Source organism: Lactuca serriola, chromosome 1 (assembly GCF_051521515.1).
Source record: "Lactuca serriola cultivar US96UC23 chromosome 1, Lser_US96UC23_V15, whole genome shotgun sequence".
NCBI classification, from domain to species: Eukaryota; Viridiplantae; Streptophyta; class Magnoliopsida; order Asterales; family Asteraceae; genus Lactuca; species Lactuca serriola.
In genome coordinates this window covers 33124135-33268313 of record NC_136408.1, presented here as the reverse complement: position 1 = coordinate 33268313, position 144179 = coordinate 33124135, and the positions used below count along the sequence as shown (strand labels likewise).

The 144179-nt window shown below is 34.4% G+C and overlaps 11 protein-coding genes, 2 long non-coding RNA genes and 2 other non-coding genes across 18 annotated transcripts; 10 read left to right on the top strand and 5 right to left on the bottom strand.

Annotated features, from left to right (window-relative positions):
• Window positions 1-8958: 8958 nt before the first annotated feature.
• On the top strand, window positions 8959-12891 carry LOC145081677 (triose phosphate/phosphate translocator, non-green plastid, chloroplastic-like). The gene is made up of 9 exons (XM_079023260.1): window positions 8959-9435; window positions 10784-10906; window positions 10975-11127; window positions 11253-11338; window positions 11744-11828; window positions 11917-12036; window positions 12129-12197; window positions 12321-12450; window positions 12530-12891. The coding sequence occupies exons 1-9, from the start codon at window positions 9049-9051 to the stop codon at window positions 12598-12600; spliced, it is 1224 nt and encodes a 407-aa protein (XP_078879386.1). The 5' UTR covers window positions 8959-9048; the 3' UTR covers window positions 12601-12891.
• Window positions 12892-14949: 2058 nt separating this feature from the next.
• On the top strand, window positions 14950-18539 carry LOC145081651 (FRIGIDA-like protein 4a). 2 transcript variants are annotated; one of them, XM_079023259.1, is made up of 4 exons: window positions 14950-15184; window positions 16300-17337; window positions 17491-17666; window positions 17802-18539. In XM_079023259.1, exons 2-4 carry the CDS (start codon window positions 16314-16316, stop codon window positions 18369-18371), a joined length of 1770 nt encoding a protein of 589 aa, XP_078879385.1. In that variant the 5' UTR covers window positions 14950-15184; window positions 16300-16313; the 3' UTR covers window positions 18372-18539. The 2 variants fall into 2 exon arrangements, with proteins under 2 accessions (XP_078879385.1, XP_078879384.1); XM_079023258.1 differs by having other exon boundaries at window positions 14951-15184; window positions 16258-17337.
• A 1804-nt stretch (window positions 18540-20343) lies between these two features.
• On the top strand, window positions 20344-20415 carry TRNAP-UGG (transfer RNA proline (anticodon UGG)). The gene has a single exon. It is a non-coding gene; the product is annotated as a tRNA-Pro (tRNA).
• Window positions 20416-31438: 11023 nt separating this feature from the next.
• LOC145081619 (triose phosphate/phosphate translocator, non-green plastid, chloroplastic-like) lies at window positions 31439-35105 on the top strand. The gene is made up of 9 exons (XM_079023256.1): window positions 31439-31925; window positions 32998-33120; window positions 33196-33348; window positions 33492-33577; window positions 33981-34065; window positions 34154-34273; window positions 34362-34430; window positions 34568-34697; window positions 34790-35105. The coding sequence occupies exons 1-9, from the start codon at window positions 31530-31532 to the stop codon at window positions 34858-34860; spliced, it is 1233 nt and encodes a 410-aa protein (XP_078879382.1). The 5' UTR covers window positions 31439-31529; the 3' UTR covers window positions 34861-35105.
• LOC145081635 (uncharacterized) lies at window positions 34993-39246 on the bottom strand. Its single transcript, XM_079023257.1, has 3 exons — window positions 36392-39246; window positions 36193-36319; window positions 34993-35647 (listed from the first exon to the last, which is right to left on the bottom strand). Exons 1-3 carry the CDS (start codon window positions 36841-36843, stop codon window positions 35159-35161), a joined length of 1068 nt encoding a protein of 355 aa, XP_078879383.1. The 5' UTR covers window positions 36844-39246; the 3' UTR covers window positions 34993-35158.
• An 861-nt stretch (window positions 39247-40107) lies between these two features.
• LOC145081593 (SGNH hydrolase-type esterase superfamily protein) lies at window positions 40108-41899 on the bottom strand. Of its 2 annotated transcripts, none has more exons than XM_079023253.1 (6): window positions 41668-41899; window positions 41466-41543; window positions 40911-41063; window positions 40731-40807; window positions 40496-40660; window positions 40108-40385 (listed from the first exon to the last, which is right to left on the bottom strand). In XM_079023253.1, the coding sequence occupies exons 1-6, from the start codon at window positions 41764-41766 to the stop codon at window positions 40217-40219; spliced, it is 741 nt and encodes a 246-aa protein (XP_078879379.1). In that variant the 5' UTR covers window positions 41767-41899; the 3' UTR covers window positions 40108-40216. The 2 variants fall into 2 exon arrangements, with proteins under 2 accessions (XP_078879379.1, XP_078879380.1); XM_079023254.1 differs by having other exon boundaries at window positions 40911-41051; window positions 41668-41897.
• An 11571-nt stretch (window positions 41900-53470) lies between these two features.
• Window positions 53471-54206, top strand: LOC145067985 (uncharacterized). The gene is made up of 3 exons (XR_013688916.1): window positions 53471-53569; window positions 53661-53804; window positions 53885-54206. It is a non-coding gene; the product is annotated as an uncharacterized LOC145067985 (long non-coding RNA).
• A 496-nt stretch (window positions 54207-54702) lies between these two features.
• Window positions 54703-57078, top strand: LOC145053328 (uncharacterized). The gene is made up of 4 exons (XM_079001358.1): window positions 54703-54875; window positions 54964-55230; window positions 55305-55484; window positions 57049-57078. The coding sequence occupies exons 1-4, from the start codon at window positions 54768-54770 to the stop codon at window positions 57076-57078; spliced, it is 585 nt and encodes a 194-aa protein (XP_078857484.1). The 5' UTR covers window positions 54703-54767.
• A 5377-nt stretch (window positions 57079-62455) lies between these two features.
• Window positions 62456-64391, bottom strand: LOC145053320 (uncharacterized). The gene is made up of 3 exons (XM_079001348.1): window positions 63222-64391; window positions 62712-63146; window positions 62456-62470 (listed from the first exon to the last, which is right to left on the bottom strand). Exons 1-3 carry the CDS (start codon window positions 64389-64391, stop codon window positions 62456-62458), a joined length of 1620 nt encoding a protein of 539 aa, XP_078857474.1.
• Window positions 64392-65403: 1012 nt separating this feature from the next.
• On the top strand, window positions 65404-71675 carry LOC145081577 (transducin family protein / WD-40 repeat family protein). Its single transcript, XM_079023252.1, has 19 exons — window positions 65404-65576; window positions 65906-66182; window positions 66300-66327; window positions 66460-66560; window positions 66689-66892; window positions 66965-67208; window positions 67612-67787; window positions 67864-67946; window positions 68181-68253; window positions 68492-68557; window positions 68650-68692; window positions 68810-68949; window positions 69108-69320; window positions 69629-69713; window positions 69825-70119; window positions 70276-70546; window positions 70664-70889; window positions 71036-71250; window positions 71340-71675. The coding sequence occupies exons 2-19, from the start codon at window positions 66057-66059 to the stop codon at window positions 71475-71477; spliced, it is 2727 nt and encodes a 908-aa protein (XP_078879378.1). The 5' UTR covers window positions 65404-65576; window positions 65906-66056; the 3' UTR covers window positions 71478-71675.
• A 388-nt stretch (window positions 71676-72063) lies between these two features.
• Window positions 72064-72135, top strand: TRNAP-UGG (transfer RNA proline (anticodon UGG)). The gene has a single exon. It is a non-coding gene; the product is annotated as a tRNA-Pro (tRNA).
• Window positions 72136-73884: 1749 nt separating this feature from the next.
• LOC145081560 (uncharacterized) lies at window positions 73885-75068 on the bottom strand. The gene has a single exon (XM_079023251.1). It carries the CDS (start codon window positions 74948-74950, stop codon window positions 74327-74329), a length of 624 nt encoding a protein of 207 aa, XP_078879377.1. The 5' UTR covers window positions 74951-75068; the 3' UTR covers window positions 73885-74326.
• Window positions 75069-98335: 23267 nt separating this feature from the next.
• Window positions 98336-99259, bottom strand: LOC145081549 (uncharacterized). The gene is made up of 2 exons (XR_013696107.1): window positions 98768-99259; window positions 98336-98653 (listed from the first exon to the last, which is right to left on the bottom strand). It is a non-coding gene; the product is annotated as an uncharacterized LOC145081549 (long non-coding RNA).
• Window positions 99260-100633: 1374 nt separating this feature from the next.
• Window positions 100634-118938, top strand: ATM (Serine/Threonine-kinase ATM-like protein). 2 transcript variants are annotated; one of them, XM_079023249.1, is made up of 77 exons: window positions 100634-100897; window positions 101087-101195; window positions 101550-101681; window positions 101842-102003; window positions 102097-102292; window positions 102378-102674; window positions 102763-102850; window positions 102933-103036; window positions 103176-103274; window positions 103363-103419; window positions 103550-103634; window positions 103873-103947; window positions 104029-104070; window positions 104187-104257; window positions 104352-104400; window positions 104540-104611; window positions 104717-104872; window positions 104960-105049; window positions 105144-105331; window positions 105410-105974; window positions 106061-106132; window positions 106209-106370; window positions 106469-106642; window positions 106779-106906; window positions 107189-107345; window positions 107565-107611; window positions 107680-107743; window positions 107931-108005; window positions 108076-108195; window positions 108305-108490; window positions 108593-108714; window positions 108804-108873; window positions 108943-109070; window positions 109145-109286; window positions 109382-109522; window positions 109610-109708; window positions 109845-109891; window positions 110000-110186; window positions 110275-110496; window positions 110574-110645; window positions 111012-111081; window positions 111202-111319; window positions 111532-111655; window positions 111773-111910; window positions 112058-112168; window positions 112289-112336; window positions 112444-112548; window positions 112646-112732; window positions 112850-113149; window positions 113257-113372; window positions 113457-113523; window positions 113605-113679; window positions 113808-113927; window positions 114011-114175; window positions 114254-114352; window positions 114434-114585; window positions 114680-114881; window positions 114972-115019; window positions 115110-115193; window positions 115272-115355; window positions 115498-115578; window positions 115669-115758; window positions 115845-115907; window positions 116011-116151; window positions 116233-116289; window positions 116365-116424; window positions 116495-116589; window positions 116689-116797; window positions 116885-116974; window positions 117062-117141; window positions 117223-117301; window positions 117393-117439; window positions 117509-117608; window positions 117699-117965; window positions 118045-118110; window positions 118216-118359; window positions 118619-118938. In XM_079023249.1, exons 1-77 carry the CDS (start codon window positions 100829-100831, stop codon window positions 118694-118696), a joined length of 9081 nt encoding a protein of 3026 aa, XP_078879375.1. In that variant the 5' UTR covers window positions 100634-100828; the 3' UTR covers window positions 118697-118938. The 2 variants fall into 2 exon arrangements, with proteins under 2 accessions (XP_078879375.1, XP_078879376.1); XM_079023250.1 differs by lacking the exons at window positions 100634-100897; window positions 101087-101195; window positions 101550-101681; ... (5 more) ...; window positions 103176-103274; window positions 103363-103419 and having other exon boundaries at window positions 103555-103634; window positions 103881-103947.
• Window positions 118939-134307: 15369 nt separating this feature from the next.
• On the top strand, window positions 134308-135607 carry LOC145081507 (uncharacterized). The gene has a single exon (XM_079023248.1). It carries the CDS (start codon window positions 134437-134439, stop codon window positions 135352-135354), a length of 918 nt encoding a protein of 305 aa, XP_078879374.1. The 5' UTR covers window positions 134308-134436; the 3' UTR covers window positions 135355-135607.
• The last annotated feature ends 8572 nt before the right edge of the window (window positions 135608-144179 follow it).

The following is a 144179-nucleotide window of genomic DNA, read 5'->3' as shown; positions in this document are numbered from 1 at the left end:
TAAAATTATGACACGCAATGTGTGTCACAAATGCGCGTCATAAGGTTACGACACACAAATGCGTGTCATCTTCCTGTGTGATAGGGACTTCCTTGATACGCATTGCATGTCATCTATGCGCGTCGTAAATAGATGACACACAAAAGCGTGTCGTCTATCGTAAGACAGGGCCTTCCTTGACATGCATTTGCGCGTCGTAAAAGGTTGTTTCTCTAGTAATGGATGTAGGAGAAATGGAATAAATCATCTACTATAATAAATGAAGGTTTTTTTGCCACATGTCCTCTTCTCATTCATTTGGACACATGACATTTTCTAGAATTTTTATATTTTCTATATTTCACTTGTCATTTTATTGTATTTTTCATTTTATTAAATTAAAATTCCACATTTAATGTGTAAGGTAATATATATGTAAAGTATTTATTAGAAAAAATTTATATATGTAATGTATTCAATGCATTAAAGTCTCATTAATTTTAATAATTCAAATTTTTCCCATTTTTCTTATAAATTCAAAATTTTCAAATTGTTAAAATTTATATTTATTTTTTTAATTAAACCCATGTAATACATGGGTCTCACATCTAGTAAGTAGAATAAATAACATGTGAAATTATGAATTGTTTGTTTATTAATTTGCAAGGAATTGAAAGTGAGGATAAAAAATTACGAGTCTAACCATTTGAGTTAAATACATAAATAAGATCAAAACATTACAAAAAGTCAATTCATGATATTAGTATTTGATAATAAAGTTATAATAAGAATATTTATACATTAAACATGTTTTTTTCTAAAGTAAAATGCAACTTCAAAGTTTTTTTTAGGTACACTTTATTTGCGTAGAATTAATATCTATATAAAACAATTATCAAGCAGGAGAAAAACATGATAATAATGTTACATGACTATCTTCCACCCTTCAACCCAAAAAAAAGAAACTATTATACTTTGAAAATGAAATAGTGATGTATTTTAAACTATTGTGTATTATAATATTAGCTTTTCAGTTATTTAATCGAGACATAAAGCTTATTGATTTATGAAATCATGTTTTTTCATAGTAATATACTCATTAATTGGTTGAACCCCGTCATTAAGGCAAGCGACTGACCCATAATGTGCACTTAATGTCAAAACCTGACATAAGGGTGAAACATATTTAACACCAACGTCATACAACCCAACAATAGGTCATGTTCTGCATTAGATTAAACACAACAAACAAATTTTTCAAAAGTACATATTACTCACAACAACCTTTTTTCTTGACAAAAATATATACTTACTATCCTACACCAACAACATAAATATCATCCTCATGAAAGACAACACATGGCACAACATTTTCAGTATACTCTTCGTTCTTATACTCTCACATACACTCTCGAGTTTTTACAATCTAAATTGGGCTTTAGAGTGTAGTCATGAAACCACTGCATAAATATGGTCTTCATAAATAACCAAAGTCTTCTAAGCTCCAGTCAATGCTTTCACATGAATACATGTCAAAATATAGGTTATGAATTGTGAATGTCTAGTGAGTAATAATATGATTTCACATCTTTGAAGTAAAAAAGGATTTGAACACTCATATAACAAATTGGAAACCCCAAAATCATTTGAAAAAACTCCTAATAGAAATAAGTCATCCGTCATAGTCATACACAAATAAGATAGTCTTTAACTCATTGAAAAGTCTTATGTCGTTAGTCATTGGTAAGTTATCATTTAATCATAATTAAATCAAAATATAACACCATTAGTTGTAAAAGATTAAATACGATGCAATATGTTTCTAATCCTTTCCCAAATCACTCACATATGTCAAACCTCATAAGTTATAAAGTGATAAGTGACTCTACATCATGATCATGTGAGAGTGTCCAAGCAAATAAGGCATGTTTGTCAAACATTACAAGTGAAACTCTAAAGTTATAGTAAGGATAATGTGCCCAAACATGAAATCCGCATACAAAGTCATTAGCCTTGCATGCAAGTGAGTCGTTTTATATAGTACCATCACTTGATTATTTGACACTTTTAGTCACCTGTCATCATTGTCATCATTTATCATGGATATTATGGTCGGACAACTTAAGTCATTTAAATCCTAAGATGAATGCACAATTTCATGAGGAAATTCATTTGTAAACCATCATATCCATTTAGTAATAACAAATACTATTTCAAAAATATCATTTTCATGAATACACACATAGATACATGTTATATTTCACATAGCAAGCAAGTTAGTAAACATTTAAACACACTTTATTTCCTAAACTCACCATTTGTTAAAATGGAGACATGTATTCGGTAGTTACTCACATTAATAGCCTTGTGTGTTATTCCACCTTCTTCCAAGTTATATTACTTCTTAATCACCACTTGTTGATCACAGTAAAAATGACTATAAAATGACTAAAATACACTTATAAGTTGCCTGTTTTGGGTCTTAAATACTTGTATTTAGTCATGTTTGCAGAAATCGGGATTAATCGACGATTAATTGTGGATTAATCGATTGGCGTTCTCCAACCGTCAAGGATTAGGACATTAATCGGGTTTGGCGAGATTAATCGGTCAACAAAAGTAAAAAAAAAAAGTCAAAAAATGTCAAAAACAAAAAATTTAAAATTTTAAAAATTTAAAAAAAAAAATCAAAAAACTAATCTTTGTTTTTTTACTCCAAAATTTTTAAATTTTCAAAATTTCAAATATTATACCAAAATGTTCATATTTTCGTATTTAAAAATTTCCAAATTACAAATTTTCTTATTTTCTAATTTTGAAGTACTTGTTTTTCTTAAGATATATTAATATTTAATTAATTTTAATATTTTATTAATAATCTATGGTTCCCGATTAATTACCGTCAGACTGATTAATCCCTTAACACCAGTCGATCGTCGAGCTACCTTCGAGCGATTTTTACAACCTTGTATTTAGTATAATTAGAAGATGTGGAAACAACTCGAGGTCAACTAGACAAGCCAAAATCAGATACAAACATTTTTGAATTTGCTTGAAAGCTCTGTCTCACCCAGTCAAGACGACCTATGTCCACGAGCACGAGGGGAATATTCTTTATTTCAGAGTTCTAAAACAGATGTTACAAGTATAAATTCACAAAGATTCACCTATCACTCTAAAATTCAAGACATACAAATGACTTCACATGCATCCCTATTTATACTTAAGAGATCAAACATAAAACCCTAATAGGCCAAGCCCATCGGGCCATAGGTCAATGAAAGGTGTCAGCCAATCACATTTCGCCATGCATCAACATTTAGAACATCCATCCACGTCACACAACACATGAGCTTCAACAACACACATGATGGATCACCTTGAGCCATAATGGATCATCATGTTGCACATGTGATGCATCATGAACACTAGTGGCGCATCATCCATCATGGTGACACAACATGTTGTATTCCTTAAGCATCACCAACTTATGAGCATCATAGAGGGCTTTGTGACTCATTAGGGACATCATGGCTCATCAGGGAACCAAGATGGCCAATCTTCATGCAAGGATGGCATAATACCTTCCCATTTGACACAACATTAATCAAGAGTGGCGCAAGTTTTATATATATAATAATAATAATAATAAAGCTCTTAAAATCTTAAACACTAAACATATATATATATATATATATATATATATATATATATATATATATATATATATATATATATATATATATATATATAAACTAAACTTTCGTTTGTGAGTAATAACTACTTAGCTAAAAGTATATATGATTTTATGCATGATGTATAAGTGTTTAATGCATGAAGTCCAAATTAAATCCCCCAACTTTCTATAATCCCTCACTTATAACCTCTACTTTGTACAACATGTCACTTGCAACCCCTCTACTTTATAAAATAATATTTTTTATTTACTTTTTAAAATATCACTTTCACTGCATTTACCTTCAACTTTGTAATATATCACTTTCACTCTTTCATTTTTTAAACTTCTGTGTTTATCTCGGTCCCCGTAAAATTTATTGTAGCTAATAGTACAAATGGTAAACCCTTTAATTTGTAAAATGATATTTTTCTTCTCTTTACTTTGTAAATTATCACTTCACGCCCTTCACCTTCAACTTTATAAATTATCATTTTTACCCTTTTATTTTCTAAATTTTTGTATTTATCCTCGTCCCCGTTTACTGTAACTATTAGTACAAGTGGTAACCCCTCTATTTTTAAAATATAAATTTTACCACCTCTACCTTCAACTTTATAAAATATCACTTTTACCTCTCATTTTATAAGTTTTTGTGTTTATCTTCGTTCTATAAAATTCACTAAAATTGACTATAGTGAATAGTACAAGTGGTAATGCACAATATACAAGCATATCAATGCTTAAAGTGTAGTTTTAATCCTTCAACTTTGTATAATCTGTCATTTTAAACCCTCATATTTAGTAAAATGATTTTTTTTTCATACTTTTACTTTTTTAAAATATCACTTTCACCCCTCCGTTTTCTAAACTTTCATGTTTATCCCGTAGTATATATAAATATGATTTTTCCTCCTATACTTTGTAAAATGCATTTTCCACCCCTCTATCTTTTAGAAATCTACTTTACACTCTCAATAGAAAAAATCACTATAGTTGATACTATTTTATATAATTCGTTATTTGCAACCCCTCTATTTGTAAGATAATATTTCTATCATTTTACTTTTTAAAGTATCACTTTAACCCTCCACCTCCAACTTTGTAAAATATTACTTTTACCTCTTCATCTTTTATCCTCAACTTTGTATTATCCGTCACTTGGAACCCTTCTATTTTATAAAATGATATATTCCATCTTTTTACTTTTTAAAATATCACTTTCACCCCCTCCGTCTTCAACTTTCGAAAATTTCACTTTCACTAATTCGTTTTCTAAACTTTCGTGGCTATTCAGTATCCCCGTAGTATATATAATCTGATTTTCTCTCATCTACTTTCGTAATACGTAACAAAAACACTTAAAAACCTGCGGCAAAACGCGGACTCAATTACTAGTGTATATATATATATATATATATATATATATATATATATATATGTATATATGAAATTGATTGGTATCGTATTACCGTGGTATTAAAAACTTTGTATCGCTACCCTACCATCATTATTCAATTGGTATGATACTACCACTCAATCATGTTGGCTACCACCAATCTTACCAACATTTTTGATTCAGTTGGTAACATGTTAGTTGGTTTTTCATAATATTTTTGTGGGTCTTAGTCCATGAACCCCAAGTTCATCAATAATTTCATACGTAGTAAACGAAATATATGATTACATATTAGTTTTTTGACAAAACTGCAAATTTGGTCATTGTGGTTTGCAAAAAACTTTGGATGGGGTCCAAAAAGTTTCCAGTCTGCACATAATGTCCAAAATCAATGTTTTTCTGGGTTTTTGGTCCAAAAAAATTTTAAATTACCGATTTACCCTTTTAATTTCAATTTTGCATTTTCTTTTCTTATTTAATTTAATAATTTATGAAATAAAAATAAAAAACAAAAAAGATACACACCCACTCCACCCCAACCAGTACTCTCTCTCTCTCTCTCTCTCTCTCTCTCTCTCTCTCTTTACAAAACCCATCTTCGTCATTCTTTTTTTTTTTAGAAAAATTGAATATCACCATTACCATCTGAACAATATGAAGATCTGGGAACCAGATGAAGATGAAGAAATCAGGGGAAAGATGAAGATGAAGATCTTAAGTTCATCTCATAGCTAATACACAAATTCCATAATTCAGGGGATAGCAATTGATTTCTTTCCTTCAAACACGAACATGCACATACACTCCAGAAATCGAGAACCCTTTCAAATTCTCTCAAAATTTCATCTGTTTCTTCGAATCTATCTTCCAATGGGATCAAAATTTTCATTTGGAAGAGTAATAGATGATAAAAAAAATCATAAGCACCCATTTTGGGTTTACTCTATGATTGAACAACAAGAGGGAACTCACACACATTATGTGTATGTATTTGTGTGTGTGATAAATATAACAAAAAGACGAATGATGGGATTAAGAAAGGGCTAGCACCACTCCCGCATCACTGCTCCTCAATTGCTAACCAGATCGATTTCCTAAAATTGATCTTTGTTTGGATCGATCATCAGGATGTTGAGCAAAGGGGATGTCGTCGGTAGAGGTAAGGAACAGGAATCTGAAACTCAAACTCAAAACATATCTTTTTAATATGGTATATGTAAACTAGTGGAATTAGGAACTCATGAATGAAGCATGAATGTGCAGGTGATAAGTCATTCCAAGATATGGGTTTATTCCACCATTGTAGGAACTCATACAGAGGGTCGATGATGGTTTCGTTGGGGTTGTTGACAGAGAAATCATGGAGATTGGGTTTCTATTTATGACCTCAGGCGTTGTGAAGGATACAGTCGAATGTAGCTTGATCTGTGGGTGATTCTAAAATGTCAATTGGGTGGTTAAGGATGATGATTTACAGATGACGGTGATTGTGAAGAAGATGAGATTGAGAAGAAGATCTGAGTATTGTGTTGGGAGAAAAAGTCGTCTCTGTGTGTGTGTGTGTGTGAGTGTGTGTGTGTGAGAGAGAGAGAGAGAGAATGGAGATGGGATGTTATTTTTTATTTTTTAAAATAAAAAAGTATTTAAATACATACAAAAAAATACAAAAAAGAAATTAAAAGGGCAAAACCGTCATTTCAAGTGTTCCAAGGACCAAAACCACAGAAAAGTTTTGATTTTGGACATTCCATGCAAATCGAAACCTTTTTGGACCCTATCAAAAGTTTTTTACAAACCACAAGGACCAAATTTGCAGTTTTGTCTAGTTTTTTGTTAAAAGTAAAACACATGACTTAATGATTAAATCAATGGTGGACATATATGGAGCAAATGGGGTCATGGCCACTACTCTAATATTGTCCACAAGGGTAAAAAAAAAAAAAATTATTTTATATAAGTGCACTTGTTGTCAAAAAAAAAAAATATAGGTGCAACTCTAATGTTTAAGGCTAGGTAAGTCCATCATCAAGTTAGAAATAAAATATTAGCTCACAGCCAAATTAAACCCAATACCCAATTCTTTAGTTATAGATGTAGGCATAGGCACAATCGTACAAAACAGGGAAAAAAAAAAGACGTTTGCCTCTATGTGAAGCTGTGACGGAAACATCAACAGGAAAAGAAAAAAAAAATTCCAAAAAATATGTACCGACAAATGTCAAATTTAAATATTAAGATGTAATAATCGGTTTAATGTACTATTACTTAAAAAAAATTATGTTATTATATTTGGACGAATTTTTTTTGTTACACTTCTATTAAAAATGTCTGCGTCCGATATAATATTACTTCGTACATATTATAATATAACTTTTTATGTACAAAAATATGAAAGCGAATGCATTAAAACAACATTATAAAATACATCCAATACGTGGATCCATACCAAACACAACGCCATTAACAAACTCAATATTATGTGTCTGGACTCATAAATGGTCTATATCCATAAACATGGGTTGTAAACTACAGTAAATGCCAAAAGTTTAAAGACAAAAGTTTAATATAACTTTTGTTTGTACATTCCATTAAAGCCATTTACTAATAAAATACCCATCTTCCGAGAATTAAAATTTAAAATTATTAATAGCAAACCGTATGGGTTGGGAAGAGTCAGATAATGAGTCAAAATAAATAAATAAATAATATTTTTAACACCGGATAACACAGCTTGGGTCAATTTTGTTTGTCTAATCACTTTTTGTTTGATTATTTAGTATTTTATATATAATTTTTGTACTATATTATTGGGGTTAATAACTAATTTGTGTAATATAATTACTCGTTTTATTGAAAATGTGAAACATAATGGAATTTATACCAATTTGGCTGCATGTTCAACTAGTTACAAAAATTTAGTAACGTATCTATAAATAAAACGTTTAAAAACAATTAATTTTTTTTTTTTGTATAATCATATATCTTATAAAATTCTTAGTTTGATTATATTTTTAATATTATTTTAAATTTTAGAAACAAAAAAAACTACAAAATTAATCCTCATTTAATAATATTTAATTATTAAATATTTTTTAATTAAATTATATTATTAAATATTAAATAATATTTTTCTAAATATCAAATTTACAGTGTTCGTATATTAATATTTTACACTTTTTAAATTGCATAACAAATAACTTTTGTATATTTTTTCTTTAAATTAAAACCCCGACATATTTTTTGTTTCAAATAAAAACATTTTCAATGTTTATTTAAAAAAGATAAATAAAATAAAAGGGTTTTAAAAAATATTTTTCAAATAAAAATATTTTCAACGTTTGTTTAAAAAAAGATAAATTAAATAAAAGAGTTTTACAATATATATATATATATATATATATATATATATATATATATATACATTAAGTGTGACACCCATGTATTACATGAGTTTATTTAAAAAAAATTAAATATGAAATTTTAACAGTTTAAAAAGTTTGAATTTATAAGAAAAATGAGAAAAATTTTAAATTATTAAAATTAACGAGACTTTAATGTATTGAATACATTATATATATAAACTTTTTCTAATAATTACTTTATATATATATATATATATATATATATATATATATATATGTTACCTTATATTAAATGAAGAATTTTAATTTAATAAAATAAAAATTACAATAAAATGACATGTGTCAAAATGAAGGAGAAGATGACATATGGCAAAAAAAACTTTCGTTTATCAGGGAGGATTTAAAAAAAGATAACTATTAATAAGAAATTTATAAATAATTAAATTGATAAAAATACGATATAGTAGATGAATTATTGTGAATGCACAGTTTAATTTTAAAAGCGTGATTATTAATAAACATGTTTTAGTTTTACTTAAAATAAATAGGAAAAGGGACAACAGAAAGCAAAATCGTTTTCCCTCCTTTACACGGTCTTCTTCCGTTCTTTGGCACCGCATCCATCACGATCAATGCTTCACGGTGCCGTCACCGGCTCCGGTTCAGTTTCGCTTTCCGGTAGACGTAATCACAGTTCGTTTTACAGATACGATCATATTTCTCTTCCATTTCATTCGGAATCGTCGATCGCTTTTTACTCAACTGGTCGTTTGTCGCCTTCATTATGTTGCTCGCATTCATCATGGAAGCCAGGGGGTTGGATTTTGAGTCGTTCACCGGTTATAAAGCGTGAATCATCTGATGTTTTTGAAGTCAAAGCGACGTCCGTTCCTGATGACGCCGATGAAAGTGATGCGGCGGCTGTGGCGAAATCGAAAATGGCGGAAACGCTAGTGCTTGGATTGTTGTTCGGAGTCTGGTACCTTTTCAATATCTATTTCAACATCTATAATAAACAGGTTTGCTTGTTTTCTTCTTCTAGGAAGCATTATACGTTTCATCTGAATTTGGTATTTAATTGATGTATGGAGGACGAGTATACATAGTTATATATGCATGTGAAAATCAATTTAATCATAAACCAATCGTGAAATGATTTTGTTAATTTAAAACATCGAGGATCTACTCGTTCCGAATCATTTGTTTTCAGAAATTTTGGAGTAACTCTGTAGAATCAGTTAATGTACTCCTTTCGTGACTTAAAAAAAATCATCTAAATCTAACATATTTTTTTTTGGATCATGAATGATTGATATGGTGCTAGCAAAATAACTTGATCTAAGTGGAGTAGATATGATGATGGACCCACAAAATTATAAATTGGTTTTAAAAAGCGCCCTAAAGCGCTAAAGCCTTTGGGGACCGATGCGCTAAGCGCTAAGCGAAAGCGCTCGCCTAGAGCACACGATGCGCCCCAAATTGAAAAAAATACAAAATATATGAAAATACTTATAAATACTTAAAAATCTCGTAAAATCATAGTAGTATCATATTAAATCCTAAGTACTGATACTAGAAATCGTCTAAACTATCATTCATGATAACAAATAACTTATGAATTATGTGTATGACTTAGCAGTTAGGTAACACACGTTAATAGCAAACAACTTTAACAGAAAACATATAAATATAATGACCAAATTTCATACTTCAGACTGTCAGACTTTAGAGTTTTAGACTTGAGAAGAGAATAGAATATGTAGATTAGTATAATGGAATGGAAGTAGAAAACATTAGCAGAGTTGATTTCTGATTACTTGGAGAAGATGAGTTGGAGCGATGATACGATTTGCTTTGTTTGTGTAATCGTTTTTACCACCTCTAACAATATTGATTCTACATCTCTTTCCTTTATTTATATAAACCTATTGGCCCGTCTAACTTAATTAAACCTATTGGCCCGTCTAACCTAATTAAAAGCCCATTTTCTATTAATTACCCTAAGCGGTATTAAGCGCTGAAGCCCAATGCGGTAAAAAGCGGGAAAATGCGGAAAAGGCGACCGACTAAGGGAATCGCATCGCATCTCATTACTTGATGCGCTTTCGGTCATCGCTTGGGCGCCTAGCGCATTAAGCGCGCCTAGTCGGCGCATTTTTAAACCATTATAATAAAACAGTGAAGTGGTATGAACATACATAAGAGTTGTTTAACCGATGAGATTCCAAAGTGAGAATATTAACTAACCTTTGAAAAATGTTTTAGCTTGAATGGTACTTGAATCCCATTGGCTGACTTTTTTCATTGAACATATAGATAAGATTATACAGTATACATGCTAATTTCATCCCTGATCAATGTTTACAGGTTCTTGAGGTTTTCCCAAATCCAGTAACTTTGACTGCAGTTCAGCTTGCTGTTGGGACTACCATTATATTTTTGACATGGGCATTAAATCTTCATAAATGGCCGAATATCAGTCGTACACAGGTATGCCTTTCATATGAAGAAATTGATCAGATATATTTTTTGATGCTAATTTAATTACATGTACCCAGCTAGTAGCAATCCTGCCACTGGCTGTAATGCACACATTAGGCAATTTTTCAACCAACATGAGTCTTGGAAAAGTTTCTGTTTCATTTACTCACACAATCAAAGCAATGGAACCTTTTTTCACGGTTATACTGTCTACTATGTTTCTAGGAGAGGTTTGATTTCTATCTATTTCCATACATTCCTGTCTATTTATTCTTTTAATCAATTTACACATTTGATGTTGTTTATTTTCATTTAAAAGTTGTATATTAATATATCTTGTCCCATATATGAACAGATACCAACAGCATGGGTAATGAGCTCCCTTGTACCTATTGTTGGGGGAGTGATACTTGCATCTCTCACCGAGGTGTCATTCAATTGGTGAGGACACAGTAACATTTTGTTTTTGTTAATGCAAAAATAGCACTGTACTTCAATTTAATTACGTATTGTGGCACCCTGCTTTCATTTGTTTCTGATACAGTATTATATTTCCAATTCTTTTCTTATTAAACTATTAAAGCATTGTATTTTGAAAATCTACCAAGCATAGCATCGTACTTTTAAAGTTTTCGTTAGTAGGACATTATACTTTAAAAACTTTATCCATTTATAAGATTGCAACTTTCTTTGTATTTGGATGACATTGCTGTAAGATGAAGACATAAAAGTAGGATGCTATAATAAACACATCAATGGAAGTGCGTTGCTGTTGACCCAACAACAAACGTGACATCACTATCTTAAATTCTTATTATGTTGTAATGTTTTGCAATTGGGAAATAGGCCTGGATTTTGGAGTGCAATGGCATCCAATTTGGCAAATCAATCACGCAATGTTTTGAGTAAAAAAGTTATGGTTCAGAAAGAGGTAATCTATTCTTGGCTAATAACTCTTTCTGTTTATTGATGTGGTATCATGAACTGCAAGTATACCTAAGAACCTGCAAATTTTACAGGAACCATTGGACAACATTACCCTCTTCTCAATCATAACAATTATGTCTTTCTTCTTGTTTACCCCTGTTGCCTTGCTCGTTGAAGGAGTCAAATTTACCCCTTCTTACCTACAATCCGCTGTGAGTATATTAATAAAATCAAGCACTAATTTGTTACCCTGTGGTTTATATTAATAACATCAAGCCATTTATTCCCTCTTTTATATTTTCAGGGGCTAAACATCAAACATGTGTACATTAGGTCTCTCCTTGCTTCAATCTGCTTCCATGCTTATCAGCAGGTAATCTAAATTCTAAATCAATACAAATACACCTATACTTTGAGTGGGCTTTAATTTTGACCTGTTTGACCTAATTCTTTTATAGCTCACTTTTTGTGATTTTGATAAAATTTGTTTACACAGGTTGCTTACATGATACTGCAAAGAGTATCTCCAGTTACACATTCTGTAGGCAACTGTGTGAAGCGAGTAGTGGTCATCGTATCCTCTATCTTCTTCTTCCGCACACCGGTCTCATTTATCAACTCCATAGGTAAAATTTACTATAATGCCCTTCTCTTGTATCTTTTCTTAATAAACCAAAATCCAGCACTCTCACAATTTTCATTCAGGGACTGGAATTGCCCTTGCCGGAGTATTTCTATACTCACAGGTGAAACGCATCAAGCCCAAAACCGCATAAACTTGTTACTTGTGTTTACAATAAAATTTGAAATCTTTTGGTAATAGATTCCACTACATTGTTGTTAAAAAGACAACAATACCCTTTGGTAGATATTCTGAGTAAAAAAACTTCATTTCCAACTGTTGTTTTAGTTCATTTGAAGGTTATATTAGTGATACTGATGTTGAAGCACAATGTATAGCTTTTTAAGCAATAGAAATTTCGAGGATCTCCAATTGATTACAAGACTGTGTAATTAACCTGGTAACATTTTTTTTTTCCGGATATAATAACATATGAGTTTGACAAGTCGTAAGCATTTGTATATATAATTGTTTTTTTAGCTTAATTTTTCATTTTATATATCCAATCACTAGAGAAAAATGTAATTATAATCATAAATTTATAAATAAATTAATTTTTTTTTCTAGATATAGTAACTTCTATGTCATTTTACTAGCATACCTCAATAACAAATACCAGTCACAGTTTCAGATTCATATCGTGTTATTGGTTGCATCATGTTCGTTTCCTTATATACCTCAAGTAAAAACCACATATCATATATGTTTCACAAACTACTTTCAAAGTCATTTGCAACCAAATGTCCACCATTTTGCAATGCCAAGTTATCAAATGGACTCCATTATCTACAATTAGAAAATCTTCATTTTACCAAGGGTTAACTTAAAAAAGATGACTTGTTGTTGAGGGGCAAAAAAGATACAAATGCATTTTTGGGGATGAAAAATGTTAAAAGTTTCTCGCAAGGGGACCCAATCCATAGTTTTTGACATACCACATGGACAAAATTTGTAATTTCTCTAAACTAAAAGATGTTACAAACCCCGGAATAGCCATAAGAAAAAGAGAATGGATTGGATGTTGAATCCTTTTACAAACATCTTTGCTGGAAAACCTTTTCAGGGTTGTGAGGAAAATCAATATGCATTTTAGAGGCAGAAAGCCAATCTTTGTCACTGCAAACACACAATTTGCCGAACTAGTTATAGACTAGGGTTTATTTTCATTCCATGGGGATAAGTGTTTTTTTAATTCATTACTTGATGTGGTTGATGGTTTGTAGGGGACAATAAATATAAGATTTAGGAGTAGGGTTACTCGGTGTATGCCTTATTCGTTTAAAAAAGATGTTATTTTGGAATGAAATTTCATTATATATATATATATATATATATATATATATATATATATATATATATATATATATATATATATATATATATATATATATATAATTAGTAAAAATATAAAAGTATTTAAAACTATATTTTAATTAAAGAGATAAAAAAAATATAATTAAAAAGAAGATATTAAATATATATTGAGTGATCAATAAAAATTAAAATATATGCTCTCCGATGGTAAACACAAGCATTAAGTTTTGTATCTAATATTGGAAAAAATCTTTGTGATTTAAAAAACTATTATTACTATTATAACTCGTAATTACTACTATTGGTATTATTAATATTGTTATAATAATAATTATTATGATTACCGTCAGTTTTACTATTATTTCTATTTATATAATTGTCATTTTATGTAGTTTTCATATATATATTTACACAGGACGGATTCAATGCTTGAGACGGGTGGGTGTGGGGGGCATGTGCCCCCAATGATATGTTTTTTTAATATAATTTATTGGTTAATTTAATTCAAAAATTTATACATATAATACCATGCCCCCATTAAAATTGGGCTAGGATCTTCACAAGATGTAGTTTAGGAGCATTTTTGGCTGAAGGAAAAAAATTGACAACTAACTAAATTAAATCCACTTTGATGCATATTATCATAATATATTCTCCTACAACTAAATGATGAATGCGTCATGACTCATGTGTATGTATGTTTATGGAGTCGAAAACATGATATTTAAGAAATATGTATGAAGTTATGAACATATGGCAGGAAGTTTTTTAATACCCCATTTCAATTTTTTCATTATTTTATGTAATTGAAACTATTATGATTGTTACATTTCATTTTGTTATTTTGTTTTATTCTTTACACCATATAATTTAAGGGTTATAAAGATAATTTTGAATGTTATTCATATAAGTTTTTTTAGAAGTAGTATTATGAATGATAAAAGAACCATCATATGTAAATTTTGTAGTATTTTTTATGTGATTTTGTTAAATTTATGAAATTTTATAAATGTTTGAATTTTGAATAGGGAAGTATATTCTTTGTGGATTTTATGTGAAATTTGTCTTTTTTTATTGGAATAGAATAGTAGAGACAATTTTTTTATTGTAACTAATTTGATATCACCTAATCATATTCATATACTTGATATAGTGTCCCAACAAAAAAATATTCTGAACCCGCCACTACTTTTGCACGGTTTCGAACATTATGGATTATCTGAATGGTTCAGCAATATTTCAACATGAGCATGTCGCTGGATGATGGTTTTTTGACATCCTTGCCCCTTTGCCCTAATACCCTTCGACACCCGCCTAATCGCATACTCTTTCCAGTCGACGTTCCTTCAGCGAATCCTATTTCCGGCCAGCTCCGCCACTCCCCCATCGCTGCCCCTTCGTCAGCGCCAGCGCCAGCGCCGACGGTAAGCTTCTTTTCTTCATCTCTGAAATCGACTTTTCCATGAAACCATCTCTGAAATCTGATTTCGAAAATACGTGCTTAAAACCTGTCTTCGAAAATCCGGGTTTCGTATACGAAATACTGGTTATATTGGCTTTAAATTGTAGGCATCTGATTTTCTGTTGATGAAATTTAGATTTGCTGAATTGTGTTGTTGACCCTCTAAATTGTAGTCATTAACATAGGCAATTAGGGATTCTTTCCGTTGTTGAGTTTTAAAGATGGCTAAACTACTGGCTATATTGGCTTTCTGTTACTATAGGGCCAAGATTATACAACATAAATCATTACTAGAGGGCCTTTTAATTTACAATCAGCTCCCTCCAAGAAATTAAAAGGCCTTTAAGTTGAATTTATGTTTCTTATTGGCCTTTGCCATTGGTTGCTAACTTGCTATGAATTTTTCTTGCAATCCAAACATTTTCAAAGAGTATTGTTATAGTGCTCAGTAAAGATATTGCTTATGGCTTTTTACTTGCAATTGGTAGGGGGAATAGTCATAAAGTTTCATCAAGTATTCAAAAAAGATATTGCTTATGGCTTTTCAGAAGAATTACCTATGAAGAAATTGGTGATGATGTATTTGTGTCGTTGTTTAATGAGTCTAGTGACATATCTGAATAAAAACACATGGTTGTGGTTTTATGTTATGTTGATAGATGTGGACTTGTTAAGGTGATATCTGTTGGTATTGTGTGTATAAGAGATGCATCTTCAAATTCAATGTTGAGCTCATTTTTCGTGCTCAGTGTATAAATTTGTTTAGATGTCTACCAACATATGTATGAACCACAGTATGATAAGGGTATACAATAGTTGATTAATCAGTGAAACATTTTAAGTTTAAGTGTAATGAGCAGTCTTGCACCATTTTTTATGTAATTTTGGCAAGTACATTTTATTACACTAATTAGAATCTTTTTTGGAGATGGATTGTTGTAATTCTGTAACACCCCACTAAACAGATGCAAAGTGAGTATGCTTTGGTATTTGAATAGTTGATTTTTGATGCTAACGATGATTTTGTAATTTCAGGAAAACAATCAAATAAGATTGATGTAGGATTTTGTCTTGCAGTTTTACACAAAAACATGGCTGAAGTGGATCTCACAATGGCATTCAAACTAACCCCTTCTCTTCTAGAACAACTTGGGAAAGCATTAAATGAGCTACAATCCCATTCAGACACCACTTCAAACACTGTCTCATTCACCGAAATAAGTGACCACTTCCGTGACCTCGAATCAAAAATGTTAAAAAAATACACCGAACTCGAATCCAAAGAGAAATCCTTCAAACAAGAAGAATCCAACAGCCGCCAATCCCTAGCGGCAAAAGTGGCGGCAGTTGCCGAAAAAGAACAAGACATGTTCGACCGCATTCAGCTCTTAAAAGACGCCGCCGTCGCCGCCATTGCTGAGGCCCGCGCCAATCACCTTCCGCCACCTGTCGACAACACCGCTGATGATGTCACCGATGACATGGACAACACCAAGGTAATAATACCAAACTCCCCTGAAGAAACAAATGACGATGGTGGTGGTGGTGACTCGGTCACGTTTTATGACGAGTTGACTCGGTTATGCGACCAGATGGATGCAAAAGGACTTGTGAGTCTCTTTATGGAAAACCGAAAAAATATATCTGTTTTACGTGAAGAACTTAGTCATGTACTTAAAAGTACAAAAGAACCAGGTCGTCTGGTTCTTGACGCACTTGAGGGTTTCTATGCCGACGACACCACCACCGCTGCCGCCGCCGCCAGCGGTGGCGGCTCTCAGGGAATGAGGCAGTCGTGTATAGCTATTATGGAGTCTTTGAGTGCCATGTTGGCAGGGGGGGAGATGGGGGCAGATGTTTTGTTAGGACTTGAAATTAAGCAAGAAGCCAAGGCTATGGCTAATGAGTGGAGGGGTAAATTGGTAATTAATGATAATGATGATGATAATGATGGAAAGTCATTGGAAGTTGAGGGGTTTTTGCAGCTTGTTGCGACTTTTAGGGTTGCATCGGAGTTTGATGAAGACGAACTCTGCAAACTTGTTTTTGCGGTTTGTGAGCGTAGAGAAGCACCGAGTTTATGTCGGGCTCTTGGTTTAGCACACAAAATGCCAGGTTTGTGCCTTTGTGGACATCATTGGCCCTTTTTGTCCCCTCCCTTAAAGCCCTTAGTTTTGAGATTTTCATGGTGTACAATGGCGATATCATATCGTTGGTTTTGTTTTGAGTTGAAAATTAGGGTTTGATGTTATTTTTTTATTTTGGTAGGTGTTATTGAGGAGCTGATTAGTAGTGGGAAGTTGATTAGTGCGGTGCATTTTGTGCATGGATTTGAGCTTGCGGATAGATTCCCAACTGTACCACTTTTGAAGACTTATTTGAAGGATTTGAGGAGGAGTTCACAAGGGAAACGTGGTAATTGGGGCAATCCAGAGAGTGGTCTGGTATGATCCCTGGTCTTATTATTTTGTTCTTATCTTTGTTTTATTTTGAAAATCTCTATTTTTTGACATTTTTTTTTCACAATATGAAAGTACATTAACATTTCTTGCATTTAACTCGATTAATTATTCATGCAGAACGAAGGAAACACGAAAGAGCTCGCAGCACTACAAAACGTAGTCTACTGCGTGCAAAAATATGAGCTGGAAACGGAATACCCACTCGAAGCAATTTACAGAAGACTGGAACAATTAGAAAGAGCAAAAGTCGATAGAAAAAGGTCATCACGTGATCCACCTACTATTAATAGGTTTCGTGACTCACCTACCAAACACCACCACCAAAATAAAAAACAACGATCAAAAAGTGGCGGCTTCGGCGGTGGTGGTGGAGGTGGAGGTTACGGGCACCACCGCCACCATAATGGGCGGCACGCTCCTCCTCCTCCAGCCTACATGGATAGATCACTTTATGCCGCTCAGCCCGGTGAGCGGTACCCTCAGGTGGATTACAGCTATCCGGCAGCGGCTCCTCCACCTACTCAGGCGGCGTATTCTCAACAGGTTTATGAACAGAGTGCGTATTACTACCCTCCACCGGATGCGGCGGCGGCAGGGGCGGGGGCAGCAGCTTACGGGGTGTATACGAGTAGCGGTGCACCGGCGGCCTATCAACCAGCTCCTTATCAACCATATACATACCAGTAGCGGTGGGCCCGCTTTTTACTGTCAAAAAATATATGTAAGTGGTCAGGACAAGGGTGTTTTCGGTATTTAGGTCAATTTTGTTTTTATTTTTTACTTTTTAATGCTAGCTACTTTGTACACTTTAATGATAACTGTGTTTTGAGGCAAAGCTATAAAGTGCTTAGCCTATTTTCGCCTTTTTGACCTAGTTGAAAATGATATCATATGTGAACATCAGTATACCTTTTTACATCAGGCTTAAGCCTAAAAAATCACGTGGATCGCAAGCTTGCTCTTTTTTTGCGAGTTTACTAATTATACCCATTTACTTCTAGTTCTTTTGGTCATTTTAGATGTACATTTAGGATTTATCAGAAAAATAACTCACCAGTATAATGTGTATTTGTACTGCATAAGCCTAACCAAATACTTCATATTGATCGTTTTTACCACATAAATATCGCTTTGAAGTTGTGCGATCTACAACAATACTTCAAGATTTTTTTGCTATTTTATAATCCAGCTTGTTATGTAAATACTTTTTACCAATTTTGGTGAATAAAAATGGCATGTCTGTTAACTTAAATGGTTAAAAACTAGCATGTTTGATGTATAAAAAGACCTCTTTTTATTTCAAATCCGAAATTGTGAGAAAATGCATGGTCGTTCTGGAAATGGGTAGAGAGTTTTTGAAAAATGCATGGTTATATCCGTAATAGTCTTATAATACAAATTCCTCGTGTCCTGATCTCCAGGTTATTTTCCTATTTTTACTTTTTAACTGATTAAATACTTTTCATCCTGTTTGTGACAGTGGATCTTGAAAGATTTAGTTTCAAGTTAGTTTGTTCTTTTAGGCCTGCTATCGTCAAATGGATATAGATGTTGAAGCAAATTGTGAATAGTAAGAACTAAGAACATTACCCATAATAGCAATGTACTTGATTCTTTTACCTATAATAACATTATACTTGATTCGTTTACCCAAAAATAACAACATACTTGACTCTTTTACCCATAATAGCATTTGAAGCCACCATTGAGTGGTTCACATATAAGACACAAAATAAAAAACATATTTTAATTTTGTATGTGAACACCCATGTAAGTAAATACTTGTAGTGAACAAATAATTTTCGGGGTTAGTGCAGTATAATAGAAAAATACATTGCTAGTTTTTGCATTTAGCCCTTTTTTCAACTTGCCATTTTCCTGGTTTCAGCTAATTCTTTAAGTCTATCACTCTATTGTCACCTTGAGTCACTACATGCCTGATCGGGTTGTCATCTAATCCCTTTGATTCTAATAAACTACCAGTGTTGAATTGTTAAGTAATCATAATTCATAAGGGGTAAATGCCAGAACCGCAAAAGCTAGATGGGTTGTTTCAAAGTGCTAGATGCTTGGTTACTTTTCTGAGTAACTCACAGTTTTGATTATAACTACATATTCATCAATTTTGTATAACTTTAGATTATGCGAGCCTTGAAGAAATGTGTTAAAAGTTTGATTCATCAATTTTGTTTTACCTTAAACTATGCAATTAAGTGGACAACATATGCATTTATTGTTTTATTTTCTTCACTCTTGGTTGTCTCCTCACATACAATTGACTGTATAATGGGAAAAAAAAAACCAATGTACAAGTTTTGTCATAGATATTAAATCTCCATAGCTTAGATATATAACCATGCATGCAACCAGTGTCCAATTAGGAAATCAGAGTATAAGTATGGGATAAGTAATAATGGTTAAGATGTATAATGTATATGTATTTACATGTTTCCCTCAATCTTTTGTATTTGGGTCATAAACAACAAACATCAAAGGAGAAATAGTATATATTGTTTCTTCTTTTGTATATTCAGCAACAAAAAGATTAGAAGTATGTGTAATTTGTAAATAGGAACCCCAATCGTCAATTACGTAAGTTTGTTAAGTGCTTTGTATTGTTTAGACTTTGGAGTACTGTAGGATAGTAAAAGTCAAGCCTGGGCATTTGGTCTAGTGGTATGATTCTCGCTTTGGGTGCGAGAGGTCCCGAGTTCGATTCTCGGAATGCCCCTTTTTTTATGTGCTCTTTCCATTACTTTTGTGCTCTTTCCCTATATTTACGAACCCACTACTGATTTTTCCGTCCTTTTACTAGTTTCTTTTTGTATCCAAATCAAAATAAAATAATAAAATATAGTAGCCAAGTGGTTTGTCAATACGGCTATTGTCAAATTGGTCATAATCTTTAATTATTGATCATCACGTACTATGTTAGACAATATTAATTTAATCTAATTTTGAGTCCATGTTCAAGCCTAAGAAAATTATTTTCTATAAATAATAAAATTTTCAAACCAAACTTTAAAAAAAAAAACAAAAACATGAATAAATCATATAGTATCACATGATATATAATAATAATCTTTTTTTTCATAAAATCCAATGAAATTTGTGCATTTAAATAGCATTATAATATACATCCATGTCGTGGATCCCATACCAAAACACTAGATCATTCAACAATCGCCCGCGAAACTTAATATTATGTCTTTGGACTCATAACGGTCTATATACATAAACATGAGGTGTAAATCGAAATAAATGCCAAAAACTCAAAGACAAAAGTTTAATATGACTTTTCAAATGTATATTTCTATTAGAGCTCTTAATTACTAAAAGATAAAATTACAAAAACGGTGTCTTTTACAAAAGTTCATAGATTTAGTCTGAGACTTTTTTCTTTACGAGCATGGTACATATTGTTTCAGTTTGTTACGCAGTTGGTTTCTAACCCATATAAAATGTTTGTTTTATCCTTTTAATTTTTTTTTTATTTTATAGAAACGAATTTCATTAAAAAAACAATACCCGACATTTATACAATTTCCTTAGTTTGAGTTCAGACACACCCGAGAGTGTCCGAATCCCTCAAACCAAGGCTCTGATACCAACTTGTAACATCCTAAAAATACAACCTAAAATTTTTTGTTTGAAAACATTACTAAACCATAATATCAAATATCAAAAGATAAAAACCATGAATCGTGTATCTCAAAATGTCATAATAAATTTATCAAATTGAAACTAGTGTCAAGGTCATATCAAAATATCAGAGTCTAACTCCCAGGCTAAACTGTGGTGTGTGTCATATCATCGTCCCGAGCCCTTTCCATTGCTACCTGAAGTACCTAAAACCAAAATTGAAACTGTAAGCACGAAGCTTAGTGAGTTTCCCCAAAGTACCACATACCATACAATAACATATAAGCACATACTGGGCCTTGCTCACTGCATCAGACCGAAGTCCGGAACTAACTAGGGTCTCGCCCACTGCATCAGATCGAAGTCCGGAACTAACTAGGGTCTTACCCACTGCATCGGACTGAAGTCCGAAACTAACTAGGGCCTTGCCCACTGCATCGGACCGAAGTCCGGAACTGCATCGGACTGAAGTCTGAAACTAACTAGGGCCTCGCCCACTACATCGAACCAAAGTCCGGAACTGACTGATCATAGCATAACATAATCAAAGCATATAACATAAACATATATACTACATACTGCATCGGACCATAGTCCGGAACACATAACACATAACATGCCTGTATCACAAAGACATCAAGCATACTGAACTACTGCATCAGACTGTATTCCGAAACTACTGCTAACTAAACGGGTCGGCATTGTGGCCGTAGACCCGTTCCTACTGAAAGGAAACTCACCTCGCAAGGCTGACTGCTGAAATGCTGATCAGGAACTGTTTGACTGCTGCTCCGGTAACTCCCCGGCTACAATTCTCAAAAGATACTTAATCAAACACTGATAACTAATCTTAGGGTAAAATGACTATTTTACCCCCTGGTCAAAGTCAACAACCTGTTGACCTGACTCGCCGAGTTGGGTCGTCAACTCGTCGAGTCCCTATCTTTCCTTCTATTTCCTTACCCGACTCTACTCGCCGAGTTTAGCCACAACTCGACGAGTTCCCCTTCCTTATTGACATCGTGCCAACCTTCATCCGACTCGTCGAGTTGTATGATCAACTCGTCGAGTTCACCTTCAACATAAGAACACATCCAATCTGTGACTCGCCGAGTTGTACAGACAACTCGTCGAGTCTGTTCTTACGGGTAAGGAGATTTCCTTGGACTCGCCGAGTCAGGGCGTAGACTCGTTGAGTCCCTCTACACTCAGATCCATGACTTAACTCACTGATTCCTTACTCCATTCACTAAGCATACTCGCTGCTATTGAACATGGAATCTAAGACTCGCGACCTGACTCGTCGAGTCAGAAGAACGACTCGTCGAGTCCTTTGCATGCAGTTTCTATTTAGTCGATTCTATTCTGCTTTATTGCATCTAATTCATAGATCTGAGTTTCTGGGACTATCTGAACACGTAAAGTTGCTAACTTTACGTGTACCGAAGAGGCAATGAAGCAATAACACTCAAACTTGGCTATTATGGGAGGTTACTTGACCAGAACCAAGCCATGGCTGCCAAAAGGTGGCCTTCTTGAGCTCCTGGAGCTCAAAAGAGGCTAGATCAGAGATATGGCTCGGTTACAAAGCTCCATCACTAGGGATTTGGGGTTTTTAAGCTCAAAACCATTAATTTGGGGACAAACTAGATCTAGTAGTACAATAATCAAGATGAAAGCTTTATTACCAGAAAGGATGGCCAAAGAGGAGTATAATCTTGATCTACTTCTTCTTCCTTAAGTTCCTCTGCCTTCTTCTTCTTCTTGCTTAACAATGCACCAAAAATTCCTTCACAAGGGCAAAGATCACTCACACACACTTCAAGGAGGCTAGGGTTTCGGGAATAAGTCCCTGAGAGGCGAAGGAGGCTGGTTTGGGGCTATAATGATGTTTAAATAGGGCACACACCCTGAAAATTAGGGCTTCATCCAGACTGGCGGACTCGCCGAGTCCGGAATATGGACTCGTCGAGTCGCCACACCAACTTCACGTGCTGACCCGCTGCTACTCGACGAGTTAGGGCTACTGACTTGTCGAGTAGCATCTAAATTAAGAAGAAAAATAATGTTTTAAATGCGTACCAAGAACGGGGCGTTACACTATGGTTTGGGGTAATTTGCTCGTTTGGTCCCTAACTTATTTTTTTTAACTCGGAAGATCCCTACTATTTGTTTTTGTTTCGCACTTGGTCTCTACTGTTTGTTTTTGTTAAACGCTTGATCTATGCCCTACCTAAAAATACTATTATTTAAAAAAATATGGGGTAGGTAAGATAAGGTGGGGAGTGTGGGGTTGGGGTGTGTTTATTTCAATAAATTTAAAACATAAGGGAAATATAGTCTTTTTAGGTAAAACAGGGACCAAACGCATAACGAAAACAAATAATAGGGACCTTCTGAGTAAAAAAATAAGTTAGGGACCAAACTTGCAAATTACCCTAAACCAAAAGGATCATTCGTGTAATTTACTCTTAATTAAAACCCATACATATGTTATACTTTCCTCTCTCTCTCTCTTTATATATATATATATATATATATATATATATATATATATATATATATATATATATATATAATAGAGGTCAAAAACTTCAACCAAAATTCATTTAAAATCTAATATTTCAAATGCTTTTTAATAACGATTGTAAAAATTTCAACATGTGTTAGTTAATTCATTGATTAATAAAAATATTAATGTTTTGAAACTCCTAACTCTTAAACTTATATTATTTAATTTGTTACTTAACTAAAATATTTTTCCTATATAAAAATAACATTTTTATGGTTACTCATATTTCTTTATTTAATTAGAAAACAAGGTGTACATAGAATAATTACTTTAATTTGACATAGTAATCTATACCACTAGAGAGAGATGTTATATTTAACCGATGGTAGGAGATCTACATACCCTTTTAATTATTTATATTATTGCTTAGTAATATCTATTTTATATTCCTATTCACCTTAATTTTTTAGGTACAAATTAAGGAAGAGGATTCTCGGCGCACCAACATAAAGTTAAACGTACGTCTTGCAAAATATGTAATTAAAATTAAATATCATATTTACTAATCGACTTATTTTAAAAATATTGATGACATTTATGTATAATGATATATTTTGTATGACTTCATTCTTAACTTCAATGTTTAATATTTGAAAGTTCATATATGAAACCTTAGATGTTTTGGTGTAATATAAATAGTGTAATACAAAGTTTATTAGTTCAATATTGTTTATTAATAGCTCATTCAAAACAACTTATTTCTTATTTTATCCAAAAAATATTATCGGACATAAGAAAAATAGATTATATTAATATTATACAAAAACTTATAACATATATTAGATATTATAAAAATAAAAGTAAAATTTATAAGGTATGGACAATATTAGATTGTATCAAAATATAAGTTGATGGATTTTTATGTTATTTGATAATTCGGTTAATGCCCAAAACATGACTAAAAACGTAAATTTCAACATATTTCTATTCTTTCGCAAAAAGTATTTTAACAACTTGTGCATGTTGCGCGATACGCCTAGTTGTTTTTATATTAATATGGAATTTTGTGAACATTGCAATTGTGTGTTTATTTTCGAATTAATTTTTATTATATTTATGGTTTTAGAGGGGCTATTTTTTCTTTTTGTCCTGGGCCCACTATATGTTTGGACCATCTCTCTCTCTCTCTCTCTCACTCTCTCTCTCTCTCACACACACACACACACATGAACCCCATCGTCGCTACTCTTTTCATCTTCTGTTTCACCCCTTTACCAATGACCTCTTTATTTTACGATTAACATCAAAAGCCTAACTAGATCACCTTCGTTATTGTCCCTGAAGTCTCCCAAATCAAATGTTAAGATTTGATGTTGATAAATAGACTAACGTTGAAGTTGATTATATTTTCATTCACTCTACCCCTTGATGTATGTTTTTTAGAGTATTACTGTGAAACGTCATGATTTTTCACTTCAATTTGTTTTTATTTAAAAACGTCATTTAACAGATTAAAACAACAGAAATCCTTCTTTATTCGTTAGAAAATATCACCAACATCACTTATTTCAAAACTTTCAAAACCAATCCATCAAAAAATAGTCTGTAAAATTGTTTCCAAAACAAGTACCAAAACCAAATGTAAACAAAAACATCACGACATGTCCAAATAGTATCTTCGCTAACATGATACTAAAAGTAACTACCAAGAAGTGGCACCAACCTCACCAAGCCAATAAATCAAGCTACTTGTTTTAAAGAAAAGCTCAGAAACAATCAACAAATAAACAATTGTCAATATCATCACAATGAGTCAATCTCAAACACATAGGTATGGAAACAAACATATTTCAAACAATATGTTTAATCATGCAATCAATGCATACCAAACAACAAACATCGCTTGTTACAATCAATACATAATGCAATTACCATCTTTTGTATTTCATAGTAATTACTTATTATCATTTATACATCGCTAGCGCCGCTTATCATAGTTATTTTTAGTATATAATACATATATTAATTTGGACATTTTTTTCAGCACAGTGATTATTCTATTATTTACTTCATTATAATTACTTTTAATGTCCCTCGCTATCTAGGGTTTATAACATCACTAGGTCCCCAAAGAAAAACCTCGTTCGCTACTAATGTGACCCGACGACCCAGTGAACCAAATGGGGGCACGACTCTCACTCGTAACACTGTCTCTGGTTCGCCGTTTTCACTACCTTCACTTTGCATATACGACCACGATGCATTTTTGTTCGAGGGTGGTACAATGGTACTTCCAAACGCATACCCCCCACCTAAACATGATGCTTGATCTGACGTCTATGAGTAGCCAAAATCACTCCAGTCCCAGTACATTGACGTGCACCGGAACCATGTTTTGAAATAGTTATGTAGAAAACAACTCGACATCGACTTGGCTTAATATCTTTTCCTCCAAAGATATCATTCCATTGCCATATCCAATTGGGCAAACACCTAAGTTTAGGTTTCTACCCTTTTACCCCCATTAAATGTATTCCCTGATATCTTAATTAATTTTATAATTAATTAATTCGCTCACACGGGTCATACATATACATTGCCATTAACATTATGTAATCATGCTTGAATTTTAATTAATATTCCAAGGCATATTACATCACATGTCATACTACAAAGGTGTATACTCAAAATTGACACATAACATCATATTTAAGCATGTAAAGAGATACACCTTTTAGCAACAAACTTTCTAGCATGCATTTTCTAGTTCCATACAAACATGTCAAAACAGGAACATAGAATGCATAACACCAAATTTTAACATCATAAATAATCCTCACCACTAACATGAACCTATCATTATTTTCATGCATAAATTCACCATTTTAACGAATCTAGCATACAAAAGTTTTCCTAAGTTATTTTTTATTGCATTACTTCACAAATTCAGGTTCCAAACCTCTCATAAATTCATATTGTAATTGTTGGATTGGGTGTTTAGTCCAATAACTAAATTTGTATAATCTTGAATTATTAACAAAGTCTTTTTGGGTTGCCCTCAAACCTAGTAATAGACTGGAATGTTATTTGGATAGGAATAGACAGATTTATTAATTTATTATATGATTAATAAATTAATTAGAAATAAAAATAAATAAATTATTAAAATATTATGAGAATAATATATTAATTAGAAATAACATTATTTAATTAAGAATTAATCAGAAATTAATTGGAATTAATTTTGGGATTAAGTGGAATAATTAACAATGGAATGACTAAATGTGAATATGTTCAAAAGTTAAACATTGATCAATTCTAGAACCTCCCAATAGGGTGGATGGTTTCTAGATGGTCTTTAGGAATTGTCTTGGGCATTAAGAAATTAAGCCTAAGAATTCTTAGGGGGCAAGAAAAAAAGGGATAAGTAGGGATGAGCATATGGACCGGGGAACCGGCCGGAACCGAAACCGGCACCGGAACTGGAACCCGATGGAACCGGACGGGACCGGGACGTTATTTTTGTGGATTTTTGGAACTGGGAACCAGTAGGAACCAGATGATGCTATTTTTCAAGGACCGGTTCCAACATTTGAAGACACGACAAGAACCGGTAGAACAGCTGGGCTGGTTTGGTTCTTGATTTCGGCCGAAGCCGGTTCCCGGGTTGGGTCCGGTTCGGTCCTTTTGCTCATCCCTAGGGATACGGCTTATCCAATGAAACTACCTTATCCTAGCATCCCTGGTTACATATATAAACCCTCCTAGGGGTTCATATTTCCGACCATCATTATTCTAAGAGTTAGAACCGAAAATACCATTCCCTCTCCTCTCTCCTCTTTAACCTCCAATTTGTTAGGGTTTGGATGTGAGCCATTAAAGGCACGAAACTTTTGGTGCTTGCTTTCAGAAGACCAACAAAGGAAGGATTACTAGTTTATTTGCAATAATAAACTAAGATATGTATTTTCTAATAACCCTTCAGTAATTTTGAAAATAGAAATGTACTTTTAAGGTTCTTGATATTCAATAGTTGTTTGAAAATCATAGTGAGAACATATATCCTTTAGGGTGCATGTGAACTTAGGATTTATGTTTTTCTACCAAAAATAGATTTTTTGTAACATATAAAACTCATCAGTGGTATTAGAGTCATTGTTCCCATTGATATTGCACAAAGTTGAATAAATCAAAATTAGGGTTTATAGAAACTAAACCCTAAGGAGATAATTTTCGAAAATCCTTAAGGTTCTTGAAACCATAGCCTCCACCTTATATTTTCGAAATTTGAAAGGGTTTTAGAAACCGTAGCCCATGTAACTTCCCAAAAATTAGAAGGTACAAATTTTAATTTTTTAATTCAACACATAACACCATTTATTATTATCAACCATTCAAAATTATGTTAGAGTAAAAATAGTTATCAGAGTACAATCCAAAAATCATAAAGTGCGAAAACGTGGGTGGATGCACTGCGATCAAGTTGGACCCTTACCTATCGAACTGGAAGTACCTAAAACCATAACCATAAAATTGTAAGCAAATAGATTAATGAGTTCTCCAAAATACCACATACATATATACATACATACATCATGCCCCGCCCGGAATCCATTAGGCCCTGCCTGGCATCGGGCCTCACTCGGTATTCATCGGGCCTCACCCGGTGTAGATTTGTCATGAACATGCAATGTACCCCGCCGAACACACTCATCAGGCCCTACATGGCATCGGGCCCCGCCTGACATACATACAAACACATACAATACATAAGGTAAAAATATAATCTTAACTAATTAATTTTGGTAATTAAATAATTAACTTGTCGATTCCTTTAATTTAGGCAAATTAATTTAAAACCCTATGCACCAGAAGACGTCGACAACTACCCGACTTCTTCCTTCTCCTTATCCGTCGTCGCCTATCACTTGTAGTCGGACAATTAAGAAGATTTGATATTATATTTTATTTTCCGGTGACTCACCAATTCCCCATGAGAGGCAACGTCTATGACTAAGGTGATGTTTGTTTTTTTTTTTTTTTTTAAAACTCTTCAAACTACTTTTTGCTGCGCGGCGTAGCACACGTGCATCACTTTCCCTCTCGCAATAGTTTGTTTTTTGGAAGGCTTCAGACTGCAAAACATCTGCAAGCAACACTTGACTTGCCTCTTCAAACCTATTCGACTTTCATCTTTTTTGAAGTGTTTTTTTAGAATTTTGGTATAACTTATTATTTTTTTAAAAAAACTTAGATTTTTTAAACTTTTATTTACAGACTTGAAACAATTTCTTATTATAGTTTCCACAATTTTTTTAACTTGGATTTAAAAAAAAAATACTTTAATTTTTTTTAATTTTTTCACCGTTTGTTTTTGTTAATAATATTTTCATTTGCAATTTCATCTTTTTTAACGTGTGTAATTTTTTACGAACTTTGTAAACATCGTTTGCAATTCTTTCTTATTTTTTTTTATTATTTTCTTTTTTATGTTTTTTAAAATTAGTTTTTTTCTAGAATAAAATTGTTAGCTTCTTTTATATATCTTATATTTTTTTGGTTGTTCAAAAAAAAAGCTTCTTTTATATTTTTGTAAGTTTTTTTAAAAAGGTTTATATTTTTGTTTTTTTACATGTTCTTTTTAGTATTCTTTCAATGTTTTAAGACTAGAATAATTTAAATTTTGCTGTTTAAAATTATTTTCAGTTTATAAAATTACTTTATTTACACTTCAGTTTACTGCAGCAGTCTGTAGATGTTAAAAAACAAACATGTTTCTTATTATAGGTTGCAGCGGTTTATTCCACCTATTCTGCTACAGAAGATTGCAGAGGTGGTTCGCAGACTTCACGAATTTTTGTTTCGAAAAAACAAACAACACCTAAATGGTTGGGAGGTATTATTGATTTCTTTATCATTGTAGGAAGTTATGAAGATTTTTAATTTCTTCTCCATGGGATGCTTATTTAGAACTGCTGTAGGTATTTGGGGGCTATTTTTTTGTTTTTTTATAAAGCGATTAAGATTCTTGATTTCTTTCACATACAACCTGCCACTGAAATCTAATTTATTGTTTTGTATGTAAAGTTAAACAACAATTCGTCAACTAATTTATTATATCACCTTAATAACATATAAATAACAATTAAATTATATAATTTTAGTTACCAACTATCGAACAAAATTGTTAATGCTCTTGACCTGTTTTCCATGTCGGACTTTTAAACTTTGTAGTTCTCATCCGTTTTTTTTTCATTTTTTTTAGTCCAAAATTACATTATAAAATAAAGGATTTTATTTTATGTCAACGATAATTTCTTTCTTTAAAAAACAATAAACAAGTGAATCTTATTTGTTTTTATTTGTATTCCACAAATATGAGGATCAGTTGTTATTTAACAAAGTTTAGCTTTTATGAATTTTGAGTTCAATGTCACATTTTGCAGGAATGATTGTATTAAACTAAAGAATAAATTATAATTCTTTAGTGTTTACTACATTCTGTTAGAATTTATAATTTTATTTTTTTATGATGCATTGAATTCACAATTTCCATGACTATTGTATTTTTTGATTCATTTACTATTTGTGTTTTTTAATTACAATTTAAAGGAATTCTATATCATTCTTGTAGAATGCCTCTAATTCCATGTTCTTAGCTTGTTATTCTTATGGCACTTTGATTTTATGAAAGTTATTCTTAAGGAATGTTATGATCAAGGGCATGAAGCTAATAGAGATAAATTATGTGTGAAGGGGAACATGATGATCAAATGCCTAAAAGTTGGGTGATGAAGTGTGGGATGGGGATGAACAATGGTTACCGATCTTCCACAAAGAAAACAATGTTCATGGTCTTATTCTTTTAGAATGTATATTCATATTCTTTTAGATTTGAAAAAATTTATTCTCTTAGAATGCATCATCAACATATTCGTATATTTTTTCATGTATTTTATTTCAAGAATGTATTTTAAGTCCATTATCACAAAAATGTTATCACATTCTCAAAGAATATTGTAATATTACTATTTTAACATTGGAATGATATGTTATTGTTCTCGTTTTAAGAGAATGATTCTAAGTTCTTTATTATTTATTGTTGATATTCTCAAAGAACGATTCAAAATTCTTTATTATATATATAAATTTGTTTATTAAAACATCAAAACACTTATAAAAAAAAGTACAAAAAAGCTTGAATTACAATAGTTTATTTATGATAAAAAAAAAAGTGGTAAATAAGGTGAAATAGTCACAAAAGAAAGAAAAAAAAGAGACTTTTAAGGTCACATGGCAAGGTTCGATTTTTCATGTATGATTCGAAAAAGGATCTGTACACAAAAACATCTTGTATATTTCTGATTTTAAAATAGTAAAAAAAATATTAAGTCTAATAATAAAAAAAATTATATTAATACGATAACATCTAAGGTCTAAATTTAATTCCTTAGAAATATGTTGTTCGTTGTCAACAATCAACATGTTTAATTAATTTAAATTAAGTTTTTATTTTATCTACTTTAAATTGTTACAAAGTAGAGCATGAGTCAGTTTAATTAATTTTAAAATTCCGTAATAGAAATGTTCTTTACGTGCAATAAATCAGAAAGGGACAAGAGAAAACGAAATTGTTTTCCCTCCTTTCCACGGTCTTCTTCGGCACCGCCTCCATCACTCTTCTCCCTTCCATGGCGAGAATGCTTCACGCTGCATCCACCGGCTCCGGTTCAGTTTTGTTTTCCCAGAGACCTAATCACAGTTCCTTTTACAGATACAGTCATATTTCTCTTCCTTTTCATTCGGAATCATCGATCGATGTTTACTCAACTGGTCGTTTATCGCGTTCATTATGCTGTTCGCATTCATCATGGAAGCCATGGGGTCGGATTTCGACTCGTTTACCGGTTATAAAGCGTGAATCATCTGATACTTTTGAAGTCAAAACGACGTCCGTCCCTGATAGCGCCGATGAAAGTGATGCAGCGGCTGTGGCGAAATCGAAAATGGCCGAAACTCTAGTGCTTGGATTGTTGTTCGGAGTCTGGTACCTTTTCAATATCTATTTCAACATCTATAACAAACAGGTTTGCTCGATTTCTTCTTCTAGGGAAGCTTTATGTTTCGTCTGATTTTGGTATCTAAACGATGTATGGAGTACAAATATACATAATTATATATGCATGTGAAATGCGATTTAATCTCGAAGCAATCGTGAAATTAAATGATTTGTTGATTTACATGCTCGCTTCCTCAGCCTGTGTGTAAATATCGAGTTTCTACTTGTTTCGGATCATGTATTTACAGTGATTTTGGAGTAACTCTGTAGAATCAGTTCTTGCATTTCTTTCGTGACTTCAAAATAATCATCACATGGAATTGTAAATCTAACATTTCTGTTTTTGCTAAATGTTTTAGTATATATCTAGGCTCTATTAGAATTGTAAATCAAACATTTCTGTTTTTGCGGGATGACTAATATGGTGCTACCAAACATAACATGATCTAAGTAGACAAGATGATGGATCTACAAAAGGAATAATCAAACAGTGAAGTGGTTCACTGTTTTGAACACATACATGATAGTCATTAGATTGTTGAGATATCAAAGTGAGAATAGCATGCATGATTAGTTTCACCAACTAACCATTGAAAAATATCATAGTTTGAACTTTGAATAGTTGAATACCATTTGCTTGACTTTTTCATTGAATATATGGATAAAGTTTTATTGAAGCTAGGCTAATTTCTAGACTATTTTCTTTTTTCTAAGGGCTGTGTAATTTAACCATGGAAATACATTATATACATTGATTATAGGCTGATTTCCAGTCTAATCACTGATGTTTATTCTCAAAAGATCTATAAATTAACGTGGACATACAACATATATAAACATTAGACATAAAAGATCTTTGCAAATAAAGACAAAAATAAGATCAGGATATATAGTCTGAGAAGGCAGGTGATTAATAAGATTAACTGCTGAAGATACAACTTCAACCCAAAATTAGGGGGAACTTAAGAGTCAAGTAACAACAAATATATTTAATCAGCAATACCCTTGTCAAATTAGTCTCTTAATGGATTTATCACTACTTTCTCTAAATTTTTTGGTCTGAAGAATTAAGGCAATTCATCCCTGATCAATGTTTACAGGTTCTTGAGGTTTTCCCAAATCCAGTAACTTTGACTGCAGTTCAGCTTGCTGTTGGGACTACCATTATATTTTTGACATGGGCATTAAATCTTCATAAATGGCCGAATATCAGTCGTACACAGGTATGCCATTCATATGAAGAAATTGATCAAATATATTTTATATTTTTTTATGCTAATTTAATTACATGTACCCAGCTTGTAGCAATCCTGCCATTGGCTGTAATGCACACATTAGGCAATTTTTCAACCAACATGAGTCTTGGAAAAGTTTCTGTTTCATTTACTCACACAATCAAAGCAATGGAACCTTTTTTCACGGTTATATTGTCTACTATGTTTCTAGGAGAGGTTTGCTTTCTATCTATTTCCTTACATTTTTTACTAGTTATTAATCAATGACACGTTTGATGCTGTTTATTTTCATTTAAAATTTGTATATTAATATGTCTTGTCCCATATATGTAATGAATCCTATTTTAACCACTAAACAGATACCAACAGCATGGGTAATGAGCTCCCTTGTACCAATTGTTGGGGGAGTGATACTTGCATCTCTCACCGAGGTGTCGTTCAATTGGTGAGTAGCAATGCACTTTCATTTGAGTGTGTACTATAGTGTCTTGCTTATATTTCTTTCTGTTACATAGCATTGTACTTATAAAGAATTTGTTATTAATGCATTGTACTTATAAAAATCTCCCAATCATAGCATTTTGGTTTCAAATTTTTCCTTATTATGACACTATACTACCCAATTATAGCAGTGAAAATTGCTTTTTGTTTGGATGACATTGTTATAACTGGGTAGAATTTCAATTTCCAAAGTAGAATGCTGTAATAGGAAGAAATGAAAGTAGGAATGCTATGATGAACAAATCAATGGAAATATGTTGCTATTTATTGCAGTTAACCCAATAACAAACATGGCATCACTATCTTAAATTCTTATTATGTTGTGATGTTTTGCAATTGGGAAATAGGCCTGGGTTTTGGAGTGCAATGGCATCCAATTTGGCAAATCAATCACGCAATGTTTTGAGTAAAAAAGTTATGGTTCAGAAAGAGGTAATCTATTCTTGGCTAAAAACTCTTTCTGTTTATTGATATGGTATCATGAAATGCAAATATACCTAAGAACCTCCAAATTTTACAGGAACCATTGGACAACATTACCCTCTTCTCAATCATAACAATTATGTCTTTCTTCTTGTTTACCCCTGTTGCCTTACTCGTTGAAGGAGTCAAATTTACCCCTTCTTACCTACAATCCGCTGTGAGTATATTAATAAAATCAGGCACTAAGTTACCCTGTGGTTTATATTAATAACATCAAGCCATTTATTCCCTCTTTATATTTTCAGGGTCTAAACCTCAAACATGTGTACATTAGGTCTCTCCTTGCTTCAATCTGCTTCCATGCTTATCAGCAGGTAATCTAAATTCTAAATCAATACAAATACACCTATACTTTGGGTGGGCTTTAATTTTGACCTGTTTGACCTAATTCCTTTATAGCTCAATTTTTTGTGATTTTGATTTCACCCGTTTGATAAAATTTGCCATGTAGGTTGCTTACATGATACTGCAAAGAGTATCTCCAGTTACACATTCCGTAGGCAACTGTGTGAAGCGCGTAGTGGTCATTGTATCCTCTATTTTCTTCTTCCACACACCCGTCTCACTTATCAACTCCATAGGTGAATTTACTATAATGTCCCTATCTTTTTTCTTTCCTTAATTGTCAGTAAACCAAAATCCAACACTTGCAATTTTAATCCATCTTATTCAGGGACTGGAATCGCCCTTGCCGGGGTATTTCTATATTCACAGGTGAAACGCATCAAGGCCAAGACCACATAAACTTGTTACTTGTGTTTACGATAAAATTTGAAATTTTTTGGTAATAGATTCCACTACATTGTTGTTAAAAGACAACAATGCCCTTTGGTAGATATTCTGAGTAAAAAACTTGATTCCGGTGAGTTATACAAGTAACTTCCAATCGTTGTTTTAGTTGATTTGAAGGTTATTAGTGGTACCGATATTGAAGCACAACGTACAATCTTTTATGCAATAGAATTCTCTAGGATCTGTGATTGATTCAATCAACACTCCTCTTTATTCAGTAAAGTATATATATGCATAAACTCTTTGTAAACTAGAGATTAACATGGGATATAATCTCCATCAAATCAAACTGTTTCTTCTCACCACCACTGCCGTCACAGTTGACTGGAAGTATCTCTTCAAGAAACGAGTCAATGGTATCCACTCCCAGCAACTTGTGATCAAGTGCAAACTCTGGGACCTTATCGAAGTCAAAGTCAGGTACCAACCTATCACTTAAGTCAAACTCATAGTGGTCAGTGATAGCCATCGGCAAAGGGTGATTGTTGTTTACTGATGATGATTTTCCACGTGGCAAGTTTAAGCTACGGATGTAGTTTTGGAGGATTGGGCTTGGTTTGGGCCACTTGGATCGACATTTTCGCTTGGTGTATTGCCTTCTCTTGGTTGCGTTCCAGTGATTCTTTATGGAGTTCTCGGTCCTTCCAGATAATTTCTTTGCTATTTCTGACCATTTGTTTCCTATCTCTGCGTGAGTTGTGATCAATATCTTATCTTCTTCTTCCGTCCAATAATCTTTCTGGAAAATGCAAAATTCACAAAACAAAGAAACCGAATTTCGTAATACAAATTGATTCCAGATAAAATATGACAACATAAAGAAAAAAACAAGTTACATAATGGTCAAAATAAATTTGTATTGAACTGTCTAATATGTGGAAATGCGGTGTTTTGCATTTTGTCAATTATCTTGGGATGAATTAGAACGGGACACGTTAACTTTTATGTTATTTTCCTTGCATGCATGCCTCAGTAAAAATGATCAGCAATCACATTTTCAGGATAATATCTTTTCACTATTTACATATTTTTCTGTCTAACTGGTATCACTATAGTGGCTTAGATATATGATCCAATCCACGACTTCTTTTGTAAGAAGATCCAATTATTTTTCTTCAAAATCTTTTAATTGATACTCAATCCGTTTGATTGATGTTTTGATTTTTACAGATCCATCATGTCATGTTTAAATAACATAGAATGTAGTTAGAATATAATTTGTAAGTTATAACCTTAATGCGTTTTTTAAATACAATTAATGAGAATGAAAATCGGAAAGCAAACCTTGATGTCAGGCCTGAGATGATTGTGCCATCTTTCTCTGCATTGCTTGCCAATCCTTCCTTTTAACATTTGAGCGATATACGACCACTTCCTCTCTCCATGCTTTTCCACCAAATGCTTTAACACCCTACAACACACCAACAATTCAAAAATGTTGAAAAGAGTATTAACATTAATTAATCTATTGTTGTTGCGTTACCTATCTTCTTCTTTTGTCCATTGCTCCTTTGATGAATTGGTTTTCTTTTTCCCATTACTTTTTATGATACCACTCTCGCCTGTCACACATGATCCTTCATCTGCTCCAAAAATATTCGGATCACCTACATTCACAGAACAGTCCAATCCGGATACACCCATCAGACTTTTGTCCACATTGGTCAAACTCCCACAACCCATATAATTCATCATCATTCCACAACTATTTTCCAGTTCAAACGGCTTAAACTCGAGGTCATCCAACCCATATGAAAATGTGCCAAATGGGTCATATCCATACCCAGAAACATGGATACCATAATTAGCAGGGTGAAAAGTAGATGGACACATTGGAGGAGAATCATTTTCTGTTTCTGGGTTGGGTTTTAAGTGGTGATTTGAGAGAGGGAGTAGTGGATGTGGATCTTCTTTGAAAATTGTTTCAAACTCCATGACAGAAAAAGCATCGACAACCCTTTCGCTCGTTTTCGTTTCTGTTTTTTGTTGTTATTTAATAGGTGAGGAATTAAGGGAAAGCATTAAATTTTGTATTTATTAATTTGGGAGTATTTTTAAATTCTCAAAATCTAAAATAATGTACAAGTTTAATTGCCTAATTAACAAATTTTAAAAGCAATAATCTTCAAAGTTTTAGCTATGAAAATTTTCAGGCTAACTTGTGGGGTGTTTATTTTTGTTGACATTTTTCGAATCTTACTATAAATGAGATTTTGTAATAGAAATCATTTTTTGCATCAACTCATTGTTGCTCGAACACATTCTTAAGAGTCCTTTACTGAAAATGGTCCTAAAGATAACATTTGCTTTAGTCGTCTAAATGGTCTTCATCGATATGTATGGCTTTAGGAAGGAGGGAGTCGTTCCTACTGAACCCACTGCCACATCAGCTTTTCTCTTTGATTTTTCTTCATCTTTCCGAACCCACAACATACGGAAATCCAATTTTTTTCAACCCACTCAATTAAAAAAAAATACTAAACAACTAAGGTACAAGTCTTAAAACATATGGTACAAGAGAAATTGAGAGAGAGAAAGTAGAGAGAGAGGATGAAATGGGTCCGTGAAGCCAATTAAACAACCTGCCGAAGGAAGAGTGGTACCGGCGGTAACTCTATTGCTAATTAAGATTTTACCTTGATTATTTTGTATATTTTTTTAGTTGAGTGGGTTGAGAAAAATATGATTTCCGTATGTTGTGGGTTCGAAAAGATAAAGAAAAATCAAAGAGAAAAGCTGATGTGGCAGTGGGTTCGGTGGGTTCAATGGGAACGACTCCCTCCTCCCTTAGTGATTCGAAAAATGTCAACAAAAATAAACACCCCACAAGTTAGCCTGATAACAATGTTAATTGCACATTACATGCAATCGTTTTTAGTAACCAACTTATATAAGAGAAACTCAAGGTAACCCAGTGACATACTTAGGCTATGTTTGGCGAACTAGCTGATAGCTGAAAAGCTAGCTGATAAAAAATAACGTTTGGTAAAATTAGATGTAATATATTAAATTACATAAAAGGACATGTAAGAGTATGCGTTTCTATAATTAATTAAGGGGTGTATTTGAAAAATTATCAGCTAGCTGTGGTGCGCCAAACACAACTTTAGTAAGCAATCTGTAAATTTGATTTTGATTATTAGGAGTTGGTGATGTTAATTGGGAAAATATTATAATCTTATTATCTTTAAAAAAAAAGTTCCTCGTCTAAAATACAAAATATTGAATACTTACTCCTAGTCTCCTATGGTAAATAAATTGTTATGCTGAGCGAAAAGACTATAGTTAGTTGTCTATATATAATTTACTCAACTTGCAACTATAAAATTTATGAGGAATTCATATTTCATGGACCAAGTTATGGCAATTACATAAAAAATTATTAAGATATATTTTAGAGCATATTTCAAGAAATTGGAAAATGATTTTTCGATTATGGTCGAGAATGTTATTACGATCAAATTTTATAATATGTAGCACCTGTTTAAAGGCCTACAATGTTTATCATTGATTGTGTGTTCATGTGTTGCTTTGATGTATTTAGTTTTATGAATTTCATGTATTACTCTAGAATAACTTTTATCTTAATAATCTCATTTGAAATTAATATTCGTTGAATTGACCAAGATACCTTTTACTCTTGGATAATTACTTATTAACATTAAATATATAATTAATTACGTAACCGATGCTCCATTGTCTAATTTTCTCCAACATACAATTTCCTTGAATGCAAAAGGATCAATGAAAACACAAACGTTAGTTACAAAATATACAACTTATGTCACAAACATCTAAAACGTGTATAAAAGAGGTTAATTACAACTTATTATAATGTTAGAATTTGAGCCAAATTTTTCATTAAATTTATATGGTCCACAGTACACAAAGTGATTGGGGGCTCAACCCCATTGTTGACTTACTACATCCGCCGGACCGCCACCGCATAAAATGTTCACCAATATGATTCGTTTTTTCGTTTAAAATGGTAAACCTTAAAAAGTTTCAGATTTTCGTTTAAAATAGTAAACTTATAAAAAAAATATTGTTTAGATAGCAAATTTTCTCTTTTTTTATTTATTACTATTTTTTGTTATTAATATTTAATAGTCCGCTTAGGAGATAACCACTGAGGCCGACTTGTAAAAACGGGCTTCTTTAATCCAAAAATGAAGAAAACTGAAACAAAAGTAGACACTTGTTATGCTAATTAATTTTTAAAGTTATTAGCTTTTTTTCTCTAAGGTAATTAGTTGGACTAAGTTCAGGGACACAAGGAAGGAACTTCATCTGTTAATAGGGTCTAGCCAAAAGTCTTCAAAGTAACAACAATAAACAAGGGGGCTACTGGCCACAATAACCTCTCTGGGCTTGGTCTTTTTTGGCAACTTTCAAACTTGGACCATTTGAGTTTGCAGTGTTCATTGACTTTGCAGGAAAGTCAAGTGTCTAGACTCTAGAGGGATAAAGGAGAGTCTCCATGGGTATGTATGGCAGGGTTAGAAAACATTTAAAATGGACAAAATTTGGTTTTCCCACTATGCAATTTGCTTTATACCTAGGCTATACAACCATCCAAAATGACCAAAAATCATTTATCTAAGTATTTGACATATATAAATATTTAAAAACTAAAAATTAAATGACCAAAAATAACTTTCATATGAAAAACAGAGACATCTTCTAAAATGACTTGCATTATGTTTAGAGGTGGGTGAATATATAATTTTAGTTATCAATTATCATTTGACCTCGTGTAGTAGTTGATAATATTTTGTGATATATTCTTAGATGAACATAACATGTAATCTCCATGCTAGCAATGTTTAAAAAACATAAAGAGCCAAGGAATGAAAAAGGAAAAGGTCAATAATTATTAAAAAAAAAAACGAATGTTTGAGACCTGATTTAAAACGAAAATAATCAGATTCTAAAGAAAAATGTAAAAGCTGCTCCAACAAAATTGACTTTTAATGGTATATACTATATGGAAATTATCTAATATATCCTTTATGCTACTTTAATCTTTTCTTGCAACTAATTATCTCTAGACCTGTCAATTCGTGTATTCGTGTCATGAAAACGTGTCAGCCACGAATTTGACACGATGCGATTACACTATGAGAAATAAGCTTTATCTCAATTTTTAAGATTGTCAGGTCTAATTTATCTCATTCTAATAATGATTTTCTGGCAACGTTTAAACACCCACATACTCCTCTAATTCATGGATTCCTCAAAACAAGTACAAATTGTGAAGAAAATATAATATAAAAAGAAAAAGATTGATGTTAGTACTATACTATTATTACAAGCATCTTTGCTGGAAAGCCTTTTCAGGGTTGTGAGGATCAATCTGTGAGTGATGGGGGAAATCAAGAGGCATTTCAGAGGCAGAAAGCCAAGCTCCATTCAATACTTTTATAACTTCTTCGTAAACAACCCTATTCCCATCTCCTGTTAGATGCAGTCCATCACTGTAAACACACAATTTCCATTGCAAACCTAAGTATTTTCTCAAATATTTTTTTTTTTCTTGTCTTAATTGATAAAAAAATAAAAATAAAAAGGCCAAAAAATTACTAACCTAAGAAACTTTTTCTGCCATCCCTGTGTTTCTTGCATCTTGGACCATATGTTGACTGAAGCAACACCGAGTTCCTTAGCCACCTCAACACAACCATTTGCATAAGTTCTTGTGACTTCATTTGTCCTTTCAGGAATTTTCATTGCTTTTTCACCATATAAAGATCTGTTGCAATTTTTTAAGAACAAAAATATTAAAACTGAATTTGGAAATGATAACTAAAATGGAATTATACTTTGCATATTCTAGACGCCCTTCTTCGTCAACTGGCGGGGGAGTTATAAGCACTATTAGCATTGTGGGGGAGCATTCCTGCATTACGAAATTGATCAAATATTGAGAACCTAGAAAGTAAATTGAATTGAAACTGGAATAAAAAAATATATATATATATATATATATTAAATGGGTAAACCTTTAAATGATGAACAATTTTTCTCAAATTTTCTTTGTATTCTTCTAGGGGGACATGTTGGCGTTCGCTTGTCCTCCCTGAAAGTGCAGCATCATTAGCACCAAAAAAGACTGTAGTAGCAATAGGAGGGGTGGTAGAATCCTGCACAAAACACTACCATTCAATGATCAATTGTCTAAAATACCCTTCAATCATGTCAAAATGTCACTCGTTTAAGATCTAAATAAAAACATGGTTGAATTCAAAGTTTCCGACCTCAAGCATCAAACATTATTCTATATATGTTCTAATTTGCATCTTGAGTAACTTTTTTCTTTTAAATAACTTGTCTTGTTCAATCAGATCCAGCCTAACAAGCAATAATTTCAAACAGTAGAATCATTATAAATTTTAAGCCATATTATTCAAAGTTAAAGTAACACAGCTACCAGCTCACAGCAACAAAGTTCGCGATCTCATTTCAAAAGCTGTTCCTAGATTGTTTGTAGATACAATCTTAAGCCATACGATGAACAATAGAAAAACTAATTGAGTGAATATATCGATATGAATTACCAGAGGGAAAATGTGGTTCAACAAGAACAAAGCCCATCTAGTGTTGTATCCGCCATACCCTCGGACCACTATATCAGCCTTTTTATAAGGAAAAAAAAAACGAGTCAGGAATTTGCCATATTTGCAACAAACGAAAGAGTGTTTTTCAAAATCTGAGTACTAGGGTTTTATCTTAAGACCAAGGGAGCGGAAAGGATTGAACCTTGCGAGAGTAAGCATCGGTTAGAGAAGCACCCCATCCACCATATCTGAAGGATTGGTCTGTTATTGAATCCCCAAATAATACTATTTGAGGCCTCATTTGATTCTCTCTCTAGTCTCTAGTCTCCACACACGCGATGGGTGTTTGAATCGCCGAAAGTCTGAAAGAAAAGATGGATCTGCAGACTCGTATCGTCGGTCATACTCTTCACTCAACTAAGCAGATCTGACTTCGTGTTCCCGATTTTTTTTTTTTTTTTTAAAGGGGGTGATTGGGAGTGTTTTTTTTTTAAGTAGAAAAGTATTTTTAGATAAAAATTCTTATTTGTTAATGTTTTGAAAACCGGACCGGACATCGAACCGGTCATCTTATCGGGTTGATGGTTCAATTGGTTTGATCGGTCGGACCGGTCCTAAAAACCGGATGGTTACTCTAATTGATCCTTTAGGCCTCAACTTTATGTAGAATGACTCTTCTACATACATCAACAGCTAAAAAGTCATTATCTTTCTCCCTCGATTAAGGGGGTGTTTGGGATTGTTTTTTAGCCTCAAAAGTCATTTTCAACAAAATGACTTTCTTACTTATAGCTTTTTTTCAAAAACGAGGTTTTAAAATATGTTTGGATTAAATTTTGAGTGGGCAAGGGCCAAAAAGCCAAAAGTCACAAATTCATGACTTTTAAAATCACTCGTTTTTCTTCTTACCAAAAAGTCATTCTAAAATGACTTTTAAAATTGTCAAACACCTTTTCAAACTTTTAGCTTTTTGAAAAAAACCAAATGTGCAAAAAGTCATTTGAAAATTAATCACAAACACCCTCTAAATCCATTCATATTCCAAATCTCTTTCTTCTTGGCTCCGCCGCTTCTGACCATTCCATTCGTAATCAGTGGAGCGCAAACAAATCGGAAAGGAAAACGAAGAAATCGCCAAGGTCGTCGGCATGCGGTTGTGGCTTCTCGACTCTCCTCGACGGCCTGTAACAACCCTCCCCCATTTATTGTTTATCCAAAGGTCTTTGATTAAGCAAGAGACAAGCAATGAACGATTCCTTGTGATTATCGATGAAGTTATCGATTGGTGCCCTACCCCTCTAATCAGATAAGTTTATATTCTAAGTTCTTCTTCGGTTTTCATTCCGATAAAAAACATCCTCTTGGTTGTCTCTGGTTTTGATCTTTACATACTCTACCAGTGTGTATTCTATTACAACAAAATTTATTGGGCGAGGACAAGCAAAATCAACTCATAATTTGAAGTCGGTTGCTTTTGTCACCGTTAGGGAAAATGACTGCCAACCACCATCACCACAATGATCTAATTGAAACATCCCCAAAATATGGTCCAAAAATTTCGTTTTAAAATCAATATTAAAACCATAAATCATCCATCATCACAATAAAAAATCAAGAACCAAGTATCTCAAGAACATCATGTCAAAAAACTGTATCAAAATCATATAAGTAATCATCAGAGTCTAAAACAATCCCAGGCTGAAGTCGTGGTGTGTGTCATGCGATCATCCCGAGTCCTTCCCTTTGCTAGTGGAAGTACCTAAAACCAAAACTGAAAATTATAAGCACAAAGCTTAGTGAGTCTCCCCAAGTTACCACATACTCACATACTGGGGCTAGCTCACTGCATCGGACCCCGCCCGGCATCAAACCGAGGTCCGACATAACATGGGCCTAGCCCCTACATCGGGACCCACCCGGCATCAGACCGAAGTCTGGTATACATATCATGAGCATAACATAAACATAAACATAAGCATGACTAGAAAGCTAACATTCCTCGGGCTTGCCCCGACGTCAGACCAAAGTCCATAACACATAATCATACACATGCAAGAATCACTAAGATATCAAGCATACTAACGGCATCGGGCCCCGCCCGACATTAGACCGAAGTCCAGAACATAAAACCTACATCGGGCTAACCCCGGCACACGCAGTCACACATAAACAAGTCGACCTTAGTGCCTTAGACATGTTCCTATAGGTGAAGACTCACCTCTCAAACTGAATGTTGGACTCGTGCGTGAGGAATCTCTGTTGGCTGCTCCCACGACTCCCCGGCTAACTCTATACAACAATACTTAGTCAGACAAACTGAGAATCCTTTTAAGGGTAAAATGACCATTTTACCCCTACTCTGATTTAGACCATAAACATGGGTCAATTCCATCTAATCTTTATAAGTCTACTTATGGCCCATTAAAGTCCCACTAATGGCCCAATTTCTAAATTGGGCCCAACTTCTCAATGGGCCTTCCTTACGCCCAAACATATTCTTAGCCCAAATTATATGACTTTTGATGGCCCACTAAAGACCAAAGGCCTAAATTCCAAATTTGGGCCAAACTGGGGCCCAAAACACCACGCTTATGTTTGTTGAGTACGCGGGGCGTACTCCTATGTACGCTAAGCGTACTGGCTAAGTGGCATGTACGTTGCGCGTACCTGCATGTACGCCCAACGTACTTCCCTGTTAAGTCACTTTTCCCATTAAGTGCTTAATACTCTAATCCAAAGGCTAAAAACACAGATCCAAATCCTCTTCAATGTGTTGATGCATAAAGTCGATCACTTGGTGGCTTGTAACCCACCAACTGAACCCAACTTGGAAAAATAACAATGAACTTCCATGGAAATGGCTAGATCTAATGCATGGTTACATAAAGGCCTTAGAGGTTGAAACTTTACTGTTAAAGGGATACTTTGATCTCCAAGGGTGGAAACCCTAAGCTAAAAAACGAAGTTGCATGAAAAAGGTCCATTCTTTGGACCTAAAAAGGTCCAAATCTCCATATCCTAAATCTAAGCTTTTAAGATGAAAGATGGAAGCTTTATACCTCCTTTTAGTGCCAAAATATGAAATGGTTCCAGATCCTTGAGCTCAAGATACTCAAGTTCTTCTTCTTCAACTCCTCTTCTCTTTTTCCAAGCTTATCTCGAGAGACGGATGTTACAATTCTCCCCCACTTGTCTTAGACTTCGTCCTCGAAGTCTGCTGTGTCTGAAAACAACTTTGGGTAGTGCTCCTTCATCTCCTCCTCGGGCTCCCAAGTCCACTCCAATCCCTTACGGTGTTTCCATTGCACCTTCACTAGCTCGACCCTCTTATTCCTCAGTTCTTTCGTCTTGCGATCCCGACGTACTCCTCGTGTATGCAACACATACGCTGTTCAGACCCAAAACCCTATTTTGAGGGTTTGCACCATATATAATCCTCTTTATGGCCCCAAGACCTTCACTTTCATCAGCCTCCACCTAAAAACGTCCCTCCAACTAACCCTAAGTGAGAATAGTGCATTTTGAGCTCATCTGTGTTTTGGTGGTGTTCTTGAAGAAGAAGAACGTGGTAGAAGGACCTTGGAGCTTGGAAGAAGCTTGGATCTAAGATTCTCTACTTGCTAGAAACTTACAAAAGGTAAAAATCTCCTAGCTTGATCATATTTTTCTTATAGATATAGTTATTTCTTCATTTAGGGCATTTTTGGTCCCAACTGTGGTGATTCTTGAGCATGGCATGCTCTTAACCAAATAAGTCGTCCTTTCAGACCCAATGAGGGGTCTTGAGTCATAAAAACGAGGTCTTGATGCTTAGTTCTTCCCATGCATGCTCTGAAATGGTCTTTAGATGTTAAGAAGTTAAGTTTGATGGTATTAAGCACTTAATGAGCATGCAAAGTCATAAAGTTGGAAACTTTATGAATCTCAGTGGTATTTTGGCATTGGATATGCAATTGGGACATTAGAGCTTAATGCATTAAGCTATTATTAAGGAAAAAAGGTTTTGGTGTGTACAACGTGCATAACCCAATGTACGCCGCGCGTACAGGGTCAACCGCCCAATTCCGGTCAAAGTTTGAGTACGCCCCGCGTACTCATATAAGTTGACCGAGTTGACTCATTGACCTTGACCTTTGACCAGAGTTTTGACCAAGTTTAACCCTAGGGGTATTTTGGGTATTTTGAGTTGATTAATTGAGAGTATGTCCTTGGTTTTGGTTAGGTGATCATTGAGCCGATTTTTCGGGACCAATATTTATTTAGCTTGCATTCAGATTGAGTAGGGGTGTAAACGAGCCGAGCCGAGCCCGAGCCTGACCAAGCTCGAGCTCGGCTCGTTAATTTTGAGGAAACTCGAGCTCGAGCTCGATTCGAGCCTTAAAATGAAGCTCAGGCTCGGCTCGTGAACAATTCAGTGGGCTCGCGAGCCTAATCGAGCCTAAACGAGCCTCCATGTATATGTATATATATATATATATATGTGTGTGTGTGTATGAATGTATGTATGTATGTGTGTGTGTATATATATATATATATATATATATATATATATATATATATATATATAGGCTCGTTTAAGCTCGTTTAGGCTCGCGAGCCCACTAACTGAAGCTCGGCTCGAGCTCGTTTAATAAACGAGCCTCATATTTAGGCTCGAGCTCGGCTCAGGCTCGTTTAATTCGATCTCGAGTCGATCTTTTAACGAGTCGATCTCGAGTAGCTCACGAGTAGCTCGGCTCACTTACACCCCTAAGATTGAGAGGTGAGTTTTCCTCACTGTACCATGGGTCGAAGGCACCAATGTCGGCCCACTAGATTATTTATCATGGTTAGGATAGTATTATGTTGGATTGTGGCTGATTAGAAGATCTGTATGATTATATGTATTTTGTCGGTTTTGTGCTTATGTTTATCTGATATATATGATAATATACTGCGTTGGGTTGAGGTTGCACTACTTTGTGTGGTATCCTACAAACCCGGGAGCAATCCAGATATGAGACGAGGGCCCGATTGGCATGCCAGACTCATACTATGGGCTCGGGGGTAATACATATATTGGCTGAGAGCCCGATTGACATGCCTGACTCATACTGTGGCTCAGGGGTAATGCAGTCATTTTAGTTGTGGACTCAATATATGTTGTTATATGTACGTGTGTGTTGGTACTTTAGGGGAACTCACTAAGCTTTGGCTTACAATTTTTAGTGTATTGTTTCAAGTAGTTCTGATGATCGTGGAAAAATAAAGGCTTGATCGTACACATCTTCCTTTGTGTCACTAAGTCTTGGGAAAAAACTCTTATTTGGAAATAATGATTTTGAAACAATGACCTTTTTGTAAACAATGTTGATTAATGGTTGATTTTTAAATTTTTTTAATTTATTGTGATTTTTTTTCAGTGTTACAAGGGCTATTTTGTCATTTTGTGAAACTTGCTTAATGACCATTTGTGAAATTTTACACGATGACCATTTGAAATATTACAATGTCAGTCTTTCCTTTTTTTTCCGTTTTACATTTTTGGCCTCCTATTTTACTTTTTTTTAATTCGGATTTTTTAAAATAAATTTCCTTAATTTTTTCACAACTTCGTTGTGCAACTTATTGCAAAGATGCAAGATCCAAAAGAGCACCCTTTAATGGAATCAAATTCATAACACCAGAAGCAAAAAAGGTTTTAACCCAAGGCATAGTTTATTCGAAAATCACCAAACCCTAAGAGAGAGTGTGTGATTTTCGTCTTAGGATATATATATATATATATATATATATATATATATATATATATATATATATATATATATATATATATATATATATATAAAGAAAGAAAGAAAGAGAGAGAGCGCACACGTGAGAGAGGGAGAAAGATATATAAAGAGATAGATAGAGAGAGAGAGGTTAGACGATTTTGACAAAATGAATAATTAGCTATTGGGTTCAGCTTAACAATCTATTTATAGTTATGCAAGGAATATTCCGGAATGATATAAATTTTAGGGTTTATCCTTATTTGAATTAAACGTGTCATATTCCTATCCATGGGATATGCAAATCGTCCCCCATACATCTCCAGGAGGGTCTAAAATATTCCAATAAATCCCTTAAATTAATTAATATTCAGCCACCTTAATTAATTAAATCATTTTAATTAATTATCAAAATAATTTCTAATGAGTTTATTATTTTCTTAATAAATTAACACATTATTAATTTTTTTTCCTCATGCTACTTTGTCATGAGGCAAACCCAAAATGACATTGTTATTAACAATAAACATTATATCCAAACAAAAGGGTAGGATGGACCACTTCTTTATTTTATAAATATTTAAACAATAAGAAAATGTTGATTTTTTTTAAATAACTAAAAGGGCAGACAACCCTTTTAGCATTTTTCATGGACCAAACCATAAAAAATTAAGGTGTTGTTTGTTTTTTATAGGTAAAATGTCTGCAGTCTGCGGACAATATCTGCAGACATCTGTTGGATTAGATGTCTAAACCCATAACTATTATTGGTATGTACTTGACCCGAGAGTAGCATGGTCCATTTAGGTTGCATATCATCAGGGCAATTTGTTAGGATGGACTTTTGAGAGAAGATGTTGTATATGATTTATTAATATATTATAGGTTATAATATATTAATATGAAATCATATGTTTTAATTAATATTGATCAAGAATTAATTTGGAATTAATTTAGTGATCAAAAGAGACTAATTAAATCTATGGGGGCTAATTATGTTAATTAGTTATATTTATATGTATTGGGCTTATGATCCATGTTGGACCAAGTTTATGTATGGATACATAAAGAGTTGGGCCAGATGAACCATGGATCATAAGACCCATATGGTATGGATTTGGGTTATATCCATGACCCTAGAAATCTCACATATAAATACATACTTCATTGCCCAAAATCGTTACTTGAGGACATTCTTGGAGTTCATGGTGGCTTTTGGGTACATGGAGATTCTCTCTCAAGTTCATCCTTTGTTCATGATGTGTTGTGATTCCACTTGAGGCTTCCACGCTATTGGAGCTAAGCTCTTAAGGCTAGATACATCAAGACTTCAAATTCCACAATAAGGTATGTTACCCTAACTAGATTCTTGTGTTATATATGGTAATTGTATGCTAGTTATAGGTAATACATTGGAAAGTTCATATTTGCATGTATAATAGAGAAAACATAGATCCAAGGTATTTAGGGTTGCATGAACACCTTAGGAGTGTTAGAATGCTCAAAACCCAACAACATCTGCAAGTGAAGAGGTGGACCAAATGTCTGCAGTCTGCAAAAAGAAGACTGTTTGTTTTTTAAAGTCTATAGACAGTTAAAATAATTAAAAATATTACATCTTCAACATAAAAAAGTTATTATTATGATTAAGTGGGATATTAAGATCCCAATATCTAAATTGTTTAAGATCATATAATCTTAATAACCATGATCTTATATGTTGATTTTACATTACATTTCTAAATATAAAACAATTAAATGATGCACATGAAATCAAAAATCATATTTAACCAAACCAACATTTACAAGGTTACGATCAAAGGATGTAAACTTAAATGCAATATTTTTTTAATAAGTAATACAAATTATGTTTTCATTAGCAATCGGAAATGTATTAGCAAAACCAATGGACTAATTGAATTCAAACCCACACCAAACACAATAAAAAAAAACAAATTTTCCACTAACCAATCATCCCTTGCCCACCACCAAGAGCAGATAAACCAGCAAACCAAACTCCATTCCTTTGTGGACACTGCAAGTAGTTAAAATCATGTGGGGTCAATATATATTCAACCATTAGCTCATCTTATCTAATAAATATAGCAAAATATTAAGTACTCCTTAATCACACTCTCAACTTGAGAAACATCAAATTTGCAAAATTTACTTTAGCATTTATACAGTGATGTTTATGGAATGACGATTTAGAAAGATGTATCAACAATGTAATTGCAATCAGTAAAATTATGTTGGAGACTAATGAATGTGAAGAAAGATACGCATACTATTGATTAAACCAATAGCTTGAACTCATGGGATTGTTAAACTCAATCAACCAATCTTCAATGAAAATCTTCATATGATAGGAAGAAAATATATATATTTTTCAACTAAATCAACCAATCTTTATTTTTCAAAGACCTCAACTCTCTCTCTCTCTCTCTCAAACATTTCATCAAATGCGTGGCGGGCAAATATGTAATGGCAAACTATATGAACAACTATCTTCATATTAACCACCAAATCACCTTCAATTTCAATTTCATTATTTTCTTAGAACTCCAAAGAGAAACTGAGATGCTACATTAAACATCAAAATGGGTTTTACAACAAATTGCAGCATGATTTAGCACAAATTACAGAAACTAAAAAAATAACGTATTTTCAGGATATCCTCTAGTTTGGTGGTTCGACAAGGTAGCAGCGGCGCCGACTTGGAGATGTTCGACGACAAGAGGAGGAGACGAGGCTGAAGAAAATCGATGATGAAGGGAGTCGTCGATTGTGAGGAGGTAGCGATGGATGTCGCTGGCGGCTATAGACGTCGACAACAAGACTGCTGTGGACGACCTACGGTATGGATGGCAACAACAGCGAGAGGAAGAAGACGAACGATGAAGGACGGATGGTTGAATGGTGAGAAGGAAGGAGGCGCTGATATGATATGTCGAGAGAAATAAGATGCGTGCGTTTTTTTTTTCTTTTTTTTTTTGGTTGATTAAAGTGTGCAAACCTCTAAAGACACAAAGCCAAGTCTGTGGCACACAGAGTTCGCGCAAATGTTTCTATGTCTGCAGACTTCCGAAAAACGAACACAAAACAAGCTTGTATGTCTGCACGTGGTCTGCGCGACACAGACAAAAGAGGGCACGCAAATTTGCAGACAAAAAACAAACTACCTCTAAACCTCTAAATATATTTGTGTTAATCGGTTGGTTTTATCCGTTTCAATTTAATCAGTTCTATTTAATTGTTTTTTATATCTGAAAACTAACCGTAACCAATCCAAATAAAATTTGAGTTAATTAATTTTGGTTTATTTAGTGAAGGTTTATCCAGATTGATTACGTGTTAAATCAAATAAAATTTCGCATGTAAAAATAACTATTAAACTAAAAGGAATAAAATTGGAATATAATTTTAATAATCAAATAAGTTTTAGTTTTCTTTATTGTAAATATATGTAACTTTTTTTTTTCAATACATACAAGGGGATACTTTAGCCTTCTGATTACATATGATTCACATGTAAATCTCATGTGATTCACATGTAAATCACATATGATTCACATGAAAATCACAAGTGAATCACATATGACACATGTAAATCACATGTGATTCACATGTAAATCACAAAGTGAATCACATAAGAATTACATGATTCACATTTATATCACATGTGAATTGCATGATTCACATGTAATTTTCATATGAATTACAAGTGATTCAAATGTAAATCACAAGTGAATATTAAAAGATACAATTACATGTGAATCTTACATGAAATAAGCACACGTGAATCTTACATGATTTATACACATGTTTTTGTGAATGTTCTTGCATTAATCATTTTTTTTTCTTTTAGATTTGGAAGAATACTGGGAAAGAATTAAAGATTAAAAAGAGATAAATTGAAGAAAATATAGAAATATTTACACAAAGACATAAGTGCATTGAAATTTTTAGCATTTTTATTTTATTTTATTTTGTATGGAATAAAATACTTGTACTATTGTGTTTATAAATTAGTAAGTAAAAATTGTTTCTTTATGATTTATTTACGAGTATTATAGTATAAGAAATATGTATACATGCATTTGAAAAAATATGCATATATGCTACTAAAATATTGATTTTTTTTGGTTAAAAAAATTAGAGTTCTCTTTTTATTTTTTTTAAATATTCCATTTTTTAATGAATTTACTAAATTTTAAAAATTTCATGCTTTTAAAAAAAAATGCAGTTTTTTTAAAAAAATACTTTTTTATCAATTTAAAAAAAAATCACGCTTTCTAAAAAAATTAAAAAATTTGCAATTTAAAAATAACGATTTTTTTTTTTAAATATTTGAAAATCTGTTTTATAATGTTAATTTGAGAGTTTTTTTATTAATATTTATAATAAGAGAAAATGACAAAAATAGTCAATTACACTAATTGCATTACAAAAATAGCCAAAAAAAATCGGGATTACATATTTAGCCACCCATTTCGCAGATGAGAAGGCCCCATCTGCGAAATGGGCATCTCATCTGCGAAAGTACAAGTGCCTGAAGCACAGTTGTGCTTCAGGCACTTGTACTTTCGCAGATGAGATGCCCATTTCGCAGATGAGGCCTTCTCATCTGCGAAATGGGTGATTTTTAGGTATAAAAACGGTTTTTTTTTTTTCATTTTCACCATTCTCTACACAAAAACTCTCTCTAACTTTGGGCTTCTCTCGGAATTTTGGCTAGTTTTTGAAGAAAATGGAAGATTATGTCAACAATCCCGCAAATATGGTTAGATTTTAACTCTTTTAATGTTTAAAGTTTTTTTTTTTTATCAATTTTTGTATTATTTAGTGTTAAAAAATGGTAATTTTGTTGTGTTTGATTGATAGTTTTAGTATATTTTTAGTATACTTGAAGTTTAAATGCAAGTAGAGACAAGTAGAGACTGCGTAGATAATGTTTACAATTTGTTATTTTTGTAGTTTTTTTAGTTGTTGTATAACCTAAAATCTTGTAAGTTTTTTTAGTAGAAACTGCAAAATAGTTGTTTGTATATATATTTGTCATATAACATTTGTATAAGTTGAAAATTTGTCGTATATATATTGTTAGAAATTGTTTTTATTTGTCGTATAAGTTGAAAATTTTGTATAAAGTAGTCGTATAACTTGCAAAATTGTTAGTTTGGTTGTCGTTTTATTTTTAAATTTTTTTGTTTATATGGTTATATAATGTTAGTTTTAATTAGAAAGATAAAAATTGTTTATATATTTATCGTTTAAGTTGAAAATTTGTTTAAGTTGAAAATATGTTTAAGTTGAAAATATTTATATATGATATTGTTTTCTATCGTAAATATATTTGTTGTATAACTTGGAAAATTGTTTATATATGTGTATGTTATTGTTTTTTATCGGGGAAATATATATATTAGTAATTAAGAAAGTATTTGCAGTTCGTAATCATATATTTAAAAAAAAAAATTTTTTTTAGTTATCTAATTTGTTTTTGTGTTTTTTTTTTGCAGCATGATTTTAGTTTAATGAATACGAAAGCCTTTGCGAACCTAAAAGGCTCTGGCGGTAACATATGGGAAGTCTTTGAAGTTTTAGATGATGCCCGACGTGCTATTTTCAGAAATACTGTCTTTGGCTATTTTATTGATGTCCCTCGTTTACAAGGGGACGCTTTATTGTTTCATAAAATGTTCCTTCATCAGATCCGGCCGGACCCTGTTTTATCTCCAGATGGAATAAAACGTTTATATTTTCGAGTAGGCAATACCAAAATGGTTTATGGGCCGGAAGAGTTTTGTTTGATTACCGGCTTCAATTTTGGGGAGTATCCAAAAAACATTGGGAGAAAAGGGTCGGAAAAATTAATAAGCAGTAAAAAAAGATGTTTACTGCGTGAACGGCTATTTCCGGACCATACTAATAGTTCGGTGAAAATCGGCGACCTGAAAAGTTTAATTTTAAATCAAACATTCTTAGCACTTGACGACCTTGATGCAGTTAGAGTATGTTTGATATACATTTTGTGTGAAGGTTTTTTGGGCAAAGAAGTTAACGATCGGGTGCCACAAGATTGGTTTTTTTTGGCTGAGAATTTGGATCTCTGGAATAGGTATATTTTCTTTACGTTAAAAGTTCTATTTTATTAAAGTTATAATTTATATAATAATCAATTTTGTTTTTTTTTTTTGTTTTGTTAGCTTCTCTTGGGGTAGCTATCTATGAGATTTTACTTTTGTTGACCTTGAGGATACGTGGAATAAGATACATCATTATTTATCACTTCCTCAGCGTGGTCAAACTTTAAAGTATTCCGTCTCAGGATTTACGGCTCCAATTAGGGTATAAAAATTTTCTTATATTTAAATTGTTTTATTGTTATATTTTTTATTTTAATTTTAACTTTTATTACTGTTATTGTACAAAATTGTAGATATGGATATATGAGATGATTCCGGCTGTTCGTGCATGTGGATTTGCATTGAGAAAAAATAAAGACTTGCCTCGGATGAAAAGATGGAGCGGAACAAAAAAATTGAAATGGGTTGACGTGAACAAGATTTGGTCAAAGATGCAGGTTTAAAAATATTTCGTTTATTATTAATAAAGTTGATTATTATAGTTTTATATGCATTTTTAATATGTTTAATTTTTTAGGAGGGGCTACCACCAAGACAAAACATGTTACCGGGTGATGGTGAGATGACATCTTTTTATTATATGTCATTTCAAGAGTATGTATATGGTGAAGGGAAAGCAGTTCCATCCCCAGTACGGGACCATTTTAGGAGACAAGACGAATCTTCGTCTAGTATGTCGTCCAGTGGTCGCTCTCATGGTAGAGGTCGGGGCAGTGGGAAACACAAGCTAGACGAGTTGTTGAAACGGGTACATGCACTGGAGCAGCATGTGTTTATGAATGAACAAAAACCTACAGAGGTTTTTTTTGAAGAAGTGAATAATGAACAATTTTGGAACGACATTATTTTTGAGGATCCGACAGTGTCACAAAGAAATTATGATGAACAGGTTAGTTATACGCTACATTATTTATTAAATTTTATTAACATATATGAATACCTGTGTTCATATTTTATATTTGAAAATATAGGTTGTGCAAGATGAAGTGATGAATAAAAACAATACAACTCAAAATGTTTTTGGTGATACTCAAGACGACAAGGTTGTTATAGATGTTACCTTTACGATTTTAATAATTACTTTTTAATAAAGTGTATTTTGTTATTAAGTAAAAAGTTATATTTTTAATGTAGGTGTTGGAGGAGAGTACTCAGTATGCGGGGAACAAATTTGATGATGATGTGTGTGATGTAAACGATTATAGTGAAGTTAAAGAGGTTATTATATAGTTACATTAATATTAATATTTTGTTTATTTAGATATTATTGCTTATTAAATTATGTGTATTTCGTTATTAAGTATAAAGTATTATCTTTAATGTAGGAGTGGGAGGAGAGAAATGACAATGCAGGGAACAAATTTGATGATGATGTGCCGGATGAAGACGAACTTATAATAATGGGAAATGTAGATTATTTTCATGATGATGATGATGACAAAGAAGTTACACCCGATAAACGTAGGAGTCGAAAACCATCACAATTTTTATGCACTCCTTACACCGAGGTATTCGTTTTATTTATAAACTGTTGATTTTATGTTTATGTGAATTATCTGAAAGATATACATTTAAACATTTGAATATTGTTTTTAGTTGCACACGACACCGAAACAAAAAAGAAGAACAAAAAAGAAGGTTGGTATGAAATCAACAAGCCCCGTTCCTCCTCCAGTTTTTGGTGTTGCTCATGACTTCTCCAGGTTGCGCCTGCAACCTTACGTAGCAGGCGGTGAGGATGTCATCCAAAATTATGTATTGCATTCATACGATGTGCAGCATCGTTTGTTTAATTTCGTGTTAGATAGAGATTTTTGGAGCTCATTGTTTGGGCATACACACGACGGATGGTTGGAGTCAGCGGTAAATAAATTGTTAATTAATTCTTTTAAAAGTTAATTGTTTTTTAGTCAATAACAAAAGTATCATGTGTGCAGCATATAACCATTTGGTACCGACTTTTGATGGAGAGACGGTTTGAGAGCGACCGACATACAATAATGCCTCCAAATTTTTTTGTTTCTCATGCTTTGGAAGAAGGACAAGACTGGAGGGCGTTTATGGCTGGTATTGCTACATACCCTAACTTCATTGTTGCTTGGTGGGATGTTGATACGGTAAAGTTAATAGTTTATATTGAAAATAATATCGTTTTTTTGTTATGTTTTTGTATTGTGATGTTTTTGTATTGTGATGTAAATAAACATAATTTTATTCTCTGATCCTTATACAGGTCTTATTGTCGATTCATTCATCCCCTAATCATTGGCTATTTGGGGAACTACGATTAGCGTCAATGGAAGTGCATATTTATGACAGTCTTGGTAGAGGTGCTTATGAAAAATTCCAATCCGAAGGAATCTTTTCCAAATTTGAACGTCGGGTGGCAAATTATTTGGACAAGATTAAGTATTGGGCGCGGAGGAACATCCCAAGGATTCCATTGAATATGCAATTCATTTATGAAGAAAACGTTCCCCAACAAAGTAGTCATTTGGGAGATTGTGGTGTTTTTCTTTGTATGTTTATGGAGCAATTGGTTTCAGGTCAACCAATACGTGTTCTTATTGACCCAAAGAACGCAGCTTTACAGTTCCGTCTCCGGATGGCAAAAATTATTTGGGGGTCTAGTCTTGCTCCTCTGTAGTTGGATTATATAAATGTATATACAAATTAATGTTGGATTTCATTATTAGTTTATCTTTAGAGTTTACTCAACGGATGACAAAAAATATGACGTTACGACAATTACCACAATTTAATGACCTACTAATTACTTATCAATAAATTCAAAACATAAGAACGACCACAACATTTGTTTTAACGTTACAAATACAACAATTTATTGACCTAACAACTTCAAAACCATAAAAACAATATTGAAAAGCTTACAACTTGTAAACAAGAACTGCCAAGAACAACACCCAACTACAAACCAACGCTATCTTTAACTTCTTATTTTCTGATTGAAAGAGCTTATTAGAGTTAGCTACTTTAGCTATTACCATAGAAGATTGGTCCTTCTCTTCATCAACCCAACTGATAAACCCGCATTTTGGTCCCTGTTAAATTTAATATCCACAGTAAGAAAATTAATTTGTGTCATGTAAACACGAGGGTTTAAATTTGAATGACGGTAAGAACATGATACCAAATACGGGCAAGCGTAGAACAATCTTCCTGGGTTTTTAGCTGTACCCGAAATCCTAACGATACGTTCTCCTCCACAATTGCAGTATGCCATTAGCCTTCTTATTCTTTTAAATCGGAGTTACTTTCTCAGTTAAATTTTTTCATAATGAGTGACACCCATTTATAGAATAAATCATATTACGGACAATTCTTTTTGACTATGAAATAAACTGGTTTGACTATGAATTCATAAAAGTTCAACTATGGAATGGAGACAAGTACATTCTGTAGTATTGTCATGTCGGTCAGTGAAATTTGACTATGAAATGAACTGGTTTGACTATGAATTCAAAAAGGTCAACTATGAAATGCAGACAAGTACATTCTGTAGTATTGTCATGTCGGTCAGTGAAATTTGACTATGAAATGAACTGGTTTGACTATGAATTCAAAATGTTCAACTACGAATTTAAAGGGTTAAACTATGAATTTTGATCAGTAGAGATACAATATCTTCTATTTATAATTCCATTTGTGTGATCATTGTAGAGCACAATTATCGGTATTGAAAATGAGTAGTCACAGCCAAAGAACCTTTTCTCAACTACCAATTTTCTTGCATAACCTTCAAAGAACAAATCCTAATACCTTCACAGCCATTAAGAAAACCGATAACAACCGCTTTCAATTCTGTTTTGTGGCTTTAGGTTGCGTGGTATAACATACTTCTTTTATTGAGTTATACAATATTTCATGGTAATCTATGTCGATTAGTTCTTACATAACACTAATATGTCTTCGTTTTTATGTAGATTCGTACCTTCCTTAGGTGCATGATACCGCTGATATATGTAGGTTATTTACCCCTTCTTGGGAGCTTTTTGACAACAATGTACTTCGCAGTGGCTTTAGATGGAAATCATGAGCCACTACTCTTAGCACTTGGTTTGGGAACCTTACAGTGTGAAGAATCATGGAGATGGTTCATGATGAGGTTAAGAGATTGTTTAGGTGAGGACACAGAGGTTGGTTTCATAAGCAACATGTGTGATAACATAGACTTTGGTGTTGACAGTGCCTACCCGGATTCCTATCATGGATATTGTCCTAAAGATATAGCTCGAAAGACACGTGAGTCTATCGGACATAACAATACGGAAGTCGAATCGTTGTTTTGGAAGTCATGCAATGCATATAGCGTTGATGATTTTTACTTGTGTTTCGAAAGGTTGCAAAGTACATGTAGGCAACCACCTTTCTGCACCTTGCTTATGAGTCCAATTTACTGGCTTGACGATATACCGATTTCAAAATGGACAAGAGCATTTTTCCCAAAAATACGTTACAATGTTAAATCGATTGACGTCCCTGAAATTTTGCAAATTATATCCTCACGTGAGTTTCCTATAACAACGATAATTGAGTTAACCACCACGTCGATAAAATCAAAGTATGCTGAGCGGGCCGAACTGGCTGGTAAGGGAGATTGTTATGTTTTGTTTTTTTTATTGTGCTGCTATTTTTATTAAAATATCAAATTTTACAGGGAGGTTGTCTGGTGGGTTGACCCCTTACGTTGAGAGTAAGGTTCAAAAAAGTCTCAGCAAGTCTTACAATTGTAATGCAAAACGTTTGTATGGGGATACATTTGAAGTCCATGACACTTTTGCCACCAACAACGTACAACTTGAACGAAGGGTATGTAGTTGTGGTAAATGGCAAAAAAGCGGTATACCATGTGGCCACGCTATAGCATGTCTAAGAACCCGTACATCTGAGTCCATTCAGAGAATGGTTGAATACAAGTTCACTAATTATGTGTATCGAGTTGCATATGGATCTGAGTTGGTGAATGGTATACCATCATATGAGCATTGGGAAATACCAAATGAAACGGTGGTCCTGTTACCTCCCTCAATGCAGTAGTTATTCATGTAGCACATTTATGTTTTATGTAGTATTATGTATTAGTTTTTTATGTACTCCGTTTTTATTTTACTGCTGTGTTACGTATTAGTTATCCATGTACCCATTTTATTTTTTATGTCGTATTATGTGTTAGTTATTTATGTACCCCGGTTTTATTTTATTGCTTTCTAAATATTGGCTATTGAGGGAACAACATACATTAAAAGAAATGGACGTTTATTAAATAGTAACGACTAGACACATACAACAAAAAGCAACTTAAATAACGAAAAACAATTAACTTAACCAACATGCATATTAAAAATAAGGGACATTCTTTAAAACATTCAATGCATCTAAGTGGGTAAACTCGCTACCATCGTATTGAAAGCGGTATAATTCCAAAGCCACCTGCCGTAGAATGTCTTCATCCGTATTTGCATGTTCGTTATCCAACTCGTTATAAATACGTTGAAATTGTTTCACCTTCATTTTCATATTCAGAAACTTCGCTTTGACATCTCTTCTTCTTCGATATTGACTGCGGTTCATTAAATGGTGAAACAAATGACAGACACGAGACCAAAATGATCCAGCACGAACTTGTGGGGGACCCGGTGGAAAATCCACCTCTACAGTTGTAATCCAAGCTTGAACCAAAGCGATCTCCTCTGCGTTCCTCCATATATGTGGTGAGTCCATAATTGCAAGGAGGGAAGTAATAGAATACAATTACAACGGATATTGAAATCTATTTATAACGACTCCTTACTTTCCTGGTGCAATGAGTTGTCAACTCAAACAGCAATGTATTGTGTTGTCATTCAACTGGGGATGAATTGTCAACTCGAACAGTAATCTGTTGTGTTATAAGTATAGTACACTGCATTCGTCAGTTAATTTTGACTATGAATTGCAGACATATTAGAAGTTTGAACTGCGATTTTGTGTAGAAACTACTATAAATTGACCCTAAGTTACACGCAAAACATTATTAAATTAACCAATATAGTTGTTCAACTATTGTTTTTTAGATTCTACCCTCTTTGTTTCAATCCAAATGACTTCTATATCATGGAGCAATGAAGAGTTCTTGGTTCTTACACATGCTTATATTCATGTGTACGAGACAAGCAAGTTGAATGATCCAATGTTTTGGAGCCGTCTAACAAATATTTTCAATGCTGCAAACCGAATGGCTACAAGAAACGATCGTGACGAACTAGACATCTTAGCAAGATGGTATGAAATGAAAACCGAAGTTCTATTATTCAACGATCTTTATACCAAAATTGACGACGCCCGTCTAAATGCTACTGAGGATGTCATCTTGGAAGCTGCTAAGGAGGAATACAAGTCATTAAGTAACGGGTTGGAATTCCAGTTTGAAGCCCCTTGGAATATTTTGAAATATATCCCGTTTGTTTAAAATCTATTTTAGTTTATTATTTCAGTACTAGGTTATTTTCATGTACTAGGTTATTTTCATGTATTTCTTATGTATTTCGTATGTATTTCGTTTGTTTAAAATCTATTTTAGTTTATTATGTGAGTACTAGGTTATTTTCATGTATTTCGTATGTAATTCGTATGTGTTTCATATGTTTAAAATATATTTTAGTTTAGTATGTGAGAAACTCGTATGATTAAGTTGAGTTAATATATATATATATATATATATATATATATATATATATATATATATATATATATATATATATATATATTTTAGTTTATTATGTGAGAAACTCGTATGATTAACTTGAGTTAACAAATGGCCATTGCATTAGTTATCAAAATATATTAGAATACATTAGTAACAAGATTCCATGAACCATTAAAACATCACAACAATTACATGAAAAAAACAACATAATACGAACAAAGCATTAACGTAAAACACAAGTCCATGGCTTATTCTTAACACAAATTAGAGCGGTCTACTTGAAATACTGTTTATCTCTAACAACCTTCCAAACTTCCTCATATTCGAAGTCTCTGCCTTCATGCTCAAAGATGTAAAACTCTGTAACAACTTCCAAGAACTCTTCTTCGTCACGACAACGAACATTGTTACGTTTCGCATAACTACATGCTCGATTGAACCATGTCACTTCCTCCTTTACATCCGTCCACTTAGTAACAACATCTGATTTTTCTCTTTTTTGCCCTTCTCCCATCTCATGGTTAAACAAAGATGTGATGCGACTCCATTCATCACCAATTAGGCAATGCGGGGGAGCAAGTAACGGTTCACCATCCTTAACACTTAGCCAGCACCGTGTTAGAAGTAACACCTCGTTTGTCGTCCATGGCCTTTCAGAATTGGAACCAGGTAATTCATTCGAAGAACTTGCTGCATTCGACGACATTTCTAATAATGGGAATTCGTTTCGTTTAGGTGATTTGGGTGTTTGGTTTATAGATCTTAAACATCTATTTATATAAATAAATAGACTATGAAATAATACTTTGACTACGAAATGGTTATATTTGGACTACGAATTTCAGCTTTATGTAGTGTTTTGTCATGTCAAACTGTCATTTATCTCTTGTCACTTAAGGGACCCACTGGGATGTGCAGGTTACTACAGTGACTTGTCATTACTGTCTAGTCATTTCAAAGTTGGACTTCTCATTACTGTCTAGTATGTATAAATACCACTTATTGCTCCAGTTTAATACAACATCGATTTTATTATGAGTTCCTCACACAAATTCGAAATTTGCTCATGCAACGAAGTAGATTGTTACTACTGTGATTCGGTAGACCCTTTTTTACACCCTCTTCAGCCGGGTCATATATGTCACATGAAAATTTTGAAGAATTAAAGAAGGCTGAAGCACAACAAGAAGAGGACAAAGAGTCATCCCGACTTCTCACTCAACTTGCTAATGATATAGGTTCGGAATGCAAACAAGCTGAAGAATGGATTGACCTCAATAAAAACAAAATCAAAGAGCATAAAGATTGGATAAAAAAGAGTAAGAAGGCAATCAAAACAACTGAAAAACGGCTTGCTGAGAAGGATGAGCAGTTGATACACATTATGGTAAAAAAGGATCGTTTCGAAGACAAAATGAGAATTAGGGATGACTATATAACGATGGAGAAAGAGAAGTACCCGTTGCAGTTCCCTGAGTTTAAAAATTAGTTATAAAGTTGTTGTAATATTATCATGAAACAGATTAGCTTGCCAAAGGATCGTTTGTTGTTTTTTTTAAATAACATGTTGTAACTGTTAAAATAAATCTGCAAACTATATTTTATAATATAAAGGCTTCATTCATTGTTATAATCAACAAACTTAACTAAAATATGAAAACATAGCAATGTCTTGTAAGAGTTAATAAAAATATTACAATACATAATAAGCTAACAACTCGTCATTACTCTTAATTTCAAGGTTGTTTTATATCAAAATCAGCGTTATGGGTTTGTGAGCAACCCGCTGAACCACCAATATTATATGCCATTTCTGCAGTAGAAATTATGTGACCTGCTCTGCTACCAGACGCCCTTCCAGTACAATTATTTCTCGTGTGTCCTAGTTGACCACATGTAGAACACTCTTTTATAATTGGACCCTCGCCTTGGGATGGAATGCGGTCTGTGTTTCTTGGCCTGCCTGGCTGACGTTTATCCATTATAGGTGGCTTAACAATCATCAAATCATCGGGGATCTCCCATTCGGATGGCTTCGGCAGAGGGTTTATTGATTCCTCATATGTTTTCCTCAGTGTTTCGGTAAAGTAAGCATTTAATGCAAACCTCGAGCAGTCTTGGTAATTGTTCACTGTTAAACATCTTATGACATGACCACAAGGTATCCCATCAAGTTGCCAATGCCTACATGTACATGTCATATGTTGAAAATCAACAATCACATTTTGTGCCCCCTTTTTGACCTCGCATTTCGTATTTGAGATCATGCGAACATCCCATTTGGTAAAATTTTTCTTGTTTTCTTTTACAACTTCATCCGCCCAAGGGGTAAGGGTTGTTGTTGCTTCCGCTAAAAAAACAGCCAAAATGAAGAAGTTAAAATCAATAACATTGAAACTAATAAAACATTAATATTACAAATTTACGTAATACCTGCAAAGTTACGTCTTTGAAACCACCATTGTTGCATTGTAGCACGAAAAAAATCAATCAACATAAGTATTGGCACCTTACGTGTGTGTCTAGATAATGCATTTATAGACTCCGCACTGTTGGACGACATAAGATTGTATCGGTTCCCTTTAAAATGTGCCCTTGACCAGGTTTCTGGATTTATACTTTTTAAGTACTCCCATACTGGTTCTTTTGTCTTTTTCATAACATCCATGGCAGCATCAAAAGCATCAACTGTGTACGCCCTACACGCCTCCCAAAAAATTCCTTTAACCGTCTTACTCTTGCCGAATCTAGATACTATGTTGAAATACAAATGGACACCACATATTCCATGATGAGCGTGAGGAAAAATGTTGGCAACGGATGTTGCTATAGATGGAGACCTATCAGATATAATTGTAAGCTCCTGCATATTTCCTATGCAATCACGTAGTTTTTGAAAAAACCATGTCCAAGAATCAGTACACTCATTTTTGCATATACCATATGCAACCGGTAATATTTGATTTTGTCCGTCCTTAGTAACTGCAAGTAGCATGGTACCTTTGAACTCGCCCTTTAGGTGAGCTCCATCTACTACTAGGGTCGGCTTACAAAAATTGACAAAAGCTCGTACCTACAATACATTGTATATCTATTCAAATACACCAAAATAAATATTAAAAAAAAATTAGGACATGATAATACTAACCGAGCAACCGAGTGCGACGTACAAAAACTCAAACCGATCATCAGCATCTGTTTTAATATGTGTGACAGTACCCGGATTATGTTTGGCCAAGTTGTGACAATACGCCGGAAGTTTGGTAAAAGAATCCTCTTTCGTACCCCTTAACGACAACAATGCATATTGCTTCGCACGCCATGCCTGATGGTATGAGATATTGATATTCAATTGAGCATTCATATCATTAACAATTTCTTTTCCCCGATAAACTCTACTATAGTCTTCAGCCAAAACATCAGCAACATATTCACCCAAAACATATTTGTTTGCTTGTCGATGATTAGGTTGCAACAATGTTGAAGAACATGTGTGTACATCAACAAATTTATTCACTTGGAAAAGTCCATCAGTATTTTTAATTGCTTTTGCTCTTAGTAACCAAGAACAATTTTTCGAAACACACACAGCTTCATACCTTGATTTGGTGGATCTACTTGTCCTCGTCTGGAAACCTTCTCGAAGACATTTTTTACCAATACACCGCTTTAAAAGTTCTTTGTTTTTAAATATACTCTCACATTGAATCTTTTGAAGATTAATGTCTACCATCTGTGTTGGGATATCTTCATTATTATCAACTGGCCATGCTGGTACAGGGGGCATACCGTAAAAAAGGTTATCGGGATACTTAGCTTTAACTTCATCACCCAACTCATCTCTATCGGAATTACTTTGTAGCTCGGTTATATCTAAACATACATCACCAACATCAACATAATGCCCGTAAACATGATTTTTTTCATTTTTTTGAGTTGAATTTTTTTTCTTTTTAGTTTTATCTACCACACGCCTATTCATAAGTTTAACTTCTTGTTCGGCAACATCATCACAACGACCACCAACATGATTAAGATATGTACCAACATCATCATCACCAACATACTTGTAATTCTCGGGATCCACATATTGAATAGGTGAATAACTAACATTAACATTTTCAGCAACACTGTGAAACTGAGGTACACTAGGAGTATTGAAAGTACCTATCGGATCGTTGCTCCCTTTAAAACTGCATAAATTACCAACAACTTCGTTTCCAATTTCACCGCCCCCATTAACCTCCTCAACTTCATCAACCACCACAAACACTTTCACAGCCCTTCCTCCACTACATTTGATTACGTTTATCAACATCCTAACATCCACGTCTTCAACTATAGCTATATAATAATTTAATTCAGGATGGTGGAAACGAAGATTAATTCTATATTTGTCTAACAAACCAATTTTGCTTCTTACCATAGATACAAAATCACTATAACTAATATACTCAGAAAATATCAAAGCAAATTCAGAAATACCTCCCTGTGGACATATGTATTCCAGATTAGTTCCATTAACTTGCCATCTCCCACCGGTTACAAGACAAACCAAATATTCAATCATTTTTTGAGCAAATTGTAGAGATAGAGAGTATTTCACAAACCAAATAACAACCAAAATGATATTTTTTCTACAAAAATTTTTATATAGCAAAGGCCATTTCGTAGTCAAACCAATTCATTTCGTAGTCAACCAATCTTAAAAAAAAAAAAAAAAAAAAAAAAAAAAAAAAAAAAAAAAACATCATTTCGCAGATAGGATCAGAGGATTTCGCAGATGGGACCTATTCCATCTGCGAAATTACCCCTATTTATACCGAAAAAATTTAAAAAAAAAAAAAAATTCTCATCTGCGAAAGTACAAGTGCCTGAAGCACAACTGTGCTTCAGGCACTTGTACTTTCGCAGATGAGATGCCCATTTCGCAGATGGGGCCTTCTCATCTGCGAAATGGGTGGCTAAATATGTAATCCCGATTTTTTTTGGCTATTTTTGTAATGCAATTAGTGTAATTGGCTATTTTTGTCATTTTCTCTTATAATAATACAAAAAGTTAGATGAAATTGATATGATGGGGATTATGTTTTTAATGAGTTAATTTTAATTTTAATTAAACGTTACATCTTTAGTTGAATATTTTATTGAATTTTCTCAATTTAAAAACATAATGAAAATTTAAATAAAACATTTTTATTCTGTTAATTAAACTGGATAAATAGAAAACCAAATAGACCGAAGTTCGATCGGATGACTTGCACCTCTACGCTAAAGCAAATTGTAAAGATTTTTGATGTATTTACCCAACTCACAACACATGACAGGACAAAGTAAGGATGTTTTGACAGATAAAAACTGGAACTTCCCTCAATAAACCCTAAACCCTAGAAATCTTTTTCATATAGTCGTCTTAACGCTCTTTTCCTTTCCTCCCTCGTCACTATTCACGTATCATCTGCTTGGTATTGTCCTGATCTTTTTGGTACTGAGGTTGTTCAAGGTAAAATATTACTTCTCTTATGACTCTCTAACCTAGCCGCCCAAAATCACACTCCACTCTTCGCCCGAGTGAACCTCCGCTGCACCTGATCTCTCTCTCTCTCTCTCTCTCTCTCTCTCTCTCTCTCGTTAATCACTGATTCCCTGTTATTATTTTTTCTTTTGAAGTTTCTAGCAATAAATTTTTAGTTTCGAGATATTGATTATTGTCGGAACTTTGAAATTGTTTTTGTTTGTTACAGGTTTTGTATTAGACTATTTTGATTAGTTTTCAATTTGCTTCACTATGTTTTATTGAACAACATTTGCTTGGATTCTAATTTGTTTCAGTTAAGAAAGACGCCGCATGATTCCCCTTTTCTCATAAACCCCTAAAGCTGAAAGCTTAAATAAAACCCTAGTTTCTCGAATTCTTTCTTCACTTCCCTCCATTCCACTTTCTTCTAGTGTCACAAACAACTGGGAAAAGATTAAGAGCTAAATGGGGATATTTGAACCTTTTCGTGCAATCGGATACATTACAAGCAGCGTTCCTTTCTCTGTTCAAAGATTGGGCACAGAGACCTTTGTCACAGTCAGTGTTGGCAAATCCTGGCAGATTTACAATGTAAGAAAGCTGTTTTTTTCTCCATTCTGCTGGTTTTTGTAGTATTGACTCTATATTTTTTTTGTGGGTTTTGTTTAATCTAAATAAACATAACATGTGTTCTTCTTTGCTTGACAGTGTGCTAAGCTCAGTTTGGTTCTTGTTGGTAAGTTTACTTATACATTTTAAAATTTTAATATATGTTCTGCTATCAATAAACTAAAAAGAAGTCGCATTTAGTTTTATTTTGTTGTCTGTGGTTGGATCCCTGAGTCTAATATTTGGATTTTCTTTAAAGGTCCTCAACTTGCAAAAAAGATTCGGGCTCTTGCTTCATATCGTGACTATACATTTGCTGCATATGGAAATGATATTGGGGTATTCAAGCGTGCTCATCAGGTTCTCAATTCACATCCTTCTTACTTCTTAAAATTGTTAAAAAGATCTTGTTTTATTCATGCAAAGTATAGTTTTGAAAAAATTACAATTATGCAAATTAAGCTGAAAGGCATTGTGCGTGTAAACAGGTGGCTACATGGAGTAGACACAATGCTAAAGTCAACTTGTTGCTTCTATTTGGAGAACATGTTCTTAGTGTTGATGTAGAAGGCAATGTTTTCATATGGGCCTTCAAAGGAACTGATGAGAATCCCTCTCCAGTTGGACATATTTTGCTAGATAATGAATTCACTCCAAGTTGTATTATGCATCCAGACACTTACTTAAACAAGGTAGCATTTGTTGCTGCTTTATCACATATTCTTCACTAGTAGTAACTTAACTTACTGAAAGCATGTAAACAGGTGATTTTTGGAAGTCAAGATGGTTCACTTCAACTTTGGAACATCAGCACAAAGAAAAAACTTTATGAGTTTAAAGGGTGGAATTCATCTATATCCTGTTGTGTTTCTTCTCCAGCTTTAGATGTGATTGCTGTTGGGTGTGCTGATGGAAAGATTCATGTTCACAATATTCGTTATGATGAAGAAGTGGTTGCTTTTAGTCAAACTACTCGAGGTGCTGTGACAGCATTGTCATTCAGAACTGGTAAGGGGATTTTTTTCCCTCACATTAAGTCCTGTATTGGTAAAGTGTCTGAATGGATAATGATCTATGTCTGGATGAAGTGCTGTGTACATAAGGATTGTATTATTTATAGACTGAATAAACCGTTTGAATGGGACTAAATGACCATTTTACCCATACATTTAAAAAAAGGTTTCAGTGTTCATCAATTTTAACATGAGATGAGCTGGGAGGAAAAAAAGTAGGGAAAGTAGGTAAAGGGTCAGTGTTTGAATATGTTAAGTCAAGTTTATTGGCTTAACCGATTAAGTCATTCAGTCAAGATTAAGTGAAAAAGAACCATGTATAGCTGTCTTGATCTCATTGGCTGATGATTGTTGAAGAATGTATGATTATATTTCTCAAATTTCGTTTTATTTTGTAGATGGTCAACCTCTTTTAGCATCTGGAGGTTCATCTGGTGTCATAAGCATATGGAATCTTGAAAAGAGGCGGCTACAATCTGTTATCAGAGATGCTCATGATAGCTCTGTGATTTCATTGCATTTTTTTGCTAATGAACCGGTGTTAATGAGTACATCTGCAGACAACTCTATAAAGGTAAACTCATGAAACATCTCTTATGATTGTGATTTCATTGCACTTCTTGGATCTTACTTCATATGTACTTTTGTAGATGTGGATTTTTGATACAAGTGATGGTGATCCTCGTTTGTTAAAGTTCCGAAGTGGTCATAGTGCGCCTCCTCTTTGTATAAGGTAATGAGATGTTTACAATAACACCAAACCTGTTACTATGAATGCATTATAAAAAGTCAGTATGGAGTGTGAATTTTGAGCTATTACTTTTGTTTTCTTTTATGTATACAAAATGTGTATGTGTTAATATATTATATATGAACCAAAGATATTATATATATATATATATATATATATATATATATATATATATATATATATGTTGTCTGTCATGTTGATAGAGAGGCTTTGCAGGTTCTATGCTAATGGGAGACACATTCTATCTGCTGGTCAAGATCGTGCATTTCGCCTCTTCTCTGTTATTCAGGTTGAATACCATCTTTGCACTCACACACAGTATTATATGCACACACACATACACACATGCATACACATATATACATATATACATATATATATACATATATATATATATATATATATATAATATGTGTTCTGTATGGTTTTACCTTTATTGTAGTTTACATCAAAGTGTAATTGAAATTAAACACTTGATTTTTATAATAAATTTTCATCGTATGTGTATCTATAATTGTTTCAATCAGGATCAACAAAGTAGAGAGCTTTCTCAGCGTCATGTAACAAAAAGAGCAAAGAAACTTAAAGTGAAGGTATGATGAGCATGCAGACCTATTTTTTAGCATATACAGTTTTGTTAAGATTCATGTTTTTCATCTTACATTTCTAATTGTTTTTTTTCCAGCAAGAAGAAATAAAATTGAAGCCTGTGATTGCATTTGATGTTGGTATGTTATCTTATCAAAATCTAACATTGCTCTGTCGCAGTTGATTCATAAATTTGTTTTTTATGTTTTTACTTAAACTTGTCATCTAATGTTTTGCTTTGGGGCTAATTGTAATAGCTGAAATTAGGGAACGCGATTGGTCGAATGTGGTTACTTGTCATATGGATACTCCACATGCATATGTTTGGAGGCTACAAAATTTTGTTCTTGGTGAGCATATCCTGACACCTACCACAGATATTCAAGCTCCAGTGAAGGTAATTATTCTTAGCCACTTGTCTCTATCATTACTTGTTTTACTACAATAATTTACAACATTATTAATGTATTGTTAGTAAAATAGGCTTGAGCCACATTATATCTCAATGTTTTTTTTTTTTTTTTTTTTTTTTTTTTTTTTTTTTTTTAATGGCAGGCTTGCACTATCAGTTCATGTGGGAATTTTGCTATACTAGGCACAGCAGGTGGCTGGATTGAAAAATTTAACCTTCAATCTGGTATGAGCAGAGGATGTTATGTGGACATGTCTGAAAAAGGAAGCTGTGCTCATGATGGAGAGGTGGTTGGTGTTGCCTGTGATTCAACAAATTCTCTAATGATCAGTGCAGGGTATAATGGTGATGTAAAGGTATGTACTTCATAAACAAGCTATCATCAAAATATTATGTTTCCTTTTTTGCAAAAGGATATAATTGTAATAATGAGAAGTTAAAAAAACGGTGTCCTTGAAAAATGCATAAACTAAAATGGGCTATATTGCACCAAACTATGAAAATGGAAGCTATCACATTCCATACCACTGCATAAAACAAACATGTTTTTCTATTTCTCCATTTCTTTGGAATGAACCATTCCATTCCTTGTCTGATTCCATCATACCAAATACTACATTAAAATGCCAGTTTCTGGTATATCTTAGTAATGTTGCTTTTTTAGGTTTGGAGTTTTAAAGGACGAGAACTAAAATCAAGGTGGGAAATTGGTTGCAAAGTGGTTAAGATCATCTACCATCGTTCTAATGGTAATTTATGTTTGCCCTCTTATTCAACTTTATCATACACACACAATGACACAAAGGACACGTAGTTTTACATGATGATTTAATTGATGAGGCACTGTTGATTGATTTCAGGTCTTTTGGCTAGTGTTACGGATGATTTGGTTATACGAATGTTTGATGTGGTGGCATTAAAAATGGTTCGTAAGTTTGAAGGTCACACTGATAGGATCACAGACATTTGTTTTAGTGAAGATGGAAAATGGCTTTTGTCTTCCAGTATGGATGGCACTCTTAGGATTTGGGATGTGATTTTGGCAAGGCAGATTGATGCTATACATGTTGATGTATCTATAACTGCCTTGTCTTTATCACCAAATATGGATGTTTTGGCTACAACTCATGTTGATCAGAATGGAGTCTATCTCTGGTAAGCTCTTTCTATTTTCTGCTCCATTCTTATTCTTATACCTCAAACTTCATAATTCGCCCAATTTTAGCAGTGACATATGCTTCATGATTGGGATTTTAATAAAAAAAAAAAGTTGAAATTTATATTGTTATGTGTGTGTGTGTGTGTTATCAGGGTAAACCAGGCAATGTTTTCTGGGGCCCCACATATTGATTCTTATGGAAGTGGAAAGGAGGTGGTGAAGGTTAAATTGCCTTCCATCTCTTCAGGAGCAGGAGGAGGAGAAGAGGGTTCTAAAGATGATGGTGATTCAGATAATAAGCCGCCTACTTTCACCAACTCTCAGCCTCCTCAGCTGCTTGATAAACAAATTCCAGATCTTGTTACCCTTTCAATGTTACCCAAGAGCCAGTGGCAAAGTTTGATCAATTTGGACATCATTAAGGTTTGTTTTTTTACTCTTCAAATATGCATATTATTATTGGCTCTCAAAAACTCAACTTAAATATTCATTGTTTTGGCTATTGTGATGACAAGTAGTTTTGCAAATTGCAATTTTCAGGAACGCAACAAGCCGATTGAGCCTCCAAAAAAACCTGAAAAGGCCCCATTCTTTTTACCTTCAATACCCTCCCTTTCTGGAGAAATTTTGTTTAAGGTAACAACAACTGACCAGACCACCGATGAAGAAAAGGGAACACAAGCTGATGATCAGTTTCATAAAGTTACCAATCTACCCTCATCACCCTTCGTACAATATATCCAGTCATCTGTTGAGACCAAAAACTGTAAGTTTATCGTTACTCCTTCCTAAATGTGGTTTCAAAATGACAAGGTTGCCCCTAAACTAAAGCACAAACATACATCATCATCTCAAAATAATACTTGTATGTTTGTATTTATTCTTTTCAATTGTGTTTTTGTATGTGATCAGTTGAGGGGTTGACGGATTATCTGAAGAGTTTATCTCCTTCAACATTGGATATGGAACTACGGATGCTTCAGATTATTGATGATGATGAAGAACAAGAACCTGAAAAGAGACCAGAGCTGTTAATCCTTGAACTGCTACTTGAGTATTTAATACATGAAGTATCACATGGAAACAACTTTGAATTCATACAGGCTCTCATCCGATTGTTCTTGAAGGTTTTGCACTTTTGTGATTTTGCATATGCCTTTCAAATTTTAATTCTGTTGGATTTGGAGTTGATTGGATTGATGTATTAATAATGCAGATACATGGTGAAACAATGAGACGACATTCCAAGTTAGATAAGCTTCTAGAGGCTCAGTCTGGTATATGGCAAAAGCTAGATGGGATGTTTCAGAGTGCTAGATGTATGGTTACTTTTCTTAGTAACTCACAGTTTTAAATTTTCATCATCTCATTAAATACCACCAAATTTTGTCAATGTCACAAGGACTATTTATGAACTTGTAGAAATTAGTTTTTTGGTAAGGATACACAAACTTCGAGTTGTTTGGAAAATAGGAACAAATGTCTGTTTGATTTGACTCCATCACTTTTGTAACTTGTATTACCTTATATTATGCATATTTATATTTATTTACGCCCTTGCCCTTGATTGTATTTTATTTTGTGCTTGGTTATCTTATTGTCTACGACCCCATTTTCATTGGCTGTTTGTATCATATCGTTACTAATAACTGTATAATAATTAATAATGTAATAAACCAATATTCTTAATCATCGATTGTAATCTTTAGTGGAAAGAAATTATCACATTTTGCTTTGAATAGAAATGGTGTCGAAATTTCATTGGGACTAATGTTATAAAGAAATTCTTCACCACATTATGCCTTTGCTCCGGATTCATTCCTTTGTTCTTGAGCATTATATAATTTTAGTAACACACAAACACATACGAGTAGTGTTGTGAATAGGGCAAGTTAATCTTTTAGAAATATAAATCTAAAGGAAAAGAAGAATACATAACAGGGCATTTGGTCTAGTGGTATGATTCTCGCTTTGGGTGCGAGAGGTCCCGAGTTCGATTCTCGGAATGCCCCTTTTTTTGAAGAGATTGACGACATTTGTTTCCTTTTGTCAGTTTGTTTTCTATATTATAAGAGTTTTTTGTACCCGGCCATTTTGTTTTTTAAAATTATTTACCAATGTCTTAATCTTTTATTCTAAAAAATTATTTTTTCATCAAAATTGCATTCCGATATATATTATTAATTGCAAATCTCTTGCAGCTTCTCGATAACTGTTTGATACCTCATCAATAGTGTTGTTAATTTTTTTTTTTTAATATTAACAAATAAATTCAATTGCAAACGCTAGTAACTAATTTTCTTAAATTTCTACTTCAAAGATTTTATTAGTTTACCAAAAATTGCATTGAATGGTCTTGTTGCTAAATCGGGAGACCTATCCGGATATATACAAATTACTTTTATATGATATTGTTGTTTATCCATGGATATGACAACTTGATTTTTTTATCTTGTCATTAAATTGAACTCCACATTAAATCTTTATTGCTTTACTTGGAGACGTGTTGTAGATTATACTTTATTTTCCATCACAAAATTTATCATCCTTATACAATAGCAATGTAATAATTTTGATTCCATCAATAGTTCTTTGGATGAATCAACTAACTTCTCCCTTCTTCATTGCTATGGGGGAAAAGGAACCGTCTACCGGGAAGCTATACATCACGTAAATATCTTGATGATGATAACTAAGTTGAAACGTCGGAGTTGGCTGCTAGCACAACAGGGTAGTGCCTTACTCCACCGTAGGCGGACACACGATAATGTTCATGGTAGTGCTTTAGGATTCTAAGATCAGAACGAGCTTGTCGGCAAACTGCTACTATATAAATAGGGCTAATTACTTCGCAACTGACTCCAATAGCCCTCTCGATACTTATTAGAGTTTTGTAACTAATGATCGGTTTCTCGTTGTTAGAGCCTTTTCCCAGTGCATGGAACCCCAACAATGAAGGTGTTAGTGGTTTATGGTCCATAATGTTAATCCCTCTTTTTGTGCTATTCCTAGTGAAAATATATTAATAAACAACAAAATATAGTTTCAAAACACATTAAAATATGCATATTTATACTTCTTGAATATATATATATATATATATATATATATATATATATATATATATATATATATATATATAATCGTAGCATCCAATGGTACAAAGAATATAGATGTATACGTAACAAAAGGGAAAAAAAAACTAGTTTTTAGCGGGTGTGATTTTTTATATATACATTGTTTGTTGTGATAAGATATCAAAATGAGAGAACTTATTTGTGTTCATGTTGCTCCTTGCTCTCTTACTGTTTTTCTTTTTTTGTTATATAACTTTTGTTTATATAATGTTAATGCTTTTATACTATTTTTCTTATTATTTTAGATAACAACTACAGTTAATTTATAAATAAAATTTAAATTACCCTTACTAGGTAATTATTTTTTAAAAACACATCTCAGTTAAAAACTGAAATATAAACGTATTTCTTTCATTTTGGACAATTTATCTTTGATTTGATTATTGTATGTTATTATTTTGTAAGAAAAATCGAAAATACATTGTTTGGAATGGAACAAAATAGGAGTAATTTGTTATTTTGTATAATTCTTCTTTTTCTTTTTCTTTTTCTTTTTATACATAAAACAGGAATTGGACATAAGTAGGTTCCCAATTTATGCATTTTTTATAGCACATATTCGAACTCACAAAATCACCCCTTTCCGTCCTTTTATGCTTTTCCATCCTTTTTGGCAAACATAAGTAGTTATAGTATGCAAGTGGTTTCTCAGTTATTGTTCCAAATTGGCCATAAGCTTAGGGTGTCACTAATATTCTTTATACTAAAAAATATTGTATTTATCAGAAATATTTTACCCAAAATTAACATGAAAATTGAACATAGAAAAATAGATGTTTTTGTTATTTTAGACTAACAATATTGTATTTTATGACTACCGAACGACTACCTTCAATGCCATCAAGAGTTCAAACCAACGTTCACCCAGCAAAGAGAGAGAAATCAAGAAAATAAGTAAAATTTTACATATACTAGAGAAAGGAAAATAAAATCCGAATTACAGAAACCTAACCATTAATATTTGGACCAAAAGCTTCTGAAAATCATACATATATTATATATATCATTACCATCATTTTATGGGCCTATCCGTTTATGAACGGGTCTCATGTGAACCAAAGACCCATTAATAGCCAAACGACTCGTTTCTCCCTTCACCTGAACCATAAAGATCCGAACGACAATCCATTTGTTCTTGCCATTCAAACGCGAAGACCCTACTACGCTTCGCATCAACCTTATCCATCATGTTCTCATAATGCTCCATTTCTCCAAATAGACTCAGCCCATGGGTATTACCCGTATCCGCACCGCTTGCCACCATTGCCGGAAAAGGTCCATCACCCTTATACTCTCCACCAACGCCGCCACCCTCCGTGAACTTAGCCGGAGATTCTGGATACGAAAGTTGAAGACTAGTGTTCCCATTTCCGTTCACATCTGGGGTTTGGCGGCGGTGGTGGGTGGTGTCGGTTTTGTTGGAAGTGGAAGAAAGTTTCTTGTTTTTCCGGCAGACTCCGCCGACGGGGATGTTTCGGAGGGTGCCACCTTTGGTCCAGTAGCGTCTACATGACCTGCAGAAGTAACGTGGTTGGGAAAGAGAGTAGTTGTTGTAGTAACAGAACTTGGTTTCGGTGGAGTCGCATCGGGGGCAATGGACCTGCTGCAGGGCTTGGTCCTGGTTTGGTTCCATTGATGCCACAAAGGTCGGCGAATATGAGGGTGGTTGAAACCAGTCAGATGAAGCCATGGAGGGTTTTTCTGTTTAAGGAAGGGAGGTTTTGCATCGTGTGCCATTTAAAGGGAACTATCGGTGACATAACCCATGTGGTGTCGTGTGGTTTTCCATCAATGTTCAAATGAGTTTATATTATTTAATTAATAGTAATAAACTTACATTTATAATTTGTATTTAAAAACAAGATTTGAGCGAAACTGATTAGTTGAAATTTCGGTTGGGTCGTGACTTTACACGTTGGGTCCAATGAATGTTAGATTTGACGGTAGACACGTTTTGTAAGACAGAGTATATGTATGTGCGACTGTAGGTGACGTCAAAGGACATTGAGCCGGAATTCAGCGGAAATCGAAGATGACTCTGGTTCGTGGGACCTAGTGGTCGCTTCTGAAATCAAAGGGTATATTCTCCTTGATGATGATGACGTGTCTCGTTCTATGTTGTCCACGTAGGAAGCGCGTTTTTAGAAAGACGTCTAGTTGCATCCCCACCCATGTTAACCTGACGACAAACAAAATGAACAGGTTTTAGATATAGATAAAAAAAACAGTATGGAAACGATTTCATTATATCAAAATGCTTATAACTGTGTATTGTTGTTTGATATAATAAAACGACATAAATTATATAAATTTATAATTATTAATTATATATTTGCAAACAGTTATTATATAATTTGATATTTTGTCCTTAAATACATTATTGTTATTTTTAAGTAATATATAAAATGATTTTGAAATATTAAACAATGTTCTTTAAGTCAAAATTAATAATAAATTAATCATGTAACAACAAGGAAATCTAAAATTAAATATAATGAAAGTAAGTAAATATAAAAATTATACATGAACATGAACATATAAAAGTTAAATTAAAAATCAAAATCATGAATAAATAAGTAATATCAATAATAAGTAAAGGATGTTATAAATTTATACTTATAATATTTTTTATAAATTTCGTAACATTTTTTATAGACAATACTGGAAATTATATTTATAAGTTTACAGTTAATAATTTTAAATAACGTAGATAATAACCGGATATCCGAAAATTCGGATATCCGAAAATTCAGATAGTTGATTTTTGATATCTGAATCTGTATCCGAAATTTCAGATATCCTAAATTCTTGATACGGATTCGGATATTAAACCGGATATCCGAATTTCATTAATTTTAAATAAATATCCACATCTGAACATCTGATCCGTAAAATCACCGCAACTCTTAAAATTAATAATAGCAACTATGTTAAATCTTGCGACATAGATGGATACAACAAATAAATATATGTAGCATTTACTTAATAGTTTTTTATTATAAGTCAACAAACCAGGATTATAACAAACAAATATATAACGATTGTAAATTGAAATGTTTGCAATAAAAGTTTGGAAAGAATGGTCACGAAAAAGTTGAAAATGGTAGGGAACATTAGTCCATTAAGCATGTCGATGTTTCTAATTTCTCGTTTCAAAATATTAAAAAATAAAGAAAAAATATTTTTTTCAGATATCGGATATCCGAAATATCCGAAACTTTATAAATTTACTATCCGTATCCGAATCCGAAAAATCGGATATCCGAAATTTTGGATTTTCAGATCGGATATTTCGGATGCGGATATTTTTGAACACCCCTAGTAACATCCGTATTTTCAATAATAATTGCCTACATTTATTTTACGATGTTAGTTATCTATTATTATCTATTATATATCGGGTTATATAATTTGTACTCCAATATTATATTAATTTGAAATTTATTAACATATATTTTATAGCTTACAATTTATATTATATTGACCAAAAGAGGAATATAATTATAAGTGATAATACCTTTAATCAAAAATATATATTTATATCAATAAAATATATAATCGTATTGTGCATATATAACTAGATTAAACATAGTTTTGTGAATTAGACGTAAATATACATATATCGAATTAGTTAATTATAAAATAAAATTAATTAAATATTAAACTAATTAATTATAATAAGTTATAAATAAATAAATAATAATATAAAAAGAGAAACACAGATCAAACGTAAAAGTGTTTATAAATAATATATGTTATTAAATGGAAAATTGGAATTATCATATATAAGTTATTGTTTTATTATTTTGATTAATTATAAAAACAACGTGCATATATTATAGAAATTTTATTAATGCTCAATGGTTAGGATATATATTGGAAAATACATATGTTAGCTTCATTTTAGATAGAAACATCATAAAAAATAAAAAAAAAAATATAAATATGAGGATTCACACAAAAATAAGTATAGGAACATTGATACGTGTTCTCCTTCTAAATGAATCATCCATATTTTCACTTAGATGTCAAAATTATGTGATGACTAAGCAATCCGAAATTTTAGTATAAATACGTTTATTCATAACACTTTCAAATCATATGATATAATAGCCAAATATTTGGAGAGAAGCGAAGATCAAAGGTTTTAGAAGACATTTACATAAAAAGGTATTATTTATATACCGCCAAAGTTTTTACAAGGAGGTGTTTGGATAGAAAAAAATGAGGTGTTAATTGCTTATTCCCACAATAAGCTAATTGGATAAAATTTAGCTTGCTAAGTTAAATAAGCTAATTTTAATAAACATTTCTCATCATGCTTATTGCTTATTGTTTATTCTCACCACAAATAAGTTATAAGCAATAAGTTAAAAAGCTAATCCAAACACCCCCAATTATAGTTTCCTTATCATTTTATAATCATAAATTTAAAATGTTTGATTATTTTTATAATCGTGTTAATATTATATTTTAAGCTTATTGGTTCATTCGTTTCAAGTTATTTTGAAATATGCTATTATATAACTAATATATCATTAGTTATATTATACTCTCGGTTTAATCGACTGGTAAATATTTTTATATTAGACAGACGAGGTTATAAAAATAATTAAAAAAAAACATTATTATATAACTAATTTATTATTATTAGTTATAACTTATGATTATTAGGTTGGTAACATTAGACAATTTAATCATTTAGATCAAAGAATCGCATCGGGAACTATTGGGAAGTGAGACAAACATTCGATGTTTGAGGTGAGTTATCTCATTATACTATGTATTGCAATATATATCCATGTATGTTAGGATAGAAAGCTAGTAGAGTAAAAATATAGTCTTTATGTGTTTTATGTTATTATACTTGAGTCATTGAGTAGAGCCGAAAATATAGTCTCTATGTGCTTATTGTTACTATACTTGAACTAGTAGAATAAGCGTAATTTATGTGTTTAAATGTTATTATATTTAAGTTATTACGGTTAAGTTGTGGGTTGATGGCGGAACGACGACAGGTCGGGAGCCTATAGACTCGTGTGTTGACGACGAAATGACAAGTAGGCCGTAAGTCTAGATACACATATTATTGGTGTATCGGCGAAAGGTCGTGAGTCATTGTTTGTATGCATGTATTTGTATTGTGATATATGGTATCTTGGGAAACTCACTAAGTCTCGGCTTACAGTTGTTGAATAACTATTTTTCAGGTTGGTCTTCTGATCATGAAAAGGCTCCGATGTGACTGTACTTGCATCGAATAAATTAATAATGTTTTTAGACTTCCACTAAATCTCTCTTTTATACTTAATAAATGTATGACAGTGATCTTCTAATAAAGATGGGCTCTTGGATTTGTGTTTTATATATATTTTAAAAATGAAAAATTTTGTGTTGAAAATCGGGACGTAACAAATGTTTCATTTCATTGAATCGTTTATGAGAGACGAGCATCAAGTGTGGCCGCATGTGAATAGTTTTTTCTGACAAATACTTCATTTCGGAAACATTTAAAACTTTTTTATGAGGGAAATATAGAACAAAACATTGATCTAATTAAATTATATGAAAATTAAAATGTAAACTTTGAAATATGTACCATTTCTTGTTGTTGATGCAAATAGGAACAACGAAAACAGCGAAAGAATGAAAAATCATGTAAGACCTGAATAAGAAGAAAAATTAAAATATATACATTAGAAACTTTGTTTCATTATGGTGGAACGGACAACTCCAGTGTTTTTCTAAGTCCATTATACTAAAAACTAACTAAATTTACTTGTATGTCTTGTCTTTTGAAAGTGTACACCGCCAACATAGTTGTTTTTGTTGTCCGATTTTAGAAAGTTATTAGGTTACCGGATGAAACTGAAGTGCAAATCTCATTGACCGGGAGTTTGACAAGACGACCTTGAAGGGGAAGACTTAGATAATAACACTAACACTCTCTTCCATATATTGTTGTTCTTCATTTTTCTCAATTCCAAAATAATAAAAACAAAATCTCAGTCTTATATAAAAAATGAGTAAAAAATCCATTTTTGGAACCGTAATGTAACATTATAAATTTTTAAATAAATGTTTCATTTTTAAACCACATAAAAACACATTCTCACATTTCTCAAAAACCACAAAATGTATAGTTGCTCAAAACACAAGACATAAAATGTTTGATAATATCCCAGAATCCTCAAAACATAACTCTAATTGGTGTGTACAATCAATCTGGTGTCTTCCCGTGATCCTGAGAGGTACCTGAAATACATATCACACAACACTGTAAGCACGAAACTTATTGAGTTCCCCAAAATACCACACATAAATAATTAGCCTCTCATGGCTATGTCTCGATAAGGACCCTCCGGTCCATGTGTCTCGATGAGGAACCTCCGGTCTCACAACTCGGGTTGGACCCTCCGGTCCAAACCAATAAAGCACAGAATAATACACAACATAAATCACCAAGACAAATGCATGATATCACAAGACTCAGTATAAGCATATAAGACTCTTCGGTCACACAGTATTACCACTCAGGCAAATATAGTGATAAGACTCACCTCGTAAGTAAGCAAGTAGATCTAGTACCCCACGAACAGTCTAGACTCCGCCTATATAATATAATCATCTCTAATTAAAACTTTATAACCACAACTCTAAAAAGTTAAGCTAACCCCTTCCCTCACTCTCGGAACGGGTGAAAAACTATTTTACCCCTCAATGATCTCCATAACTCATGTCTTGACCAAACCCTAAAAGTCAATGGAAGTCAACGCTCAAGTCAACAGTCCATGTTGACCCAAACTCGTCGAGTGCACCTATGCGACTCGTCGAGTTCTTTTGTTCTCTCCGAAGTATCGGGAAAATCCAACTCAACTCGTTGAGTTATCTCATCAACTCGTCGAGTTGTAGCGCATCCATACTATCAGGGAAAACCCTAACCGACTCGTTGAGATGGCTCATCCACTCGTCGAGTCCCTTAAGTCCATTTCTCATTCAGACGATTTTAAGCAGAACTAAACCCCCATACTCTAGATCTAGCCTCCCAAGGTTTAAATACCACGTAAAGCTGCAAGGTTTACGTCCATGCATGGCACCTAGGGCTCAAAGTGCAAAAACAAAACTCTATGGAGGCTTAATGCATAAAACTTGGCTAATAGCTTGACAAAGCTTGAATCTTTAGGCCCAAGGGACCTCATACTGCCCAGATCTGAAGTTTCAACTTCATGGTATGCTCAACCAACTCAAAAAGGCTCAAAAAGGGAAATGGAAATGGCCACAAACTCCCTAAGAAGAGATCTAACCAAACAATGATCAAGGTGATAGCTTTGTACCTCCAACAAGCCACTAACACTGAAAGAACACCGGATTCAGAGGATTCTTCTTGTTCCAAGCCTTATGCTCTTCTATCTCCTTCCAAGAATGCACCAAAACACACACTTTTTGTCTCTCTCTCCCTTATAAACGATACCAGCTCGTTTAGGGTTTCTCTCAGGGTGTTAAAGTGATAAGGGTGGCAGAAATGAAGGCTTAAGGTCCTTTAAATAGGACACAAAGCCTGAAAATTATGGTTTTCACACTCGGCTGCTACTCATCGAGTTGTGGTCCACCAACTCGTCGAGTAGACTCTAAAAATCACGCGGCCATTTAATTCTCTACTCGGCGAGTTGGGGCCTCCAACTCGTCGAGTTGATCTAACAACATGAATATAAATTAATTAAATATTATATCTGAGAGTCGGGATGTTACACGTAAAGCATAATTTCTTAAAAAAAATGAAAAAAATAATAATAATAAGATGTTGCACTAATAACGAAGACACATAGACATTATTTGCATTGTGTGGTCATGAAAATTGAAAATTAAGGAAACGTAACATGTAAAAATGCCATAATTAGGAGGTGATAATATGGTAGTACTTGTACAGTGACCAAATTGTTCGAAGTGACAAACAAACAAAGTTTCTTAAATACAAACTATTGTAATTATAATCAACAAATCAAGTTAAAATACCATCAAACAAAATACTTAAATGATGCTTTTATTTACTTTGGATGGTCCCCATATATTGAAGATAATTTCTTTAACATCATGAAGCTTCCCACCATTCTCAACCGGTCAATAAAATATTTTGATTTTTTTATAGAAGGTATGTTCGAAGTTGTTTGCAATCACTTTTTTCTCTGTAACAAAAGTATTTATTTTAAGTATTTACGATTAAAATTATTATCTTTACTTTACATTGACAGCTATGACATTTACAACAAACTGCATATCAAATGCCTACATTCGTTTCCTACATATCGTCATGTCATCATATTTATGAAAAAAAATGAAAATTATAAAATGGGTGATGAACAAAATATATAAAAGAAAATCATGTGTGCTAGTGCATCTACGGAAATGAAACACTTTCCTTCTAGTTGAAAATACTCAAAACCGGTACTTGCAATCATCTCATAATTTTCAAGAGTCTCAGGTTGATGTGGGATAATTGCACCAACACAAAACTCTTGAAATGTAACATCTTGATTTCCAAGTATTTACCTTTTGACCCTTAAGTGTGAAATTATATGCAAATGATTCCCTTGTAGCGTTTTGGGGAAAAATCATATTCAGAGGAACGCGTAGCGTCCATCTAGGACGCATAGCGTTCTCGACCTAGACGCAAAACCCTAATTTTAGGGTTTGGACCCTATATATTCATCATTAACTCCCAAGACTCTTTCCTTCGTCAGCTTCCAACCCACCTTCGTCCCCAAGCAAACCCTAATCTATTTGTGAGTATTCTTGAGCCATTAAATTGTGTTTTAGTGAACTTGAAGAAGAAAGAAAGAAGAGGAGACCGTCTTAGAATAATGGAGCACCTTGGATTCAAAATCACATCATCATTTGACATCTTTTGGAGGTAAAAAGTTTTGAACTTGATGAAGTTATGTTTAGATCTTGTTTAGCCATAGTTTTGTGTTCATTTTGGTCTCATAAGCTTGGTATTATGAGTATGGGTTACTCTAATTCATATAAATTGTCATTTCATACATTTTGGAGTATTTAGAAGCATAAGAATGTAGTCTTGGTCATTAGTTTCCGTCCATGCATGAACTAGGATGGCTTTATGGATTAAGAAGTTAGGGTTTTTGGTATTGGGCACTTAATAGCCATGTTAAGCCATAAAGTTGGAAACTTTATGGTTAAGGACATCATTTGAGGACTAGATCAGGAAATGGATGAAAAGAGCTTGAGGATTAAGCTCTTAATAAGAGAAAAGAAAGCAGTTGAAGAACACTAAGCATCCCCCAGGAACGTTAACGTGTCCAAGGTCCAGATTGCGTTTATGATCAAAGGCATGAGTATGTTATGCGTCTATTCTAAATGTTATGCATACTCAACTGAGTTAACTCGGTTGACTTTTTGACTTTTTGACTTTAACATGGATTTGACCAAGTTTGACCTAAAGGGTATTTTGGGTATTTTGAGTTGTATTTAAGATTAGTCACTATTTGATGAATAGGTGACGGGTAGAGTTGATATTCGAATCCAAGACCTATTCAGCTATTTATTCAAATTGATAGGTGCGTTTTTCCTTACTGTTCTAGTGGGTCGAAGGCACCACTATCGGCCCATTAGTTTATGTATCCTAGTATATAAGATGTTGCTATACGGTAGGGATCTGTAAATCTGTCTGTTGACTGATTATATGATTATTTGTTGCTAGATATATGTTATTTGTTATGTATATATCAACATAGTATGTGGGGTTGAGACTATATTGCTTTATGTTGTTAGTCAACAGACTGGGGCATTCCAACCAGGAGGTTGTGGGCCGGGGGTAATCCACATAGGAGGTTATGGACCCGTTATGTATTGGGAAAGCTAACCGAAAGGTTGTGGGTCAGGGTATTCCAACCATAAGGTTGTGGGCCAGGGGTAATCCAACCAGGAGGTTCTGGACCCGATATATGTTGGTTATATATTTGTATGGTGGTACTTTGGGAGAACTCACTAAGCTTTGGCTTACAGATTTAGTTTATAAATTCAGTTACTTTAGATAGTTGTGGAAAGGTGAATGCGTAATCGTGCACATCCTTCAGATTTATGTTATTTGGATTTTGGGATACTCTAATTATTGAAAAACACTTTTGAAACAATGGTTTTGTAAAAAATTATTATCTTGGATTTTTTTTAAGTTAAAATTTACTGTGATTTTTGGGATGTTTCAAGTTGGTATCAGAGTCTTTGTTTAAGATAATTGGATGAACATTCATGTGAATCCATACTCAAACTAAGGAACTGTAAAAGTTTTTAAAAATGGTTTTCAAAATTGTTTTCAAAAGTAATCGATGAAGGATGCGATGTGTACGATCAGTCATAGCAAGAAAGTATAACCCATGTTACCACTGTAACATCCCAAAACACGAGGGTAAAAATTTCATTTTTAAAACAATCAAAACACTCATTTACCATTTAAACAAATCCTTAAAGATATTTTATAGTAAAAAAATATCAGAGTACAATCCCAAAATCTCAAAGTTGCGGAAATATAGGTGTATGCGATGTGATCTAGTCAGTCCCTTCCCTTTCGAACTGAAGTAACTGAAACCTTAAACCACAAACTATAAGCACAAAGCTTAGTGAGTTCCCCAATATGGGGAATATACCGCATATCATACATAACATACAAGTCATACATATCAAACATGCAATATGAGGTGCTATGTGCCAACTATAGTCTTGCCATTATGCCACGAGCCATATCATGGTCTTTCCTTGCCAAGTCGGGGACCAAAACCCTGGGTCTTATAAACAGGTGCCATGATCCACCTCCTGGTCTTCCATGCAAGCATCGCAAAGACAACTAACATATTATCTATAACTACTTATTTGCTTAACTGCCATAGTCTAGACTCTGGTCTTGCATACAGATCTGCCAGGAGCCACCTCCTGGTATTTCATACAAATACCAAAGGTCACCCCTGGTCTTCATGTAATACATAAACGAAATGGGTTGGCATTGGTGCCTTTGACCCATAGAATGGTGAGGAGACCCACCTCAACAGTTGAACCCACAAATAAATTTCTAACTGCAGACCCGCTAGAATCCCAACGCTATCAAACATACATATCATTCAATTAACATCTGGGTTCCAATTCAAATCCAATAATCCATATATAGGGTAAAAATATCATTTTACCCCTCACCTAGTTTGGTCTAAGACTAAGACCCAAACTCCCAATCAATAAGGCCCACACACCAAATAATCATCCAAAGCCCACTTATGGCCCAATTTTCCAAATTAGGCCCAAACCATTACATGGGACTTACCCTAAAGCCCATTAACTTTTTCCTAATCCAAAACACTTGTTTATAGATGGCCCAACAAAGCTCCAAGAAACTAAACCCAAAAGATAGCCCAAACATGCGAGGCCCAATAGACCGAGTACGCGGAGCATACTCACCTGGAGGCTTATACGCCCAATGTACTCACCCTAGTCATACCAAACTTGATTCAATCACTTAATCCCTTAAGACAAAGCTCTAAAACATATATTGACTTCCTTGAGCTGGATTATCACGTAAAGTTGCCAACTTTACATTAATACATGGCTAAATGAAGCTATTAAGCTTAAAAGGGACTTAGTAATTGACTTAATGCATGCATGACACCAAAAATCTCATAAATCTTGCACCTTTATGCTCAAGGAGACCAAAACAAACTTATATCCGAAAGAACAAGCCCTTAAATGACTTAACTAATCCATTAACCCAAAAGGGACCAAAAGCACAACAAACTAACTAAGAAGAGATCTAAACATATATAAACCAAGATGAAAACTTGATACCTCATAAAGCTTTCCCACAAGATGATGATTCTCGATCCAAATCCTTTTTCACCAAGCAAGGCAACTTCAAGCTTCTCTACTTCCTTCACAAAGGCAAAAACGAGCACCAAAGTCTTCTTAATAACTCAAGAACACCAACAACAGGCCAAGGGGTCGATTTAGGGTTTTGGGAGGTTTGGGGCTGGTAAAGACATCGGCCCTAAGACATAAAGTGCTTAAATAGGGAACACATTACCAAAAATTAGGGTTTAAACACCCCTCGTACGCCCATCGTACGAGGCCGAGGTTCACGATCATTCCCTCCGATTGCACTAAGCGTACACTTATGTACACCCATCGTATTGCCCTTCGCACTAGTACACCATGCATACTCCCTATGTACGCCCCGCGTACTAGGGTTCCCTCTTAAACCCTAAAATATTTTGAAGGCCATAACTTATTCTTTATAAATCCGTTTTGACAATGCTTATATCCATGAAAAGGTAACGAGAAGCTCTACACTTTTATCAAATCATACTTGCCATAAAATTTCCCGAACCAAAAATCCAATTTCCATAAAAGCCCGCTGCCATTTTACCAAAATACCCCTTGGCTCCAAAACCAAATCTGAATGCCCGAATCATCTACATTACATCACCCACACCCAAATGGGTAACAATTCGGAATTGGGAGTTACAACTCTCCCCCACTTAAATTATATTTCATCCTTGAAATCATTACTTATCATTCCAGCACACCATACAACTTGAACAACACAATCATAACCCTTACGCATACGACAACCTTCCCAAAGGCAACCAAACCAACTCTAGTAGAAATTTTCATCCCGATGAAGAACGAATCCTTAAACCCATGCAGGAAATCATCTCTACCCTTCTGAAACCTGAAATCTCAAATTAGTCTGACTCCCCGATATACTGCCTACATTGAACCACTACCATGCCAAATCCTCATAGAATTTCAGACAAAAAAAATGCTTCTAACCCTTGATCATCTTGATGCTTCCATTGGGAACCAAAATCATTGACCACATACTGCTGCAGAACACTTATACTTGACAGAAGGCTCGGATAATTTTTCGAGAAGAAGATTCATCCCTATAATGGTTAGACTCAAACAAGAGCTGCACAACAGGGCAATTACTCTGAGATTATTTAATCCAAGCTACAAGTGACTTATCATATGCCCCAAATAACAAGCGATTCCACACAAATCCCAAATCACTAACACCGACCCGACTCATCTTGATGCCCACTAGCTTCCTTCCCAAAGCAGTCGAGACCTACCTGGTCCCAACTTGTCTGCCAACTAATCGAAACACTAGAATCTCGCCACCAAATCCAATGCTAAAAATGAATGCTACATGACCAAATGTAGTCTTATATCATACTCGGTCTCCAACGACCTACCGTTTACTGATTCCAAGCATGTTGTGGCCCTTACACAGTCTTACGAACTGACTCACCCTGGTCTAATATGTTTATAGAAATTCGTGACCAATCATGGATTTTCCACGCCCTCACGACTGCTCAGGGACCGATGAATGCTACGAGTCACCCCACAGTTTTATAACACTCCCACACCAACTGCCAATTAGTGAATGCTACGGGCCACCCCGTAGTCTTACAACACTTCTACACTAACTGCCAACTAGTGAATGATACGGGTCACCCTGCATTATTACAACACTTCTATTTTGCCATGTCCACCGCCCATGGTCTTACCGCTCATCAATCAATTCATACACCTACAGAGTCGAACATGTACCCGACCAAGTGCCCAGGTTGGACTCGAGTCATGCCTAGAACCCCAACCTGGGTCCACCAAAAGCCTGCTATCCCTCACCAAGAAGGCAATAACCAATTATTAGGAAGTTTCCCGTACTCACAACTCACATAATCCTCAATCCAGACGGCCACTTGGGTCGCCTTCCTCCCCGACGGGGATGTGAAACTCATCCTAGTTTCACGCCTGATTCCGCTCCTGGAAATCCGAACGGTTCTCCGCCACTTTGATTCGATGAGGCTCTCCTAGTACACAAGGTTTGTAGGATTCCCAATCCATCTTACCCCTTATGATTGAACTACTGACAACCTGCGCCTACCAATGCTAATGTTCCATTACTAGCCAAACCTAAAGACCACACCATCCTTGAAGACTAGATGAACACTCCTCAAAATCCCAACAAATCTGCTAAATCTATACGCTTTCAATGATACAACACCTATATCTTTAAGTCCTTTAAACTGATGACAAGACTAAAACCTTAGTAATAGACCACTTCCCTTGGCACTCCCAGTGGACATCCAAGCACAAAAGCTAAAACCACTGAACCCTGGCGATACTGGAGAACTAACCCGCTGAACCCGACCATAGACCTTCCACATAATACCCTTGGACCGATCCCGAACAAGAACTAGATTAACAACCAAACACATTGAAACCCGCTTAATAAGATGCAACCCATTCTGACCCACTAATGATTCACAACATGCAAATGGCATATAATAATTCTTAATGATACAACTCAATCAATAACAAATAATTAAACCAAAGATAACGCTCACCCAAATCGACACAAAATTCCAAACAACATAAATAATGATAACAACCGAAAAGAAAACAAAATATAACATACCCACAATATCACCTGCTGAAGTCCTAGCCTCCCCAGCCTGACATTTTAATTCCCGAATCCTCTCTGCTGGAGCTCCTGCCCTACCCTCACGACCATCAATGATCCTCGAAGTAGTCGGAGTATGTGCGGTCACTGTTCCTCCCCTCAACATCGGACAGTCGACCTTCTTTTGGCCCACTTGGTTGTAGTGAAAACATAATGGGCTTGCCCCTGAGGACAATCCCTGCTAACATGACCAACCCTGCCATACTTGTAGCAGCCCAAACCCCTAGAACGACAAACCCCATCGTGTAGTTTCCCTCACGTGCTGCACTAACCCCGACCCTGCTAGCCCCTCAATCGCTGATCTGAAGTTTTGGGTCTTTTCCTGGAAACCTCCCCTATCTGCACCTGATCTGGCCCCCTCTTCCCTAGGTGCTCCAAATCGGTCTCCCGCTCTTAGGCTCTATAAATCATATTATTCAGGGTCTTGCCCCCTGAAATACTCATGAAATCCCTGATGTCATCCTTAAAAATATCATGATACCTTACCTTCTTTATCTACTCGTCTGCTGCATATTGCGGGACCAATAAGGCTCTCTCCCGAAACTTGGCAGTGATCTCTACCACAGTCTCAGTAGTCTGGTGGAGCTCCTGAAACTCTCGTGCCAACTGCTACACCTTAATCACCAGTGCGAACTCAGCTCGGAACCTGGTCGAAAAATCATCCCACATCATAACATCAACAACACGATCACCCACCTAACGTCCTACCTATTCCCGCCAATCACGTGTCATGTTCTGCAAAAGGCAGGAAGCAAATTTGACCTTTGCCTCCTCGGACAAAAACTCGTCCTGAACGCATTAGCCATATTTGCTAACCATCTCCTACTAACAATGGGATCCTTATCCCCAAAGAACGTAGGAGCTCCATAAGCACGAAACTCACGGAAAGAAATAGTGTGAGCTCCGATGATTGCCAAAGCCTCAACACGGAACGAGCCTAAGCGCTCATCCAAAATCTCCATAATCCCCTCCTTGAACGAACCAAATATCAGAGGAGTCTGCTCCAAAATACCGCGGGTAGTCTCCGATGAGATGAACTCCCGCATTTGCCCGCTAATCGGCTCGGTACCTATTACGGTTACATGATAGTATATACAGTTACATGATAATATGTTGTAGAGGTCTGGTAGATCTGTATCGTAGTATATAGGATGATGCTATGCTTAGTAATTTGTAAGATCTGTCTGATTTTCTGTTGACTGGTTATATGTCATCTATTGCATATGTATGTTGCTATGCTTAGTGATCTGTAAGTATGGTTGGGTTGAGATTGTACTGCTTTGTGCTGCCAGTCAACAAATCTGGTAATGTTTATATCGATATGTTGTGTGACATCCTTAATTTCACGGTAAAAAAAGACCGGTTTGTTTATGCTCTGTTTTAAAATCAGAGTAATCGTTTAAAGAAAACTGATGCGAAATTTATTCCCAAAACAAAATGTGATAAGAATTTATCAAAGCATTTCTTTAAAGAAATGTATTTTCATTAAATAACAAAATATCAGGATGTCATGTTCCGATACAGACCAAAAGCATAAACAATATAAAATAGACTTTATAACAGTTATTTATAACTACTGGCCTGTAATCCAAAATCTTTCGTTATGCCAACCAACTTATGCTCTCGTGCCATAACCTGTATTACAAAGAAAACTGAGTGGGTCATGTTTGGGAGGCTGGTGAGCATATAGGGTTTTCAACCCACAATGTTATATCATATATGTATATATATTAGAACTCACAAACTTATACAATTTCACCATATAAAACAACTCTTATCCCACCCCGTCGATCCTCACAATGACACGATCTAACGAAAATAGGACTTGTATAATGATACCATATGTTGTCTTTTCATCCTAGGTAATAATCTTAACTTCTATGTTTCTTCAAATGAGTATCTAACTCTTGGACTTCTTGACCGCAGGCGATGATCAATCTTGCACCTGCCCTTCGTACTATGTTGGACTTTCAATCGTAACCTATGAGTTACAAAATAAATCCTTATTAAGGACTCCTTCTTCTTCTTAGGATAAGTACTTTCCTTTATCTATTGTAACAGATCGATGGGTCATGTTCTAATGACCTTTCATCGTATGATGCAACACCTAGACTCAAGTCTCTTAGAGTCAAAATCCATAATGGAATATACTTTCCTTCATATTTTAATGTGATATGATCATATTTTAGCATGTAGCATTTCTAGGTACAAGCTTCCTTAACAACGAGCGTGATGTTATCGATCACATTGATTTCAATCTTCTGACTTAAGTCGGATGCTACATCGAACTTGGTTCTATGAACCACGTAACAAACTCATCGTAGTCGGACTCAATTTGATATGACCACTAGGGTCGGAATATTAATTATCTTCTTAGTCGTTACCGAAACAATGGTAACGACATACTTGAATAAAAATGGAATCAATCACTATCTTCTTGGTAACCTTGTTACTTCCCCTGATCCAAGTGTGAGTCTTGTGCTTCCGGTAGTATAGGCCTCTACCACCATTCACACCTACTCATACTCGTCCCAAGTATTGTCTCGCAGTCAACCAAGTCACCATACAAAATCACACAACCATTCAACACATCAGATAACAAAACCAGGGTTTATATTATTTTTTGAAACGATTACACAAAGGTTCAAGTTCACCCTATACTACGCCTCTAACACTTTCTGATACTGGCTATATTCTGATATGAAGTCTTCATCCTTAATTCCTCGCTTTGTCATCTGCTTCGTCAAGGATCATTTGAAATGCTCTTGCCTTTGGCTGTGGTAGCACATTCAGCCTTATAGCCCCTTCTATTCTTGGGCAGTTTTGCTTGAAGTGTCCTTCTTCACCACACTTAAAGCAAGCTTCTCTTTTGGTTGTGCATTCGCTGGCATAATGACCAGTCTTCCCGCATTTGAAGCATAATATCTCTTTAGAGCATCTCCCAATATGCTTCCTCTTGCACTTATCACACCATTTTGCTACTTCTTCAAACTCCTTCGAATCAGACTTCGAGACTTTTCTCTTCTCATCGGACCTTGAGGATCCTTCAAACTTTCTTTTTTCACCCACTTCGGCCCTCTCCATATTCTTTTCTGTGCAATCCCCAATTTCGCGACCAGAAAAGCCCGATTTTTGTTTATGCTTTATAAAAATCAGAGTATCTCTTTTAATAAAAAGGTTGCGGAATTTGTTCCCAGTAAAACATGATAAATACGTTATCACAGCATTTCCGAAGAAAAGTATTTTTATTCATTTTAAAACATTTGGGGTGTCATGATCAATATAGAAACATAATCATAAACAGAACTTACATTCATTATCACTAGTGATTTATATCTTCTTAATCTCTCAGTGTAATTTGACTTCATATCAACACTTGTGATATAAATAAACTGAGTGGGTCATGTTGGGAAACCTGGTGAGTACATAGGGTTTTCAACCCACAATAATATAATTATTATGTTCAATTATCAAACAATTAACTCAATTACCCATCCCCATTATCTTCTTTATTCCTAAGTACCCTCCCTAAGGATTTATCCTAAGGGTCGTCTCCTACATCCTATTTACCTATCATCTCCTTACATCACATTTCCTTATATGTTTGTTCCTAAGGACTCTCCCTAAGGATCATCGGCTACATCACATAAACAATATTGATTCAGGGATTACTCCCTCAATACGTGCCCAACAAGGGTTAGGGCATCATCGTATGAATACGTAGTTACAACATCGCCTGAACTCGTAATTCATAGTAAGGGGTTAGTGATGGGTTTTAGGTAAAACAGATAAACTAGAAAACAATTCCTAAGTTCACATGCAACCTACTTTGGATCTATGTTTTAACTATTGAACATACAACTTTGAATTGCAAAATAAGAACCCTAGAGGAGAAAGGCTAATTTCAAAATTAACAAACTAGGGTTTAAGATTAGCATACCTTTCAATTGTTATATCAAACAATTGATAATCCTCTTGATCTTGATCTTGATCTTCTTGGAGGCTTAACACCACAAGTGTAATGCCTCTAATGGAATCACACCCAAGAACTAGCAAGAAGGAAACTAGAAGGAGAGAGGATGGAGAGAGTATGCAATTTCGGTCAGGATTCCTTCCAAAGAATCGGTGACCTAAAATGTGAGCCAGGAGGCTCCTTAAATAGTTGAAGGATCTAGGGTTTAGGGGAAACCCTAGTTATCCTTTGCTTAGGGCCTAAGCAAAACCCAAGGGCCTTATCTTGGACCCTTTGGACGAATTCTCTAGGGTTTCCCCTAGGGTTTTTGTCCACCTCCTTCCAAGGGGGTTATGGATCCTTCCATTCAACTATCAGTTAATTGCAAACTAGTCCCTGCACTTTATAATTAATACTTTTAACCCCAAAATTAATTATGACTAATTTATGGCTAACTATTAATTAAACATAATGATTTCTAATTAATATATTAATCTTTTAACATATTAATAGATTCATTTATTAATCTCATAATAAATTAATATCTCTCCTTTCATAATTTCCTTGTCTGGTTGCTAGGTTTGAGGGCAACCCAAAAGGACTGTACTGCTATCAATTGAAGTACATACCAATTATAGTTATGGGCTTAGACACCTAATCCAACAGTTAGGGTATCATCGGATGAATACGTAGTTACAACATCGCCTGAATCTCGTAATTCGTCACCTACAGGTTATGAGGCTGCTAGTGTTTCCACAGGGTTGTCTATAATAGTCCGTGGTCACCATCTACACCCTGGTAGATGACTACATCTCCGAATTGTCGAACAAGGTTATAATATCTTTCATCCTACATCACCGATTCCTCATCACCTAATTATCATCACCTTCCTATCATCACATATATCTCATCATTTTATTTTATCACACATCAACTATTTCATCTACCCATGTTTTATCCCAACATATTTGTAGATATAAAATTAATATACCGTCTAAATCTTTTAAAACATGTATAAAATCGTTCATCCAGCATAGACAACAAGTATTCAAATAATATGCACACATAGCACGTAATTTATATAAAATACTTAATATCTATGTGTAAGATGAAAGTAAATATCCACTCACTTGGTAAGGTGGTGAAGTGGCACTTCGTTATTCTTAAAACAATTATCCCCTGACGAAACATAGTATCATTACCACTAGAGTTTAGTATAACGTTTAACAAGACTAATTAATAGTCTAACTATTATTACTATTATATAAGCGTTAAACAATACTTATATAACCCATAATAATAGCCCAAATACTCCTTATAAGGTCCCAATAGCATTACGATATCGAAACATAAGTTATACTAAAGATAGGGTAGGCATATCTCACTTACAACGAGTTTTCTCGAAAAACGGGCTTCGTTGGAGCAGCGTTTCCAAGCCAAAAGCCTCTTTTCTCGGGACTTCGGGAGCCTTGGGGCTTCCTTCGGATGCTAGGGGGTTTACCTAGGCTTTTAGGGGGGGGGGGGTAGGGGCTTTAGAGAGAGAAACTAGAGAGAAAAAGAAGGGTTTGAAGGTGTGAGGAAGTGAGGGAACCCGACGCCTCTATTTATAGGGGTGATGACAGATGGACTCGCCGAGTAGGAGGACCTACTCACCGAGTTGGGGCATGTGGCAGCCTTCTGGTGGTGCCACGTGTCCAATTCTGGTGGTGCCACGTCACCCCCTATCGCGTATCAGCCTTCAAATTTAGAAAAATCATAACTCTCGCATACGAGCTCCGTTTTCGACGTTCTTTTTTTCAATGCATAGTTAAAATCAATATCTACAACTTTCATTTAGAATCTGTCGGCTAATTCTCGAATGATCTCAAATTTAACAGTACGAGGCGTTTAGACTGTTAAATGATTGCGAAGAGTTCGTAACTCCTTCATACGAACTCCGTTTTCGTCTATCTTTTTTACATTTGAGTTTCTGTTAATGAGATCTTCGACTCTCATTTAGGTCGCGTAAGCCAAAAACCGCTCGAACTAAAATTTGAGTTTCGGGTCGTGCACTTCTATGCCAAATCTTAGAAAATTCATAACTTCCTCATACAAAATCAGATTTGGGCGTTCTTTTTTTGTATGTTCTCAGTTTAACATATTCTACAACTTTCATTCAGATTGCTAATGCTAAAAATCACTCTATCGTAAATTCACTATTTACGTCTCCCGGTGCCGTGTCGGTTTTGCCGTAAAACTTCGACGGGCCATAACTTCTTCGTTATAACTCGGATTTCAGCGTTCTTTATATGTACGGAACCCTTGAGACATATTCTACAACTTAGTTAAGATTATTTATTCTAAATAATATTTTGTAGAAAAGTCATTTTCAACCCATATTATCTCTAAATTGACTAGCCCGGATCTACGGGCGTTACATTTTCCCTTATATGGGTCTCGACGTTCTTAGCAGCCCAGATGGCAGATTTCAAAGTGGTTGCTTGGTTGACCATCGGACCAAAGCCCGCTGGTAATCCACGGGCAAACTTGTTAACCTTGGAGAATTCAGTTGGAACCAGATAATGAACAAGCTTTATCTTCTCCATAAAACTAATAGCGTACTCGGTGACGCTCAATCTTCCCTTCTTCAGATTATGGAACTCATTGTTGATTTCCAGAAGATCCTGCTTAGTGTTGTATTGCATTTTCAGTTGCACTATAAAATCTTCCCAAGACATCTTGCTAGCCTCTCCCTTGGACATCGAACCGGCTAGTAGCTTCCACCAGCTCAACACTCCAGACTTTAACAGTGGAATCGTGAGAGTGGTCTTCTGTATGTTGCTACACTCGCAACTCTCGAACATTTTCTCCATATCGGAGATCCAGTCCATAACTTCCACTGGTGTCGGGTTTTTAGATAGACACGGTGGTTTGGATGCCATGAAGTCCTTGTACTTGCATCCACGTCCGTCGTTTCCTCCATCCTGGTTGTTTTACCTAAAAATTGGTGGGTTAGCTTGACCAATAATCCCACCGAAGTTTCCTCTTTCCGACTGCCCTTCATTCAATTCAGTTTGTTTAATCGGCATTGAAAGTCCTTCACGATTATGCTGAAGCAAACGTTTGGTTTCCTCCATCTGACGGTCCAACATCATTTGAATCATCTCTTATACCCCAACCATTGTCATTGGCTCATGTACTGCTGCTACCACAGCTACTTGCTTAACCATAGGTGGTCGATTCCTGTTTTCATTCACGTTTCCAGCCCACTTCTGGTTCTTGCCATTTTTTATCTATACACCGAATAAGGTGAATTTAGATCTCTATTTTGATAGACGTTCGAATCATCCTTATCACTCCGAAATGTTTACATGCTAGTTCTAATATCGTAGTCGTACTCTTAGAATCCTAAACACATAAGGTTTCCATATCCGGTCAGCAACAAACCATAGATCCGAACAAACAATATCATTTATGGCAAACATATAGCATTTAGCACATAAATTTTTTTTAGGCATCTTTCCTAAAATATACTAGTGCTCGTGTCTAAAACATGGCAGACATTAATCTCACAATCTTCACTTAACATTATAAGTTTAAGTCTAGAAATCCTACAAATTTCTAGTTCGCTTAAACTAATGCTCTGATACCAATGTTGACATCCCCAATTTCACGGCCAGAAAAATACCGATTTGTTTATGCTTTGTTTTAACACATCGGGCTTCTCGCGGGCAGAGCTTCGGCTTGAATCTCTTATCTTCTCGGGATCTTCGGGGCCTCGGGACTCGCTTCGGGTGTCGGGATGATATCGGGGCTTCGGGGGTACTTCGGGATAGCTATAGAGGGTATCGGGAGTGAGAGAGAAGAGATGTAGCAATCAAATTCGACTGACCCTCGATTTCTATTTATAGGGCCAACATTTTGTACTCACGTCGTGATTTTCTAATGCTCACGTCCTGAGCCTAGTAGGTTACTGCGTTCGTCGTTCGTCCACTTGCTCTGGAGGGTGTCTAGTATGTGCTCATGTCGTGAACACTGTGCTCACGTCGTGAGATCTAACACAACCTCGAAGTTTGTGTTCTGAACTTCAGAAATTCATATTTTTTACATGCGAGCTCCGTTTTCGACGTTCTTTATATACACGCGTAGGTGAGATTATGCTCTACAACTCTCTTTTAGACTCCGTCGGCTAATTTTGACTTTAAATTTTATTATATTATTTTAGTAGGTCGGGACAGGAAAACTCCGTTAAGAATTCACAACTCCTTCATCTGACGTATGTCTTCGTCTGTCTTTTTACCGTTGGACTACTATCGATGAGATCTTCAATTCTCGTTTAGATCGTTTTGGCTAGAAAGCACTCGATTTCATATTCGAACTTCGGGCTGGATACTACTAAGCTGAAACTTAGAAAAAATCATAACTTCCTCATATGAAGTCAGATTTAGACGTTATTTTTATGCACGTTGTCGGTTTAACATATACTACGACTTTCATTAAGATCGCTAAGGCCAAAAATTGCTCTAACGTAAATTCACTATTTACGTCGCGCTGTGTCGTGCCGGTTCTGTCGCGAAACTTTGACAGGTCATAACTTCTTCGTTATAACTCGGATTTCGGCATTCTTCATATATCCGGAACCCTTGTCATGACCACTACAACTTAATTAAGATTATTGATTCTAAATAGTCTTTTTATCAAATAGTCACTTTTGATGCTTATCGTCTCTAAATTGACTAGCCCGAATCTACGGGCGTTACATGTTGTTATGTAATGTTATGTGTGGTTGGGTTGAGGCGGACCAGTGGAGACTGAAGGCCAATAGATCCAGGGCAGCCCGAATAGACATTGATGGAATTCTTTAAACTTCTATAAATTAAGGAAAGTGGAAACGAAGTAGAGTTCTTTTACGGTTCCAATTATCTTCTTTCTGAATGTTCTATGAAAAAAAGAGGAAACGTTCGAATCATAAATTTAAAGGAACGGTTATGTTTGAAACTTCCCATTAAGAAGGAATGGAATTTGTGTGTCCTCTATTCTATATAACCATGATTCAAAAGAGGAAAGTTGCAATTAATTCAACGACAAGGATCATAGGAAACGAAGATTACCCTGAGTATTTTGAGATGGTAAAGTCAAATGTTTGACTCTACACCGAGTACTTGAATGATAAAACTCCAAATACATCCAGTTTGTGGTTCCTTGATGAGTGATGTGGTAAACACATTTGTATGGTATCGTAGGATCTATAGGAAAGAAGGAAGCTTAGCATCAAGAGCTAAATCTAATCATTGGAATGGACAGGTGTCACATGATTGAGGATTTTGAGCTTATGCTTAGTAATGGAGTTAGGATAGATCTAGTTACTTTATATTACTCTTAAGAGATGTAAAAAAAACAAAATTTCATTTTATGCATTGTATAAACATGAATATCAATTTTCATTTCATAATGGAAGGGTGACAATTCTGGTTTATAAAGATGGTTTATGTTTAAAACTTCTTATTGCAACAGACATTAATGAAACTGTAGTTTGTGTTTCTAATAACAACAATGATGACTTGAGTATTGATTCCTATAATAGTTTAGATATAATTGCACCAACGCCGACCTAGTAGTTTGTATATACGGTTACATGATAGTATGTTGTTATGCTGTAGAGATCTATTATATTTGTATCATAGTATATATGATGATGTTATGCTTAATGATCTGTAAGATCTGTCTGGTTGTCTATTGACTAGTTATATGTCATGTGTTGCATATGTATGATGCTATGCTTAGTGATTTGTATGTATGGTTGGGTTGAGACTGTATTGCTCTGTGTTGCCAGTCAACAAATCCGATAATGTTTATATCGATATGTTGTTATGTGTGGTTAGGTCGAGGCGAACCAGCGGAGACTGAAGGCCAAGAGACCCAGGGCAACCCTGATAGACTGAAGGCATGCGAGGCGCACCAGTCAGGCTGAAGGTCCGGAGAACGGTCCAGATAGGCTGAAGGCCCGGTGAGGCGGTCCAGTCATGTTGAAGGTTTTGTGAGTGGTCCAGGTAGTCTGTAGGTTGACGCGGCATTCCAGTCAGGCTGGAGGCTTTGTATGCGTGCTGTTTGTTTGTTATTATGTTTATGTGGTGGTATTTTGAGGGATTCCACTAATCTTCGTGCTTACAATTTCAGTTTATTTTTTCAGGTGATTTAGATGATTGTGGCGAGGCAAATGCGTGACCGTACACATTCTTGGTTTTACTACTGATTGGATATTGAGAGACTTTGATTTTAAATAATGTTTTGGAAACAATGATTCTTAAAACACTTTTATTAGTAAATGGATTATTTTGAAAGGTTTAAATTGGTTGTGATTTTCGAGGCGCTACACAATATCAGTTAAACACCGAAAACAACAAATTGTTAAAACATATCGAAATAGAATATTTCGTAGAAATAGATAAATGGAAGTGGTTTTGTTTTATACACCAACTATGTACAATGAAGAGTTCATATTCCGGTAGTTAAAAACATAAAGGAATTCAAAACTAAACAGAACAGTGTCAATAATATAAGAATAATAACTTGCGTGGTTAAAAAAGAAGGATTGAAAGACAAATCAAAACAGTAACACATGAGCAATTTCGACATCGAATTCAGATTTCCAAGACTAAATCAATGGAAACCGAATTACAATTTTATCCATTATCACAAGGAAATTCCAATCTCAATGAATCTAAATTTCAGTAAAGAAACCTCATATCCATATATACCAGTTAATAAAGTATAATTATTATAACAATCTAAGGACGTAAGAGAATCAATATGAGAAAAGAACCTAATAATTGGATATTCGATAGAAACAGATTCGATGAGGCTCTTTGATTGTCAGGTGAACAACAATCCCGTTATTGAGATTGATCTGAACTCTCTTGTTATATTTCATCAAAAACCTATACAATCAAAATCAACCAAGGACTAAAAGGAAAAATACTCAAAGCATTGCATAAGAAACCTACAATCCTCAGAAAAAGTTCAAATAATCAGCAGAGACCGTTGACACTTACTGGACAAGCTTCATTGTCGGTGTGAATGCATAAATGACACGTGAGAGAACAATTATTTAATCGTTTGCCGAAGAACGCAAAAGGAAAGAGCAAATTTGTTGTTTTAGGGCTTTCACACGAGAGAACGATTGTCTAATTGTTGTATATTATACATGTTTTGTAGTCTGTATTTAGGGCCTACTCCCGGCCAACTAGAAAGGCGGAGATGCGAATCGGCCGTCGGAGCTGAGCCGAATATCGATCGTCGGTGACGCTCAGAGAACGTGAGGCTGTGATGAAGGATATATCGTATGGTTTGCCAACACCGCCAAAAATATCGATTTCGACATTCACCTTCCTTGATTTCAGAGACAGTTGACGTAGGAGAATATCGACTTTCGGACTTTGGTTCTGGATTGGGAACAAACAACAATGAAGTTGCGAGAGAAAGAGTGACGACGAGACGATCGAGGGATTTGGGAGAGGAAGAGGGCATCAATTTATTTTAGGAGAAAGATCTGATTTTAGTACCATAAATGCCCTTCAATTAATTTCAATCCCATACCCCCATGTTTAATTTCTTCAAATATTTACAAAATGCCACAAAACATCTCAACCTTCTGTTATTTTAATCTAACGACCCTCGTTTGGTTCTCGGAAAACTATAAGTTCTCAAATGATCATTCTTCTCTCTCCCTCTCTCTCTCTACATATATATATATATATATATATATACACACACACACACACACACATACATACATACATAGCGTGTGTGTGTCCCTACATTTTATCAAAGTTTGGCGGTAAGTATAAGCCTTGAAGCCATGGTGGAAGAGGGAGGAAACGTTTAGGTTGCGGAAAGATGGAGTGTTTTCCGGAAAAATTTGCCAAGAAAAATGAGAATTTTAAAAATGCGTTTAGTTCGTTTATTTTTCTAAAATTTTCACAAAAAATGAAAATTTTCCGTTTTCTAAAACTATAAAGAAGTTGGAAATTTTTAGAAAACCATAATCCTTGTTTTCCACATTTTTTTAATTCCAAATTTTTTCTAAAATATAAACACACCCACTCTCACCTCTACCTGCCCCCACCTTAACACCCCAAACCCACCCACTCCCAAGTCCATCCCCACAAACACATACACACACACCCTACCCATAAACACACACACAAACCACCCACCCCTACAAACACACACCTACCCCAACCCTACCCCCACCCCCACACACAACTACAAACACACACCTACCCACCCCCACCACCACCATACAAACACACACACATCCATACCCACCCCAAAACACACCCACCCACCCCCATAAACACACACCTACCCTCCCCTGACCTACACACACACACACAACCACAAGCACACCCTCGCCCCCAACACCACAACCACAAACAACCATCCATCCACCTAGCACCACCACCACAATCACCGACCTACCATCGCCATCACCCGCCACTGCTACCCTATCACAAACATCACCACCACCACAACCACAATTGCCGCGACCACCACCACCGCCTGTCATCACCACGATGACAACCACCACCACCGTCGTCATCATCGACAACACCACTGCCTCCCGCAGTCCCGCCGCTGCCCCCACCCTCACCCTACCACCGCTACTGTTTTCTAAAAATGAAAATCGATATAAATATACATATCTAAATGCATTTTCTAACTTTTCTAAGACTGAAAATGAATTTTTTTTTTTAACTAAACACATTTTCTAAATTTTCAAATGAAAACCGAGAACAAAAAACAAAAAATTGAAAAGGAAAAACGAAAACAAAAAATAAAAACCGTTTTTTAGCAAATTGAAAAACATAGAGACAAAACCAAACCAAGGAAGAGAGGAGGGAACGCTTACGCACAATAAGCCTTTTGACCTCGTTTGTCCCCAAAACCCTCTTTAGACATTCCCTTCTCTCCCGCCACTTAAAAGTTAAACTCTCTTAAACAACCCAACTGACACAGTAAAACCCTAACTATCTCTCATCTTCTCACTCTAAACCATCAGTGTTCGCATTTGAATCATTTCCAGACTGTCTGTGTTCTTCTGGTATTATGCGATGGTCAAATCTGAAGATGTCCATGAAATCGTTTTGAAACTCTCATCTGATAAGGCCAAATCCCGTGAAGTAATATTCATATCGATTATTTGTTTGATCACTATTTTTCTTTTTGTGAGGCAAAATTAAACGAACTCAATGCTTACTAAATCCATTCGACTATGTTAACACGCACATGAAGTGAATTGAGTTCGATCTCTGTTTATGCTGTGTAAATGTATATTTAGTTTGTTGTGATTTTTGTGTTTACTGTTTCAGGAAGGGATTAAGTTGTTGAATACATGGCTAGAAGGAGAAAGGTTGATTGAGTTCTGTAAATATATGGGACGCAATACATCCATGCTCAAACCTCATGAGGTACCACACGGTAAGACGATTTATGCATTGTGAAATCAATTGATAACTTGCAAAATATGTTAATAAAACCCTAGTTATTAGGATCATTCTGATCCATTCCCAGCATTGCATACTGATAATGTCAAGGTACAAATTGGATGGATTGAATTTTATCAATGAAAGTTATAGGTCCAACAAGAGCTCAGGCAACAGCAGAACATCATCTGCTCTTGGATTTTCGAAACTCTGAAATGGGTCAAACAGAATAGTGATTCCATCTAATGTTGGATATGTATTAGCTCAGCACGCACATAACATATGTCTGTTATATTGCATGCTTCTTAAACATTACAAGGTGAACTGAGGTTGGTTTTTGTTGTTGCAGCTAAAACTTGGCCTTTTCTTGTTAAATTGCTCACTGAAGCTATAAAGTTGGAGGTGTCTGCAAGTAAGAAGCGGCTGCCCAAGTTGGCATTTGCAAAGACTCTTAGAATTGTGGTACAACGAGCTGAAGATGGTATGTTTTTGTGTCAATTTCATTAGAAAACGGCTGTTATGCTACATATGTGTATTCCATTGTTTAGCCTGGCGTAGTGTCACTATTATAGCACTAGTATTGGATCTTTTTCCCAAATTAAGCTTATTAGAAGACATTCTTATATGTGATCTATGGACAGGAAAGAGTTTACATCTTCTCTCTGTGGCAAAATCACTTTTCAATCATATATGGAAGATTTTACACGATGTTCCAAGCTTTCAGTCCGAATATGGAATTATTCTACGACATCTTTTGGCAGTTAAACATCTTCAGTTTCACTTGAGAAAGAATGTGTACTCTAGTGAGTACCTTTTCAAGATCTATCATATTTTTTTTTGGAAATAATTTTTTTGGCTTTGAACTCATCTCATTGTTCTCATAATGATTTGACAAGGTCTGGTGCTTCTATACATGGAAAAGGTTGAGATAAGCTTGAGTGAACGCAGTACCGGACAATCAATTATTAAGGAGGAGGTCTTTCGGTGCATCCTCACACTTCATTCACTTCTTGATAGTCCTCCTGGAGATTTTCCTGATGATCTTCGTGTGGGAATAACAAAAGGTTTTATTGAGATTTTCTCTAATTTAAGGTAATAGCATAGATAATCAGAGCTTTTGAGATTGTTGTTCTCTTCTCAACAATACATCATATTCATATTATTATGTTATTTTCAGGGATGAGGGGAAGATTTTGCGCAAATTGGTTGAGTGTATTAATACATATTTGATTAGGGATGGTCCAAATATGGGCAGTCGATCTTTAGAAATTCATGATGCTGTGCATCAGTTTCTTTTTCGTGTTTGGGTAACAACTCATGATCGTGGTCTGAAGGATGCACTTGTTTTATACGCAAGGTTACAATTAAAGTTAGCAAGAGGAACTACTGATGGCAGTGTTTTATTGGAACAACTTTTGGATATAATAGGAAAGGAACTAGATCAAATTAGTACCTCCACTACCAGTCTGCCATGGTAAGTTTTGTTTCTTAGTTTTAAGTACTTCACTGTCACCATCATCTTTACTGAAACTTTAATTTATTCATGGTAATGCAAATTATAGGAATGATACAACAAGGGATGATAAGCGAGGTACATTAACAAACTCACAATCCAGTTTGATGGATCTTGCAGCTATTGTCTTTTGTCGGGTTAGTAATGTACAATCTAATTGCAAGTTTTAGACATGTTTAAGGTTCAATAAAAGTTACAAGTTGTGAAAGTTTTTTTCAGGCATGCCTTGTTTCGTTTAAAGCGCCTGTAGCTGATAAACGAGCTAAGAGGGAGAATACTGTTGTCTATTTAAACGAACAAATCATCAAAGGGAAGTGGTCTTGGTAAGTTCTGAAAAAGTGCACAATGACATATTATATAAGAAATATAAATGTTGATTGTTTTATTCTACGTTATTGCCTTATGTTTCTGTTATTAGTTATAAAGTTATTATTTGGTTTGAGGGTTTTGCTTCTATGACAGGAATGCAGCATTTTGCTTCCTTATTCGCAACTACTCTAGTCGCATTAAGCATGAACATTTCATATACTGGTTTGAAGGATTATCCACAAACTTTGAGAGGTAAGTATTCTGAATTTGTTTTATGCCCTATTGTTGTATTATCTTATCTAAACACACACAAACTTTGTGGGTTTATAATTTATTGCAGAATAATGAACAAAGCAACCATGGAGCATGCTTATGATGGTCTTCTGTGGACTCTACGGTATGCTGTCAAATTTCTTGTGGTTGCTTTTAGATGATTGAAATGTCACAGTCACCAATCTACTATATTTATCTTGATTCTCTATATTCTTGTTATATGAACTCTTACATTTGTCTATGGGCATTTGTAGGAGTCTTCAAGGACTTTCATCAGTACTTCTACGTCCTATTTATGGAGTGGAGTGCTCAGCAAAAGTGGAATTTACCAATAATCAGGTGTCGTGCTATTTCTTTTCATTTGGATGTCTGTAAAGTTATAGCCGACTAGTAATGTGGACAGCTGGAAATTGTTTAATGCATGCATATTGACAATGTTTTTAGGGACACCCCTTGCAAGCTATCACATCTTTCTAGAATTTGGAGAAACCTTAGATTGAAATCATGTTGAAGTGTTTTTCTTACTCTTCCAGAGTTACAGTCATTAAGCATGAACTTAGTTTTGTAAAAATTGTAGTTATACAGAGGCTGGCATACAATATGGAACACTCTACTGCGTGGTTTACCAATGTTCAACAATGTTACATCAGTTGTAAGTATTTCATTTGATTACCACACCTACCTACAAACATGAAGCACACGTAACGTATACCTTTCTCTTTGGTTTATTCAGGCAGATGCTGCTCTTATACTCCTTGGAAATATTAATTTGAGTGTAAGCATGCTGTTCTAATAAACTATTGGTATTTTCTTTTTATTGATATTTTCTTAACATAGGGGGGATTATTTGGTTTAACTTTGGAGACTTTCGGTTTTGCATTTTGCTTTCAGGATCCAATGAACAACTTTATTGTAGCTCATGATGTATGGGATCTTCGGTTGTTTAAAAATTCTCCATCAGTGTAGGTTAACAATGAATATTGATACCTTTGTGAATCACCATGTTTCTTTATCATTATCATGTTTTCATAAATGTGCTGTTATAATGATGATCAGGTCTCTTTTACGCTTCATATCAGGTTACTTTTCAAAGAAAGGATCCCATGTAAGTTGTTTTTTTTTTTTGAGATATATTAAATATATCATATATTATATACCCTCATTACAAAGATAGTTACTATCACCTCAAATAGCTTGTTAACATTTTTGCCACCATCACTCTTACCTTTTTTGCTTTTGTGTAGGGTGACATGCAGGACGTTTTACATCTGAGAAAAGATCTCTTAAGGACGGTTATGGGCTTACTTAACTGGAAGGTTTGTATGGCAATTCTTACATTTCTGTGGTTGATACACAAAGTGAAAATATTAGGGCTCTTAAAATGCTGTGTGAAGATTAATTACTGGTACCATCTTATTTAGGGACATATGGTGCTCAATGAGCATACAGTTGTACTGTTGCCAGCAGCTGTATTTTCTCTTTGTGCTGGTTCCTCTTGCTTTACAAATTGTGATAAAGGATGTTCTTTGGCTCATCTTCTTGTAGATATCCCTGTAACCATTGATGACAGCATTGAGGTATAATGAATATTGTTTTCCTATTCTGTATGCTGATCTTTCACTACTTCCAGATGCAAAAAAATTGAATATTCAAATTTCATGCAGGTTGAAAAACTAGAGCAGGAAAGTTCACATGATTTGTTCGATTGCTCTGTGGAAGTGCTTGCTGAAGTTTTTCTCGATTCTCATTCAGAGGTTGCACTTGCACTTGCTCTGTTTTTTTTTTCTACAAAAATGAATTTATATTGTGGGATTGGAGAAATATTTATATAATTTTATTGTTTTTCAGGTAGCCCAGGCTCCGAGCCATCAGAAGGTTCGTCTCCCCCGTCATTTAAGGGACTCACTGCTTCATGAAACGGAGCTCGGAATTCTTGAGGTTTTGGAAAACAAAGAGATTGAGAAAATGATTCTCTCAGATATTTTCTTCAGATGTGCTCTTTTGTCAAATTTCCTGTATGGTTCGTATGTTACAAGGTATTTTTATTTTCCAGCCTTGGTGAATTTTATTTAAAATATAAAAGCAAATTTTAGCAAATCATTTTGTTGCATTAGGTTGAAAGAAGAAAACGTTTCTTTCTTCTCCGAAGTTGGTCAGTACATGTTAGAAATGCTGAGTCATGCTGTTTCAGTGATTGAAAAACGTTCCAGTGATATTCAGTGTGGTAGTCATGGCTTAAATGCTGGTCTTGAGGGCATGGACTCCATTCAAACTTCTTTAAAATGTTTTATTGGTTCCCCCTTCTTTAGCTATCAAGATGGTGATGGTGATTGTACGTTTTATAATGATATTATCTGGTCAACCAAGAGATTTTTGAAGGCTCTGACTAAACTATATGAAGGAGTTTCTGATGGCACACGTAATCTTCAGTCTGAGATAGATCAATCAGATTGGCCAAATCGCAATAATATGACTGTCTTGGATGCAGAGCTTGATGAAATTGATGATTTAGAAGATGATGTTGATGTTATGAGTAGTGGTGGAGAGAATTCTCGAGTGTCTCCTACTGTTAAATGGAAGCTGGAAATTATATCATTAATCTCAAGCTTTTTTTCGGTTCTTCCAGTCGACACATGGGATGTTTTGTTCAATTTGAGGCGAACAGAAAGTGATCAAAGGGTAAATATCCTCTTGATTTTTTCAAACATAAACATAAACATAATACTACTAATAATAATCTAATATTGACCTTGATATTGATCCAGCTGATGGAATGCCTTATGCTTAACCTTTGTGAACATCCTTGCTGGTCCTCTTGTCAAGGGTTTTCTGACATGGTACTCTCCTGTAAATATCTAGTGACAATATATATTTCTTTTGTCTAATTTTTTTCATTGATATGTGGTTTTGCAGGTTTTATCACTGGACAACATGGTTGATAGGCTTTCTGATGTTAAGCTTCAGCCAACTAAGATACTGACCGCTATATGTGGCCTGTTACAGACTTTGATGTCAAACAAAGTTACAAAGGAAAAGAATCTCGGTCATTCTATAAAATCAGGATTATCTGAACAGGTTGGTTGCATCTGATGTATGACACTGAAGTTTACAATGAAACAGGCTAAACAATTAATAAATACCAACTTTGTTAAATTTTTGTTAATGTTTTACAGGTGGCATCACAAACTTCCATGGAGCTAATTCTAGAGGACGACTCTCAGAGTTTGGTACCACTGGGTGATCTTGTTATCAAAATTGCAGAAAATGACCAATTTGATTGGTTAGGTCGTGTGAAGCTCATTGATTGCATATGCAACTTTATATTACATAGTCCTCAAATCGGTCAGGTGCTTATGCTTCACTTTGTGTGATAAATATAAAATTTTCTTTCTAGTTAGTACCTTTAGGGTTTAGGCATAATCATCACTCTCATTCTGATCATCTATTTGTTGACATGGTTTCTGTTGTGTATATATAAAATAGGCCATGGTTGAGAAGCTGCTACTTATGCTCCGAGATCCTGATTTCCGTGTTCGATTTTCCCTAGCAAGAAGAATTGGTGTTCTTTTCCAAACGTGGGATGGCCATGATGAGCTCTTCCAGGACATACTGTATGTTTTAAAGCATAGTGTATTTTTTTAATATATTATTTTCTAGCAATTTTCTACATAGTGTTAGGATCAAGCTTGCACTTAGAAAAAAAAGATTTAACTAGCAAAAAGAGTCTTGATATCGGCCAGGTTCTTGGATGAAGAAACCTTTTTGTACTTTTATGTCCTTAAGTTTTTTGATACTGAGAATGACCTCACCTCGTATACACCGTTTTAGCTTCCGATGTCTAATATCAAGTACAGAAGAGATTAAATTCCTGATTATGTTTCTCCATGTTCCAGGTCAAATTTTAGTGTAAAATTGGTGGTGTTATTTAAGGATAAGCTCGTTAAATCCAATGAGGTTTTAGCTGCTGGTCATCAACCACGCCCTATCATGGAAACCATCATTGTAACCCTTGTGCATCTTGCCCTGCACAGTGAGAAAATTGAGTTGGAGGTATTTAAATCCTTTTAAATTTTATTGAACATCTTTTCTTGTGAAAAATATTCACCATGTGTTGTTTTTTCTTATCTGACTGATTTAATTTTTAGTGAGGCATTACAAATGCAAATTTATGTAGAAGATGTGTATTCTGTAATAGTCATCAAGTTTTTGGACTGATTTTTCTTTGGTGGGGATCTGTATGCTTCTGTTGACCTTTTTAATTTCATGCAGGCTGTTTTTATGATCTGTGTTATTGCTGCTATTGATTCCTCCCAAAGGTACTATTCTTGTACGTCTTTGCTGACCAACCAAAGCCTATATACTTACTACAATCATTTTACTGCAGGGAACTGGTTGCTGCTGTACTTGACAACCTATCTAAAAAACTACAATACAACTCCAGATCCGAGGTTTTTTTTTCAGTCTATCTTTAATCCTTATCTCACTAGCTTATAGTACAGATTGATATTGATTGTGTCATTCACGGACAGAACTGAGCCATCCAGACTTGTTTGTTTTTTGAATAACTGGAAGTAGCTGTTTTATGAGGTTATTATACATCATGGTGATTGAATTTAGTATATGAATTTTTTGCAGTACATTGGAGAGCTTATTGCACCAATTATTTTCTTCTGGGTCCAGTGTGGTGTAAGCTTGGCTGCATTAGTTGAGGTAATATTAACATAACTATTTAATGGAAGACATTATTGGATGTACATTTAATCTCATTTGGTATTTGCAGACACGTGAACTTTTTGTTCTCAATGTGGAAGCTAGTAATTTCATTCAATATTGTTGCCGTTGGCTTCTTCCAGCTTTGGTTTTGCATAACGATGTTTCCAACTTGAACTGGGTTGCCAAGGTGGGATCTTTTAATATGCTTGAAACTTCATATTATTATTATTTGTTTTTACAATTTTGATGAATGATTGGCTTTATTTCGTTTGAGCTGACATCATTTCTGCATGCAGGTTTCCGGTCAATCTTCTGCAGCACTTATCAAGAATCACTTTGTACATATCTTTTCAGTTTGTATAGCATTACATTGCAGCAAAAGGTCTGGGTGGGAATCTGGAACAGCAGCACTTCAGAGCTCAATATTAAGTATCTCTGGGTTATCTGAGAAGGAGCGGGACACCCTTATTAAGAGACACATGGTTTGCTATTCTACCTTTAATACACAAGCTTAGTTATGCATAACGGAGTAATTTGTCAATGGATTTACTCAAACTGTAACACTTGCTGTTATCTAATTGCAGGTTTCTATTGTCAGTTACATTTTATCACTTGCTTCTCGATTATCAGAACCTGCATTGCCTTTCTTTACCAAGGATACCATTCAACGTGCTATTCAAACAGTTGTTGATGGTTTCTTGAACATGTACGTTGCCTTCTCGTAACATTTTCAAATGTGTGTTCTTCCAAGTATCAAGTTATACTGCCTAACCGTTATGCTATTATATTTTGTAGGGAAGAAGCTCCTTGCAGCATGGTTGTAGTGGACAAAATCAACATTTTTCGCCCCGATAGAGTTTTTATGGTGATTATATATTTTCATGTTCTCATTATCTTTTCTTGCACCTTATGACATTGGCTTTGTATTGTGCAGTTTATACTTGAAATGCATCATAAAGTTACAGCGTCTATTCACCATAGGCACAGATGTAACAGGTTGTCTGGTATTGAGGTGCTTGTTAATGTTCTTGGACATAGAGCTGCAGTACCAAGCACTTCCAAGTGAGTTCAGATCAACTTGTCCCTTGTACTCCAAATGTGTTCTACTCACTAAAATTTCCATAATGATTCTGCAGTTATCTTTTCACCTTAGTGGGGCAATTCATTGATTATGGTCCTTTACAAGACCAATGTTGTCAGATTATCTCTGCATTGCTCAAAACTCTTAAAGACAACCAGTCTAAATATGGTATTGATGTGCTTGGTGAACAACTTCAGGTTTATCTCTCGTTTTCCTACATTATCTTCTTTACTGGTTATTATTATATGCCATCATTTTGACCTTTTCTGAATTCGGCTGTTCTTTGTTGCAGTTTCTGGTATCAAAGCTAGTTGATTCTTGTATACCCTCTAAATCTGATATTAAACATTCCCTCACTCATCCATCGGAGGCTTTGTCACTGCTTCATGAGCTTGTTGTGGATTCTGATCCATCTCTTCATAAGCATATCAAAGTACATTTTTTCAGTTTTGACTAATTAGAAAATTTTCATTGCTGCTTAGAAGGCTTTGAATTACAATTGGCAAGTGTGCTATTTCAGGAACTTCCCCCCTTTCCTGAATTTGATATATTTGATAGACTATGCAAGTTTCATCGCGAAGTGTGCCAAGATTACTCTGCAAGAGACCACTTATTAGATGTAAAATTTCATTTCCTTGAGAATGTGTGGATATATTAGTTTTTTTAATAATAGTAAAATTCTGTTGCTGGCTATCTTTTCATTCCTAAAACTTTTGTCTGCCTTAATGTTTTTTTTATTTTTTTATTTTTTTCAGTTTGTGGGAAGATCTAGTCATCTTCCACCACGGCTGGTTATATGCAGGTGATTTTTCTTTATTTGATTATAAACTTCTATAGTCTAAAAATAGAAATCTGTGAGAATTTATATCTATTGCTCAGGTCAAATCAATGTATGACACTTTTCTTGCAGTCTCAAAGCTTTGCACAGTATCATGTTCACGGGGTTTGAGCGTCAAAAGAATGCAGAACAGTTTTTTGGAGATGCATTTTGGCAATATGATGATGAAATTGTACGTGCGGTTTGGACTCTAGTTCGAATGGCCAGTTCAGATGCATCAAACAGTTTTGGAGCATTTGTTTCTGATTTTTTATCAATGGTATCAGTTTTAACTTCCTTCTATTTTCTTTACTCACCACATCAACTGATAGAGAGTTGTTTCATGTATTTGGTGATTCTGTTTTCAGATTGGTATTGGGGATCCACATCGTGTTGTTTTCCATCTTCCTGGAGAGTCAAACCGGATACACATTTGCAAGCCTCTTTATTCGGATGGTGGTAGTGGCTTCAGTTTTCATATGGATTCAGGTTTATCTGAAGAGCTCTTAATTGCAGTGATGCAGCTTTTGAAGAAGTATTTGATGGATGAATCTGTCGAGATAATTGAGATGGCATCACAAGCATTACGTGTAAGTCAGCTATTAAAAGCATTTAGTTTATTTTTATCTTTTATAAATTTATTAACACATACCCTGCCTTCGACCAGGGGATACTTTCAACTGAAAGGGGTCACCGAGCTTTACTATCACTTGATTCTTACGAGAGGTCTATACTTGAGGTAACAACAAACATTTTTCATTTCACTATATCTTTCTGTAAGTTAGAAGTCTTATTTGGGTGTTAGTAACCTGTGTATATTCGTTATATGATCTCGATTGGGATGTCTTCACACAGAAGCTCTTGTAATCCATTATTTATTGCTATAATTCAAATTCTATTTCTATTTCTATATTATTAGTTACATGAATGCTTCTTTTAATTCATATTGACTCGTTACAAATATGGCTGCTTCATTGAAAAGTGATCTAAAGTCGCTACTGATTGCGTCAGTATATGGTTGATGGGCCTTTTCTTTTGTTCATGCTTGTGTCATTCTGATCATTTGAAAAGGTGTTTTCAGTGTCTAATTCTTCTTTACATGTAGGTTCACTCCAAGGGTGTTAATGCAGAGCTAGTTCAGAGTTCCTTAATGGATCTAGAAAGGAAGTTCAGTGGTAAAGCCATTCCATTCTATAAGAACTCTTAATCACTTGAGAAAATATGTGTTTTTTTTCCATCTGTTAAAGTTGTTCTTAAGTTTGGTCATGTTGTCACCTATTTAATACTATTGTCAGGTCAAGCCATTACAATTGAGAAGACTTCTACATGGGAGACTCGTGACAAAACATTTGAGACATGGATCTCTCAGCTAGTTTATGCACTCATTTATTTTTGTGATGATACTATCTTAAGGTAGCATTCCTTCTTTCTTTGTAGGTATTGGTTTTACCTGTTTGTTGGGGTGTATGTGCATGCAAAGGAGGGGGTGGTGATGGCACTACTTAAGTGGGTCCCACTCTCTTTTATTATTAAAAAAATAATATATATATATATATATATATATATATATATATATATATATATATATATTTTCTCTTCGAAGTAACCATGGGTTTGCAAAATAGGTTATGCCAGGATATTGTGCTGCTGAAAGCTGAAGTTGCGGAGCTTCTTTTGTCAAATGTTATGGTCAATCTTGCAAAGAGGAAGAATTTAGACATTGATCTTTGCAAGCTGATCTCCGTGAAGGTTTATCTTGTTAAATTTCTGTGCTTAGTTGTTATGTTGACCATATAAGTCATTTAAAAATATATTTAGTGATGTGATATTAACAAGGTGATTTTGGTATATTTAATTTATATTCAGGTGGTGGAAGAGATAGTTGTTGAATCCAATAGCTTAATCAGATCAGTTCAGGTTATTTTGGATGCACTCAATGAACTTCGACTCTGTCATGTAATGGAGAGAGCTACTTCTGCTCCTTCTAAAACCGAAGGCTCAAAGGTAAATACAGATGCAACCAACAATATCCTCAGTATTTCTTTTGTTACCATATTGTTTGTTTGGTTGTTTGCATTAAAAACATAATTTTCTAAAATGAAATTGTTATTTAATTACTTCCGAGATGAATACTAAGAGTTGGTTCTGCAGCATGCGAAGTCATCTAGTTATAGCTCAAGATCTCGTTCTACACCACGTAAGGCAACAGACCATACTGCAACATCTACTCAACCACTCACTTCTACATTATGTTGGGAAAAGGTCTAGATCTTCTATGCATTCTTAATTGCTAATCATAATTCATAAATGAACATTAATTAAAGCCAGTATGATATCCACGCTCCATCCAATAGTTTACTATTATTTCATTACATTTCTCAGGTTTATTGGCTTCCCATTGACTACCTTGTTGTCGCTAAGTCAGCCATTGTGAGTTAATTTCACTTTGATGTTTATGTCTACAACTTATGAAAGATAACTGATACAAGGTTTGTCTGCTATTACTACTCTCACTTGCTTTCCTAATTAATTGACAGGGCTGTGGCTCATACTTCACTGCTGTGTTGTATGTGGAGCACTGGTGTCAAGAGCATTTTAGCTGCCTCACGTTAGGAAGTCCAGATTTTTCCCATCTAGAAATGGTACTCTTAAGTTCTTTTAGTTACTATCAGAATAATGTCTGATAAATCATTGTGGTTCATTATTACTTATTAGCCATCATTTCTTTATTGTTGTCAGCTACCACACCACATAGAAATTCTAGTTGCAGCAGTTACCCAAATAAATGAACCAGACAGTTTGTATGGGATCATCCAGTCTCACAAGGTAAATGCTACTATATCACGCACATTGTCTCTCATGTTATCTTTATCTCAATTTTTATGCATTTCTTGATTTTTTATTTTCTACACTGTATCAAATTATGTTTTTCATGACCTGCAGCTGACATCACAAATAATCACCTTTGAGCATGAGGGTAACTGGAGTAAAGCTCTTGAGTACTACGACCTACAAGTACGATCTGAGGCATCGATTGAGATGGGTAATAATAGTTCCCGTGATCAATCCTTATCTTCATCTTCCTCCAAACCAGAAGATGAAATGAAACAAAGAAAACCACACAAAGGGCTGATCAAATCTTTACAACAAATTGGTTGCACTCATATGTTGGATATGTATTGCCAAGGGCTAATGTACAAAAAAGGCCGCTTTCAGGATGACTTAGAGTTCAATGAGCTACAGGTTTGTCCAACTTTATACAACATGTGATCTTCTTTGTGTATTTTCTCTTCTTATTTCCATCTTTTTTTTTTCTTTTGTAGTGATGCTTGATTTTCCCTGTTTTGTAGTTTGAAGCTGCTTGGCGTGCAGGAAATTGGGATTTCTCTCTATTGTCCATGGACACTAATTCTCCTAAGCCAAGTCAACGGATCAGACATAGCCATTTCAACCAAAGGCTACACAGGTAATTCAATATGATTTTTTCTTTTATTAAAACTGGTACCTCTTTATTTTAACACAAAATCAAATCATTACTATGTTGCTATAGCTGTTTGAGGGCTTTCCACGAGGGAGATGTGAGCGAATTTAACCTGAACCTCAAAGAATCTAAGCAGGTACAGATGGATTAGTGTTATAGTTGGAAGAAGTAAGGCCTTCTGAAAATTTAACTTACAAGTTGATTATATTAATATCAGGAGCTTCTGTTCTCTATCTATCATGCAAGTGAGGAGAGCACAGAATATATTTATTCCACTATTGTGAAGCTCCAGGTGCGCAATTCACAATGCTTAACTTTGTCTTCATATTTGGATAAAGTCTGGAGGATTTCATTATGGTAAAAAGTAACACACTCACATGATTTAATTTAGAGAGTAATGTTTTTATGATTTTTTGTCAGATTTTCTGTCATCTTGGACTGGCCTGGGATTTGCGATGGGCATGGTTGGATGGGAAGAAAGATAATGACAGCGAGGCAGAAAGATTATTATCTGGACCTTTGACTCCCAACATGGACCAGGTACTAGTTGCAAATTGCTCATATGTTTACTTGTTCTTATTACTACTAGTATTAGTTGCCAATTGAAAATGTGTTTTATGCAGTTGTCATGGTTGGATACGGAATGGAGCTGCATTCTGAATCGTGCACAGTTACATATGAACCTGTTAGAACCATTCATGGCATTCAGAAGAGTTATGCTTCAAATTTTAAGCTGTAAGGACTGTACTGTCCAACATCTTTTGGAATCTGCATCTATTCTTCGTAAGGTATGTCATTAAACTATAATCATTTTATAAATAAGAAACTAATTATTTCTGCAAATAACAATGATCTCCATTTTGTAGGGCTCTAGATTTTCTCAATCTGCTGCGGCATTGCATGAGTTTAAGTCCCTCTATATTGGTATGGGAGGAGAAGATTCTAAACTCTATTGGCTTGGAAGGGTATGCGTTTCTATAACATCATTATTCATTACTGATCATTTTATTTTTCCTTCTTTAATATATAATTTTTATTTGTACTAGGTTGAAGAAGCAAAGCTTCTGCGGGCCCAAGGTCAACATGAGATGGCAATTAATCTTGCAAAGTACATCTCTGAAAATCGCAAAATGAATGAGGTGGCAGCAGATGTATACCGTCTAGTTGGAAAATGGCTGGCTGAAACACGTTCTAGCAAGTTAGTTATAAAATATAACTGTTAACCATATTCTCAATTTGTCTTCTTAAACATTGCAAGACAATGAAGCTAACTTTACCATTCTGCCCTTTAGCTCTAGGACTATCTTGGAGAAGTATCTGAAAAACGCGGTCAACCTTGCTGACAAACACCAGTCAACAGACAAGAAGTCAGTTGCAAGACAAGGACAAACACATTTCCAGCTTGCTCATTATGCGGATGCTCTTTTCCGTAGCTATGAGGAAAGACTCACCTCTAATGAGTGGCAAGCAGCAATGCGCTTGAGAAAACATAAGGTTGTTTATTTATACAGATTTCAATTCTTCTAATTTTTTAATAAAATGAAGTTTTGTTTGGCAATACATAACCAGAAGTCGATTTTGTAGACAAAAGAGTTGGATGCACTTTATAGGCGATTCAAGAATTCATCCAAGGCAAGCTGATGTTTTCAAAACTTTTCTTTGTCATCCATTCCATGCTCAACATTATTTCAGAAGATTTATCATTTTCTTTCATGTGTATAGGGTGATAAAACAGATTATTCAGTAAAAATACAAGAGTTGCAAAAACAACTTACAATGGACAAAGAGGAGGCTGAAAAGTTGCAGGTAGAAAACCAATCAGTCTTCAAAAAGTACAACATATCATGTGATCTTTTTCTTAACTGCATTACCTTAATCTTTCAGCAAGATAGAGATAATTTCCTCAGCATAGCATTGGAAGGATATAAGCGATGTCTAGTCATTGCCGACAAATATGACGTTCGAGTGGTATGATCTTATCCAAATGTAGTTTTTGACTTCTTTCGTGGTCAAATATGATGTACTAAACTGTAAATCCAATTTCAATCCCTTATTCGAAACAAACAAGTCAAAGATTGATTTGGTAAAAAATATTGTAATTGTCTCTCAGGTGTTTCGACTTGTATCTCTGTGGTTTGGTTTATCCACAAGACAAATTGTTGTAGATGGGATGCTCAGTACAATCAAAGAGGTACAGAAAGGACGACTAAAGCTAATTGCTATTATCAACAAGGGAAAAGATTTAAGATTTATAACTGAAACTTCTCACTTGTATTTTCAGGTGCAGTCTTGCAAGTTTATACCATTAGTATACCAAATTGCTTCAAGGCTGGGTAGCTCAAAAGATAGCCAGGGACCTAATACTTTTCAGGTTAACGCCTCATGCCTTTACTGTAATCTTTTTTCATTTCATCTTTTATTTTCTTCTAGTTCATTTTTTAGTTTTACTATATCCAGTTCGCTTTGGTTTCTCTATTAAAGAAAATGGCAATCGACCATCCATACCACACAATCTTTCAGGTACTTTGCTTTGTTCTTCAAATGAATACAAGTGTCTAGTCTAGTGTATAACATCCTGTTTTAAAAAGTATACCTCATAATTTAATTAAGTTTTAATTTCTAGCTTTTGGCACTGGCCAATGGTGATCGTGTCAAGGATAAGCAACGAAGTAGAAGCTCATTTGTGGTGGATATGGATAAAAAGTACGCTGCAGAAACGCTCTTAAAAGAGTTATCCTCGCACCATGGAGCTGTGATCAGACAAGTATGTAATTCAAATTTCCAATATTATATTATATAAACTATTTACAGGAACTTTTCATGATGGCTTGTGTGTATTATATAGATGAAACAGATGGTAGAAATTTATATCCGGCTTGCTGAACTGGAAACAAAACGAGAGGTAATCCATAAATCTCATATGGCTCATTTGTTGGATTTTTTTAATCATGTTGAAATAGATTATTCATGTTAACAGGATACCAATAAAAGGATGGCTCTCCCAAGAGAAATTCGCAGTGTCAAGCAACTTGAACTCGTGAGTAAACCATTCTTAATCCTTTTGGCACCATAATTTTGGCTTATGTGTGTCTTGGTTAAATATGCAGGTACCTGTGGTGACATCATCTTTTCCAGTTGACCCTAGTTGTCAGTATGAGGAAGGGTCATTCCCACATTTCAAAGGCTTAGCAGATTCAGTCACGTATGTCTACAAATTGAGAACCATGGCATAATCTTGTTTTTGTATTCTTGTCAGCACAACATCCTGCTAATTTGCACTTCCTATTGCTAATCTTCACAGGATCATGAATGGCATAAATGCTCCAAAAGTTGTCGAGTGTCTTGGTTCGGATGGTAAAAGATATCGACAGCTTGCGAAATCAGGAAACGATGACCTCAGACAAGATGCTGTATGTATAAAACTTATCAAGTATAACTTTATACAAGTTAAATTCTGATAAATATTATATGAGTAACTTGTAATGAAAATACTGCAGGTAATGGAACAGTTCTTTGCATTGGTGAATACTTTCTTACAGAACCACCGTGATACGTGGAAAAGAAGATTAGGGATACGGACATATAAGGTACTTATGAAGTTTATTTTTGTTTTAGATGCTCATGTTGAGGGGTGAAAAGTGTAAATTTAAACATACCAATGTTTGATGAAACAGGTGGTTCCTTTTACTCCAAGTGCTGGTGTTCTCGAGTGGGTAAATGGCACTTTACCTTTAGGTGAATATCTTACAGGAAGGTCAGTAAACATTATGTTTGATGTCTCAGGTCAACAAATTTGTATATTGATCAACTAAAATTAAAACTGTGGAGTTTTCAGTACAAGAAGTGGAGGTGCTCATGGGCGTTATGGAACAGGAGATTGGTCATTTCCCAAATGCAGGCAACACATGGCTACAGTAAGTTGATTCATGACTCATATTATTCAGTTTTAGTAATATAAAACATTACAAAAGGAATGAACTTGTATCATGTGATTGTGATTCATAGGAAAATAACAAGCGCAAGGCATTCCAGGAAGTCTGTGACAATTTCAGGTTGGTAACTTCCTAAATAGTAATATAGTTTATTGAAGTTTTGGTTTTTTATTTTGTTATTTGGTGCAGACCAGTGATGCATCACTTTTTTCTAGAGAGGTTTTTACATCCAGCTGACTGGTTTGAAAAACGACTTGCTTATACAAGAAGTGTGGCAGCTAGTTCAATGGTAGTGCAGTGTATTATTATTTATTATTCCTTTCCTTCTCTGATTCCTATCATACCAAACAAACACTACCTTATCTGATTTTGTATATAGGTTGGTTACATTGTGGGTCTTGGAGATCGACATTCCATGAACATCCTAATTGACCAAGCAACTGCAGAAGTTGTACACATTGATCTGGGTGTTGCATTTGAGCAAGGATTGATGCTAAAAACACCTGAACGGGTTCCCTTCAGGCTCACAAGAGACATCATAGATGGTATGGGAGTAACTGGAGTGGAAGGCGTTTTCAGAAGGTGTTGTGAAGAAAATCTTTCAGTCATGCGCACAAATAAAGAAGCTTTGCTCACCATCATTGAAGTATGTTTTTTTTAACGCCATTTAAAATAAAAGGGTTATTCTACTCATATATTAATATGTTATAAAATTCACTGTGCAGGTTTTTATCCATGATCCTTTATACAAGTGGGCCCTATCACCCCTAAAAGCTTTGGAGCGCCAAAAGGTAATTAAGGAATGAAACCCTATATTCTGTTTTTGCATATACATGGTATATATTGAATTTGCTATCAAGTGTAATTGCCTGATGTGTTTTTTTTTGGGGGGATAGGAAACTGATGATGATCTGGAGGCAAGCTTGGAGGAGTCTGAAGAAGGATATGAAGGAAATAAAGATGCCGCACGTGCTCTTTTGCGTGTTAAGCAGAAACTTGATGGATATGAAGAGGGTGAAATGAGAAGTGTGCATGGACAGGTAAATTTTATCTCATTCTTATCAAGTGTGGTCTGGTCTGATGGATGAATGATGTTTAAAAGTTATTTGACACACACACACTTAAAAAGAAATGAGGGCAAATTTGTTGGTGATTTAGCCACTAAACTATTATGATAATAATCATAAAAAAAATAGTTGGGTGGGGTGGTGTGGCTAAATCGATAAAATGGGGAAAGTGCATGTATTGTGGTTTTATGCATTTCAACCTTTTTCTTAATTAATTCTTTTGGCTTGGCAGGTTCAACAACTGATACAGGATGCAATCGATCCTGATCGCCTATGTCAAATGTTTCCTGGGTGGGCGTCTTGGCTCTAATGTAAGTCAACTGTACAGGGTTTTTTTTTGTACCGATTTTACCCTTGTACATCTTTTGAGGCTTTCCTTGTTGGGTGGGTGAGTACATACGTACAGTTATTCTACTTTCTGTACAGTCTACCTCTGATGTAAGCTCTGATGTTGTACCCAAGTTTTCCATCAGCATCTTCTTTGTTCCATTCAAAATGGATGTAAAGGACTTAAGGCATCTTAAATTTTTAATACTAGTCATATTTAGCTTATTGGTTAATTACTAAAAAAAAATAAAATAAAATTCTCATACTCATCACCGGCTTTGATTTTTGGTGTTTTCTTTTTGTGAGCTTTAATAATTTGGTACACGAAAGCCAAAATCTAACGTTTTCTTTTATGTTAATAGTTTGTAGATAGATGTTGACAACAAACATTATTTTTTTCTGTTTTTGTATCTACAAAAAATCCAAATTTTTTATCTGATTTTATATTTTTATGGTTTTAGTCTTCCAAATTCAAGCCAATAATCGCCTAATTCAAATTTTATATGTTATAAGAGTATTCCTTTTTTAGTCTTGTTAATATAATGACCAAATATATAGTTCGCAGTTAAAGGATAAATGCGTCCAAACCATTAATACCATTAGGGCATTAGGTATCATTTTTGTATTTCAGTTACTTTTTTATTTTTTTAAATGATTTGCCAATAAACTTGCGTTTGTTGTTTAGTAAATATCATTTTTGACATGATTAAACTCGCATTTATTGTATAATAAAACACCAATAAATTCATATTTTTGAATATTGTTTATTACTAAACTTTTCTCTCTCTCTCCAAGTGGAAGTTAGTTTGTTTGTTTTTTGCGGCGGTGGTAATGAATGGTGGGAATGAATGGTTGTGGTAGAGAATGATGATAATAGAAGATAATGTTTGTTGCTAAAGATTAGGCCGGTGGTGACACGAGGTGGACGGTGCTGGCCGAAGAAGATGAATGAGATGCAATTTCAATGGTAAATTGTAACAAAGAAAACATTTACAGGAAGTGATATTTTTTTGAACAGCTCGAATGAGTTTAATGGTAATCATAATATAAAAAAACAAGAAAGTGAGTAAATATATACAATAATAATAGTTTTTTACCCTACAAAGTCATTTTTTATTTTTATGACCGCTAAGTATGGATTTTATGTAAATACAATTGTTTTTAACATTACAAGGTCAAATATGAAGGTTAGTTTTCAAGTTATTCTTTAACTTCGAAATGTTATTGAAATCTATAAAGGCAAAACAATGAAAGATTTTAAAAAGATGATTAGGTATTGACATCAAATATTAGATTTCTTTGACAAGATATTTTTGAAAGTAATTTATGTTATGGCTACAAATTTTCGAACACATCTACTTTTTGGGTGACGTTTTGGAATTTGATCGTGTTCTCTAAAAGTTAATAAAACCTACTAAAAGCTACAACTACATCAACAAGGATAATCAATTACAAGAACTAAGAGCTATAACTACATCATCAACAACACTTTGTTCTAAGCTATCCTACATCATCAACAACACTTTGTTCTAAGTCAACTTGTTTCATGATAACTAGTTTATAAGTCTTAATGAGAATAGTTAAACCGGAAAAGAAGTTATTAAGTCATATATATTTCAATTTTCAATATGTGACCGTATAAATCAATTTATTTTTAAAATTTTGAAATAAAATAACATTTGTTTTTTGACCTTGGCGTCCCAAACAATCATACTTTCCAAAAATACAAATAACGCATGTAACAAAATTATCTTTTTAATAAGTTCCGACAAAATATTGGAAAGCAGACGAATAAGATGTATTGATGATCAAAATTCTTTGGAAAACTATGAGTACGGTGTAATCAATTCCTTGAAATATATTTGGTCTTTATGTTTTAAATACGACAAATGATTTATTAGCAATATCGTGTAGTAAAAGCACAAAATATCTTAGGCATAAGAATAAAAGCAAATACCATGTTCGTATAGGAATTGTTTGGAATCTTAGAAATATCAAAATATGGAGTGTGTGTACATACACTGAATATTCCAATGTTATTTGCAATTATATGACAGTCATAACAATATCCTAGAAATACATAAGAGTCAAGTAGTTTCTATAAATACTAAATTTTTTAATCTTATGGTAGCTAGATATATCTAGGAGGCACCATAGTTTTTCATCCTTGAAAGCACATGAATGATGAAACACTAGTGATTTTCATCATCTCGAAGACTTCTTGGGTTATTCATCGTATTCACGATTAAACCAGTCATATATAAATATGCATTCCACACCTCCTTACATGTATTAAATCACAATATGAACCCTTTTTAACTCGTTTAAATTCCAAACACAGCAATTAAAATCACTAACAAATTTGCCCAATTTTAAGGCAACAATCGTAATTGGTTTTAATCAATGTCAGCATCTCTAAATATTATTAAAAGAGAAACCTTATGATATCATCTAAAACAATCTGGACCGTTGATTGTGTTTTCTTTATAGGTTTTACATCCTTAGATCAATTTGCTTACGTCACCTTGATCAAATAAGAAGTCAATCCGCTATATTAGGAAATTAAATGTAGGAATTGAATGAAAATGATACTTGAATTCTTTCCAAACTTACAATTACAAAATTGGTTCCTTATTAATGTAAACCTTAAATTTAGGCTCTATTTCCATTCAAAATTGCTTTCCAAATACATTATATGTAACGACCCAATTTTCACGTCCAAAAATTTCGTTTTAAAAACATTACTTTTAGAAAATATTAAAAGTTAAAACATTGTCTAAAAGCCAATTCATACATTCCATCAAAATATCAGAGTACAAATCCCAGTGAAGCTCGTAAATGCGGAAACCGGAGAGTGTGTGTGTGTGACGTGCCGCTACCGCGCCGGCTCCTTTCCCCTAGCTGAGGAGGTACCTGAAACCAAAACCGAAACTGTAAGCACAAAGCTTAGTGAGTTCCCCCATAATACCACATACCATGCAACATATAACAACCACTGTTCAGCTAGGAGTTACGGGCCTTGCCCACACTCGGGAAGATACGGGCCCTGCCCACACTTCGCTAGCCGGGAGATACGGGCCTCGCCCACACTTGTGAAGATACGGGCCCTGCCCACACTTCGCTATCTGGGAGATACGGGCCTAGCCCACACTCCAACCTCGGAGAGATACGGGCCCTGCCCACACTCAACCGCTAACCCATAACATACAAGTATCACGCAGACAACAAGTATAAGCAATTCTATCATATTAACACATATATCATACTTGACTAACCCCAGAGATACGGGCTCAGCCCACACTCTAGTACTAGCATCTCGTCTACACGGGTCGACCTTGGTGCCTTAGACCCGTTCCTACTAGAAAGGAAACTCACCTCGAAATAGCTGCTGGTCTGTGTGGGAATTGATCACCTACTACTACTGCTGCTGCTCCGGAAACCCTCCGACTGCAATTCCCACGACATACTCAATCAAACACTGCTCACTGACCTTTGGGTAAAATGACCATTTTACCCCTGACCTTGCCCTAAGTCAAAGTCAGAGTCAACTTTCAGTTGACCTTGACTCGCCGAGTTGGCTTTCCAACTCGCCGAGTCCCTACGCAAACGACTGCCCTGAATCCTGGTCCTACTCGTCGAGTTAGGCGACGACTCGACGGGTTCACCTTCTTAACCAATATTCAAGTCCTTCATCCTACTCGCCAAGTTGTATGAACAACTCGCCGAGTTCATCTTCATCCGATGAACACTTATGCGAAGACTCGCCGAGTTGTATGAACAACTCGTCGAGTCTGTTCTTGATCTAAGGAGATTGCCTTGAACTCGCCGAGTCAGGGCATTGACTCGCTGAGTACCTCCATAGATGAGTTAAGCTTCCGACCCACTGAGCCACACCCCGTGACTCACTGGTCACTCGACACTACGAAAAGGGGACAACTCGGAGACTCGCGAATAGACTCGCCGAGTCATATGAACGACTCGCCGAGTCGTTGCCATGCACCTTCTGAATACACGGATTTGCTCGATTCCAGTCCATGCCATTCATAGATCTGGACTTCTAGGACACGATTCACACGTAAAGTTTCCAACTTTACGTGTGGATATTCACCAATATGGATTTTAGGGCTCAAAATGTCTCAAAAGGGTAGATCTAGGACTAGCAGGCAACATGGGGCCAAAAAGCTAACAGATCTGAGCCCCTGGAGCTCAATCTTGCCTAGATCCAAAGGCCAAAAGCCTTATTACAACATACAATGCACATACAAACTTGGGGATTAGACCAAGAAGGACCCAAATGAAGTTTTAAGCATAGAATCAAGGGGAAAACAGGTTATACCTCAAAGGAACTGCTGGAAGAACACAAATAATGCTTGGATGGCTTCTCTTCTTCTGGATCTACTTCCTTCCTCTTTCAAAGCCTTCAAAAACACACACACTAACCTCAAACTCTCAAGGAATAGCTTAGAACGAGAGATACAGGGCTTTAAGGGTCAATGGGGGCCGGCTTGGGGCTGATAAGTCCTTTAAATAGGGTGCAAACCCCTGAAACTTAGGGTTTCATCCAACAGCTGTGACTCGCCGAGTCCAGGATATGGACTCGCCGAGTCACCAACTTAAACGTGTCCCGGGTCCCGCATCCACTCGGCGAGTCGGACCTATGACTCGCCGAGTCCAAGGCTAAAAGAAAGGAAATACTCAAATAACATTACGTACCAGGAACCGGGTGCTACATTATATGTTGAAATCTCAGAATCTATTAATTTCAAATTTCAAAAGTTTCGGATATTTTTATGAACCAATACACTTTCAAGCATGATATCTTCTATTTTAAGTTTAAATGAGATTTCAATTGATTACCTGCTAATTTTCATCATATTGACTTGTATATATATTTCAAACCTTTTTAATAATCGATTTACACAAACATTATGTCATAATTCTCACGTAGAAAACAAATGCAAAAAAAACTTCAACCTTCCCATCAGTCTTATTAGTCGAATAAATGTATGTATTTCTTCCTTAAATCATTTTAATCTGTAAGTTTGATATTGTTTTCGAAATTATATGTTTTTATTCATTCGTATGGTTCTTTGTTGAATACTTATAATTTGGATGTATAATGTTGTTTTTGAATTTTTTTTGATGTTGTGTTCGGTTCTTGGTTCCATCTTTTTAATCGGTAACTATGATCTTATTTTCGAAAACAGTAAACTCAATGTTAAAATTGGATGTTATATATAATGAAATTATGATGTTACATGTGTGTGTATACCTTTGTAAAAAATCAATAGACAAGACAAGAGATGACATGACATAATATAACAGACGGGTTGTACAAAAGACATGAACGCCCTCATTAGAAAGTTTTTTATGTCTCCGATAGTAACAGAATAAGAATAAGAAATATACATTCTCAACAATTGATGTGAAAGATGGGTAGGTAAGAATGCATGGTATAATAGGCTCCCGTATTCTTTTTTCAAAAAGAATCGGTACCGTACATGGGTAGGTAAGAATGCATGGTATAATAGAAGTGTGCACTCAACTAGAGTCAACATTTGACCCTGAAATACCAAAAACGCCCCTCAGAACCTTCTGGAAAAAAAAAATCAGGTATACTCAAGGACCAAAAATGTAATCTACTCTAAACTTAAGTAAAAAAAAAAAAAAGAAAAATATAAATTTTGTTGTTATGCTATATGTTTTTTAGTTTTGGTTCAAAGGCAAAATGGTGATTTAAAAAAAACTAATAGTTAGGCTGTTAACTTAGGCAATCATAAAAGTTTTATTAAACAGTGAAACAAGGTCCAAAAACTACAACCTGATTCTTTTAGGGACCAAAACCAAAAAAATCAACTAAACACAGGGACTAAATATGTAAATCACTAAAAATAAATGAGAAAACTTTTGTTTATACTGATCTCTCCCCCCCCCCCCCCCCCCCCGCGCGCGGTTTTGAGGTCATGGTGGTAGATTGAGCTTCATCACTTCTGCCCCTAATTTGCTCTTTGCTTTATAGTAATGAATGTTCTTTACTACCACTGGATCATTTATTGCACGTTCAGGATCCATTGATATAATCCCTAGTGTATTTCAAATTCAATAAAAAAACTATAATTAATTAATTTTTCATTGAAGTTAATAAATTATAAATTTATCTCACTTCCTGCCCATCTAAGTTTTCTCATTGCTATAGCATCACGAAGTTGATCATATAGCATATTTTTCTAAATAAGAAACACTAATATCAACAAAAGAAGCTATTTAATTTCGTAATAATGTTGAATTAAAAAATAAGTAAATAAATAAATAAGAAATAGAAGAACCTTGTATTACCACCATATTTTATGTTTGACCTCATCACCATATTTAAATCCTCCCATAATTTGAGGCATTGTGATTAACCAAAATGCAACAATGCTTGGATCTTTCATGCTATCAATAATATGTTGAAACACAAAAGTAGATGTTTTGAAGTGAGTTAATTGTTACAAGAGGAAAATGGGTAGAATCGTAATTGGCATTTACCTCATAAGGGTTTTTTATTTTTTTCATTATGTTGTAAGCTTTGCATGGAGGCTCGATAATTTGCAAAGTAAATAAAACTAAAGGGGTGTTTCTTTTTTCCTTCATTAAACTCTATAGTGAATGACTATATGGATAAAGTGTTCTATACATAAAGATTGTAGATAAAGATGGAAAATAAAACACAATGGATTATGAGAAATCACAAAAAATAAGAACCAAACCTAGGAACCAATATCGAATAAAAACCCTACTTTCTGCCATATTATCCCTAAAATAAAAAAGAAGCCATCAATGAATCTTAATATTGTCGATGATAGTGACAATAACTCAGATTAAGGAAAAAAAGATCTGATATTAGAGATGAAGTGGAGGGAGATGATTAGCTTCGTTGCAGATTTATTGGTTATAGTTTCTTTATATTTAATATTGTGGGGAGTTTTATGTGGTTCATTTTGAAGAAACATAAATAAGTTGCTATTTTTTGAAATAAACAGTTATATTTCGCAATATAGCCATAAAATAACAATGTATTTTGAAAGTACATTGTTAAATGTTAGATTATACTTGTGTAGACCTATTTTCACGTATGGTTGGCTATATATAGTTGTTTTCCGTGTCACAGGTAAAAAATGTTTGAAGGTAATTATATGTGACAAACAAAGTCATTGAACTAATAAATCAAAAAATATTGTCTATAAAGAGGTCGTTCAATGCTATATATATTTACCTATTTCAGTGTAATTTCTACACATTTCAATAATACCAATAACCCTATTTTTTTATAATTATTTTGTAATATCTATATAAATTTGCATTTTATTTATGTGTTCTCCGCGTTTAACGCGGGTCATAATCTAGTATTTTATTATAATGAAATAAAATATCACTAATATAAATATATGTTTTAATAGATCAATATAAAAAAAACATTCTGTGGTCATAAAATTTGATTCATCCTCAAAAAGTAGACATTACTTGCAATACCAGGTGTTTGGAACTTGCAATACCAAGTTATATTAAAGAGGTTTAGCTTTTTCTATATTATAATAAATGTAATTGTTGTTAATATATACTTCATCAATAATTATCGACCACATTCCACATAGATTATAGTATTTTATAGTAATTTTGATAAAAGAAAATAATTAAATAAATTTTTAATTGGCCACAAGGCACAAGCTACGGAAACTTCCAAGCAAATGGAACAATTTGACAAACCGCTTATGATGGCCCATAGGCTCAAGTGACTTCTTTTATAATTGGAGTTTTTGAATAATCGTATTGAAGACATTATTAATTTGATTATTTTGATTCAAATTTTAATAATATTTTGATGCATACTATTTTGATTTTGAGTTTTTGACCATTAGTGTCGGTGACAATACAGAAAAAACAACGTAAAAAATCGAACTTTGTATTACTTTTTAGCGATTAAACTCCGTATCTTATTTGACATTAAGTAAAATTTTCGTATAACCGTTGTGTAACAAATAAAGTGTAATATTTTGGGTTTATCCGTAAGAATTAAAAAAAAACAACCCAGTTATACATATGGATTACAATTCTATAGTTCCTGTACACAGACACTTACATATAGCTTATAACCCGTGATAACCACGGTTATAAAATTAATTAAACTTTCGTATTAAAAAATTAAAATTATTAATGAGTTATTTTAAATAAATTATTACTTAAGAGATAGTTTTTTTATTTATATAAAATTATAATCGTTGATTTAAATAAATCGTGGAGTTATATCATTTTATAATTTATATTAATTTTATTATATTTTTTAATCTAATATTATTAATTTAATATAATTAAAGGGAGAAATTTTAAATTTTGAAATTTAAAATGAAGAATCAATTATTAATTTAATAAATTTAATAAAATTAGAGTGAAATTTAAAATTTGAAATTTGAAATGAATAATTAATAGGTTGACAAGTGGCATGATAAATGATATATAACATTAATGAGGGGTTTAATTGCATGACACTTGTCAATATGAGATTAAACCTATTCTTTTATTATAATAGGGAGACTAGGTGTGAGACCCATGTATTACATGAGTTTAATTAAAAAAAATAAATATAAAATTTTAAGAATTTGATAAGTTTGAATTTATAAGAAAAATGAGAAAAATTTGAATTATTAAAATTAATGAGACTTTAATGTATTGAATACATTATATATATAAATTTTTTCTAATAAATACTTTACATATATATTAACTTACACATTAAATGTGGAATTTTAATTTAATAAAATGAAAAATACAATAAAATGACAAGTGGAAAATAGAAAATTTTAAAAATCTAGAAAATGCCATGTGTCTAAATGAAGGAGAAGAGGACATGTGACAAAAAAAACCTTCATTTATTATAGTAGATTATTATATGATGCATAGTTTAGAGAAAAAGTAAGAGAACTCGAACAAGTCTTCATTAGGGTTCGAATGCGCAAGCTTCAACACCTTATATATAAATGATGCATAGTTTAAGAAAAATAAATAAATAAAATAACAAGAATGAGTCATGAAGAAGCTTACATGCATGGTTTTGACTTTTGAATACCATTGTTATTCATGAAAAAGAAAAAAAAGCAAATTGCATAAAATCGAGTTTGGACAAATGATTTAGCAAAACGTTTGAAGTGAGAAGTTTAACAAGTGAAGACCTTATTAAAATAACTCGTTAGAGTTACGATGAATAACGACTAATATGGACTTCGAGTATTGATTGTCTCATTCCCTCATTTTGTACGGTTCATATCCTTTTCCAAAACCCAAGTTGGATTCTTACAATTGTAAGAGAGAGTCAAAATAAAACTTTTCTACCTGATTGTTAATTTCTTATCATATACTTTATAGCCTATAAAGTATATAATTTTATCAAGTAAATCATAATTTTATGATGATTTTATTTTTATATTTATTATGTTTAAAATTAAGTTATCTAACGAACCAATTGTAGGTAAGATGAACTAACTTTTTAAAAATGCATACAAAATATACGGGTTTAATTATTAAAACTAAAGAAATTAAAAACTAATCGAAAAATATTACATTGTATTTTTTTTTATATTGACCTATTATGTTCTATCATAAAAACAAACAAAAGTTTGAAGAAGAAATACACTTACAACAAATTTTCAATGTGCTTTTTGTGACGTGCGGTACTTAATCGCCTACCATCCATGGTAGAGATCTCTAAACGTGGGATTGATGTACCTTCGACTCAATGTGTTTTTTGTGGCATAGAAGAGAAAACCGTAGCCCATCTCTTTTTACAATGTCGATGGGTACATAAAATTTGATCTTCATTGGGGATTTGGTGTGAATTAAGGATTGATGAGATTCATTCTCTTGAACAACTTCTATCGACCGCCCCTTGCTTCCTATAATCTCCATTGCAAAAGAATATCACCCATGCGTCATTCTAATCACTCTCTTGTTCACTTGGCGGGTAAAAAACGATCTTATTTTCAGTTAAACTGTTAAATCACAGGCCACAGTTGTTGGGGAAATAAAAGCAAATGCGTTCCTTTGGGTAAAAAACAAAGGTAGAGAGTTCTCTTTAACTTGGGAAAAATGGTGTGTATCCCCTTTCACGGTTTGACAAATAGATGGGTGGGGGTGGGCCTTGGAATTCTTGGCGTTATTTGGTGTTATGTTTACTACAACAAGTGTCGGTTCGGTGTTTGTTTCAATTCAATGGGTAGACATATTATAGGTATTGCTGCAAGTTAACATTTTTTTTGGGGCTATTTTCTTTTGTAGTCATTGGGTTGGGGGTGGGGTCTACACTTGGTGTTGGTGTGTGTGTGTGATTGTTAATCTGGTATATCTTACTTGACCATTTTTGGAAGTTCTTAGATGTGAGTATTAGGTTTTCTGGACACTTAACACATTACTGTGACACAACTCGCATATCTGCTGCTACACGAAGGGTTGGATGTCTATGACTACAAAACGATGGGCTGGACGATTTTACCCCTCACTGAAATCATGGTTGTTGCTGGTTTGTACCAAGGGCTAACTGAAGTGGATATAATTAGTTGCCTTCAGAATTAAATAGCTGGAGTATGATCTTTGTATAAAAGTTGCTCCTCCTCCTATTTCGTAGCTCGTGTTCCCGCTGGAGTCCACCTCCAATCGATGTTGCTTCGATAAAGTTTGCATTTTTTACTCTTGGGTTGTTTACATGTTGCTTTATTCAGTTGATGTGCTTCCCCAGTTCCATTGATCTGGGTGATGTTCATGTTTTCTGTTATTTTTGCCTTCTTTGTGTTTTAGTTGGTTTGTTTGCTTCATATGGATTCTGTTTTTTTTTTTCCCTTTTTTATTTGTTGTACTCTTTTGTGGTCCAACTTTCCGTTGGTTCCTTTTTAATAATTTTGTTGTAAAAAATAATAATAATATTTTACCATTAAAACGAAAGATCTTTTTCGTAGCTACTCCAACTGTATAGTAAACACCATCTTCTTAATTTCTTTTACACCCCGCTCCCGAGTTCAACTTAAGGAGAGAAAAGAAAGGAAATGAGCAGAAATGAGAGGAAAGTAAGAGAGATTGATGCTCCCGAGTTTCATTAAAGGAAGGAAGTGGAAGGAAATAGAAGGATCACTTTCCCTCCTAATTTTCCTTTCGATTTGGGAGGATTTGAAAAAAAAGAATAAAATGTTTAACCTTCCTTCCATTTCTCTCCAACTGGGGAGCACAAAAGACAAATTTGTTTTCCTTTCTTTTCTCTTCTTACTTTCTTTTCTTTTCTTTTCTTTGTTTCAACTCGGGAGCGGGGTGTTAGAGCTTCTCATAATAATTGTTCTCGATCGGTTCCAATATATATATATATATATATATATATATATATATATATATATATATATATATATATATATATATATATATATATATATATACTAGATGTGTGCCCGTGCAAAGCGGCGACCATAAATAACTCTTTTATTGAATAATTTTCTTATGGGGAAATAATTATTAGATTTTATTATTAATTATTATGTATAAAAAATTAACACTTTTAGATAAAATATTTATGTTTACATCTTATATTTATATTGTCTGTTTATATATTTGATGTAAATTAATTAACATCGGTGCCTAGTTTAAAAAATATAAATTAATTTATATACATAAATTTAATATTTTAAAATTGTCATTTTGCTCCAAATTAAATTTCTTAATAACTTTTCTTAATTCAAGGCTTCAAACTTGTGACAAGTATTAATGATTTATTTATGTATAGATGATTTGTACACAAAGCTTTGTAACTTCTACCTTTTAAAATTCAAAAAATGACTAATATGTTTATATATATATATATATATATATATATATATATATATATATATATATATATATATATATATATATATATATATATATATATATATGAGCAGTCTATCTATTTGATTAAATAGAAAACATAATATATTTTATAAAAAATTCTATCATTTAAAAGTAATAGGAAAAAACTTTAAAGATTGTTAATTAGAAAAGATTTTTGTTTATGAAATAAATGTTGGTCAAAAATTAATATAACAAAAATAGTATTATTTTTGAATTACGAGTATGATTTTTAAATATCATAATAATCGCTTCCCCATAATAATTATTTTTAAATTAGCCATTCTTTTGGACATTAAGAATTTTAAACAATATCCAAATAAAATATATTTTGGACAGTGGTGTTGGTATCAATAGGCCATAGTCACACAGGCAAAGAATGCTGGCATGTGGCATCCCCTTTTTTTCACCCGTATTTAGTATATACTTTTTACAAACTATTTTAAAATTGAAAACTTTCTCTTTCTCCAAATATAATTTATAACAACTTTATATATTGCTATCACTTTAAGAGATTTTTTTTTTTTTTTAATTTCAAATACGGGTATTAGTTCTTTCATATAAAAGGCGGCGATATAAATTGTATTCAACTATTCATGATGTCAAAGGTAGGTTAAATGAAATATTGTTAAAAACAATCCGCATGTAAATAACTTATTTTGCTTTTAATCTAAATTAGACCGATCATATTACCATTTTTTTATGTGAATAATTTTAAAGTAAAAGATATTTCTTGAAACATAAAAGAAATTAAATGGATAAATCGGGCCTTTCAATTTGTACTTTTGTTGTCGATTCTATAACTTATGCGATGAACGATGGTTCTTAAATCAAATTTTGCGTTAACTATTACTAAAAGTTATTAACAATCAATTAACAATATATAAAATATTTAATCTACATCTGGCAAGAAAAAGATGAGCCAGCAAGAAGCCACCGGCCCACCACATAAGGTGTATCTATTTTTTCTCTTCTAGAAGCATGCCATCATCCTTATTTTTTTCTTCAAGAAGCATTTCATTTATCTGTATTTATTATTTTAAAATGGTTTCACAGAAGTTAAAAAAACTTAAATGTCGTTTTGTCTATTATCATATTGTACAAAAATAGGGACATAATTCTTTTATTATATCCTCTTAGACATGAAAATCAATAGACCGTCACTCCTTATATCACAAGGACAATCAAAGCACAAAAATAATTCAGTTTATTTAATCTTAAATAAACATTTCAGTCTTATATAATTAACATTACTAAGAAATAAGAGATACAATTTCCAAAAACAACGGAGTTTGGTTCAATTATTTGATTATTAACATAAACTTTTAAATTAATATTGATTTTAGAATCATGTTTTATAAATAAAATCTAACTAAGCTAAGTTTCTTTTACGTGCCTTTTTGTTTCTCATTTATTTTACACGTCTTTGTGAACGGATTGATAAAATGTTGAAGGTCATGTTTGCTAACATAACTAAAAAAAAATTAATTTTGTTCTTATAAAATAATCCGTGGTAGTAATTAACTGACTGATAAAGTAATAACGTATGATAAAAACTAATTGATAAGTTATATATCAAATATAAAATGACATGTTAATATATAATAAAATTAACGTTATTTTGAATGACACGTTATATTAAAATAAATCTCAAATGAGTTAGTAGCAAAAAGTTTTTCAATTATTTTTAGGTAAAACACATTACTTTATGTTGTATTTGCAAAACTATTATGAATTTATCACGTCTTATAGCTTGATTCTCAAGTGTTAACATGGTTAGATCTTGGATCTTCTATTTTTTTAGGTATATATTGACGATTTCATTCAACAATGTTGAAATCATTCATATCGAGTCATTCATTTAATATAGTTTGGAGAGTAAATGTCGCAACACCTCTTATTCAATACTTCAAATGAACGTTTGATACGTTTAAGAGAAAAGTAATGTAAACTACTGAAATCCTCTTGAACATTAGTTTGAAGAACATTTTCAATTTGTGATTAAGGGGTCTGTTAAATCGCCCCCCCCCCCCCCCCCCCCCCCTCGTTTTTACTTTATGTCATATATATATATATATATATATATATATATATATATATATATATATATATATATATATATATATATATATATATATATATATATGATTTTTTTAAGTATTTATAATTTTAACTATTTTATATATCCCTATTATTTTGTTGTATTTTGTTTAAAGGTTTTTATAAATTTATTTTTGTATATAATAATTTATTATTTTCTAAAAATTGAAAATTTTTAACTATAGCTGAATGGGTAACTCCGTTCAATTGAACGACTAAATATTTATAATCATTATTATCGTTCTAGTTTTAACGATTAAATATCTATAATAATTATTATTGTTTGACAATTTAATTGCAATGTTGATTAATTATTTATAATTTTTTTTATTTATAATAATATTTATTAAAAAAATTATATATATATATATATATATATATATATATATATATTTGTGTGTGTGTCAAATGTCAAATCATAGGGGAGGAGGATAAACAAATGATAGGGGGTGGCGGATTAGTGGGAGCCTGTGATTAATCATATCTATTCTCCCTATACTAATAAAAAAGTAACCATTTGCCATGTGTCACCATATTAGACCTCTTAATTAATGTTTTGTCACTTGTCAATTTATTAGTTCTCCATTTTAAATTTATTAGAACTCCTCATTAATGTGATGTTATTTGTCAATGTATTTATTTTCTATTTTAAATTTTAAATTTGAATTTTATATTATTATTTTCATTAATACACAAATAAAAAATGTTTAACATATATTAAAAATTAATTTTACATATTTATTTGAATCAACGATTATAATTTCACATAACTAATAAAAATATCTTTTAAATTAATAATTTATTTAAAATAACTAATTAATAATTTTGAGTTTTTACTATAAAAATTTAATTAATTTTGTAACCGTGATTTCCACGGGTTATAAACTAATATCACAATATATGAATATGGTTTTGGATATCTTTTTATATATTATAGTGGACTATATGTCTTAATGAGACTACTGGACATGAACTTTATTTGATGTGGTACGCTGGAAACACCATTGCTAGTGTCCTAGTATCGAGACTTCCGCCTCATTCAGACTACACCAGTTTTGGATTCGGAATAACCAAAAACTAATTATGAAGTGAATGGGAAATCGAAAACTGGACCGAATACTAATAATCGGTTCCAACTCGTTTCGGGTCGGTTCTACTAGTTGGTTCCAACCGCTCCGATTCCAATTTGATTTTTTGGTTAAAAAGTTATCCCTAGACTACATATATCCCGATCATCTTTCGTCTCTGGCATTACATATATATAGCTTGTATATACATTTCTGTTTTGGTATTTGTAAATCTTGGTTTGGTTGACCATATGAAAAGAAATATTTGACTAGCGGACGTTGTGGTAATGCGTGGACACCAATACGTGGACGAGAGAGAATATTAAAGATGTGAAGCAAGGGAATGGTGATCGACCACGCGACCACCTTAAAATTGATAATATCTATTTCATGCATTTTTACAATCTAACATAATCTCTATTTTAACATTAATCTAGATTTCAGATCTTTTCAATACACCTTAAGATGGTTTATATCCTGTAATGTCCACATCCCATGACGCCATAGCCTATATATTCTCACCTGCCTCCACATCAAACACTTGTTAATTCATTTTTCATCTCAACTCTCAACTCCCTCTTTCTCTCTTCAAAATTATAATATCTCACCGAAACCACCCAAAACAGATCACAAATTTCATCTCCGCCGGCCGGCTACGAACATGCAGTCCAGCTCCATAGTCGACGCATCACCGAGCTTCAACACACATTCTTCTAACAACCTCACGGATATTGCAGATAGAGTTGTCCAAGAATTACTTCGAACCGACAATGGATTCGGCGACGATATCTTCGACTTCGGTGTTGATAATAATCGGGAGAATACTGGCGAAGATGAGGGGGTAATGACTAATACTCCTACCGGAAACTTGAAGGAAAATGTGGAAGACGCTCCCAACGAAGATGAAATAGAGTTCGAGTTCCCTGTTGTTTGTAGAGACTCTAATCTGTTTCCGGTTTCAACTGCCGACAGTCAGATCTCGCGGAGCTATCCGCTATTCGATAGAAGTTTATTGTTAGACGTCGATCCTAATTCCAGTAACGGTGTTGACGCTTCGGGGTCTGAGCCTAAGCCGTCTCCGGCGGCGCGGCATTCTCTGATGATGCTTTTCAGAGAAGATCACTCGGCGTCGTCTTCCTCGTCAGAGGCGGATGATCTGGACAGAATTTCGCCGGGAACGTACTGCGTCTGGAACCCGAAATCTGAATCGCATGGAAAGCATAAGAAGAGCAATTCCATATCGTTTGATAATAATTCGAAGAGGTGGAAGGTTCGAGATCTACTCAAGCGAAGCTACAGTGACGACAACTATTCAGCCGGCAAGGTTGACATTTTCACTCCTCCGATTGCAACGAAGCAGAAGATGAACAACGAAAAGGTAAAGAAGACTGAGAAAACTGCTAAATTAACTTCTGCCGTCGACGGCGGTGGAATATATAGTAAAACGGAATCTAATACCCCAGTGCATAAAGCGAAAGCGGGAGGTAACCGTCTTCCGCCGTATCTTCCCTACCGGCCAGATCAGCAAGGTCTATATGCCAATTTCACCGGATCAAGTAGAAATTTTTATCGCTACTAAAACGTATAATAACTTTAATTTACATATTCTTAATTTTTTGTTTTCATGAAACTTTACATCTCTTACGTTAATTAGGTTTTGCAGTTATGACATTCTGACTGTAAATCTCCTGTTAGTATGTATGTGTGAGGGGATTAAGGCTAGAACCGAACTGTCGAGTTTGAATATTATTTATCGGTGTTTCGAATCTATCTAAAACCTATTATTGTAAATTGTTACTGTGCGTTTTGAATTATTCATTATTCTTTTTAAATGTTTTTTTTTGAACTTTAATTTAAATGTATATTAAGGCTCCCCTTTTGCCCTTTTGGTGCTTGTGACAAAGTAAGGTTAGACAACATTGTGGCTGAGATGGAGATGGACTATATATGGTGAACTCGGCACTACTCTAGTTTCTATTCATGAAGTAATGTCCATAAAAAATAGGTGCAAACATTCAAAAGCTAGTAGCCGAAAGTTGTTTGAAATTATATTTAAGGTCCATGTGGTTTGTTGAAATCAACGCCTGTAGTCTACAATATTCTTTTCTTGCACTCGTGGTATCTTAATTATCCAAACCTACGTAACACGGTTGGTCCCTCACCTTATTTGTTGTTAAGGTGGAACGGTTAAGACCCCTCTTCTGCCACGTGTATGTGAATATTCTGATCTTTTCAAACAACCCTTTTATTTCTCACTTCAGTTCAATCACCCACATCTATAAAATTGGCAAAACAAGAACACACACAAAGAGGAAGCATACACAAGAACATACACAAAAACACTAAGCATAAAAAAAGACACTAAGCAAAAACAAAGGTTTAAGAACCTACGACTACTAAACTACCGATAAGAAGAGATCTATGTCGTTCAACCGCAATACCCAAAAAATAATGCAAAGGTCCCAAATCTTTCATAGCAAACTAGAGCTAAGCATTAAGATAATTGAAGCTTGTAAAACATCTGATGAAGCCGTTAAAACAATATTATCTACATATAATAAAATACATGCCATGTCTCGTCCCTGACGATAAATGAAGAGCGAATAATCAGATTTGGTATGTGAAAAACTGATGGTTGAAATGTAGTCCGCAAATATTTTATACCACGTACAGGGGTGGGGGATTGTTTAAGTCCATACAATGACTATGGCAATAGACACACATGATTAGGATGAGTGGTGTCACGAAAACTAAGAGTGTAACGACTCAAAAATCAAGGGTAAAAATTCCATTTTTCATTATGGTTAAAACACACATATATTTTAAATCCAGGCTTCCCAAAACTTTGCTAATTAAAAACATTTATCAGAGTTCATCCCAAAATCAAATATTACGGAAAAAATGGGTGTGTGCGCTGCGATCAAGTCGAACCATTCCTTTCCAAACCGATGATACCTGAAACCATAACCAAAACTGTAACCACGAAGCTTAGTGAGTTCCCCAGAGGATACCCCACACAATCCACATAATCACATAGTCCATATTAGCTATCAGAGCTACATAAACCACATAAGCCATGCATACAAACATATAAGGATGCTGTGGGCTCCTCCTAAGGTCTTATAACTACATGTCATGGGCTCCCCTCATGGTCTCTACTACTTGCCATGGGCTCCCCCACAAGGTCCTTACCTAGGAATGCCACAGGCTCCCCCTACATGGTCTTATATCCAACTGCCACGGGCTCCCCCGGGGGTCTTTCATTAAAATAACATAATAGTCAACTAGCTTATTGTATATCACAAAAATATCTATCATCCTACATAACTCATACATAGACATATAAGGATGTCGTGGGCTCCCTCCAAGGTCTTACTCTTATGTGCCATTGGCCCCTCCACATGGTCTTATATCCAACTGTCACGGGCTCCCCTCGGGGTCTTCACATAGATAGTCAATAAGTACTAGCACATTCTCATATATAAGCATACCGGACATATCAGTAGTGAATCCGAAGTAAACACTACAACTAACTAAATGGGCTGGCCTTGCTGCCTTAGACCCATTGGTATGGTGAGGAAACTCACCTCGAATGTAGAAGCTTCCTAAAAGAAATCCTTAGTTGCTGCCCTGTCCACTTCCTGAGCTATCAATACCGATCAATATACCCAATTAGCACTTGGGTGCCATACCATAATCCTTAATCCATGCATGGGTTAAAATGACCATTTTACCCCTGGCCCACAAGATACTTAACTAAGGCCCAAGTCCAAAACCAATCAAGTCCAAAACTCCAAAATCCATAAAGGTCCACTAATGGCCCAATTTTTTCCAAATTGGGCCCAAACCCTTACATAGGCCTTTCCTAAAGCCCATTTATTATTTTCTGAATTGTTATATCTGTCCATAACTAGCCCAACAAAATCCATGCACTTACAAGCCCATTAATGGCCCAATTTTCTGAATTGGGCCCAAACTCCTTATCGGGCCTCATCCTATGATCCAATCCTTCAATTAGCCCAGAACACAACCAACCTGATAGTCCATTAGGGTCCAGGAATCTAGGCCCAAACCCGAAGCCCAAGTCTGAAATCCCAAACAGAGGCGTACGCGTGGCGTACCCTCGCCTCGCATTGACCATCTATAGGATGGTTGACTCTGTATGCGGGGCGTACCTCGACTTACGTGAGGCATACTCGTAGAACTTCCAAACTACTTTTGTGACTTAATCAATTAAGAGCTTTGCATCTAAACTTTAGAGAACCACCAAATGAAGCTCTTAATGCACAAAGTTGGCACCTTTATGCATTTGCATGGTTCAAGGGGTCTTAATGACCAATTTAACCCAATAATACTCATCTAGGACATGAATGAATGGTTTCTAGCCTCAAAGATTGCAACTTTATGAGCTTATAACCTTTGAAATGCTAAGAGTAGCAACTCAAAGCTCCTGGAGTGGTGTCTACCCACTAGATCTTGCTCATGAGGCCAAAAAGGGACCAAAAACCAACATATTCATAAACAACAACATCTAGTGATCAAGCTCAAAACTTTTTACCTTCTTTGAGCTGAAAATGTAGCAAGAAATCCCAATCTACAAGCCCTCCTTTAAACCACCACCTTGTATTGAGCTTCCATTTCTTGAAATGCACCAAAAACCACCCAAATGTACCCATAAAGCTCATAACACTCTTGGATGAAGCTACCACTTGAATTTAGGGTTTAAGGCTCTGAGAATGAAAGAGAGGCGCACCCCCTTGGACTTAAGGTGCTTTAAATAGTGAGACAACCCTAAAAATTAGGGTTTTGGAGATCTTGAACATACGCTGGGCATACTCCCTGTACGCTAGGCGTACATTCTCTGTAACGACAAAATTTTCAAAAACAATTTTTCATTTTTAAATCATATTTTCAATCACCAAAAACAATATCCAACAACTGTATCCAATGTTATCATAATAAACAATCCCAGAATCTCAAAGATCTCAAATACAAAAATCGTCTCGGTGTGTACGGATCATGCTGGCGCCTTTCCACGGTCCTCGCTAGTACCTGAAACACACAACATAACAATTGTAAGCATAAATGCTTAGTGAGTTCCCCAAAATACCACATACAACACATACACCTTTCCAGACCATAACTCTGTTGGACACACCCTCCGGTCCGAGTGTCTCAGGGGACTTCCGTCCCAAATCCCGGTAGACCTTCCGGTCCTACCCGTATCGACCTTCCGGTCCGTAACCTCCTGACCTTCCGGTCCATGTTCTCTCGACCTTCCGGTCCATATCATCTTGACCTTCCGGTCCTTATCATACATAGCATACATAACACATACATATCACATATCAGCATATAACACATATATCTCATAGCATAAGATCTTCCGGTCACACATAGGTACCCTTCCAGGTACAGTATAGTGAGAAGACTCACCTCGGGTGACTCGGTAATCTCGAACTCGGTAAATCCCGGTCTAGCCTCCGCCTAATCACATAGAATAAGCACTCTGATCAACACAACTCTCAAGGCTAGACTAGATACCTCTCTTAGCACTCTCAGAAGGGTAATAGACCATTTTACCCCTCTCAAGGCTCAAAGACCCTAAAGTTGACCAAACCCTAAAAGTCAACAGAAGTCAACTCTTTGGGTTACGCTGCGTGTACCAAACCTGTACGCTGGGCGTACCCGACGACCTCACAGAAACGAGGAACGCGACCCCCTACGTCGCGCGTACTGGGATTACGCCCTGCGTAACTCCCAGTTTCAGACTCCTTAGCTCTTGGGGTCTTAAACAGTTAAGACACACGTCCAACTTCTAGATCTGACCATTTCTAAGCCTCTTAATCCATAAAGTTGGTGACTTTAAGCCTTTGCATGGATGGACAAGTCACTAACACCCACAACATTCCATTTCCAACCCTAGAAAAGCTCATAACTCAAGCATGACCCCATAACAACGACCAAGTTGGGATTTTTATGGATCTATAACACAAATATCACTGGAATGGGACAGATCTAGGTCCATGGAGTCCCTTACACTCATAAAGTCTCCACCTTTGGGACTTTAACCCTAGAAATGGTCCATGCAACATCAAACCAAAATAAAGAGGAAAGTTTTTAACTTTATACCTCTAGATGAAGCTTCTTCCTCTGAAGATCTCAGATCCAAACTTGCACTTCAAGCCCTAGCCTCCACAAGCTCCTCTCCTTCTTCTTCACTAACACACCAAGGCACTTTTAGCTCAAAACACTCACACACAAGCTTAAGGACAAAGGAAGGCTCTCTTAGGGTTTCACTCTCTGATATGGTGGCTGAGGAATAAGCCTTAGCATCCTTTATATAGTGCACAAGTCAAATATTAGGGTTTGCATCTGGGCCCTCTACGCCCAGCGTAACCCTGGGTACGCCCAGCGTACCTAGGCGAGTCCACATCCAAATTAAGCGCATGAGTATGCGCACCGTACTCCCCAGTACGCCCAACATACTCATTTGCCATAAAATTCACTCAAGGGCTAAACTTGACAACTTGAAAAAAGAGAAGGGTTAAATAGCTTTACCTGAATTTCAGGATGTTACATTCTCACACCCGTGTTTCACTTATCCAGCACTACATTGGGCGTTCCCAGCTTACAATGAGCGTACTCATTGGTTGTCACCTTTGCGTGCATGCTGAAATACAAGCTTTTCCCACCCAAGGACCAAAACTGCCAAAGCCCTTAAACTATCATAACTCCCTCATTCTAGGTCCGTTTTCGACGAACCTTATATCCACAAAAAAGTGGCGAGAAGCCCTACGCCGCTAACAGCACGCCCAAGTCTTACAACCTTCCGAATAAAACCCAAAACCCATAAAGGGCTCGAACTACCACTTTACCGATATACCCCTTTGGCTTCAAGAGACGACCCAACTCCCAGATCACCTCATTTACATTATTTATATGTAAATGCGTTTAGATATCTCTCTCTTCCAAGGCCCCTAACCTTATGATAATCTATTCTCAGGCCACAGTCCCGAATTAGGAAAATGATTTGAAACAGGACATTACAAAGAGGTTAATGCATATTGTTAAGTGTGTCAGACCCAACAAATAAAGGGGTACGATATACTCCTAAGTAACACTACTCTATTGCACTCAAAAGTAGCACAAGGCAAGTAGGGTCGATCCACAGAGACACGGGACAATCAGTCTATACCCTTTTTGCATAAGGTATTTGTTCACGAAAGATGAAAGAAAAAGGGGGATTTGATTTGCAATGATTAGACAAATAAAGTAAAATCACAAGTAATTGGCTGAATGAGTAAATTAAATTCAGATATTATAAAGACTCCAACTTCATGCATGACACTTCAACAATGTGAATCCAAGATGACAAGACCTTTGTTTCATTCTATCTAAGTTGGTACTTGAAAATGTTAACAAGCTCTAACACTTCCCATTCACCACAATAATTAACCAAAACAAGCTCTTTGATTAATCCTAACCTTACTAACCTAATCTAAACAAGCTCTTAGAATTGGATTGAAAGGTTGCTTTAAGCTTTATGTGAATGTTCCCAACAACACTCAATACTCCTCACAAGCTCGGGAGCGTAAGAATATGTGAAAAGATTTACACTAATTTCATTCAATAGAAATCAGATTAGTGCTTGTTACCTAGTCTAATTTACAAAACAATTACGGATTTTGCAATTAGATAACTTGAATGATCTAAACCTAATTCATATGGCCAATAAGAATCACAATTAGAATCAAACATTCGATTGAGACAAAATCAAATTCACTAGATAGAAATTAAGAACAAACATCAAGTCATATGATTAGATTCACAACTAGAAAGTCAAAACATGAGTTGGAGAAATTAGAGTTCTAGCCACACATGACTAGAACAAAACCAGAAATCTAGAAGATGAATTCAAGAATAAAAATGCTTACAAATACGAAATCAAAATGTTTCCAAATGTTTAATGGACAATCCTTGCTAAAAACTTCAACTCCTTCTCCTCAAAAATGCCTTTTTTCTGCTCTCTCTCCCAAAAAATGACCTCATTCCCCGAAATAAGAAAAGAGGAAAAACTGCCAAAAAGACAGTTTTTTTTAGTCGAACACGCCCCGTGTCGATATAGAGCAAATAAACACGGGCCGTGTTGAGTGTAAGTACGATGCTCAAAAATGCCCAGATAGCCCAACACGCCCCGTGTCCATATAGGCTAAATGAACACGGGTCGTGTTCATCTAAGTCAGAAGGTAAATGCTTGATAGCCAAACACGCCCCGTGTTGGATTCTAGGGCAAACCCAACACGCCCCGTGTTGCCCTCTGGATGCTCATCCAAACTTGATTTTTCTAATTCTTCCGATTCTCGTCCCATCGTCCCGCCATCTTCATCAACGCTCCCTAGCACCTCCAAAAGCGCGCTCCAACCCCCGGTTCACCTGAAATTGACATAAAAATGTGCAAATAAGGTTGTTCAAGAAATTAACCTAGATATGCTAAAATGCAATAAAAACAACGAAATTACTTTAAGGATATACATAGAAAATGGGCTAAAAGTTGTGCAAAAAGGGTGCACAAAATGCACCCAACACATATAGACCGTTTCACTCAAGTCACCATGCATAAATGCATTTTTAACATGAATGGACCATGATTTTGACAAAGAAATACTAAGAATGGTACGAATAGTAGTCGGTTTAACCACTGGTGTAAATGTTTCACCACAACCCACACCCACTTGTTGGGGGTTTCCATCACCAACAAGGTGAGCCTTATACCGAGCAAAAGTACCATCAAAGTTTTCATTGTGAGTGAAAATCCACATAGAGAGGATGACGTTAACATTCGATGGCCGAGGCACTGAGTTCCATGTTTTATTTTTAATAACAACCTCAAATTCCTTATTCATTGCTTGTTTCCAATTCGGGTCGTGTAAGGCCAATATAGGATTATGAAGGTAGTGAGGAGCGATCATTTTGAGTAGGCAACACATACTTATTATTCGGTTTGACAATTCCATATTAACTTCAAGTAACCATGGTGGAACGTGGTACTGTCGAGGAGGGAACCTGTGAAGACGTCCTGACAGAAGTCGAACTGGGAGATTCAACAGACGGTGATGGGGTCTATGCAGTAGTTGGTGTCTGACCAAAAGGTATGATCGATGGAATAATGTCGGTTGTAGATGTTTTGCGTAAGTGATGGAGAATATATGGTGAGAGATTGTCATCCAAGAAAACATATGGATCTGCAAAGGGTGGGGGGCCCGAGAAAACGGGAATGTATGTTCGTCAAAAATCACATGATGATTGATGATAATTTTCTTTGTGGACAGATCGAGACAATTGTACCCACGATGATTAGATAGGAATCCCAAGAAAAGACATGGAGTTGATTGGGCTCGAAGATTATTGATAGTAGATGCCTAAAAGAAGAAAAACACAAACACCCAAAAACTCGAATGTAAGAGAATGATGGATCATGTTGGTATAAGATCTTATGAGGTGACTGGTATATGAGTAGTTTTTATGGTAGAATATTGAGAAGGTATGTTGTCATATCGAGGGCATGATGCTAAAACAATGGTGGTAAATAGGTATAAGCAACTAGAGTGCGAACCATATTATTGATGGACCGTATTTTACGCTTCGCCTTACCATTATGAGATGAAGTATGTGATGGGTTTTGGTCCTAAGAACATCCTATGTGCTCATACAAACCCTAATGCTTGGATCTAGGTTTCTCTATTGTACATGCAAGTTATCCAAGACTATAAACCTTAATTCTAGCATTCAAGTAATTATATTAACATGAGAATAGGTTTATGATGTTACCTTGATTGTCATGTAGCAATAACAATCCCAAATCTCCTTGTATTGACTTTGGAATGCTTAGAGTCACAAGTGTCACTCCTCTAATGGTTCACAAACACCATAAGCAAGAGGATGAAGAGGAGAGAGGATGGAGGCTGCCCTAAAACGTGTGAAACCCTAGGAGAAGTCTTAGCCACGTTTTTGGTCATAAGGGATCTCTTTATATAGGAGGCAATTAGGGTTATCTAACAAGGAAACCCTAATTTGGATGCTTAAGCCCTAAGCAACCCATGGAGCCCTTTCCTTAAGGCCTTGCACGATTTCATATGGGCTTCCCCCATAGAATTCGTCCACCTTATAATAAAAGGCAATCCATGGCCCAAATTGCAATTATCTTCTAATTACAATTCCAGTCCCTTAAGTTTAATTAATCTCTTTTAGTCACAAAACTAATTACCAATTAATTATTGACTAATATTAATTAAACAATATGATTTCTCATTTAATATATTATTCTCATAATATATTAATAAATCATATTTAATCCTTTCTCTCCATAATTCATCCTATCAAGTTGCTTGGGTGAAAGCAACC

Bases quoted from the DNA above. Each gene is read 5' to 3' on its own strand.
- LOC145081677 (XM_079023260.1), top strand. From the start codon at position 9,049: ATGCTTCACGGTGCCGTCACCGGCTCCGGTTCAGTTTCGCTTTCCGGT. The intron at 9,436-10,783 runs GTTTGCTTGTTT...CAATGTTTACAG, and splicing joins TCAACATCTATAATAAACAG to GTTCTTGAGGTTTTCCCAAA. The intron at 12,037-12,128 runs GTGAGTATATTA...TTATATTTTCAG, and splicing joins CTTCTTACCTACAATCCGCT to GGGCTAAACATCAAACATGT.
- LOC145081651 (XM_079023259.1), top strand. From the start codon at position 16,314: ATGGCTGAAGTGGATCTCACAATGGCATTCAAACTAACCCCTTCTCTT. The intron at 17,338-17,490 runs GTTTGTGCCTTT...TTATTTTGGTAG, and splicing joins TTTAGCACACAAAATGCCAG to GTGTTATTGAGGAGCTGATT. The intron at 17,667-17,801 runs GTATGATCCCTG...TTATTCATGCAG, and splicing joins GCAATCCAGAGAGTGGTCTG to AACGAAGGAAACACGAAAGA.
- LOC145081619 (XM_079023256.1), top strand. From the start codon at position 31,530: ATGGCGAGAATGCTTCACGCTGCATCCACCGGCTCCGGTTCAGTTTTG. The intron at 34,431-34,567 runs GTAATCTAAATT...TTTGCCATGTAG, and splicing joins GCTTCCATGCTTATCAGCAG to GTTGCTTACATGATACTGCA. The intron at 34,698-34,789 runs GTGAATTTACTA...CATCTTATTCAG, and splicing joins CTCACTTATCAACTCCATAG to GGACTGGAATCGCCCTTGCC.
- LOC145081635 (XM_079023257.1), bottom strand. From the start codon at position 36,843: ATGGAGTTTGAAACAATTTTCAAAGAAGATCCACATCCACTACTCCCT. The intron at 36,320-36,391 runs GTAACGCAACAA...GGTGTGTTGTAG, and splicing joins TGGACAAAAGAAGAAGATAG to GGTGTTAAAGCATTTGGTGG. The intron at 35,648-36,192 runs GTTTGCTTTCCG...TGCATTTTCCAG, and splicing joins ATCTCAGGCCTGACATCAAG to AAAGATTATTGGACGGAAGA.
- LOC145081593 (XM_079023253.1), bottom strand. From the start codon at position 41,766: ATGAGGCCTCAAATAGTATTATTTGGGGATTCAATAACAGACCAATCC. The intron at 41,544-41,667 runs GTTCAATCCTTT...CCTTATAAAAAG, and splicing joins CCGATGCTTACTCTCGCAAG to GCTGATATAGTGGTCCGAGG. The intron at 41,064-41,465 runs GTAATTCATATC...ATTGAATGGTAG, and splicing joins TGAACCACATTTTCCCTCTG to TGTTTTGTGCAGGATTCTAC.
- LOC145053328 (XM_079001358.1), top strand. From the start codon at position 54,768: ATGGGAAATGTAGATTATTTTCATGATGATGATGATGACAAAGAAGTT. The intron at 55,231-55,304 runs GTAAATAAATTG...TCATGTGTGCAG, and splicing joins ACGGATGGTTGGAGTCAGCG to CATATAACCATTTGGTACCG. The intron at 55,485-57,048 runs GTAAAGTTAATA...TGATCATTGTAG, and splicing joins CTTGGTGGGATGTTGATACG to AGCACAATTATCGGTATTGA.
- LOC145053320 (XM_079001348.1), bottom strand. From the start codon at position 64,391: ATGTTGATAAACGTAATCAAATGTAGTGGAGGAAGGGCTGTGAAAGTG. The intron at 63,147-63,221 runs GTTAGTATTATC...AATGTATTGTAG, and splicing joins ACGTCGCACTCGGTTGCTCG to GTACGAGCTTTTGTCAATTT.
- LOC145081577 (XM_079023252.1), top strand. From the start codon at position 66,057: ATGGGGATATTTGAACCTTTTCGTGCAATCGGATACATTACAAGCAGC. The intron at 68,254-68,491 runs GTTGAATACCAT...TGTTTCAATCAG, and splicing joins GCCTCTTCTCTGTTATTCAG to GATCAACAAAGTAGAGAGCT. The intron at 70,547-70,663 runs GTTTGTTTTTTT...TGCAATTTTCAG, and splicing joins TCAATTTGGACATCATTAAG to GAACGCAACAAGCCGATTGA.
- LOC145081560 (XM_079023251.1), bottom strand. From the start codon at position 74,950: ATGGCTTCATCTGACTGGTTTCAACCACCCTCATATTCGCCGACCTTT.
- ATM (XM_079023249.1), top strand. From the start codon at position 100,829: ATGGTCAAATCTGAAGATGTCCATGAAATCGTTTTGAAACTCTCATCT. The intron at 104,258-104,351 runs GTAGGTTAACAA...AATGATGATCAG, and splicing joins TTTAAAAATTCTCCATCAGT to GTCTCTTTTACGCTTCATAT. The intron at 111,082-111,201 runs GTAAAGCCATTC...TACTATTGTCAG, and splicing joins TCTAGAAAGGAAGTTCAGTG to GTCAAGCCATTACAATTGAG.
- LOC145081507 (XM_079023248.1), top strand. From the start codon at position 134,437: ATGCAGTCCAGCTCCATAGTCGACGCATCACCGAGCTTCAACACACAT.